The sequence below is a fragment of the Ceratotherium simum genome, chromosome 4 (assembly GCF_057802395.1).
Source record: "Ceratotherium simum simum isolate JZ-2026a chromosome 4, ASM5780239v1, whole genome shotgun sequence".
Lineage (NCBI taxonomy): Eukaryota > Metazoa > Chordata > Mammalia > Perissodactyla > Rhinocerotidae > Ceratotherium > Ceratotherium simum.
The window spans coordinates 29,041,246-29,185,424 of NC_141903.1; the positions used below are offsets into that span (position 1 = coordinate 29,041,246).

General features: G+C 36.2%; 2 protein-coding genes across 2 annotated transcripts; both read right to left on the bottom strand.

The window, feature by feature from the left end:
• Positions 1-7,674: 7,674 nt before the first annotated feature.
• On the bottom strand, positions 7,675-11,632 carry LOC147917232 (double-headed protease inhibitor, submandibular gland-like). Its single transcript, XM_087430279.1, is given in 7 exon segments — positions 7,675-7,780; positions 8,237-8,343; positions 9,580-9,622; positions 10,278-10,399; positions 10,940-10,953; positions 11,546-11,584; positions 11,587-11,632. Coding segments are annotated over 7 exon segments (456 nt in total). The 5' UTR covers positions 11,612-11,632.
• Positions 11,633-21,100: 9,468 nt separating this feature from the next.
• SPINK5 (serine peptidase inhibitor Kazal type 5) lies at positions 21,101-96,090 on the bottom strand. Its single transcript, XM_087430292.1, has 34 exons — positions 96,036-96,090; positions 94,779-94,804; positions 89,881-90,008; positions 88,212-88,284; positions 75,978-76,105; positions 74,074-74,137; positions 73,051-73,178; positions 71,516-71,582; positions 68,065-68,192; positions 66,621-66,708; positions 63,892-64,019; positions 62,597-62,678; positions 61,322-61,449; positions 59,689-59,770; positions 57,486-57,613; positions 54,784-54,832; positions 52,914-53,041; positions 51,260-51,347; positions 48,715-48,842; positions 48,001-48,067; positions 45,536-45,663; positions 43,917-44,010; positions 42,869-42,996; positions 39,799-39,871; positions 38,485-38,612; positions 38,243-38,321; positions 35,723-35,850; positions 34,374-34,446; positions 33,590-33,679; positions 33,353-33,480; positions 31,969-32,068; positions 26,780-26,910; positions 24,267-24,357; positions 21,101-21,163 (listed from the first exon to the last, which is right to left on the bottom strand). The coding sequence occupies exons 1-34, from the start codon at positions 96,088-96,090 to the stop codon at positions 21,155-21,157; spliced, it is 3,273 nt and encodes a 1,090-aa protein (XP_087286418.1). The 3' UTR covers positions 21,101-21,154.
• Positions 96,091-144,179: the final 48,089 nt, after the last annotated feature.

Sequence of the window (144,179 nt, forward strand, 5' to 3'; positions counted from 1 at the left end):
CTCACACAGTGTCTAATCTGACTCCTCTTCCCTCAGGTTTATGTCCCTTTCAAAAGATTGATTTGCTTCTCTCCATTTCACTTTGGGACAACAAGTCCTGCCCATAGTATCTTATAGGGTATCTGGGAGGAGAGGTGATGGCAATCTAAATCTTGATAAGAGCCCAGGTTAGTTGTGGGCCCTCTGGATCAACTCTCCTTTGCCGTGTTTTGATCAGTGTGAGTTGAAGATGTCCCTCTTGCTTTTCACAGTTGTACCTGTCACCCAAGTATGAGCACACACACACACTTGGCAAAATTAAGCATTATTTCTCAGGACAGGACAGCACAAGTTTTTCAAATTGCGTATTGTGACCCTTTAATGGGTTGTGAAGTTTATGTTGTTACAACCACTATTTTTTAAAAAAAATACAATAAAAGAATAAAGTAAAATAGAGTAGAATAAAATAAAAATTAAAAAGCAACTTGAATCATGTGTGTGTGTGTTTCTAGGTGATGAGGTAAAATACATTTTTTTTACTGTGAGTCACAGTCAAGAAAGTTGCAAAGCCCCTAGAATAAATCTATAAGTAAGGAAACAAAATTTTGCTATCTGCAAGCTGGGTATGTCTTACAAGGAGAAAATAAGTTATTTTCTTTCAAGGTTTCAGAAGGAGCTCTTTCAGGTCTGCCAGAATAACAAAGGAACCAAATATCCTTTGTCCAATAGCATGGACTATTGTATCAGTTTTATATTGAATATATTTGAAAAGACCATTTTAGTGAGGACTTAAATTCTCAGATAAGAATCCTTGATGTCCCAAGGCTCCATACTGAAGAATGAAAAGAGAGGTTCTATTCTTCTCTTACTTTCGTTCTATTTCCTTTTCCTGCTATTGACAATAATACTGCCATAAATTTAGTTCTGCATTTCCTCATCTAGCATTCTCCCTGTCTATTTGCTTGGATTTCTCTATGTGGCCCACCTCTAAGAAGACTAATAATATCCATGAAGGCAGAGATTGTCTTGGGCATCACTGAATCCCTAGAACCTGGCACAACGTCTGGCGATAGTGGGTGGTAAATTACAATCACTGAAACAGTTTCATCCTTTCTTTTCATTACTTTCTGGGGCATCAACATCTTACTGTATCTCACTAAGGCCAACTACCAGCCTAGACTCCCAACCCTTGTAAAATAGCAGCTGATGCATATATATCCACAAGAGGTACATAGATCAGTGAGGGGTATCGAAGATTGCAGCACCCTGAGAGAGTGCCCTTGACTATGGCCAGTGCTTGAATGAAGACGACGGCACTGCCTCTCCTATCCTTGGTTTTTCTGTTTCCACTTGGCCAACACGATCTTTCTTGACATATATTAAATTCTTCTGTCATATCTGATCTGATCTTGGAGCTATTCCTTTTGGTAAGAAAACCTCTCTATATTTTAATAAGCTACCATCACTGCCTGATTTTCCCTAAATGATAAAGAGATTTATTTTCGGGTGATAATAATATTTCATCAACTTCTAAGATCTTGGACCATGAGTTCTTAATTGTGAGGGTTGGATGATAAGCAGGTGAATGTTTATGATTCTTTTCTCTCTACTTTTGCATGTGTTTGAAATTTTTTATAGTACAACTGTTTGTAACGTACATAAGTGACACTATGAAGAACTAAGTAAACAAAGATATGAATCTCATTTATGAAAACAGCATTTCTCACCTATAAAAAATGAAAGCCTCTGAAACATATTGAGTCGTCATTAATCTTGGAAGCCATGCTGCTGTATTTCTGTATTCTGTGATCCCCATGTCCATGAAATCTTGACTCTCCCATGCAAAATCCATCCCACCTCATTTTACTAAACAGGTCTGAAGCTTAACCCAATAAAGCTATTGCATGTGATACTTACTATAAACAAGATAATTGAGTGTGGTAAAGCCTGGTGTACTGTTCCCCTTAAGTAACAAGTGCTCCACATTTGAGCCATCTTTGCTTCCTGAGGGCAGAGCAACAGAGACAGCAGAGGAACCTAAAGGGAAGCAAGATGAGGGGCAAAGAGATGCCCAGGCAAGTAAAGGAGTCTTCTAAAACCCCAATTCTGCAGGCTAGGCAGCCTTCAACGTGAGGATGGAATTGGCTGACAAACTCGGGGACGGTGGATAGTCACTCCAGTGACAAGGATGGGGTACGGCGAGGCGGGGTGACCATAGCCCTGCGGACGGCACTGTAGTCCCCCGGCAGCTTCCAGGTTGTAACAGGAGGCAATCCCACAGTTCGTGGCGGGGAGGACCCCAACTCGCTCCAGAGGCAGAGATTCTGACTGTTTATTTACATAGAATATATATTGGAGATGTACACTCACAATCAATTTGGTAATAAAAGTGCACGATCAAAAATTTTAGTCCCTTGCCCCTTTGCACAGAGTAGACTACTAGTGGTCATAAAGCTGTGTTGAAGATTAAACCAATACGAATTGACAAGTCAGAAGTGTTTAGCAAGTATGTTTCAACAACTTAGAGTATGTTTATCTAAGATATCTTAAAAGAAGAAGATATTTGGGAGGGGATATTTGGATACATTTTAGAAAAATGTATTTTCAATACACGAGAGACATGTTTTCTTAAAAAAGACTAAAACCAGGCCGGCCCGGTGGCGTAGCGGTTGGGTTCACGGGCTTGGCTGTGGTGGTCCGGGGTTCGCAGCTTTGGATCCCGGGTGCAGACATACACGCCGCTTGGCAAGCCATGCTCTGGCAGTGCCCCATATAAAGTAGAGGAAGATGGGCACAGATGTGAGCCCAGGGCAATCTTCCTCAGCAAACAGAGGAGGATTGGCATTGGATGTTAGCTCAGGACCAATCTTCCCCATACACACAAAAGAAGACTGAAAACCCAAAGTGTAGGCTCAAAAGTTTAGAGAAATATTGACTATCTTAATTTTTTTAAGTTTTGGTTTATGCTTTTATTAATAATAAATGGTGTTTGGTTTCAGATTTTAATAATATGGTCTAAAATTTATCTTTTCTTTCTCTTGAGTTTGGCATCTCAGCTGATGAATGTTTATAATTGTTCCAAGAAAACTTTAAAGGATGTGTTTTTGCAAAAGAATAAGCTCTGTGACGTATGATTAAAATGTTATAATTTATTTATATCTATATATTGTAGAGTAGATTTACTTATATAGCTTACTTTTTAAAATATATATAATTATGGAATTATTACATAACTGTGTTTTTTAACCTGTCAATTGAAAAAGTGAGTTTACTTACATGAATTCTGTTTTTGTCTGAACAAATTTGTTTCTGTATTTAAAAATTTTTTTTCCTAAAATTGTAGTAGCCATTCTATTCGTTTAATGACACCACATCTTTACTTTTGATTATTTTATGAACATATAATTACTGTCTTTATTTTGCTTACTATGTTTTACTTAGAAAGTATTTATTTGATATTAACCTTAAATCTTTACTTTCTTAAAGCCTATGAGGAGTATTATATGATTATGAATTATTTCATTTATACCATATGCATGTTATGAAATCAAACAACACGAATATCAAGACTCTTGATTAAGTGGAAAAAATATAATTATAAGTTATGTTTTATATTTTAGTCTAATATCAGCTTCAGGTTTCACTTTTCTTGTCAGTTTTGTTTTTGTTGCTGTTGTGGACTGAATTGTGTCCCCGCTCAAAATTCATATGTTGAGAATCCAACCCTCAGTGCCTCATACAGTGACTGTTTTTGGAGACAGAGTCTTTAAAGAGGTGATTAAGGTTAAATGTGGTCATTGGTTGGGCGCTAATCCTATATGACTGGTGTCCTATAAGAAGAGGAGATTAGGAAATAGACAAGCACAGAGGAAAAACCATGTGAAGGCGCAGGGAGATGGCCATCCAGAAGCCAACGAGAGAGGCCTCAGAAGAAATCAACCTTGCTGACACCTTCATCTTAGATTTCTAGCTTCCAGAACTGTGAGAAAATAAATTTCTGTTGTTTAAGCCACCCAATCTGTGGTGCTTTGTTGTGACAGACTCGCACCCTAATACCGTTACATATTTAGAATACTTAGGTTCACCCAGATGAATAGTTGAAGATGTTTTCAAACAGCTCTCTTTATTTTCCTGAAATACCTGTTAATTACACCAAACCATAAGCTTGATAGAGGGATAGAAGACTTGTTTTTAAATCTCAAAATTGAATCACTTATGTAATAAAGTGGGTAGAATAAAATATTAATGACAGGATCTTAGAGGTGGGTTTACTGGTTTTACTGTAAAATTCTTTCACTTTTTGTATTTGCTGATATTTCATAACAAAGTATTGGAAAAAGTTAAACCACTACAAATATCAAACCCTCACTTTCAATAATAGTTCAGTATAGATTTGGAGAAAGTTAATGGGTGCATACCTGACCAATTCGTGTCTCCATGACTTGGATAAAAATGTAGCACTTTTCAAATACATTTAGTAACTTATGAGAATTTTTAAAAATATTATTAAAAGCAGAAACTTTAGTTATCATTAGGAAATACACATTCAAGGAATTAAAGAAATCACACAGTTTCCCTTGCAGGCAGAATTCAAAATTCAAGCTTCAAGTTCGTTGCTAGCAATTTATTTCAAGTAGGTAACATTGTGACTAGCATCGAACTCATTTAGCTTAAAATTATCGAGACATGCAAGCTGGTAGAACTATCTTATCGTTGAGAATTTTTAACTAACGATACTCGAAGATACTATGTGAATTTCCCTACTTTACACTTTCATGAACATCCAACATTTTCAGCATAAAATAAATTTGTAGTCTTATTGAATGGCTCGTTGCCTTTTTGACCCCTAATATGACCAGTAATGTTGAAAATTTTTCTGTTCAAAAACTGTGGCTCTTCTGATTTTCCTGGTTTACCTCTCTTTAGCTATTCCCCACTTTTCAGCTATTCTCTATTCACAGAACCTGGGCTCCTCCTCACATTTTTTTTCACCTGCTCTTCAGTCCTCAGTTGCTCACATTTCACCAGCTTTTCCTAGATTTGTACATGCTCCTAATTCCCGAATTTCTCAGAGCTCATTGGCTATTCTAGTCTCCCGTATTCCTCCCACCATTCAAACCTCTCTCATTACTTCAGCTTCTCTTGTCCTTATATCATTGTTTGAAATGGTCCCTGCAATAAAAATTTTTAATCCTATTTTTTAACATTTGAGATTTTTTTTTGTCGCTCCACAGAAATTTTAGTGCCTATCTTCAGCTGTTTCTAACTTTTTAGAAATTTGTTTTTTTTTTTTTTTTTTTGGTGAGGAAGTTTGGCCATGAGCTAACATCTGTTGCCAATCTTCCCCTGAACTAACATTTGTGCCCATCTTCCTCTATTTCGTACAGGGGATGCCTCCACAGCGTGGAGGCTTGATGAGTGGTGTGTTGGTCCGTGCCCAGGATCCGAACCTGCGAACCCCCGGCCACCAGAGCAGAACACGCGAACTTAAACACTACGCCACACGGCTGGCCCCTTTTTAGAAATTTTGAAGGGAGCAGAGAAGAAACAAGGCAGGCTAGTAGAGCAACTGAAGAAATCAAACTTTTGACTAACTCTACCCTTCAGCCTTTCCCAGACTCTCACAAATTTTCCCACTTTTCCTGTCATCCCATTCAAATTCCTCACACACATTTCCCTACCGTCTGCATTCCTTAAGATTTGTTCTGCTTTTAGCTGATAATGAAATTACTCAACTGCTCAATTTTGCAGTTGCTCGCTTTCCCCATGTTGTACCCATATCTCGCATTCATCCTATATTCTCAAATGCTACCATCTCCTCAGCTGTTTTCTCTTTTTCTTAGAAATTGCTCCAATATCCTCATTTCTTTACAGCTCACCCTGTTTCATCAGTTGCTCCCTCTAGCTTTTGTCTTCTTACACACACAAAAAGAATAATTGGAATTGGATAGTTTCAGAAGCTCCCTTAATGATTAAAACAGCTCTCACTACCACTGCCCATGTGTTTTCCTTCCTCCTGAAGTTTCCTGGAATGCTGCTTCTGCTGAAATCCCTTTCTTCCACTTAGATTATTCTCCAGGGACTACAAATAAATTATTCCATTTTATCTCCCATCTTGGCTTATTTAGTGTTGCTTTAGGATTTCTAGTATACATTCTGAGCTTCTCACAGTGTACCTTTAAGTGGCATTACACTTTACTTAGCATAGAACCCTATGATAGAATACTGTCATTTCTCCCCTCCCAGTCTTTATATTGTCATCCATTTTATTTTAACATACGACAAAATAAAAATAAAGTTCTGGCAACCTGGCTGCAATGGACTGACCTGTATCTCCCTAAAATTCATATGTTAAAACCTGAATCCCTAATGTGACTGTATTTGGAGATAGGGCTTTAGGAGATAATTAAGGTTAAATGAGGTCATAAAGGTGAAACCCTAATCCAATAGGATTGGCCTTATAAGAAGAGGCCCATCTCTCTCTCTCTCTCTGCCATGTGAGGACACAGTGAGGAGGTGGCCGTCTGCAAGCCAGGAAGAGAGCTCTCACTAGGAGTGAAATTTGCTGGCTCCTTGATCTTGGACTTCCCAGCCTCCAGAACTGTGAGAAATAAATTTTTATTGTCTAAGCCACCCAATCTGTGGTATTTTGTTATGGAAGCCTGAGCAGACTAATACACTAGCTCATTATACGACTAACACCTCAAGTCTTCCTTTCAGTTCTTCTTGAAATGTTAATAATTCTGGATTATAGTCTTTTTACAATGTATAGTAATCAACTCTTTAAAAGTCTGTCTTTCTGACTAGTCGACAAATTCCTTAATGACACAGACTCTTCTTTTTGCCCATTTGTATTGCCTCTCCCCACACAACACATTGCTTGACCGCTAGTGACCTTTCTATCTGTGTTGTTAGAAAAAACACACAAATCTCTACAGCATAGCTGGCAAGCATTTAACCACCCTATGCTAAAATACCATCGCGCTTTCGACACATGAGCTTTTAGGGCATAACTTTATTACTATTTGCATCTATCTCCTCATATTACATTCATGATCTGAGTCCTCTCTCTGGAGCCTCAGACCTGAGAAAGTTCTGATCCCTCTATCTCATGACACTCCTGCATATACCCTCATCTTTCCCATACCTTGAATTTTCCTCTGGCCTTTTTAGTGACTTCAACATTTGATCAGATGATATTGTCTTTAATCTCTTCCCCAACATAATTAGCAAGATGCCTTCTTTTGCGGATGTCCATATGTAACTGAGTCCTCTTTAAATGGTGACACTTAAAGTATATATGTTATTCCTGGTCTGTTCTGATTAGTTTATAGTATTATGGATTCTCACTCTATCTTTCTCCAAGTCTGAATTTTCTGCTTTTCATTACTGTAGCTAAAGGTAATGTAAGACTAATGGTCAGATCCACCCTTTGACCCATGTTTACTTAAAAAATTTGAGTCTTTTTTAAATGGGATGCTATGAGCAGATTCTCCTCTTACCAGGGTGTGTATGATCTCTCTAGCTTCCCAACTTGAGGAGAAACAGAGGAAATCTTTCCATGTGACTTAGAGTTTAGGAAAACGACCATAGATATTCTCCTTAGGAGAAGAATCACATCCATAGAGACAAGGAATTGCTGCTGAGAATCTTTTATTGAAGAATCAAACCCATATTTTTGCCCCCACAGCCATCCTAGACAATCTGCTTCTCTATGAGGAATCCACCGAAGGGATTCTGGTACTCTTGAGCATCAGTGCATGATCCATAATTTGCCAAAAAAAGGGCACCACGGCTCATCCTACGAGAGAAATCATTTTTTTAAAAGGAAGGTCTTGAAGACTTCAAATTAAGTTTTGTATTCTTAGCTCAAGCCAGCCAAATGAGTACACAGCTCAATTACTGATCAATTACTGAGATCAGTTACTGAGCTTCAGCATGGTAGAAAAAGAAATTCAATGCGCTAGTAAAAGCCAGTGTTAGGAGCCAAAGAATCTGTAAATTTCTCTTGTATCTGCCCTTTAATAATATTATGAGGTTGATCAAGTCTCTTGTTTTCCTAGCTTCAGTTTCTTCCTACTATCCACTTATTTCTTTCTCTCTCCCTCTTTTTGCTTCTTTTTGTAAAATATTATGATTATCAGTAAACCATCTCTTATGCTTCATAGCAGCATCCAGCTTATTAGATAGCTAAAATGGTTTCTGGCTCTGTGGGAGAGGCTATTCCTCCAACTAACGTATCGAATTCAGCACTTACACAACAGCATTGCAAAACAAACATTTGTTGAGATATTTTCTTCCATCAGATCCACAGAGAGGCAGGTAATCCTTGGTGCATGCATCAGAATATTCAATACACGCAATCTGCCACATCCAAAAAACAAGAAAAACAATTTCAAATCATTAAATTACAGAAAACGAACTTTTTAAAGACCTGAGGGATCATTTAGTCCAAAATCCCACATGCAAAAAGACATATCCTCTGCAGTTTACATAATCTGACCCAACAATGATGGGAATCTCATCACAGCAAAGAATAGCTCAGCCCAAGTCGAAGGCTTCCCTCTCACTCATTCTCTACATTGAAGTGACAAGTAGAATACATCCTGTGGGTTCTATCTTGTACCTAATTTCTGAATTTGTCCTCTCCTCGCCATACTGTTATCCACTTTATTCAGGCCCTCAATATGTCTTGTGTGCGCAGTTGCAATTGCCTGCCAATTTATTGCCCCTCCTCCCTGCTTATCTGAGATTTCAATCACCCTCCACACTGATGCCAGGGTGATCTTTTAAATCAAATCAGATCTTGTTCTTCAAATACTTAACTGATTCCCTATCAACAGAACATCTCCTCATGACTGGGTCTTGTCTCTCCAGTCTCATCTGCCCTGCCTCTTACTCTAGCTAAACTTAAGGACTGAATTCCCAGAGTGTTTCCTGCTCCTGTATATCCCTGTGTCTTTGCTTAGGGTGTTTTTCCTGCCTTGCATGACCTTACCCACTTTATCCATCAGACTGACTCTATTCCTCCTTAAAAGTTGGTTTAACAAATTTTATAGCAGTTTCATGGTGACATTTTTCTCCCTCACCCATTAAATTGGGTTAGATGTCCCTCCTTAAAATGAACTGTCTTTACTACCACAACCTCATTTTATAATTCTCTTATATCACGTTTCAAACTCCATTAGAATTATTGACATTCCACTCACATAGCTCTTTACCCCTGAATTGTCTCTACATTTGTTCTTGAATTTTTTGTACTTTTTTAATAACTTCCTTTACTGTTATAAGAGCGTCCTTGAGTCCCTAATGTCCTCTTCCTAACCTGCTAATTAGTTGCAGTGTTAGAAAATAACCACATGAATACCAATGTGCCCCAATTAAAGGCTATGAGTAAAGTTTGTGTGTGGAGTTTTCCTCTGGGTAAATAAATTAGCTATACTTCAGGTCGTCTGTTTAAGCTGGCCAGATGTCTTATCTATGATTATAGTCATAGATAATTCCTAGAATATGTACTTTAAAGTAGTTTTCCTCTATGAAAGTGAGGAATTATTGTAACATTTTATATTAAGAATAAATAAGATTTCTGCATATACTTACACATATACCATCATGAAGTTTTCTGAGTAGAAATCCTTTATTTCTAGAAGAGAAGATTTTATTGAATGGGTAATGCGTTACTTGATATTTCATAATCTACAGAGTGAAAAACAGTCATGTATCTACTCTAGTTGGCTAATATTGATCATTAACATCTTTGAATGGAGGATAATTTGTACTTTCACTCTCTTTCCTAGACTTTCCAGACAATCATGAGAAGCAATATGGATTTCCTCTGGGGTGTGAATGATCCATCAAAGTCTTGTAACAGTGTCCATGGCTATCAGCCTAAATAGAGATAGCTGTCTTCTGAGTTGCCATTATGCAATAAGAAAGATGTAACACAGGAGATTCATGGAATTTTGACCAAGGTACATTTCCTGCCTGATCCAGTTTCCTTAAACGGTAATGTGGGAATAAAAATGTCTATATGTAACAGATGATGCCCCAGGATGGTGTATAATATGAATTGAGAATTTGACTGGATGGTAAAGAAAAAAATATATATATAACTTTAGAGATCTAATTACGTTTATTTTTTTCATTTTAACAAAGCAATGTCCAATGAGTATTGGAGGAGCATGACAAAAGGTAGGATTTGTCAAACTATGTTTTTAGAAACCAAGAAGATTTTGGCCAAGGTAGACTTTGTGATCTTTAACAAAGAAAAAGGGCTCCAGTCTGAGTACTCTACTTACTGGTTTAGCCTGCAAAACACGCATTCATTACTGTATGTCTTCTGATCTATGCCACATATTGGTTTCCACTCCCTTGTGCACATAATCCTGGAGCTTTTTCTGTTGTATTTGGAGCAGTCCACCTGTAATTGGAACAAAAAATAATGTCCTACCTTCTCTCCCTTTAATTCTGTGGTCATTCTCATATCAAGATGGTAAGAGAGAGAAGAAACTGGAAATAGTGCTAGCCTCTTCAACTTTACGGCAAACATGTCTAGAAGATCATCTATGGACCAGGTGCTGTGCTACAAAGATAAATCAGACCTAGAACATTCCTTGAATAAAATGAGAATTAGCTGTTTGAGAAGAAAATATTAATCTCTCTTTTTAGAGTTACAATGAGAGTCCAATAGAATAACAAATATGAAAATCACTTAGAAAAGTTTAAAATGCTACCCAAATGTAAAAGTTCACTTTATCTGCTGTTCTCGTTTTGCAAGGAGATTCTTTTCACAACTTTGAAAGAAAGAAACACCACCAGGAGAAGTAGAGTAGGGACTGTTTTACCTCCTGAGGAATTTTTTCAGTCCATTGTGATCCAGTTTAGCTATTTTCACAGCTCCGTTTACACCTTAGCTCTGATTTCATTTTTACAAAGACCACACAGAGAAGGTTGCACTCACCTTTGTCCCTATTTCTTGATCACCGGAAGAGAGGGGAATGAGATATAATTGCAGAGAAGGAATTGGAGAAAGAACAAATTCCACAGTTAGTAACGCAAAGCTGAATTTATTGCTCACAGAAACTAAAACCTATTTCCCAACATCCCTTGCCCAGGTCAGACCTTAAGAAAGGTCATTTCTTCCCTCAGGGCCACCTCAGTATGAAGACAGAGATGTATGTGATACTGATAAAAAAAAAAATACATGCGGGAAATCCCTGGCCATTGGAGAAAGGACTGTCACAGGTCTCTAGGATTTCCTGTGGGCATGCCCAGGGTAGGGTTGGATTACGGTCTCAAAGTTGCATAGGTGGTTTCTGAAAGGGCAAGTCAGAAACCTGAGGATCCTTATCAGGAACTGCACAATGAGCCCACAATCCTTTTCTTCTTCTTCTCAGTCTCTCTTCCTCTTCTTGAAGGTCTGACCCACCCCCACTTTATTAATCAGACCAATCCAAATAGATACCTTTTAAATTTTCTTCTGACTTTAACGTTCTATAATTACTTAAGGCTGAATATATTGCAGTTAACACAAAACTATGAGTATTGAAAAGGGATACTAACTCACCAGGCAGAGAGACAGCCCAAGTAGTGGCTGCCAGAGCAAGATGGCAAAAGCACTGATACTCTTCATAGTGATGATGAAGGAGGGTAGTAGAGATTTGCTGCTCTGAGGCAAGAAGTCCAGAGAGAGAGACAGAAATCGGTCTGCTGAATACACACACACGCACACACACACACACACACACACACACACACATATATACATCCATACACAGTACACAGGCAGGGTCCCACCCTCATTAAAAGTTGACCTGTTCAATCATGATTGGTTGTTAACCGAAGCTAGGATATTTATTTCATTTGTCATGGAAAGCTTCCTTCTTATCTTGATTTATAGACAGTTGGAACAGTTATACCCTGCAATTCATCTACCAAAAGACGTTTTGTGTAATAATTCTCTGATCTCTCAGCAAATACAATGGCATGGCTATATTTGAGAACAAATAAAATCATAGGTATAGTAAAGAAGCAATAAACATTTAAATGACATGTATAAAGGGTATTAAGGTTATGATAAATGCAGGAAAGTTTAAATAGAAAATAGAAGCAAGGAGGACATTTCTTTAAAGTGTACGGTAGTAGACAACATTAATAGTTAGCACTGTAATACCTTGCTTTTCTAGATTATGAAGATACTTTACAGTGTTCGATGAAGGCTTATTGAATGATCAAACTTGTGAAATATGCAGACCAGTATTATTGCTATTTTGCAGGTGGAACAACAAAGTCAGAAAGATTAAGTGCATTCTTTATAGTCACATAGTTAACATATAGTTGGGAGAGCCAGTTCTCCAGAATCCTAGGCCTATACTTCTCTCCTAGAATCTGGGTTTTTTTTCCCACTAAGATATACTACTTCAATAACTAAAATGGATATTTTTAATGAAAATCCAGATTTTAACATAGTGTCTCATGCTACTTAAGATTATAGCCATCATATTCTGTTTAACAAATTCTCCTGCACCCATGTCTATATATTTCTGTCTATCCACATCACCAATATTTTTTCAATAATAATATAGGCCCAGTGATTTCTAACTACTTAGCACTTTTGTCCCTATTATCTCATGTGGTCTTCACATCAACTCTCCAGAAGGCAGAGTTAATATAAAGTTAAGATAGAGAATTCACAAAGGACAAAGTCAAAGAATTAAGCAAATTCCCCAAAGCAGACAGCTTCAGAGTGATAGAATCTCGACCAAAACCAGATCTTCCAATTTCGGTTCTTATGATGTCCCAGTAACTGATTGAGTAACTGATTGCATTTGTTTCTCATTTTTAAAGTGCATCTCTCTCATTCATGCTTTCCATCTTCCAATATCACTTCTTTTTCTCAGAATTCTATAATTTTAATTTTTGCCATTGTAAAATTTGAATACTTATACCTCACCCATATTTCAATGCTTCATCATTTGAAATATGTATACTACACTTAAATGCTCTCCAGAAGGTATTCTGAATGGGATGAATGATCTTCTTCCCACTTGTCGAGAAGCATCTGATTAGACTGACCATGTTCTAAGTAGATAACAGAATTAAGAACAATGACTCAGAGGATGTTAGAAGAATATCCTGGCAAGGCCCCAAAAAGGCATCTGGGTCTGTGTTTTTCAAACTTTTCATTGTTGTTGTTGAATTAAAAAATGGAACTTCTTTTTTTCTCTCTCAAATGTAATTTTAGAGGCACATAATAAATGAAGCAGTTTTTTTTAAAGGCAGTAACTTAAACAGAAGAAAGACAGGGCTCAAGAATACTTGCATTACCACCTCACACCTCTAGGTTCCAAGGAAATCCATTTGAAAACTGATCTAGACTACAAAAAAAGGCAAGTGGGGCTCTGAGAGGAAGAGTATCTTGCCCAAGATCACTCGGTGAATCAGATCCCCCGATTCCAGTACAAGATTCTTTCTGCTATGCCTTACCCTTTCACGCCACCACACAGCCCTATGTCAACGTGGGATTTCTGCCCTTACTTACTTTCCCAAAGAAGGCGAGAGAGGATCTGCCACCTGGGTCCTAGACTCGGCTTTCTACTACTTACTGGACATCACTTTCCGGACATCTCATAGGATCTTCCAAATCAACATGTCCCCAAAACCTGTTGCTAAATCTCATTTTTAGTGGCTTCTCTCCAGTTTCACTCTGTTAATATCTGTCAGTAGTAACCCAATCCAGGAAAATTTAGGAGCCTTCATTTCCTCTCTGATTTCCACACTCTCATCTAATCTCTCACCAACCAGGTTTTAACTTGTGTGTGCCTTCCTCTCCAGGAAGAATATAAGTTTTTTGTTGTTGATGTTGTTTTATTTTTTGAATTCAGAGTTCAAGAAAAATGGCCTTATAGATCTACCTCCCATGTCCATCATTTTCTGGAAATTCTCATGGGAATGACAGAGAAATTAATCCTGTCAGCAAACTCTAACAAGACTGCATTCTTCTTTCTTCCTTTTGCCGTCTACTTGGTAAGTAAGGATTTAAAAACGGTATATGGAATTACGTCACATCATCACAATACGTAATTGTGATGTCAAAAGTCACTTCAAAGAATCCATACCCATTTCTATTACCAGTTCCTCAACAGGCTAAAGGTTTTTGTTTCAAAATGAATTGAGTGGCTGTGATTCTAGGGCAGCTGGCCCTTAATATGGATATGCACCACACATGAATTCCTAGCAATCCCCAGTATGGTCCCACACATAGTCGGTGTGAGTTTTGATCAATAAATATAGATGTACAAAATTATGAATTCCTTCTTTTTCTCTAAATAAAGTTACATATGATTCTGAGCCCTCCGTTCTTCCTGGATTTGGGGAGATTTGGTCTCATTCATTATTGGAGTTTATGAGGATCTGAGATGCTTACACAGTGCACAGAAAATGAGAGCAGGCTCTCTAATCCCTGGACCATCACAGATGCTGCCTGCATCCTCATGATCCAAGCCAGCCGTAACAGTTCCCTTCACTGAGGTTGCTCCCTGGTTCTGTGTCACACATGGGACTGACCCCTGAATCTGGGATTCAGCAGACAATTTTTATAGTCATACCCTCAGCAGTCTTCTGTCTTTTCAAGCAGCAGTCTTGGGTAGTGTTAGAACTAGGTCTGTTTCATTTCTCTTGAAAGTTTTTTTTTTTTTTTTCTTTTTTTTTTGTGAGGAAGATCAACCCTGAGCTAACATCCATGCCAATCTTCCCCTTTTTGCTGAGGAAGACTGGCCCTGAGCTAACATCTGTGCCCATCTTCCTCCACTTTATATGGGACGCTGCTACAGCATGACCTGTCAGGTGGTGCCCCATGGCGAGCCCGGGATCCAAACCCGGGCCGCCAGCAGTGGAGCGCGCACACTTAACCACTACGCCACAGGGCCAGCCCCTCTTGAAAGTTTTATTCCTTCTGTTTTGGTTGCTTTCTAAAGTACTCAGGTCATAAAAGTAATTTCTTGCCCATTACTTGTGCTTTTATCCAGTTTAACTCAAACATCCTCTAAAGCAAAAGTACACATATTTTTCTGCCAGCTTTGCGATTGGGGGAAAAGAAAACTAGTTAATAGCTTTTAACTATTGATTTCTATTGTTGATGCTGTGTTATTATGTTTTGTTTGATATGTTGACATTAAAATGAATATGAAATTTCATCCTTCTTTAGAACCTTATCTTATGCTTCCAGGAAAGTGCTAATCTGGAATTAAACAGCTCCACCAGAAATCCTTCAGTGGGCACTCGTAACTGGAGCTCATCCACCTGCCTGCACCTCTTCCCATGCATAGGAACAGCCTCTGCGTGGAGAAGGATGTGGCATCTCCTGCTTAATTCATCAGTGTCTGTCCTGTGACCAGAGGCCGAGACATAAGCAAATATCCTTTGTCAACACAACTTGTCAATAACTCACTTTTTTGAGACATTGGCAACAGGAGTTCTGGCAACTTTTTCACTTAAAATTCCAGAAGCAAAGAGATGAATATATAATAGCTGGCAACTTTTCATTTTATTACTGCTCCCAGAACTTCTTTCATGTCAGTCAAGCCACTGGAATTACTTTTTGTTGCTAATCCCATTACTAAAAAATCTGCCTGTGTACTTTCTCCTGCCACATGTTTCATAGATTTGGAGTTGAAATATTCCACAAATATTTTGTCGTTAATGAATAATTTTCTACAGTCACTGGATACAAAATTCATTCCTTTTGCCCAAAAACATAATCAAATAGATAATATTATTTGCATCAAGAGCATGGAACTGGATGGAGTTCCTGAGGCCAGAGGGAATAGTGTAAGAAACATGAGATTAAAAACCATTTACTTGAATTTGTAATTCTGATTTACGCCTATTTCGGTAAGCTGGAAAATTACTTTCCCCTTCTTGGCTTTGGGATTCCCATACATTAAACATGCTAGTTAAATCATCTCTAATTTTCTTCTGGCTCTGTCATTCTAGGATTTTATCAACCTGAGATAAACTAACCCTTCGCTGATTGAGATCTTCTTTATCACTGCATATTACATATTTAGCTGATAAAAAGCATTTAATTGGTTGAAAGTCAGTACAAAGTTAATTATAACTATACACTTCACAGCTTGTTTTTTCTGGGCTCATGCTGCTCTTTGCATTCCTCTTTAGCCGCAACTTTTGCTAATATTTCTGAGAAATACCTCATGACTCTAGCCTTCCTGGGGGGCGGGAGGGGAGATATATTTTATAAGTTCATATTTTCACGTAACTAGCTTGTTTCCCACCAGCAGTACCAGCAATTTTTAATTTGTACCAGAGAGAGTGTGCAGAATCTCTAAATTCTTTGAAAAATAATAATCCTTCCCTATCCCTGTAGACTCTATGTCATTGATCAGAACTGAGAGTGTCTGTCCTAAATTCCCTTTTAAAACGCTCATCTTAAAGGTCTAGGTTTACTCAACAACTTTTTTTTTGTTTGTTTGTGAGGAAGATCAGCCCTGTGCTAGCATCCATGCCAATCCTCCTCTTTTTTGGCTGAGGAAGATTGGCCCTGGGCTAACATCTGTGCCCATCTTCCTCCACTTTATATGGGATGCTGCCACAGCATGGCTTGCCAAGCGGTGCGTCAGTGCGCGCCCGGAATCCGAACAGGCAAACTCCGGGCCACCACAGCAGAGCGCCGCACTTAACCACTTGCTACCCGGCCGGCCCCCTACTCAACAACTTTTAATGAACAACTGCTCCGTGCTATGCATTGACCTAGGCACCAGGGATATAACAAGAATATTAAGCTGTCTCTTTTTGTAAAGAAGTTGCAGTCTAGTGAGAGGGCTGGACTTATACATAAGCAACTACAAAACAGAGACAGCCAATAATACAGGTGTAAGCACAGGATGTTATGAGAGCATAACAAAGGAATAACTAATTCACATTCTGAGGGGAAAGAGGTCATGAAGACTTCCAGAAAAAAGCTGCACCTTTAATGAGGTGAGAACAAATTAGTCCAGAGTTTAGAGGGATGGACCTTGTGAGATGGAAGGAAAAAATGGGAGAAGGACCAGGGGTGCATAAAGAGGATATGTTAGGAGGAGAGGACATGTAGGAACAAGTTTAAGAAATTTATTCAAGAGGAGAAGGGAGGGAGGGCAATGCAAGAGTTGAAGCTGGAGAGGTGAACAGAGGCCTGTGTGTCAGGAGGAGTTTGGAGTTCATCATGGGAGCTAGAGAAGCCACTTAAAGATTTTGAGCATAATACCATCGAATTTGGATTTCAGATCCTTACTCTGCCTACAGTGGAGAATGCAATGGAAGAGAGAAGACTGAAGCAGGGAGATTGTTTATAAGGCTGTCGTAGTCAATCATGAAAGGAAGATGATGACTTGAACCAAAGAGTTTATCAGATTTGGTTATTAACTCTATGGAGGACAAAAGAGAGGGAGGAAGACAAGGCCTAGATTTCAGGTTTGTCTCATTTTGCTTATTCTAGTGCATTGTGGCTGCTTAATAGGAGTTTTCAAAAAATTTAAACTGGGGGATGAAACAGATCTGTGTTTTGAAGAGGTCATTTGGAGATTAAAAAAAAAAAGATCTGTAAAGGATAGAGAAAAGAAAGTCTGTTAGGTCCTTGAAAAAGTCCACTTAAGAGAAAAAGAGGGTCTAAAATTCACAAAAGAAAAAAATAAGGTAAAATGCACAATGTCTATAGGCTTGAAAGATATTTACACGTACTGTAACAGATGAGAATGGAATGCATAGAGTGGCCTGGAGGAAGAGAGCACATCATCCCTCTAATCCAGAAGGAGCTCCATGGTCAAATGAAAATTCCATCAAGGATGACAAATATTTTATTTGATTTTTTTCCTGGGACTGATCTTCCATTGACTCTTTGTTTTCTCTTCATGCTTGAAGAATAATTTAGGGTCACATATGATTTAGACAGAACTTCAATTTGAGTGCTGGAAAGAAAAAGGAATCTGTGTGCCACAATAGTGTCAGAGAAAGGACAAGATGTCTTGTTATGCTTTTTCTATGAGGGAAACAGATATCATCCCTCATAGGTAAAGGCCACACGGAGAGTTCTTTGTGGACACATTCACTTTATTTGCCATAATCTAACTATGTAATACATGAGACTGGCCTTGGTCAAAGTCAACCAAGAAGGTCACAGAGAGTATTGGGTTGGGGTACAAATGGGAGTCTTGCCATGTGCTTTTCTCAGTTTCAGGCACAGATTAAATGTTTAGAAATGTCAACATTTACTATTTTCTATTATCGTTATCATTGAATGAGAAGTGTGGCTGGTATTTAAGAGTATAGATGGCAGCAAGGAGAAGACAACTAAGTTACCAAGAAGAAGGATAAGAGATAGACTCTTAACCATTACTGAGTTACAGCCCATAGGTCAAACCGGCCCACCACTTATTTTTGTAAATATGATTTTATTGGAACACACCCATGTATATTTACTTATATAATGTAAATTCATTTATTTACAGAACAGCAGCATTGCGCGCTTGTGACAGAGACTATATGTCCCGCAAAGCCTAAAACATTTACTATTTGGCTCTTTACAGAAAAAGTTTGCCAACATGTAGTCCAGACAAGTGCCCTTCTTGGGTGTTTTTGAAGCCTTGAGAGAGAGAGGAAGACTTCAGATGAGTTCCTTACGTGATAAAATAAGCAGTTTGACAGTGGTAGATCTATAAAAACTTATATTCTGAAAATGGAATCTGCAATATCAGTTATAGAGAAATGCCTAAGTCTGTGGTAGAGACCAGGAAGAAATGATAGAGGCAATTTTGCTTTCTTTACTTCCAGCTCAGGATCATTTGTCACTTCCTGGTTTAGAATTTCAGGGCTGGTTTGTGAAACTTCAGTGAGATGGGGCTGGTTTTCATTTGCCTCCCATCCATCACGATATAACTCAAGGAGCAACTTGAAATTAGTTTACTTGACATTTAATGCAGCTATTTTGTTGTGACCATTTTGACACAGGTGACATTTTATATTCACCTCTAGTTTGTGTCTCCAAAAAAAAGAATCAACTTTCATTTTTTTTTTTAATCCCAAGTGATGTATTCAACACATTCACACTCTTAACCCCAATCCCTGAGCCTCAGAACATTCTCTACTTTATTTTACTTGGTCCCCACCCCATTCCTCACCTCTGTACCCCCACTTCATCCTTCACTTTTACTGGGTCCCTGGCCTTTCTCCATCTCTGTGCCTTATCCCATTCCACATCTCTCTATCCTCCATCCCACCCTCTCCCTAAGCCATACTGTTTCCCTGATACTCAGAATGATTGGATTGATTAAGGATGGTTAAGTCTTAAGTGTGGGATAACAAAGTCTTTTGTGCATATTATCTGATAATCATAATAATAATTAAAATAATAACAATAATGAAAGAAGTGTAAACGGTTTATTGTTTGTATCTCAATAAAATGTTCAAAATGGCTTGACAAAGCAACTACTTCTCAAAAAATAACATGTCTCAGCCATGAAAACAGAGTTTCTAGATTTCCAAGAAATAACCAGGAAGGAGATAGAATCTCATATGTTATAGAATCTCTAAGTCATCTCCTTTATCCTGGAATTGCCAAAGAAAAAGGCAACATTGTTTTCTCACCTTTTTTTTTCTGAAATGATTCTGTATTTTATGCTTGAAAATGATTTATAAGGCTTCGTTCTTTCTTTTTTCTTAATGATAACATAGAGAAAAAAACAGGATAGGGATTGATTTATTTTCACTCAGTTACAAAAGACAAAGATCACAAAATCCTACTATAATTGGCCTTGCGGCAACTTATCTAAAAGAAAAAGGGCTGAGGAAAAAATACAAAATTAACTTCTTAAACCCAGGTAGGCCTGCCGTTCTGGGCACAGTCCTTCTGTAGCCGAAAACAACTTGAACCATGATGGATTCTCCATAAGCTTTCTCCCTCCAGAGTGTCTTCAGCATCAGCCCAGAAACTGCATGTGACCCATGTAACTAGGTAGTGTCACAGGACACCAGTAGCAAGATTCTGAGCATGACAGAGTTTCAGCGTTGACGCAGGAGCTTACAAGTTGTTTCATCCCACCTTGTCTAATGTGTGCGTTTCCTGGTAGATTTCTTGTGTGCATTAGCTCACTGACTTGTTTAGTAGCCTCTGGCCACGTGTAGCTATTGAGCACTTGAAATGTGGCTGGTCCAAACTGAGATGCACTACAGTATAAAATACATATCAATATCAAAAACTTAGTAAAAAAAGTTTATATAGATTATATTTTGAAATGATCATAGTTTTTATATATTGGGCTAAACAAAATATATTATTAAAATTAATTTTACCCATTTCTTTTGTAGCTACTAGAAAATTTGAAATTACATATGTGACTTGTATTATATTTCTATGGGACAGTGCTGCTCTAGAGACTTGCATACATTGGTAACTCTCATTTCCTTAGTCTTCTCCGAGTCTATGGGTCCAAGGCCCTGATATAGGAAATTGTCAAGAGGTCACATGATTGGATATGAGAAATTACTGGTTTGTGTCATTGGATAGGGCCTACGTAACCGAGAGATAATTATGCTATTCATGGAAATGCAGAAGCTAGATAGGGGAGCTGGTAAGGTGACAGATAGTGAAGGTGAGGTTGATTCATAGCTGGTTTGGCTTTATACAGCCATTGGCTACCTGGGAGCCCATATCTCCCTACCTGTCTTCTAGACACGCCTTCCCAACTATGACAGCAACCTGAATCTGAAAAAAGTGAACATTCTCTGTCCACCAATGGGCTTTGCAAGACACAACGGTAGAGTTTATTCAGCTTCGGTAAAAACCAAGTTCTTATTATCCAGGCAGTGGCAAAGAAATCCCAGAAATGGTGTTCGGCTGGGTTTACTTTTATTGAACAAGCAGTTGGACAGACAGCATTGTGATTAGGAGGTTTCGAGAGCACAGCCTCGGTGGAGGTGTCTCTGTGCGCTCAGATCACAGAATCTAGGAGGAAAGAGGTGGAAAAGACTGAAAGTCAGTGAGTCCATTCCCCCAACAGCTCTGTATGGTTTTCTACAGTAAATGAGACGAGCTCTGAAGAATTATTTGAATATACAGGTGGTGAAGGTAGGCAATTCAGAACTGGGGTATAATTTTCCCTCATGGCTTTCACCAATTCTCACATCATTTGCCCTAGAAGAGAAGATGGATAGGTTAGACACTTCAAATTCAGAGACATTGTAGAAATGTGGGCTATACATTTATAGCTGTACTACAGTCAAAGAAATCCATAAATGCCTGCATTCTGCCAAGAACTCACAATTTAAAATCACTTTCACATTTTATTCAATGGATGCAATGAGTATTTATTGAACACCTAGGATGTATTACCTGTTGAGATGGATACAAAAATGAACTCTGCTCCTGATTACATGTGATCCTCATCGTAATAAAAAGAGTCAGGTGTCCTTAACATCATTTCACAGAAGGGGAGATTGAGCTTCAGAGAAGTTGAATGACTTACCAAGGTCTCACATTCGGTCAGGACTTAAATCAAATTCCTCTAATGCTGATGCTTTACTATTATAGTTTGTTTTAGGCCATGAGAATTTACTTAGCTGTCTTCCTTGTCTGACTCATCCGTATATTCATATTTGAAGCAACACAATGTCCTGAAATCAACTTTTAAAACATTAAATCAATGTCTCCAATTTTTTAAAATGGTGGTGAGGGCCTCAGGAATTTTTCTTCCATATAACTGCACATCGTAAGCTAGTACCACCTGGAGCACTAGTAGCTCTAGCATTCCAACCTCAAACCTCCATTTTAGTTCTCACATCAACCCCATGAGGCTTCTTTTGGTTTGAAAGCGGCAAGCTACGGTCTGGTTGAATCCTTGAAAATCTTTGTCATGGAATTGAGAATAGTCATTTATTCATTTCACAAAATAGTATTGGTGTTTTCCTTAACATAGAAATTTCCTCCCGATGTAGCTAATCTTTACGTAATTGAGATAATGCCTTCTCTAGAGCCCCTGGTTTTCAGAATCTCCTGACAACTAAGGGATGGTGGCAGAGCATAAGAAATGAAGTCAGAAGATCTACACTGGACCCCAAATATGACACTGAATAACTGATAAATTGCAGGATTTCCCCCAGACTGATTTTGGATAAAATGTGAAGCTTAATGATCCCTCCCCTAATCACAAGACTAGTGTGATGATGCAAAAGGAAAAAGCACATAAAACTGTAAAGAGTTACATAAATCTTTGAAGTTATTGTATAATAAAAAATACCTTAGATAGTAAGCAAAAGTATGGGTTCCAGGAGCCTTCAGTCTGTTTTTCCAAGAAAGTTGTGACTGCCTGGACTTTTATTCCATTCTTTGGATTCCAGACTCTCTTAGAGAATCTTCTATCCATCCTCCAAGATATGAATCCATAGTAGGCATCAGAGTGATGCTGGGCTGTGACTCACCCATACCACCTTGATGTATCCAAGACTACATCACTGAATCATACAGAGGGAACTGAACCCATGCCCAGAACATTTTTTGTTCTAATGACTTGTTCCATCAGCTAACATCATAAATAATCACTATCATTAATAATCTTTGTTATATAACTCTAGTGGAAAGAAAACACTCAAAAATGAAAGAAAGGAACTCTCTTACAAAAACTTTTGTGCTTACTCCTGGCAAGATTCTTCGTTATTTGAATAAATACATCTTACCAGTATTATCCTATGGCAAGTTCCTCGTAAAGTTGTTTTTGTCAAGTTGTCTACATGAGATTGCAGCAAGGTGTGGTCTAAGGTGTGGTCTGTCGGACTTGCATAAAGATTACTCTTACCTCCCTGTTCTGAGATATATGTAACCAGCTGTGTCTGTGAGATGTTGGGGGACGGTATATTCTGTCGGTAAAATGAGGAGCAAACCACTAAGACTTTATGTGTAATAAGAGAGCAAACACAATATGGGGACTAGAGCAAAAGTTGAAACTCTCTCTTTATGGATGTGTAAAGAACCAGAGCAGTTAGATGACTTTGTCAAGTCCACATGAGAAAGAAATGAAATGAAGATCTCCTGATTTCATCCCAGTACTCTGCCTACTCTGTCCTGCCTGCCAGCTGCTAGTGTGAAACCAGAAACACCTAGCTTATAGTTCTTGTTTTTCCAGTTTCCCATATCAAGGCTCGCTGAGTAGTTCTTTTGAATATGGCCTCATCTAGTGTTACTTAAGATCCCCAAATCTGGCAGAATAGTTCCCAATTCCATTATTGCCAAAGTTTTCTGTGGCAGTGGAATGGAGTAAAAACAGTTGTGAATAATAATTTATTAAATATAACTTATTAAAATATTGTTTGCTTTTATTAAATATAAATATATTTTTAAAATATCAAATATAAATTTATTAAAATATAATTCATTAAAATTATTAAAAATAAATAAGTGCTGCACCAGAGTCTGTTTCTCTAAGTTCATACTTCGGACTCTTCTCTTCCTCTAAGTTCATACTTTGGTCTCCAAGGCATAAAAATAATAGTGATAATAATAATAAATGCCATGAATTTTTAGACACTGCCAAATGCTTAAAAGGCAGTATTTATTGAATATTTTCAATAACTTGGTGAGATCTTTGGTTTAGATGTTTATGTGATTTGCAAAAGGTCTCATATATGAAGAATATCAAAAACTGGAATTTGAACCCATATTTATCTGGTAACAAGAAATTTTCTCTTATTTGAAAATTCCTGGTTTTTCCCCAAGTTACATATTACCTAGCCTTAGAAAGAGATTCCTCAAGTGCAATCACCAAGGAGAATGTTAAACTCAATAATGTGTGTCAAAACATCCTTGCAGGGATTTAAACGAAAAGGTCAACTTTTCATGTTGGGAGACAGTTTAATGTAATGTAAAGTGCAAAGATATGCGGGCTACACAGAAATGGTTTAAATCCAGCTCTGTCACTATCTGACCTCTCCTGGTCTCTGTCTCATCTTTTTATTACAGATCACTAAAATAAAACCTACTCTGCAAAAGTGTTAGATTAGGGACATTGCTCATAAGCAATCTATTAATGATCCCAGTAAACATCTAAAAATGTTAACTACTGTATTATTATTCCCATATATTTCAGTAATTACTGAACTATCTTCACAATGCAGATGTGATCAATTCTGGGGTTACCTGACCCAGTTTCACTTCCCTGGCCAGAGAAATGTCCATCACAAAGTGCAAGAGAACAGAAGCAGAACCAACCGGTTCTAACATTAAGCACGAATGCCAATGTACTTACAGATGCTGGCGCGCTGAGAGATGTGGTTCCTGGAGTGCTGCTCTCCTCACACCTCCCTTCACTGCGTATGTGTGTGTTAGTTTGGCGCATTCTAAAACAGAACAGAGGAAGTTTGCAAGGGGGGAAAACTCACAGTTATAATGAGAAAAAGCAAGGATCAATGTGGGTGACATTTGGTTGTCAAACCAGAACTGAAAATAGGGGTAGGTCCTGGGATCTGCACTCAACTATTTTCCAATAGGCACCATCTAGGTTTAGCCTCTCTCTTCTGATTTAGCTCCTGATTTGTTCCCCAGCCTTGGATCTATTCCATCACATTTCATTCAGCTAGATAGTCACGGAATTGTTGAACATGGGAAATAAACTTAGGGATCATCCAATCCAAAAACCTTTATTTTATAGATGGGAAAATTAAATCCCAGAGAAAAGTTTGACTTTATTGAATACCTACAAGGTGACTTGGGGATTATAAAATATAACATTTTTTTATAAAATATATTTTATGTAAATATATATAGGATATAGATTCTATATATAATATATTTTATAAAATAAAACCATACAGAATCATACAGTCTAAATTTTATAGGTGGAAAAACTCTTAAAAGGTATGAATTTTAATGCCTCTCTCTTAAGAAATATTATATATCAAACACTTACTTGTTTGCCTCTGGTGATGGGAAACTCACTCTCTATTAAGGCAGTTCATTTTTGTCTTTGAACATTGGTCAAGTTGCAATTGCTTCCCTATAGCTTCCTCTAAGACCACAGAAATTAATACTATTTCCTCTTGCCTGGGATAGCCTTAATCTTCTCTTCATAATATATACTCCCAGTTCCTTTAGCTACACAATCCATCCTGAAGCATGCCTTAGTAATATTTTCATCATTGGAGTTTCTGACTCTGTAGTTCTCCTTGAGTAGAGGATCACTTGTTATGGGTTTATATAGTTAATAGAATGCTTGGCCCTGACATTCACAATAAAGAGAAGTTGAAGGATTTCTGTGCTGAGGATAAGGCATATATAGTAACAAATTCTTGAATGGTTGTACTTATTCCTCAAACAGGGATCTCTTAATTCTTAAAACTCTATAAGATCCGTGGATGGATTTCAAGAGATTTATGTGCCCACAGATATTATGCATACAAGTGGTTAATGTCGCATCATTTTCTTTTCTTATCTGGAAAGACATAACTTTCTCCATATTATCAAAGGAATCTTTGATTCCCAAATGTTTAAGGAACTACTGCCTTGGATAAAACAATAGTGTAGTGGGGAGAAAAGAAAACTGTATTTAGACCCAAGTCAACAAAGTTAAAATCCTGTCTGCTCTCCTTCTAAGTTTTGTGACTTTAAGCAAGTTCCCTGAATTCTCTGAGCCTCAGATTCACCCTCTGTACAGTGAACATAGTACCACTCTATAGCAGGTACTGAGGATTCAGTGAGAGGGTGAACGTGAAAGTGTCTTACTTACAGATGTGAGAAGATCTAAAGCACTCATATTCAGATTTTATTCTAAATATATGACTGTGAGGTGGCTTTTTCTTTTATGAGTTATTTGATTTAAAAGGAAATAAACGTAAGCTCAAATATTTTTCGTGGATTGAAAAGCAGGATATCAGGCCCATCCTCACATTCTGGGCCTTGCTCATAGCGTCCTTAGAAGGAGAGAATGTGCAGCGACTGCAACGTAAGTCTGGAGTGAGGTGGGGTGGAAAAGTCAAGATTTCCCACCATGATCTCATTTAAAGCCAGTCAAACGAGGCTGGGAAAAGGTAAGGAATGTGTATGAAGGTAAGGATAAGATAGCATTTGAACAGAAAAGCAACACAAAGCTACAACCAATAACAAAAGTATTAAACTCTCTTGTATTGAACTTAAAAAAAGAGTTCTTCTCAAAACCCTGTGAAGTCAGTTGGCTCAGAGAGCTGTCTCCACTTCTCCAATGAAGAAACTGAATCTCAGAAGGATGAGATAATATGCCCACAGATGCACAGATGGTAATAAATTGAGAACAGACATGAGGTCTGCCATTTGCTCCAGGGTGCTTTCTTTTGCATTATACCACTTCCTACTCCAAGAAGACTTAGAGAGGATGGGAAATCTGTGACTACCAGGTAGTCATAAGGCCCACTCGAGATTATAAACCAGGTTGACTCTGTATAGCAATCATTCTCAACTTTTTTTCTCTTTACACAAAGGATGGATTATGTTCACACTCCCATGAGTGTACATGAGCTTACAGAGATTTTCTCTAATTGTTGTAATCCCACCACTTTTTCCTTTTTCTTCCACTCAGTCAAGTACATTAGCAATTCTATTAAAGGGATAACTTTAAATCCTTTCTATTTTATATATGATGAAGATCATTCACAAAATTTGAGTTTTTAACGGCTGTGATTAGTAAATTAGTTGCAACATATCTCAAATTGATATCAGGACACTACTGTGGGTCAATGCTGTAGGCAAGAGCCTCTAGACTGGTTATGATGGTGTGACTTGTATACTTACAGATTTTCATGACAGAGCATGCAGGGATTGTTGTATGTCTGGCCGTCATCGCCACAGACAGGCTGTAAATTCTTTGGGCAAAGGTAACCCATCTTAGGCAACACTCGGTAGTGTTTGCACATCTCAGAATCCTGAACAAGCAAAGCACAAGTCAGATTTGCCCAATAACACTCAAGAGGGATGGGTTTGAGAAAACTTTTTCATTTCCTCAGTCACATTTGAATAAACGATTAGTAAGGAACTGTAACATAGGTCATACAAACTCACATATTTATTTCACATCATTATTAGGTAATTTAGTGTCCTGGACTTGGCTTCTTTTTACAAGGGAAGATAAGTAGCTAAACCAAGAAACAAAGAAAAATAAAGCAATAAGAAAGCAGAAGCCCTACACGATATTGGGCACAGACAAACTGAGGTATGCCCATAGGATGAAAACAAGGATGGTAATCATGCAAGAAATAATATTTTTTCTTTTTTTCTTAAATGAAGGCACTGGTTATATACAATCTAGAAAGGAAAGACTCAGAAGTAAATACTAGTTAATTGCTTAGACTTGAGTCCTAGCTCTGCCACTAACTAGAGGAGTGTTTTATCTAACTTCTCTGAGCCTTAGTTTCTCATCTGAAAAACATGAATAACAATAGTTCTGGGCTGGCCCGTGGCTTAGCGGTTAAGTGAGCGTGTCCGCTGCTGGCTGCCCGGGATCGGGTCCCGGGCGTGCACCGACGCACCGCTTCTCCGGCCACGCTGAGGCCACGTCCCACATACAGCAACTAGAAGGATGTGCAGCTATGACATACGACTATCTACTGGGACTTTGGGGGGAAAAATAAATAAATAAATAAATAAAATTACAATAATTCTTACCTCATATTGTCGTTTTAGGGGATCAAATCAGATAATGCATTTAAATGTGTGTATAACACAGTGTTTGGCACACATGAAGTGCTCAGTGGGTGCTAGTATACTCGTCAATATATTTCCCAAGGTAAAAAAAATATTTTCATATAGAAGAAGGAACATATTTGTTCTTTGTAACCTTTTGGAAATACGAATTCAATAATAATAAGAAGAATAACTTTATTAATTAAAAAAGTAGGACCAAAGAAAAAAAAAGATGGAGGAATTTTAAAAATAGGATTATAGATGACTTAAATTCAATTGTGTCAATAATTATATTATATATTAATGACTGAGCACTCCAGCTAAAGAACAAAAACCAAAAAGACTCAACTATACGATGTTTACAAGACATAAAGTCTAAATATATCTTTGTATTTCAACCAATAAGTTGAAAGCAAAAGGCTAGAAAATATATACATGCAAACACCCATCATACAAAGGTTAGTATATCTATATTAATATCACACAAAGTAGAATTTAAGACAAGAAGTATTAACAGAGATAAAGAAGAGGATTTCTAGTGATGAAATAACAGATTCATTCAATCCCAAACATGTATGTACCTAAAGTATAGTTTCAAAATACATGAGGCAAAAATTGACTGACTGAAAGGAGAAACAGGCAAATTAGCAAATATAGATGGAAATAGTAACATACTTCTTTCAGTAATTGATAGCACAAAAAAATCAAAATATAGAATATTTGAAAAACAAAATTAACCAGTTTGATCTAAATGGTATTTATAGACCTCTATATCCAACAACTGCAGACTACATGTTCTTTTCCAGTGTACATGAAATTATTGCCAAAATAGACCATATTCTGGGCTGTTAAGCAAGTATCAATGAGTTTCAAAGAATTGAAGTCATAAAATGTAAGTTCTATGACTACAGTGGAATAATACTAGTAATAAATATGATAACTATAAAGTTCCTAGGTGTTTAGAAATTAAGCAAGACACTTCTAAATAACCCATGTCTCAAAATAATCATATTGGAATACAGAAATGTTTTGAACTGAATGATAATGAAAATATAAATGATCAAATCACAGCAGCTAAAGCAGTGATTTGAGAGGAAGTTGTAACTAAAGACATAATTAGCAAAGAAGAAAGTTTTAAAATCAGTGATCTAAACTTCCATCTCAAGAAGCTAGCAAATAATAAGCAAATTATGCTCAAAAATATAAGAAAACGAATACTAAAGAAGAGAAATTTATGAAATAGAAAACAGAAGAAAGCCAAACATTGGTTGTTTGAAAAGGTTAATAAATTGAGAAACCATTGGCAAAATTGACAAAAAGGCAAGAAACACACTCTACCTACATTAAAGATAAAAATGTGTCACTATATAAATATAGATGTTAAAAGGATAATGTGTGAATGTTATGAATAACTATATGCCAATAAATTTGGCAACTTAGATGAAATTAACAAATTCCATGAAAACTACTTTCTGAAGTAGAGAAGAAATAGAGAATTAAATGGTATTCTATCTGTTGATATTCACTTCAGAGGCGTACAGAAGTATTTGCTTGCTAGTTTGTTTGTTTTGATAAATACTTCAAACATCTAAATGGACTGCTTTAGACTGTGGTGCATTCCAGATTGACAGAGACATTTGGGGAGAATTTGGACAAGCACCTCTTATGAATCACTGGCAAAGGTAGGACTGAACCAGGTATATCCTCGGTATTTTTCAGGTATCTGCTGCTACAAGCTTCAAAACTACCAGGATAAAGCATTACAAAGAAGCAACAAAGACAGAATGCCTCTTTTTTTCTTACATAGTACATCAACTCAACAAATTCTGTTTGACTCCACCTTCAAAACAGACTCAGGATCCAACCACCTCTCACGACCTCCACCACTACGACCATGGTATAAACTAGCATCGTCTCTTCTGTGGATTACTGCCATGGCTGACTAACTGGCTGTCCAACTTTTGCCCTTGCCTCCCTGTTGTGTATTTTCAATACAGCAAGCAGAGTTATCCTTATAAAACATAAGTCAGATCACGTAACTCTTCTTTTCCAAAGCTTCATTCAGAATAATGGCCAACATCTTTAAAATGGGCTACAAAATCCTACACAACATGGTCTCCCGTTACTTGAATGACTTCCTCCTCTGTAGCTCTCACTGAGGTCACTCTATCTCATCCACACTGGACTCTATACTGTCGTTCGACCACTCCCTCAGGGCTTTGCTGTTCCTCTTCTTAGAATGCTCTCCCCTCACTTACACATATGGAATCTATCCCTTTAGGCCTTGGTGCAAATATCACCTTCTCAGAGAACTCTTTTCTGTACCCGCTTTAAAATTGGATCCCGGCGTTTACTATATCATTTTACTACTTTATTTCTCCCTTGGCATTACATTTTATTTATTCACATTTTCTATTATCTATGTTCTTCTAATATAAACTCCATGGGTGTAGAAAGGTTCTGTCTGTTTTGTTTATGGCTGTTGTTCACACACATAAGCAATGGTTGGAAAATAGTAGGTGCTCAATAAATATTTGTAGAATGAATAAATGGATAGCTAATTGGATAATGAATATAGTTCTCTTCTCCACGAGACAGCTCAGCTCGAAACCAGATTGTCCATTAGCTGGAAGCATGATGGGGCTTCTGGTCTACTGGTGATATCTTATTTCTTGACGTAGGTGCTAATATCACAGGTGTGATCACTTTGTGATATTTCATTTAGCTGTACGCTTATGATATGTGCACTTTTTCTACTTGACTATTATACTTCAGTAAAATGTTTTTTTAAAAAAGAACAGATTTTATTATTCACAATAGCCAAGATAGGAAAACAATCTAAATGTCTATCAATGGATGAATAGATAAAGAAGATGTGCAACACGATGGAATATTATTCAGCCACAAGAAGGAAGGAAAAAGGAAATCTTGTCATTTGCAACAACTTGGATGAGACTTGAGGGCATTGTGCTAAGTGAAATAAGTCAGACAAAGAAAGACAAATACTGGATGATATCACTTATATGTGGAATCTGAAAAAGCCAAACTCACAGAAACAGAAAGTAGAATGGTGGTTACCAGGGGCTGAGACTGGGGGAATTAGGGAGATGTTGGTCAAAGGGTACAAACTTTCAGTTATAAGATGTATAAGTTCTGAGGATCTAATGTACAGCATGGTGATTATAGCTGATAATACTGTATTATAAAGTTGAAAGTTGCTAAGTGAGTAGATCTTAAATGTTCTCGCCACAAAAAAGAAATGGTAATTATGTGAGGTAATGAAGGTGTTAACTAACGCTATGGTGGTAATCATTTTGCAATATACAAATGTATGGAATCAACACATTGTACATCTTAAACATATACAATGTTATATATCAATTATATCTCAATGAAGGTGGGCAAAAAAGGAACAGATTTTGTGAATAGCTCTTCTGCATGCTTAGAGTTTTCTAGTGTAGTGCCTAATTTACTAGAAATATATAATTAGTTTATATTTTACCAGTGCAATTCATCCATTATCCTAGTTGAATTGGACAAATAATTAGATAAAATTCATGTTTGACATCTTTCTTTCTTCTTTTCTAAGTCATCGGACGAGGTGCTAAAGTCTCGCTTTTAGGCCCCCATGTGAGATTCCACTTCATAAATATGCTTCACGCTCTCACATCCCGTTTCTTCCTTTCTACTCCTGACCTTGGTAAACCTCCAAAAAAAGCAATCCAATTAGGCTAGTTTACACTAAGGTATACATTACTGATGGGCATCAGCCTATATCTTAAATAAAAAGTTTTAATCACTATGAATTGCTAATTGGCGGAATTTCACAAGTGTGAACACGCTCAGCAAAGTGGTCCAGGCTATTGGGAAAGGAATTTGGTTTGGGGAGGAAAAATGAGAGGAAGCTGGGTGAGGAGACTTTTTGGTGAAATTATAGAATTGTAATTACAGAATTACCGAACTGAGATTATAGAATTGAGCCTCCTTACTACTTATGTGACCGCATGTGCAATAAGTCATATTCATTACACACCCACTTTTTAAAATTTCAAAAATGTACTAAATTGGCTTGGAGCAGAGCTAAGAATCTCCAAGAGCACAGAATAATGCACTGGTGAGTAATCCCAGACTCTTACCAAGCGTGAACTACAACTAATCTTCAAAGGACTTGAGGCTGTACTGACTCAGGCTTTTCCAGACCTTTCTATGAAAATGAGGTTTATGGAGGGCAAGTGGCAACAGGCTCCCCAAAATAAGAGAATTAAGTTAATTGGTAGCTTTTCAGAAATAGTCATTCTTACCAGAGAGGAATGGAGGGAATCTGGGCTGTGTTCCTCTTTAGAAGATCTAACATGGGATGGCTTTTCTCGAATTCTTGCCCTTTCTAAAGCTTCTTTTTGACTAGAGAAAAAAACGAAAAGGAATTTAAAGTTATGTCCACAAAGACCAGCTCCTATAACTTCCACTGGGAAGTTAAGAAATTCTAATAAAATATGATAGAGCCATAAAAAATTCAACCAGAGTGACCAGGATGATATGTTAAGAAAAGTAAACAACTGGGAACTGATTTAGAGCTCTCATCACTTAATAGATGTTCAACCTTAGACAAGTTGCTTAAATTCCTCAAGCTTAGATTTAGTGGAAGATAAAAAGAGGGTAGTATTGGTAATTCTTACCTCAAGAAACATACAACTGTCCCCCCATATCCACAAGTGATATGTTCCAAGACCCCCAGTGGATGCCTGACACCGCGGATAGTACTGAACCCTATATATACTGTTTTTCCCTATACATGCATACCTGGGATAAAGTTTAATATATAAATTAGCCACAGTAAGAGATTGACAACAATAACAATTAATAAAATAAAACAATTATAACAATATACTATAATAAAAGTTATGTGACTGTGGTGTCTCTCTCTCTGAAAATATCTTATTGTACTGTACTGATCCTTCTTCTTCTTATGATGATGTGAGATGATGAAATGCCTACATGATGAGATGAAGAGTGAATGACATAGGCCTTGTGATGTAGCATTAGGCTACCATTGACCTTCTGACCATATGTCAGAAGGAAGATCATCTGCTTCTGGACCGAGTTTGACGGCGGGTAACTGAAACCGTGGAAAGTGAAACCACAGATAACGGAGGACTACGGTACTAGAAGAGCTAAAATAATTCTGATTATTATTATTGTGTTCACAGTGTTTTTCACAAGCATCATCATTATCATTATCTATCCTGGCCATTAGTCCCCAAATATGGTTGTTCATCAGAATAACCAAGAAATCTTTTCTACAAAAAATTCTCTAGCCTGAAGATTCTGGCTTAATATATTTTTGGGGTGTAAAATCTGTATTTTTTTTTAATTTCTCTGTTGAGTCTGATCTAGTCGTGGAACAAAGATCTGGAACAATTTCTTGTAACCATGACCCCGAAAGTTGGAAAAACTTTTTTTCAAGTGACACAGCTAGTAAATATCATGGTTAGAACTTATATCTGGATTTCCTGTCTCCAAGTCCAGTCTTTCTCCTATATCAAGTGTTCTCAGTTTAAGGGCCTTGAATCTAAAGACTTATTTTAAGGACCCCATGGATTCATGAACACGTGTTTATGTAATAAGCGCTTTCTAAAAACACAGTTGCCCCACTAGCTGAAGGCGTAACAGGATCCTCTTACTCACAAGACAGTTCTGCACATGTAGCACTTGTTTTTATATAACTTTCCATCAACGCCATGCACGGGGTCATTCTCTCGAGTGCACAAGAGCTCGTCATTCCTCGAGTAGTCCCGAAACTGACTACATTCGTCCTAGAAAATGAGAAAGCGGAAGTGAACATGGCTTTTTCCCTTCTTGGCTTGGTGGTTTTCTCAACCTTGGTTTTAGGAAGTCCTTTCTTGGCTCTGGGCTCAGACTCACTGCACTTATCTTGACAATGGAGGCCAAAGGAGGCTCAGACTGTCTAAATTTTCCATCCTCCGCTTCACTCCGAGCCTCTCTGCACTGGTCCTGGAGACGTAGGGAAACATAAAACAACACTTGATAGACCTCCTTGTCTCCCTCGCCCTTTCCTTCCATCTTTCCTTTCCCCACTTTTCCACATGAGGTGTACTCTTGACCAAAGAACAATCTCAGAAGAGTCTAGCTCTACAAATGTGACAATCACTGTTAAGGACTGAGGGAAGATGTCTTCTTTGCAGTCTTAAAAAGCAAATAGAAAAGATAGTATCATGCACGCACACTATTGATTTGTTGATGCTGAAAAAACCATCTGGAGAAAACAGAAAAAACACATCAAGGACAGAAGCTAAAGAGAAGACTTCAAGACTAGTTTATATGACCTGAATTGTTAAAATCAATGTCACAAGCTACCTAAAGCCCCATTTCACATTTAAAGTCAGAGATAAGCATGCAGTTGAGGTGGTAAAGAATTTTACCCTCTATTTTTTAATTCACATTTCTCCCAAAGAGGAGAGACTAAAGCCGTAATTAACACACACTGTAGGAAAATTCTCTACAAAATTGAGAAGAACATTAAACTTCAAAGCCAGAAAAAAAATCTTATTATAACCCAAAGTGACGACATTGACAAAATCAATTTTCTTTGACGCAAAGGATTAGCATCTTTATTGTTATGGAAGAGAATACAAGATTCTGAGGATGAAAAGTAAAATAGTTATCTTGATATCTTTTAAGAAATAACCTTTGCATCTTTTGAGGGCTTGGCATTTGATTTTTCTTCATCATTCTTTTTTCTTTCATTAGCTTCTCGCTCACTGCAGAATAAAAAAGAATAGAGTCATTTTTCCAGGGTTATTATTGAATTTTTTTTAACCAAGTATTTCTCTAAACATCAGCAAATCTAACACTATTTTCTCATATCTAAAAAAAATTTAAATTTCTTTTTTTACTAATGAGTTCTGATTGTCAGAATTTGCATAATATATCTGTGACGATAACTTTCATAAATTCAGTTACTATATTCTCATCCAGAATGATATGATCCTAAAAGGCAATTTCTTTTACTCCTTAATTGAACATATTTATGGCTCTCATATAAAGAGTTGTTTCATTTCTCCTTTTTTTTTTTTTGAGGAAGATTGGCCCTGAGCTAACATCTGTTACCAATCTTCCTCCTTTTTTCCTTTTTTCTCCCCAAAGCCCCAGTAGATAGGTGTATGCCATAGTTGTACATCCTTCTAGTTGCTCTATGTGGGACACCACCTCAGCATGGTTTGATGAGCGGTAAGTAGGTCTGCTCCCAGGATCTGAACCAGCAAACCCCGGGCCAGCGAAGCAGAGCGTGTGAACTTAACCGCTACACCACCAGGCCGGCCTGTCACATCTCCTTTTTATTTTTCTTATTACATTACAACTACACTCTCCAGTACTGATTGTTCTTTCCATAGTTAGAGTGCTTTAAAGTTTATAAACATTTTTTAAAGTATTATCTCCTTGAATCCCTACCCAAACTATATTATATTGTTATCTTTCCCTTTACATATAGGAGAAATTGAAGCTCTGCAAAGTGAACTGGCCTGCCCTATGTTAGTTAGCTGATAAGCTTCCTCTTTAAAAGTCCATGATTTGGGCCCTGTACGATCGCTATCTTCCCGTCTCAGATGCTCCAGGTATGATTATGTTTCTCATCATCAAAATAAAAATTTCTTGGGGCTGGCCTGGTAGCGTAGTGGTTGAGTTCACGTGCTCCACTGTGGCAGCCTGGGGTTCGCGGATTCGGATCCCAGGCGCAGACCTACACCACTCATCAAGCCCTGCTGTGGCAGCATCCCACATACAAAAAAATAGAGGCGGATTGGCATGGATGTTAGCTCAGGGCCAATTTTCCTTACCAAAAAAAAATAATAATAATAAAAGAAATAAAAATTTCTTGTGAAAGTGCTTTGGAAACTTACTATCTTCTTATAAAGTGAGGTGCTATTATTATATTTTTAATGTGTGATCCAATGCCTTAAGTTGTAAATTAAGAGGAACTATTTTCAGGCAAACACTCACAACATATCAAACTGATCAATAAACCTCTTCACGTACAAGATGCTCTCACACATGGCACACTTGTTGGGATGCATCTTGCCATCCGGACCTCGAACAGGGTTATTTTCTCTGGTGCAGATAAGCTTTCCGTCTCTCACCATGTTCCGGAATTCATAACACTGATCCTGCCAATAGGAGCAAAAAAAGATGTTACTATGATAGTCTGATCTATAAAACTGAAAACATGGTTGGTTGGTTAGACATAAACTCCTAACACTTGAGGGGGAAAATGAACACCTCGAGAAAAGGAAATTTTAGAGATGGAATGTGTTTTAAAGGCACTTTCTTCAATATCTGCTTAAGTAGTTTGAATCTTCTCCATAGCATCCTCTCAAATAATTGCCTTGCCCCAGTGGGATTTTACTACTACCTAAGGCAGGCTGCACCATTTTTATACAATTTTCACTAGGCTCAGCCCCAAATCTGTCTCCTTGTAACTCCACTCATTACTCCATATATAAAAAGCCCTGGAATGAACTGAAAGATGCTCTTTTGGCACAGACATATAAACATGTAAACTTTTAGTTTTGGCCCTCAAGAACAAAATTTAAAAAAAAAATTTTTATCAAATCAGTATTATAGACCAGGCATTCTGTTGTGTGCTCTAATCGATTTCCTTTGGTTGTCCTAAAAAAGCTGTAAGATAAACACCCATTATCCCCATTTACAGGTGAGAAAATTAAGGCCCAGAGAGATTAAATCATTAAAATCAATGTTGGAATTGTGATCAGAAACCTGCTAACAAGCAGACTATACTCCTTGCCTTCTTTGCTTTTACCTGGCAGAGAATAAAGCTCCCATACATTTGCAAGAAGATGGAGCTGCCTTTTTTGTTCATTGAAAAATAAGAACCTTAAAAAGAAGCCAATGAAACTGAGTCCACAGGATCTGGCCTCTATTAAAATTTTCGGACATCTACAGAAGTTTGTCTTAAACTTCCTTTAAGCCAAAAGAGCCAAAGTAGAGATATGGGAAGATTACCTTAAAAAATACCTGGTCACCTAGATTGTAGTTATCCTTCTTTATTTAAACTGTGATACCCATGAACAACTCAAGATCTACTTTTTCTTTTTTTTTTGTGGTAAGGAAGATCAGCCCTGAGCTAACATCCATTGCCAGTCTTCCTCTTTTTGCTGAGGAAGATTAGCCCTGAGCTAACATCTGTGCCCATCCCCCTTTATTTTATATATGGGAAGCCACCACAGCATGGCTTGATGAGCAGTGCAGAGGTCTGTGCCTGGGATCCAAACCTGCAAACCCCAGGCCACCAAAGCAGAGCCTGTGAACTTAATCACTATGCCAGCAGGTCGGGCCCCTCAAGAGCTATGTTTATCTGCAGCATTTAAAAAAGTCTCTGGAATTGAACACATGATCAATATATTAAATGTCTCACAGCCACCATTTTTAGAAGTTACTAGAATTATTTTTTTATCCAGGTGCCCCAAATACCACACACACATATGTGTATGATTGTAGCCATCTGCCTGTATTGCAACTTTTGATTTATGGATGCAACCCCTGGCCCTTCTATTTATTTGGTGTGTAGTTAACGTCTCTGAGTTTTTCTCAACTGTAAAATTGGAACAAAAATACCATCTTCTGCATAGATTTTGGGGAGGTTTAAATACGATGATGCATGTGCTTTGTAAAGCTTGTTTTACTGTGCATATGTAGATAAGATTGCAGCTCTCTTTTGCCACACATACACAAAATATCTGGATTTCTATAAATACATATAGAGAGAGTATTTTTTTGTTTGAAATTCCTAAAATAGATATTTAAAAAATGAAAAGAAATTGACCAAGACTATAAACAGAATAGACGGCCAATAGAGATCATTTGAAGTTGTGCAATACAGTCTTTTCTCAAAGCCATTCATCTACCAAAATGCATAACAGAGATTCCCAAAATATTTTTAAAACATGATAATTACTATTAATGTTTCATTTTATTTAGTCAGTATAGATCTAATGAAAAATTGCCTCATTAATGGGAAAATCTTCCTGGGGAAATGTCACTGTTGCACTTTTCTAATTAGAGTCTATAGACGTATTAGAAGACATTGTGCTGTGTCATATTCTAAGTGTTGGTGTCGTAAAGCATTGAACATTATTCTTAAAAGCCCAAAATTGAACACAAGATGGCACTGGAATGCCAACTCAAGAATCTGTCTTCTGGAGAGCTCCAAGTTTTTGATACTTGCTTTCTTGTTTGTAATTTTAGTAACTCTTTGCTTGTTTATTTTTTGTTTTAAAACTTCAGAAAAGAAATTCAACTGATAACAAGAATAATTTGACAACTGTCACTGGTCCTACAAATGTGAAGTAATTGCTTCAGAGTTGTTCTCAGGGCATTGAATAGCATGCTATTTCTTTGCAAGATCTGGCCATGTCTTGCTTGTTTACCGTTATATCCACAGATTGGGACAGAGTAGACATTCCATAAATACTTGTCAAATTAATTAGCCATACAACCAACCATCCAAATTTTAGCATCAGCGTGTCTAGCACATATTACCTGTTTTTCATTGCTCCTTTCTCCTGTATTTCTGCTGTTGTCCTTCTCTTTCTTTTTTCTCTCACTTGCTTCTCTTTCCCTGGAAGAAAAAATGGAAAGAAACATTTCAACCAAACTAAACAAACACCTCATTAATTACTAGATCTGCTTTTAAAAAAATCATCATTTTTCTCAAACTGTTGAGAAATGATTATTCCACTTTAAGACTCACAATTAAAAGCCCATTTTTGAAAAATACTCACAGTTTTTCCTTACACATAGTACACTTATTGCCATGTGTCTTGCCATGTGGACCCCGGACAGGATCACTCTCTCGGGTGCAGATAAGTTGTCCATTTTTCATTTGGCCTCTAAACTCATCACATTCATCCTGAAAAGAAAGGAAAGATTATATTGGGAATGCTGTTTTCACATAATATTTAATTGGGCTTGAAAATCTGAAGCTTTCAACTTAAGAATCAGGCAGCCACTTAACCTTGCTGTGGGAGGCAGTACAATGTTCCACGAAGAGGTCTACATCCTAATTCCTGGAACCTGTAAATATGTTGCCTTACATGGTGAGGAGGAATGAAGTTGAAGATGGATTAAAACTTTGAAATGGAGAGATTACCCTGGATTGTCTAGGTGGGCCCGACGTAATCACAGAGGTTCTTGTGAGTGAAAGAGAGAGGCTAGAGGGTCAGAATCAGTGTCAGAATGACACAGCATGAAAAAGATTCAAATGGCCATTTGGCCATTGATTATTTTAAAGATGGCCACAAGCCCAGGAATGCAGGCAGCCTCTAGAAGTTAGAAAAGGCGAAGAACCAGATCCTCCCCTGGAGGGAGGGAGATCACAAAGGAATGCATCGACATCTTGGTTTTAACACGGTGAGACCTTACCGACATCTTGGTTTTAACACAGTGAGACCCATTTAGGACTTCCAAACTCCAGAAATGTATGATAATAATTTGCTTTGTTTTAAGCCACTGTTGGTAACAAGTTGTTATAGCAGCTGAGCCTCATTTTGCCCATCCATAAAATAAGTTTAAAAAAACCAGGCTGTTGAGCAAGTTAAATAAACTACTATTTGTAAAAGTGCTTTGTAAAGTGTTTGACTGAAAGATTTCCATTTGGCATTAAATTTCTACACTGAACAAGTTACCACTGATATTCACATTCATGATGTCTTCTGACTTTCTAACGGCAGGATCTTGGTTGGCAACATTGATATCCTCTTTCCACTTTTTTTTTTTTTTTTTTTGGTGAGGAAGATTGGCCCAGAGCTAACATCTGTGGCCAATCTCCTTCTTTTTGCTTCAGGAAAATTGACCCTGAGCTAACAACTGTGCCACTCTTCCTCTATTTTGTATGTGGGATGCCTCCACAGCATGGCTTGATAACCAGTGTGTAGGTCTGCGCCTGGGACCCAAACCCATGAACCCTGGGCCACTGAAGCAGAGCACTCGAGCTCAACCACTATGGCAGTGGGCCAACCCCTTCTTTCCATATTTTTGATAGACATGTGTTGACTTACAGAAAGCCCATTCTTGCCAAAAACTGGTTAATGACTCACCTTTTGTGATGCTGAGTCAGTCTCATCTGATCTGTTACCAGAATCCTTATTTTTTTCATCTGTTTCTCTTTGCCTAGGAGAGAAAAGAGTCAATAGCCATCTTGTTAACACATACTCAGGTCTGGAAGAAGGCTTAGAGCTTATGTATCCTAAACAATTTCCTTCATAGAGAATCTCTCTGTATATCCCCAAAATGGACAGTCAGCTTGGTTATTAAGAAACTCCTTCCCCACAAGGTGGATATTCTAGGTAGATCAACTCAAGTAATTTCAGAGTCTCCTTTGTTTGAGTCCAAATTTATCTCCTTATAACTTCCATCCTTTAGGTTTATTTCACATTCTCAGGACAACACAGAACAAGCCTGCTGGATCCATACCTCCTCCCGATATTAATCCTTCAGATATTTAAAGGCAAGTTTCAGGTCTCCAAATCCAGCTTCCCCAGCTCTTTCACCTTTTCTTCATACGCTGTGGTTTTTAATTCCCCATCAACTCACTATTTTAGTTCTTTGATTTGTAGGTCAACCCATTATAATATTATTTCTTAAAGTATGGAGGTCAAGATAGAAAGAAGACAAGTAATCTAGAAAGTACCTTAAGATCATGTTATTTTTTTTTAATCTCCTACCTTTCTGATAAAATATTTATGCCAGAGGTCCCTAAGTTTTCATATGCCTTAAGAATCACCTGTGAAATTTTTAAAAATTCAGATTCACTAACCATCCCAACATTCTTATTGACAAGATCTGGATTGGGACTCAGTAACCTGATTTTTAACAAGCAAGCCAGGTTGGCCCAAGATCCAAAGACTGTAAAACTCTAATACATGTATTTCTCTTTCAAATTTTCACTTGGTTTTGCACACAAAACAAATGTGTATGTAGGTATGTAACACGACATATATATATATGTGTATGTGTGTGTATATACATGTATATATATTCTATTTAGGGAGCTCCCTTTGTGTATGTAAGAAATAGGGAAATGGTAATAAAATATATCCTAAAGATTCAAACAAATATAAAGTCATGAAATTTTAATCAAGTAGACTCTTGGAAAAAGACAGTACCTATAACGATTCACTTTGGTGGAATTCAAGTTATAGTCATGGCTCTGCTCAAAAACTTCCAGTGGCCTCTGATTACATATAGAATAAAATCCACTGTCCTTTTCTTGGCCTAAAAAGCCTTATATGATCTTTCCAAACTCATTTCCTGCAGTTTTCCATGCAATAATCCTGAGACATAGTGACCTCCTTTCGGTTTCTTGAGCTTGCTAATTTCACACATATCTTCAGACTTTTGCATTGGCTCTTGCTCTGCCTGAAACTTTCTTCCTCCAGACAGCCAAATGATTCACTTCACTCACGTTTTACAGGTCTTCCTCACACATCAGGCTTTCCCTGAACACCACAAATAAAGTAGTAACTCCAATCCCTTTCTGTTGCCTTACTCTGCTTTATTTTTCTTTTTACCGCCTGGCCTTGTGTTATGTAGTTCTTTGCTTATTTGTTAATGATCTATCTTCCCTATGTTACATTATAGTTCCATAAAGGCAGGAACTTTGTCTTGTTCACTTGAAGAGTACTTGTCCGTGAAGAGTGTGCATTACATAGTAGGTAGTCAAGTCAAAAACCATTTATTGTCAGATGAAGGGTTTCCAAAGACTATAAAAAATATTCCATTTATATGTGTTTTGTTAAATACTCCATGTGAATATCTTATAACGTGGATGACACTGATTATGACAGCAGAGTTTTATCTTAATAATTTTCTGCATCTGAGAATCATCATTTGTTCTTTCACAAAATTATCCACTATTAATATGTGATGCAGAAAAAAACAGAGTCATAAGTGAAGAGCTATCTCAATTATGTTTGTTGTATCTGTGAAGTATGTGTTGTGCAAAGGGGCACCCTGGTACAGTGTAAGAGATCGTAACATTAGTCACTATTTATCACCATTAATGACCATACCCATATATTTACTAAACACTAATAACGGTGCTGACCGTGACGATTCACATTTATTGTGTGCCTACTTTGTGCTAGGCGCTGTGCTAAGAGTTTTACATGGTTCCTTTCATTTAATTTTCAAAAGAAACACTACATAGCTACTGTGATTTTTGTTGCCATCACCCCCATTATAAATATGAGCAGACTGAAGCCTAGGGAAGGGAAATAACCTGTCCAAGAACATGGAGCTGTAATAGCATCTGATGCTGAAGCCCTAGCACTGCCACACTCTGCCACCCTACTTCTACCAAAGAATTTTAATAATGTGGAATAAATACTAGTCTGGTATTCAAAAGAACTGGATTCTCGTTTCAGCTCTGAAGCTCCCTCCCCCATAAGACCGTGAATAAACTAATTTCAGTTTTTGTAAATGCAGCATTTGGATTAGTAAGATTTTCTCACGTGGCCTGTATTACTACAAGATTGTAATTTTTTCCAAGAAGAAAAGTGAAGAAGCATTAAATACTTATTAAATACATATCAATTAAATGCCATAATTAAGAGCGTTGTGATATAGGCATCAAGTTTTAAAACTACGAGTAGCCATCAAGGTCACCTAGAAAACTACCTCAATATACAGAGGGACTGATGGTGGTTATGTTACTTTCCCCAATAACACAAATCAAGAGTGGCTGATCTAAATCACAAAACACTCCAACTCAGAACCATCCTTCAAGAAAAAATAGACAAAAGGAACACACTCTGGATTATGCGATGTGTGCTCCATATATATGATAAGAAATAGCCCTCTTAAGCTATATGCTTGGTCAACTATTCCAAATGACTATTGCGAAGTCTCCCTAGGATTAGGCATGATGTGTTCTAAAAAGCAAGTATCTACTATGATGGCATTTACAGGTCACAGAATTCTGACAGAAAATAGAGTAGAAATAAGCCACTTGCTGGGGTTCATTGTTCCTTAGGGAAGGCAAAGAGATAATATTTGGGAATTAACAAAAAGAATAATTTTTATGGAGGGAACAATTGAGCAATAGCCATTAATTCAGGAGGACTATGCAGGCATCTTTTAGATATGCCTGTTGAGAGAAGTACTTACAGTATCTCTTTACACATGGTACACTTATTGTTGTAAGATTTGCCATTAGCATCACGTACAGGATCGCTCTCCCGAGTACAGCTGAGTTTTCCATCTTTCATTATTTGCCGAAACTCAGCACACTGGTCCTGAAAAAAGAGAAGACAGCAGGCCTCTCAGATTACTTGGTCTGTTGTATTGTTATCAAGTTTGTTAAACAATTTGAGTAAGAAAATTGTTTAACAAATTGTTCTTGCCTGCCTCCTCTTATAAGGAATATAACATCTAGGATTGCTAACCACAGACAAAGGAGGGGCTAGAATCATCCATATTCTAAGACATCAGTTGTCACAGCTAATAATGTTCCTTTTAATGTTCCACACAGGAAATTATATAGCTGGTTCGGACTTAGTAGCATAGATGAAAGGTCAGCAAACTATAGCCTACAGGACTAATCTGTCCTGCTGTCTGTTCTTATATATAAAGTTTTCTATATAAACTTGAAAACTAGTGTCCTAGTATTGCTAAGTAAGGGAAATAGAGTTCAGTGAGGTGAAGTAACTTATTCAGTGCTTCACAAGTCCTGTATGTCAGGGGCAAGATCATACCCCAAACTATCTCACTCCAAAACCCATGCTCTTTCGCCATCTTATGCTGCCTTGGATCAACAGAAAATATAGCTCAAAAAAGTGGCTCCATTCAGGGAAAGAGAGAACAATAAAAGAAAATGAGAAGCCTGTGATGCTCAGCGGAAACATCCCCAAATTTGTACCACTTACTCTCCTGTGATCAATGATTGGCATGAGAGCTAGATTATATAAAGAGGAGGCAGGAGTCTAGAATAAGGTCATCAAGTTGACTATTTCCAGGTTTAAAAAAGTTAAAATGGGCCCTGGACAGACTAAAAATTGCTGAGATATTACCCTACAGTCTTAAGGGGAAAATCTGTCCTTCCAAAGAGGCTTTCACGCCCAGCACTACATACATTGCCTTTTCCCACAGGCTATGCTGTGGCCCCACTGTCAGAGTTGAGTCCACTCTGGTTACAGAAATTAGAGGTTGCTCTCACCCGAGATTTCCGTCCTCCACCACGGGAACCATTCCCTGCGGCATTTCTCTGATTTTCCTCTTCTTTTCTCTTTCTTTCTTCATCTTCTTTCTGGCTGGAAATTAGAAAGTGGGAGGTAGGGAATAATAGATTACAGAGAATGGAATGCATTTCTATAAGTTTCTCATCAAAAGACCAAATTCAATTTGTATAGAATTCACCAGCATTTATTGAACATCTACTATGTTGCAAGCCCTCTTCTCTGAAAATAAAAAGATGAATAAAAAGATAAATTTTGCCTGGCAGAGTTCTCATTGCACCAGAAGAAAATTAACATTTACATAAACACAAGCAAGTCTAGGTGAGCAATTAATTAGCATTTCATAAATGCTCACTGTGAATCTCCAACTGGATTTCTCTCAAATACTTCATATTCAAGAGGTCCAAAAATAATGATCTTCTCTACCAAAAATATTCTTCCTCCGAGATTCTCTTTCTCACCAAAAACAAAACATCAGAGCCATCTGTAACTGCTCCCTCTCCTTCAGCTCACATAGCTGTTGCCACACATCGATTTCACCTTCACGTCTCCCGTGTTGATCCACTCACCTTTTATCCTATTTCCCTTGCTCTGGTTACTCCCTGGGTTACTGCAATCCCCTACCACCACAAGCAGCATTCTGAATTTTAGTCTTTTCCTTCCTACGAATCTTCCTAAAGGAACTCTATTTATGCCACTTTCTCTCCTACTTGAAACATTTCAGCAGCTTCCAACTATACATAGAATTGACTTCAAAATCCTTGATCTGGCGTACAAAGATGGTAAAGTTAAGTTCTAACTAAATAAAATGACTTGCTCTTTAATGTACATACTACTGTTTTCTTAATTTTAGATCTTTACTCATGCTGTTCCTCTCTTTTCCTCTCATTTCTTCCTGTACTGTCCACATCGTATCCAAATTATAAGGTCCAGTTCTATCACCCTATAAAACTTTTTATTAACTCTTCCTTCACTGAAGTACCACAACACATTGTATACATCATTTTTCATTCAGCAATTCCTCCTTTGTATTATATTAACTTATGCCCATGTCTAATCCCTAGTAAACTATGTGATTTCTAGAAAGACTGCTTCATCTATGTATAATCATTATACATGTTATACATTGTAGATGTTCAGTAAATGGCTGTTAAATGACTTAAATATTTTAAGTGTACTTCCAAACTTTGTGTAAAGAGCTATTTTACATTTCCTGAAAATGTGATATTTTCAAAAATGTAGGTAGAGGAGTTAGATTGATAGTAAAATCTGTGTGTTTTTTCCCCAATGGGAATTACAAGATAATCCAGAGAAGGGATCCACCTGACAGCAAAGGACTTGGAATTTTATCAAGAAAGATGTTGTGATGTATTGGTAGGCTTTACCTGAGAACTAAAGGAGAATGTAATAACTTAGTCATATATTGTCGATTTCTAGAATTGTGAGTCAGCCTTTATAAAGGAAGATTCACTTAAAATGCTTTACAGATAATCATTTGTTGCTTTTACATGTAAGGAAAGGATAAACACAGTATATATTATCTTCCCAGCTCTTTGCCTCTCCAACTCTGCCAACCCACAACCTTCATTTGTGCACTCACAAGACTGCTTTACACATGGCACACTTGTTGCTATGGGTCTTGCCATCTGGGCCACGCACGGGATCATTTTCTCGTGTGCAGAAAAGACTTCCATTTTGAAAAAGGCTTCGAAATTCACTGCATGCATCCTAAAAGGAGGAGAAAAGTCAAGAGCTTGAGTATTTTTTTGGAAATTATCTTTGTTGGGTCCCTACTAAGTGCTTTCTGGACAAAAGAGAAAATGACCTAAGCATTTTTTTCCGGCAATTGTTTCATTCAATTACTACTAAGCACACAGGACTTAAAAAGACATTTCTGTTTCTTTTTGCTTGAGAGTTAGCCTCAAAATCCAGACTGAACCTGCAATCACATGCAAGAAAGAATCTCTTAACAAACTGGGTTCTCTGAGGACTGGTCACAGTCCTTACTCAGAGTTTTATTCTCCATCTCATATTATAATGAAATAAAAATACTGTACACGTCATAGAATAAAAAAATTTCAAGTTTGTATAGAATTTCAAAGTTTATCTGGTCCAACTATCCCTACTATATCTCAGTCCCCTTTATGTCATGCCTGTCAAGAAGTTGTCTAATTTGCATGGGAACACCTGCAGTGATAAGGAGTCCATTACCCTCCAGATAGTTCATTCTAAAGTTTCTATTAGATAGTTCCCACAAATTAGCCACAGTGCTACTTTTAGGGGATCTTGGAAAATAACTCTAATAAATCCTATAGGATTCCTACTCTTAGGGTTTTATTTTTCTAAAATGTCATCGCAAATCAGATGAGTATGTTCCTTCAGACCAGTAAGCAAAATCGAAGTATTTTACTTCCTTCAGAGAAATTGAGAATATTTTTCTTCTTCCACATGAGAGTCCTTCAGATATTTGGAGAAAGCTTTATTATCCTTCTCCCATATCACCCTATGTTCTCTTCCAACAGCTAAACATCCCCAGATACTTCAGTCATTCTGTTTCAATCATTTGCACCATTTCTCATTCTGAATTCTTCCCCTTTCCTAAAGAATTTAACATAATATTCCAGGTACGGCCAGACAAGAACTAGCATGTTGACAGCTATATTATATTGTTAATTAGAATTCCAATCTGCCACCAAGAGACCTTAGGTGAGGGGTGTGGCCTCTCTGTGCCTCAGTTACCTCATCTTTTAAATGGAAATATTAATAGTATCTATTCCACATGGTTAAAATAATAACGGCCAATATGCATTGAGTACTCAATATACATCCTGGATTGTTGTGAGAATAACATGAGATAATACACGTCTGTAAATCTATAATAACTAACATCTAGGAAGTACTCAGCAAATGTTTGTTCCAGAGTTGTGTGAGGAATTGAGAGAGAATAAGCAAATCACTCAAGATCAGAGAGTTAATTACTGGTGCCAATTAAGATTCAATTTGTGTTTTTTTCTGTATCTTTTAGTTCAAGTTGAAACTCAATGAGGACAAGAGTGAGTTTTTCTCCCAGCTCTGCTTCAAAGTTCACTGCCACATTCCTTAACTGGTCATACTTAGCAAAAGAAATATATTATGAGAGAATTGTTTATAGTAACTAACATGAAATCAGAAATTGTCTCATACTGAAGAATTTCCTCTCGTAAATGTTCAAAAGTGAATCATACTAGCTACTCATATTATTTTTAAATTCAGACTTACAATTGTGGGAAATACAATTGTAAACAATACCGAATTCCAAGTGTGATACTTTTCGTTAGAGGTTATTTTTAATATCGATAGTTTTCGATGGGGGCAAGAAAATGACCACAAACCTTGAAAAATCTGCCTGGAATCAGTCTTTTTGCAACCAAGAAAAAAATTACTTGGGAAACTTGCTTTTCTATTTTTCCCAAAAATGCTGGTACCAGAAATAATTAAAGGTAAAGCAAGAAACACACCTGGTTTGACCAAACATGGTCATTCAAAACTACATAACGTGTTAGGGATAATGCTAGAGTTGGTGTCAGGAAGTCTACATTTGAATTCTATTGTTTCCACTTTCAACTGTGAGAATTTTGAAATATGAAGATATGGATTCTGATACCAACACTCCCACTACCTTTATAAGCAAGTTCTTCTTTCTCTCCAGATTTTAAACCTTCATTTAAAAATATGGGAGTGGAGTAAATCGAAGATTTGCAAACTATGGCCTGTGAGCAAAATCTGGCCCACCATCTTTTTTTTGTAAATAAAGTTTTATTGGCACAGCCATGCCCATTTGCTTGCACATTGTATATGGCTGCTTTACAGCTGCATCAGTAGAGCTAAGTAGTTGTGACAGAGACTGAATGGCTACAATCTAAAATATCTACTATATGGCCCTTTAAGAAATATTTTGTCAACTCCTTGACTAAATAAACCTCGAGTTCTCTCATATAGGCCTTCAGTAATTCTGTGATTTATTTTTAAAGAGACACTGCAAAACCTTGTCCTTACATTGTGGTACGAACTTTCCAGGACAACTACCTTTTTAGCTTCTCTCTTAGCTTTTGCTCTAGATTCAGCTTCTTCTTTTTCTTTTGCTTCTTGCTGGCTGTAAGAAGAGGGAGGGAAAAGAATCATTTCTAGCACCCGATACATATTATCCTAAAGGGGAAATCTCTCTGGTAGATTACTTCTACGCCTCTACCAACCTAGCTTGGGAGTAGCACGGTAAATGCACACCCCTCCACACTGTTCTCCTTGTTATTAATGTTGCGTAAAGAATAAGACACACATGCCTCAGCAAACCAGTAAATAAATTTTCACTACTGTATTTCTTTTGGAAAATAAAGATATTGTCCTTTTCCCCTGAAAGCAACTAAGATACTTAAAAATATTGACTAGATGTTAGCAAACTTTCAACTTGTTAGCACCCAGTGGTTACATCTTTGGATTATTCATGCTAGTATATACGCAGAGAACAGAAATCCCAGTCCTTGTCTGCCATTAACTCTGGGGGAATTTGCCCTTAGCACGTGGTCCTCCCTGGATGGCAATTCAAGTACCTCTCAGAACACTGACAACACTAGAAAGAAATGCGCTAAGTATATGGCTTTCTAATAGTAAATCCCCAAACTCAATGCAAAGGTAGCCTTCATTATCTACCTCCTAGAGAAAACCTTTGATATCATCTCTCTTGCCCACCCCAGAGCTATCTTCTCCTACACTCAGCAGCAGAGTGGCTGCAGCTCCACTCACAAGAATGCCTGACACATGGAGCAGGTGTTGCCATGGATTTTTCCATCTAGGCCCTCAATGGGGTCATTCTCTCTGGTGCAGGGAAGTCGTCCATCTCTCACATAGTTACGGTATTCGCTGCACAGCTCCTGCCAAATGAGGGAGGATTTAAGAATCAGGTAACTAAATATTGGAAAGCTTCCTCCACATTACCCCTTTGAAAACTATGATATAATGCCCCAAGATGTAACAGATGTATCAAAAAGGTGATACAGTAGGTCGATATTAGCCAAGATGATTTTCAGAGGCCTAGGTCACACACTATTTGGAATACAAGATTGCTGCTACTTATCTCATTAGAAATCTTCAATTTAATTCAAATATTATTCTGAGCTAGGCACTGTGAGAGATACAAAGAATAATAATTTATTGTCCCTTTTGTAAAGGAATTTGTGGTTGGCAGAATAATAGCAAGCCACCACCCCCTAAATTCATCCAAGTCCTAATATCCAGGACTGGTGAATATATTAACATACAGGGCAAAAGGGACTTTGCAGATGTGATTAAGTTAAGGACCTTGAGATGGAGAGATTATCCTAATGTGCCCAATGTAATCACAAAGGTCAGTCCCTAACACTGGAAAAGTGAGACAGAAGAAAGAATAAGAGGGAGATGTGACTACAGAGGAACAGTCAGAAATGCAATGTTGTTGGCTATGAGGATGATGGAAGGGGTCCAAGAGCCAAGGAACATGGATGGTCTCTAGAAGCTAGAAAAAGCAAAGAGAGAGATTCTCCCCTAGAGATTCCAGAAAGAGACAAAGCCCTACCAACTTTTTGATTTAGCCTAGTGAGAATCTGTGTCACACTTCTAACCTTAAGAACCATGAGATAATAAGTTTGTGTTGTTTTAAGCCACCAAGTTTGTGATAATTTGTTAAAGCAACCATAAAAACCTGATACACAGTTTTTAGTTGGCTTGGAGAAAATACATAGAAACATCTGTAAGTTAGAATAAAACAAATGATATAATTGAGAAATAAAGGAAAACTGCTAGCATAATAGATGATAGAGCTGTTAAATATATTGTATAAATGGGAGAAATCTTTAGGGAGCAGAAAATACTTAATCTGAGCCATGAAAAGCGGCCAGAATTTTGACAGATAGAGGGAAGGGACAACTGAGTATGAGGAAAGCCATATAGAAGGTAAAGTTCAGTGTATCTATAATATTGAGGACTTAAGACATGCGAGGGACTGTGCTATTAATACATGGATAAATTCCTTGGGATTTCATACAAATAATATACATAATAATAATAATATCTTTATTTTATAAATGAGGAAACTAAGACACAAAGAGGTTAACTGTCTGATCTCACTGGTAAGGAGATGGAGCCAGTATTTGAACCCTGATTGTGTGAGTCCAGAGTCCAGAGTCCAGGTTTTTAACCACGATGTTACTGAATCCACAAGATGGGAAGCTTTGAATCAATGCTTGGCATGTCCAGGAAGCAGCAACCAGTATGGCTGGCATAAAGGTAGCAATAAGTAGAATAGCAGGAAATGAGGTCTGAGAGGTGGCAGAAGTCAAATCGTGTATGACATTGTAAGCCACTAGAAGGACCTTGGTTCTTCCTCTGAGTGAAATAAGAAGCAGTGGGTGGCATAATCTGCCTTATGTTTTTAAATAGTTACTTTGGTATCAGAGTTGAGAGTAGATTCTTGGGAGCAATGGTGAGAGGAGGGAGAGTAGTAAGAAATGAGATCTTCCTAATTAGAAAAAGATAAAGGAAAGAAGCGATGAAGACCTGAGGCACAGCCTGCAGGAATGTTACAAATGGCAGTAGGGTACAGAATCTAAAGTGCATCATGGGTTTTAAGGCCAGAACTTGTGGTCCAATTGCTAGCTCTCAAATTGCTAATACATTTCCTAACTTTTTATCTGAGCCTCCAAGTCCTCTTCTATAAAATGCAGATAATAATACATACCTTGAATGGTTACTACAAAGATCAGTGATAAAAGTTTTATACCCTGTGGCATACAGTAACAACTAAATAGTTAAAAGCCATCACCATCATCATTGTCATCATGAATACCATGTGAGATGTACAGAATGCAAACACAAGGCTCAAAGAGGCTCTTAAGTAATTTTCCCAAAATCTCACAGAGAATTAATTGTGATGAAACCTAGTTTTTTAATTTATTGTTATTATTAGCTAAACACCCTTATCCAAAAAGGTATGGAGAAAAATTTAAAATCTGCCTTTATTGGTTTGCATTTATAACAAGATAGGAACAAGATACACTTCTTTTTTTGGGATAATATAATTCACATGGTCAGTGGAGAAAAGGATGATTGCCTCCTCTCTAATGCACAAGCAACCAGATCAGATTTGGTGTGGATAAATTGAACAAAGAAGAAGGGATTTCTTTATACACAAGAATCTAGATACATTTTCTTGTTTGCAAAGTCACCAAGAACGCTGGGATTAGGAGGAGGGAGTGCTAGTCTTGCCTAGAGAAAATGGAATACTTATGTGGCTCTGGTGATTTGAAACAACTACCTGTACTGCTTCTCTCTTAGCTTTCTCAGCCTCAACTTTCTTCTTTCTTTCCTTGCCATTATTTTTCTTTTCTTCTTCTTCACGTTTGCTGCAATAAAAAAGAAAATACAAGCTAAATACAATTTCCCATTGTCTTTGGTAATGTATTTTAAAAAGAAATGAGAATCTTCCAGACCAAAGGTTAGATTCAGTCTTTAGCACAAATTCATCCAGTCTAAAATGTTCTATTGCTTTGCCCAAATACAGATAAATGCAGTAGTTCACAATCCTGCTTTAAAAAATAAAACTAGCATGCTTTTTTATCAGTATGTGACCACAGGGTGATCTTTTTCCTTTAGGTCAGTGACTTCAATCAATGATCTGAACAAAGCCACAATTGCCTTAATTAATTCTTCCTACCTAAGTAAATAGCATATCAACGATGGAAGCAAGGGGTGATACCAAATCAGACAATGGGCCCATAATCAAAACAAACTATGTTTTACTATAAAATAAAAATGTTAAATATTATTTTAATGGCATTAATATTCAAGTTAAAATCCGAGTTTTAAGTGCAATAATGATTCAAGTCCAAGAAGATGCAACAACCGATTTTTTGAGGTCGATCAGGAGCCTAAAATTCTGGCATTTCTGCCGTTTTCTACTGACATGTAGCATATCAAAGCTGGAAAATCCTTAGCATTTATCACATCTAAACTAGTCATTACCGTAGCTCTAGCAAATTGAGCCAGTGAGAGAAGAACTCTGATTTCTTGAATCTCAGGCCACTGTGCAATCTATTGGCCTACTCTGTCACTCTCTCCTTTAAGGAACAATGTGTATATGCTTAAGATTGGACAAAACATGTGAAAGTTAAGGGACAATAACTTTGCACCTCTTTCAACAGATATTATTTAAATATTTGTCTCAACACTTATTTTAGCGTGAAGCTCGTAGGGGAGTAGGAATCTAAGAAGGAGGAGAATCAGAGGTGGTAATAATAAACTTCTCCTATATTGTCTTACACAGTGGAGCTCTGGCCCCACTCAGCAAAACAATGGCCTAGAAGGCTCTGGACCTGGCTTAACAAGAAGACATTTTACTAAGCAGCTATTACATGGATCTGCCTCTTAGGGGTTTCACTCTCTACACTAAGCCACTTACCAAAGAATTTATTTCACCTGCATATGGTCATGTCCCTGAAAGGATAAATACAATCCTCTCTATTCCATTTATTGTTAGGGTTATTTTAACAGTCCTTACATACTGTCCCCCCAGACTTCTGCCCAGCTGGCTTTCCCTTAACCAATATCTGAATATACTCACAGAATCAGAATATGTCACAGGTAGGAGAGAGATCAAAGAGATCATCCCATCCAGATCATAAAACTTCTACTCTCTTTGTTATGAATGAAGATTATCAAGTGTTAAAAATATATTAGCACTAAATTGAGACTTCTCCCATGACTTAACTAGAAGACAGAAGGATAATTGAATAAAGAACAACATTTTGTCACTATGTGATTCATTATTACTTAATGTCTTGTCCATATGCTTTTAAAATTATCTAGCACACAACCCATGGTATATATTCTACACATTTCTGAAGAAACCACGACTCAGAGATGATCAATAATGAAGAGATTCAGTGGAAGAGATGAGGGTAGATACTCACAACACACTTGCACACATGGCGCACTTGTTTCCATGAATTTTGCCATCTGGGCCACGGATAGGATCATTCTCCCTCGTGCATATGAGCATTCCATTCCTCACTTGGTTCCGAAATTCACTGCAGAGTTCCTGGAAAATGAAGAAAATACTTTCTCATAACGGTTTTCTACCCTTCCTGTACCTTTGTCTATTATGAGGAATAAGTGAGGAATGAGTAACGCAGAGTTAGAAGAAAAAATAAAAGTGATTACATGTAGCAGTAAATCAATAAGTACTTACGAAACTTCCACCACGGACTCAAAATTGTCCCAGCACTACAGTAGATCTATAAATATTTATCATCATCATTCTCCTAAGGGTACTCATAATTTAGGTGCAGAAGAAGGCTGGCAAAATTGGTAGAGACCAATACAAGTACATATATTGTGTTGTGTTGTGCATCACAGTCTATACAAGCTGTGAAAAGTCAAAGATGGGGAGATTCAATAGGCCTAGAAGGGCCTTCCTTCTGGGAGAAATGGAATATTGCTGAGTCTTCACGAGAAAGAAGGAAATCTTGCCATTTGTGACAACTTGGATGTACCTTGAGGGCATTATGCTAAATGAAATAAGTCAGAGAGAGAAAGTTAAATATTGTATGGTATCCTTTATACGTGAAATCTAAAAAATCCAAACCTCATAGAAACAGAAAGTAGAGTGGTGGTTACAAAAGGCTGGAGGTGGGGGAAATGAGGGGATGTTGGTCAAAGGGTACAAACTTCCAATTATAAGATAAATAAGTTCTAGGGGTCTAATGTAAAGCATGGCGACTATAATTAAAAATATTGTACTATCTACTTGACAGTTGGTAAGTGAGTAGATCTTCCACGTTCTCACCACAAAAACGAAATGGTAATTATGTGAAGTGATGGAGGTGTTACAGGTGTTAGCTAACGCTATGGTGGTAATCATTTTGCAATATATAAGTGTACCAAATCAACATATTGTACATTTTAAGCTTATAAATGTTATATATCAATTATATCTCAATAAAGCTGGAAAAAATAACACTAAAATAACGTGCAATATATATATAGCTGAGCTTTCATTTGTCTTTAGAAAGCTGAGAAAGAAAAGAAAAAACATGCTCAAACTAAGAAATAAAAATATATCTGAAATAAAGATATGGAGAAGAGAACAAGTATGAGGCCTGGAGAAACTGATACCTTTTGGAGAGTTAATTGATAAAGTCTAGGGACGGCAGAATCAGATTGAAACAGGAGAGTAACAAGAGGCGCGGAGAGAAGGGGGAATGTGTTAGGACCATTTGGAAAATCTAAGAGGACTTGGAAACTGATCAAATATTATGGATAAAACAAGTTTTCAATTCTAAATTACCAATAAAGAGATGGTTCCAGCTGACAGAAAGACAGTTATTGAGAAACTGACTCAGTTTAAAGGTAAACTTTTAAACTGTGTCAACTTTCCCCAAATAATTATTAGGCTTATACTTTTGCAGCTATTGTTAGGAAATAATAAATAAAGATAAATCTTGTATATGGCTATTTTACGAGAGTAATTCAATGTCTACATACAGATGTATGTGCCTGACAACAGAAATCTAAGAAAAGCCAAATACAGGGACTATCCCTTAAAAGTAAGTTAACGCTACACTTTTTATGAAATAAATCTCAAAATTTGAATTATCATGAAATACAATTAGTACTCAGGAAACTTCTAACCAAGACCCTTTTTTTCAGGTTAAAGATTTTCTTTGTTCATTTCAAGAATGAAAATTGAACAGGAAAACATTTATGCTTATGAAATATCTAAAATGCTATTGTAGAGAAAAACATGTCAGGACATAACATCAGCATTCCTGACAAAATTACCTCTGCAGCTTCTCTTTTAGTCTTTGCTCTCGCTCTTTCTTCTTGTTGACTATGAGGAACAGGGGAAAAAAGAGAAGAAATGGATCTCAATACAATAGAGTAGATCCTTAACATTCACAAGTTGATCATTCCTTGCTTTGACTGTTCTCAAGCAACCCCAAAGAGCCACTCATTGTCATTTATAATTTTATTGGATAATAAATTAGAATGATTCACCTCACCTCAAGAAATGATATGCAAGAGGCAGTCCCTTAATTAATGAGTAAATCTATTCAGCTTTCCAGCAAATATACTGAATTAAGACTTTCTTATTTCCTGACTCTTTTTCATCTGCAACAACTCTGTATATAGAGGTAATATTCGGCTTCTGGGAGGCAATATAGCATGGTGGTTAGGACGAAAGACTCGAGCCAGGTTGCACACGGAACATAAGTTTCTTAACCTCTCTCTGCCTTCTTTCTTTTTGAATGGGGAAAGGAAGGGAAGGGATAGGAGAGGAAATAAAAATATCTTTCTCATAGGATTGTTGCAAGAATTAAACAGGTTGACACATGTAAAGCAATTAAAATAAGTATCTGACACATAATAAAGTGATTGATAAAAGTAATATAAGGGATCGATATCACCAGCATTGTAATTATTATTGAAAGTGAGCCCTCCAAAAATAGGTGTATGATGGCAATGAAGTGAGAGTGAGAGCTCTTAACCATTTTGGATAACTAACGCTATTGCAAATCGAGTTTAGTAGACTCAATCTATGGCATAATTGGATCTATAATGCAAATTCAATCATGCTCTAGAGACAGAAAAAAATTAAATTCGTGAAAATGTTTTAACATGTTCCAATGACCATAAAACTTGCTTGTTGATCAAATTAAAACTTCTTTAAAAGTTGAAAAGACTTTTCATATGTTATAAAAGTGTGCAAGAAATTACTACGGAGGGAAGAATGATTCTTAAAAAAGTCAATAGCCTTTGCTAACATATCCATAAAATATGAGGTAATAAAATTTTACTCCTTTTTGATAAGAAATTTTCATATTGATGGGAGAAACTAAAATAGCTCCCAAATTGTGGGACTTCTCATACTTCTTTATATGGAAACTGATCTAAACTTTACTATGACGGGCCAGCCGGTGGCATAGCGGTTAAGTGTGCATGCTCCGCTTTGGCGGCCCACAATTCGCAGGTTCAGATGTTGGGCGGGCACCAATGCACCACTTGCCAAGCCATGCTGCGGCAGCATCCCATATAAAGTAGAGGAAGATGGGCATGGATCTTAGCCCAGGGCCAATCTTCCTCAGCAAAAAGAGGATTGGCATCAGATGTTAGCTCAAGGCTAATCTTTCTCACACACACAAAAATAATAATAACAATAAATAACAATAATAATAAAATTTTTAAAAAATGAAAAAATAAACTTTACTATGAGTCTAAGTTGACTAAAAAATTTCAGAAGCATGTTCTTTCCACAATGGGATATTACCAGAGGAAGCAGCAGAGCTGACCACTGGGTGGCAGAATTACTTCCTTGTCACTGAAAGATTAACGTAGAGGTAAAGAAAAACAAACTGGTACAAGCCTAAATACAGGCAAATGTCACTACCAGAAGTTGATAATGGCTTTGCTAAATGATCCTATCCTTTCTACACCCTACAATGACAAAGATTATCATTGTTTTCATTTTTCCTATGCTCATATTTCCATCATTCCCATCTTCTCTTAGCCTTTTTTTCATCTATAACTTGTGATAATAGAGAACCTATTTCATATGGTTGTTGTTAAGATTTAATAAGACTACCTAGTCTTAGCTCTTAGCAAGCATATGTTAATTATATGTGTTCAATAAATGTGCATTATGATGATTATATGGTCGTTGTCTTGACTTCCATCTAATAGACTTTTAGTGCTTTCACAGCCCAAACACTATGGGACAAATCTGCTAAGTTATATTGATCTCTACCAGGGAGGACTGAAAGACTGAATCCTTTCAGAGACTCTGGGCATATAGAAAATAAATTGGAGTATCCCTTGGTACAAAGATCAAAAGTCATAAAGAACATCATAGACTCTTATTTGAGGGGATGTATCATGTCGTCTATTCTAAAGTCATACTTTAATCCCCTATACATCAATATCCAACTCCTACACAACAAAATCTCCATTCCTGAAGCAGCCTTTCCCTACCCTAACTTTTGCAAAGTTCATCTTCATGTTGCACCCAAATCTGTCTCCCTGTAGTTCTCATCCATTTTAATACTATTCCACGAGGTCGCACAGAATGAGTAGGAAGAAAGGTAGTGAATTAAAACCAAAAAAACTCCCCAAATTTGCCATACACCATAATGATATATTACATGTAATCTCAACCATTTCCTATTTCAGCTGATAATCCTTCAGAAAACTAAAAGCAATTAGTATGATTATCATAGAGTATTCTCTTTGAATAAAAGATTCTGAGTTCCTTCAGAAATGTCCTGAAAGATATTATTCTGCATCTCTTTACATTACAATAGTTATCATCTGAAAGCTCTTCACTTGTTTTGGGTTTTGTGATTTTTTTGTTTTTTTAGTTCATTTAAATGTGACCCCCAAAACTTAATGCTATGCTGAAGAGGAAAATGCATTATTCACAAATATTTGAAAACTCCCCTTAGCAGTTCCCCGTCCCCACTCCCTTAGAAGCCCTGAGCTCTACTCACAGGAAGACCTCACACATGGAACAGATATTGCCATGCATTTTCCCATCTGGGCCTTTGATGGGGTCGTTCTCTCTAGTGCACAGAAGTTGTCCATCCTTCCTGGATTTGCGGTATTCGCTACACAACTCCTGCAAAATCAAAGAGAGAAGTTCGAGGTATTGAACACAGGTTGGATCAGATTGCAAAAACAGGTGAGGTGTAGACTTTGTTTCTTTTTTTTTTTTTTTTAATTTTTTGTTTATTGCAGTAACATTGGTTTATAACATTGTAAAAATTTCAGGTGTACATCATTGTACTTCTATTTCTGCATGGACCACATCATGTTCACCACCAAAATACTAATTACAACCCATCACCACACACATGCACCGAATTATCCCTTTCACCCTCCTCCCTCCCCCCTCCCCTCTGGCAACCACCAATCCAATCTCTGTCCCTATGTATCCGTCCATTGTTGTCACTATCTACTACTTAATGAAGGAAATCATACGGTATTTGACCTTCTCCCTCTGACTTATTTCACTTTGCATTATACCCTCAATGTCCATCCATGTTGTCACAAATGGCTGGATTTCGTCGTTTCTTATGGCTGAGTAGTATTCCATTGTATATATATACCACAGCTTCTTTATCCATTCGTCCCTTGATGGGCACTTAGGTTGCTTCCAAGTCTTGGCTATCGTGAATAAGGCTGCAATGAACACAGGGGTGCATGTACCTTTGCAAATTGGTGTTTTCAAGTTCTTTGGATAAATACCCAACAGTGGAATAGCTGGATCATATGGTAGTTCTATCGTTGATTTTTTGAGGAATCTCCATACTGTTTTCCATAGTGGCTGCACCAGTTTGCACTCCCACCAGCAGTGTATGAGAGTTCCCTTCTCTCCACATCCTCTCCAACACATGTTGTTTCCTGTCTTGTTAATTATAGCCATTCTGACGGGCGTGAGGTGATATCTCATTGTAGTTTTGATTTGCATTTCCCTGATAATTAGTGATTTTGAACATCTTTTCATGTGTCTGTTGGCCATCTGTATATCTTCTTTGGAGAAATGTCTGTTCAGGTCTTTTGCCCATTTTTTAATTGGGTTGGTAGTTTTTTTGTTGTTGAGATGCATGAGTTCTTTATATATTTTGGAGATTAAGCCCTTATCAGATGTATGGTTTGCAAATATCTTCTCCCAATTGTTAGGTTGTCTTTTCGTTTTGTTGATGGTTTCCTTTGCTGTGCAGAAGCTTTTTAGTTTGATGTAGTCCCATTTGTTTATTTTTTCTATTGTTTCTCTTGCCCGGTCAGATGTGCTGTTTGAAAAGATGTTGCTAAGACCGATGTCGAAGAGCGTACTGCCTATGTTTTCTTCTAGAACTTTCACAGTTTCAGGGAAAGAAATTGAAGAAGACACAAAGAAATGGAAAGATATTCCGTGCTCTTGGACTGGAAGAATTAACATAGTTAAGATGTCCGTACTTCCTAAAGCCATCTATAGATTCAATGCAATCCCTATCAAAGTTCCAACAACATTTTTCACAGAAATAGAACAAAGAATTCTGAAATTTATATGGAACAACAAAAGACCCAGAATAGCTAAAGGAATCCTGAGAAAAAAGAACAAAGCTGGAGGTATCACACTCCCTGACTTCAAAATATACTACAAAGCTATAGTAACCAAAACAGCATGGTACTGGCACAAAAACAGACACACAAAAACAGATCAGTGGAATAGAATCGAAAGCCCAGAAATAAACCCACACATCTATGGACAGCTAATCTTTGACAAAGGAGCCAAGAACATACAATGGGGAAAAGAAAGTCTCTTCAACAAATGGTGTTGGGAAAACTGGATAGCCACATGCAAAAAAATGAAAGTAGATCCTTACCTTACACCATACACAAAAACTAACTCCAAATGGATTAAAGACTTGAATGTTAGACTTTGTTTCTTAAATGTGGGTCAGCAATTGGCTTATTTTAGAATACTTCTGAACTTTCAAGATTTGAATATTTTTAAATGATAAAAGTTATAGACTCTCAACCTAGAAACAGTCACATATGCACATGTGTACATGCACACATATAAACACACACACAATCACAAACTGTACAAATGTTTCATACAGTTTCAGGGGATTTATGGGTTCCCTGAATGCTGTCTATAGATCTCAGGTCCATATGCCTCTGACTTTCCGGAGAAGGTCTCCTCACCTCAAAGGGAGTTGTATTCTCAGATTGTCTTTTATTTCTTGATTCACCTTCCTTCTTTTTCTTTTCTTTTTCTTCTGCTTGGCTAAAAGAGAGTGATTAAAAAAGAGATGATTAAGAATCATACAATCTCCAGATTGAAATTGATCTCAAATATCATTTAATTATTATAGTTAATATATATTAAATTCTTACTATGTGTCTAACCTTGTGCTTTTACTATGAAATCCTTGCAACTGCATGAGGCAAAACTACTACAAAACCCCATTTTAGGGCCGGCCCATGGCTTCGCGGTTAAGTGCACGCGCTCCGCTACTGGCGGCCCAGGTTCGGATCCCGGGTGCGCACTGACACATTGCTTCTCCGGCCATGCTGAGGCCACGTCCCACATACAACAACTAAGAAGGATGTGCACCTATGACGTACAACTATCTACTGGGGCTTTGGGAAAAAAAAAAAGCAGGAGGATTGGCAATAGATGTTAGCTCAGAGCTGGTCTGCCTCAGCAAAAAGAGGAGGATTAGCACGGATGTTAGCTCAGGGCTGATCTTCCTCACAAAAAAAAAAAAAAAACCATTTTACAGACAGAAAACTGACTGCATAACTTGCCCAAGAACACAGAGCTAATGAGTGCAGATGAAGGATTTAACCCTTGTCCAGAGGCAGTTTTCTAAACTCCCAATACTCAAAACTGTATCTCTGATTACTATCTAGCTTTGCTTTAATCTGCCAGGAAATTCTCTACCCGCATCATCCTTGAAACCCCGTGGTAAGTCCTTCCATCCTTGAAGTCCTCAAACTGTTAGAACTTCTGTCTGGGATTGACCCAGAACCTGTCTTCACAGCTTTCACTCACTTGGATATTTCAAGACTGACTTTCCCCTTGCTAAGTGTGCTGAGCCTTAATAATCCTCAAAGGACAGGGTTTTTATACATTTATCCAATCAGGGATTTCCTTTATATTTTTATTTTCCTGTTGAAGTGGCCCTCTCGTACTTGAACACAGAAATTAAGCAGAAACTTATCTGAATTCAGTACTCACATTTTCTAGAATCCATTCCATAATAATGACAATTGTCCAGTGGAAGAGAGAAATATTAAACAAATGGTCACACATATAAATTTCCAACTACTGACTGTGATTAGTAGTATGGAGGAAAAGCCCTGGTTACTATGAGGGAACAGTTCAGGGGTTAGGGGCATAGAGAAGGCTTCAACAAAACTGTTCAAACTGACAAGACAACTAAGAGGAGTTAACTCCACCAGATCGTAGTCATTTCTTATTCCAAATCATCCCCCTAGGTCCTGTGTATAAACTGATGTACTGTTTTGCATATTGATATATTTGCTTTGTGATTTGTTATGTGATTTTAGACGATTTCATATCCCACTCTGCAAGGGTAAGATCCTTGTTTTACATCTTTTACATTTGCACAGAAACTCAACCAGATTGATATGTAAGAATTATTCTTTGATAATTATGACATTGTGCAAAAGTGTGTCACAAAAATATCATTGACAAGAAACAAATGCAATTTAAGAAGTAAAATATAATCAAGCTCAAAAAAAAAAAAAAAAAGAATACAACAGAAAGAACAAAACCCTCCCTCGTTTCCCCAACTGCAGTGCTACTCACAAGAAGGCCTCACACATGGAGCAGGTGTTGCCATGCATTTTCCCATCTGGGCCTCGGATGGGGTCATTCTCTCTGGTGCAAGGGAGTTTTCCATTCCTCAAAAACTTACGGTATTCACTGCACAGCTCCTGCCAAGACAGAGAAAGTAAGTTGGACATACATTTTACTCCTATCCAAAGCAGAAGATTGAAACATCTATATAGGCAGAAACTAATGTTATGTTTCTTTGAGCCCAGGATTTTAGTTGTGTTTCTCTCAAATGTAGAATTCAGTTTAACATGCAAAATCCATGATTTGCTAACAGATGGGAAGAAATAAGACATAATATGATGTCACAACATAATAAAAGACATAGACCAGTAAACTCCACTATAATCTAAAAAGAATAAAATAAGTGCAACATGTAGGTACTAGAAAATCTGAGAACTCGGAGGTTGGGACCATGAAATCTGATCGTGGAAACCAGGGAAGATGTTAGGGAACAAGAATAGTTTGAGTGAGAGTGTGCAGAGTAAATAGGATTTTCCTGTGTAAGAAATGGATTGGGCATATGCACACTAGATTGTTGAAATAAACTGAGAAACACAGGTAGGAAACTAGATGGCATATAGCAGAACATGAGTTTCTGAATGAAGATAAGGAGTCAAATAAGAAGATAGACAAGGAGATTAAAATTCTGTAGTTGATGAGGAGCTGTTTTGTGGGTTTTAAGCAGAGCAGTATTGTGATCTGGTTAACATTTTGAAACTCTACTTTAGCTGTGTTAGGGAGGATGGTTGGATAAGGAAAAAAGTAGAACCTACAGGGCAGATTAGGAGACTTTCATCATCTAAACTATAGGCTATGATAACTTATATAAGCCTATAGAAATGAATATTGTAACATTTCAGAGGTAAAAATCATGGGCTTTTGTGTGGAATCAAGGTATTATTATTATAACTCAGATGTGAAATTTCAAAAACTCATATGTAGAAAATATATACGTAGAGCCTCTGGAAAGTGGTTAGCAAAAGTTAGCACAGTCTGTAAATGATTAAACTACAACTAGAACTTAGTTTTTCAGACTGCAAAGAAGTTCTTTTTATTGTACAGGGTTAGTCTCCGAAGCAGCAAGAATTGATCAATCTCCCAGAGCATTCATCTCAATGTTATCTCTAGACTGAAAGGCTAAGATTTTTCTGGGGATTTTTGCAGGGTAATATTCCAACCTTTAGACCTTTGAAGTGTGTTCAAATGATAGTGCCAAGTAGGACTTATTGAATGGACTCCACTCACTGCATATGAGGGTGCTTTTCCAGATTCTCTTTTACTTCTTGCTTTTGCTTCTGCCTTTTTCTTTTCTTCAGCTTCTGCTTGGCTGAATGAGAGAGAAAGCGAGAAGGATCTATAGGACCAAACACAGGCAAAGATCTCTCCACATTCCCACATTGCTAATCTATCCTCCCTCCTTAGGAAGGAACAACTTTGTCCTTTTATCACTACATACCAGGAAAGCAATAAAACAGCCTCCAGGATGGTAAGATACCATAACTTCTTTATAGTTTCTGCTTAACATTAAAAGAAAAACGGTAATTGTGGATCTGGAAAACTTTCTTTCTATAAATTACCTTTCTTGCCTGTGGTCAGAAAAGAAACATCAACAATGCCCACCAAGGTGATATCAAAACTAGTACCATGGTGACATTACACCTGGAGGCTGAAAGTGGTGTCAACAAAGCACATTGACTGGTCCCCTTGTTTCACAGAGAGGAGGTAAGGCAGTGAGGGCTTTGGCTATACTCTCAGGAAATGACTACAACAAACCAAGGTCTCTCCCCTCAAGTCTATGGTCTATCTACCAGATCATGCATTTCCTAGCCTTATTAATTCAATTTAAATATATTGCTTACTCATGGCTGTGTTATCTAAAAGACAAAATGTAGGGCAGGTGCAAAAAGGCCAATAATTTCCATACACTGATAAACCAAATGAGCCTAAATTTGCTTTGTACAATGGAATTGCATGGTACGTACACTAACTGAAGATATTTCAACCATACATGGTTGTCAATCAAGATAAAAGGCTATAGATTCTAAATGAAGCCAACTACTTAATCTGAGCTCTACCAAATAAACAGAGCAGTCCCAAATTTTGAAACCAACCTCAGTTTTAACTTATTGAGAAATGTCATGTTATATAAAGTAACATTTACTTTAATTTTGTAAGGCTTCCTCGTTGTTTCATGGGCAACCTTAACTCTAACAATCAATTTCTTCATTAAGTACTAACTTTGGGCCCTAACCCCTCTGGAAGATGAGACGCCTGTGAACTTGTACAACAGGTTCAACATATGAAGCTTCAGCAGGAGGGTAAATTCGATATTTGTACAAGTTCATGTTTGTCAGGATGTTCCAGTGCTAAGAGAATGAGTGTCAAGGAAAAACAGACATCTTGGAATGAATAGCTCTAGGTACTAACTCCCAGCTCTGCTACTTATTCAACCTATTCAACTCACTTCCCTATTTCAAGCCACAGTTTCCCCTAGGAACTAAGCTGTAAGCTCCCTTCTCTCCTTGACATTCTATACTTACTAGAAGGCTTGACACATGGAACACAAGTTGCCATGCATTTTCCCATCTGGACCACGAATAGGGTCATTTTCTCTGGTACAGAAGAGTATTCCATTCTTTGCCTGATTCTGATATTCACTGCAGATTTTCTGAATAATGGAAATCAGATAGTTTAGATATGGTTCTCTGTTTCTTGTTTATAAATTTTAGATGCTCTTTGTCAAAGATATTGGAAAAGAGGAACTAAAGATGAAAAATAAAACACTTAGGATTTAGGATCATCCAAAAGTTTTGTGATATTTCTCTCCTTGTAATACTCATCCATTTAAGTATTCAACAAGTATATTAAGTTAGGGTGATGTAAACATGAATGTGATTTAGCTCTTTTATCAATCAAGTGGAAAAGATAAGGAATTGCAATTAAAAAATCTAAGGGATATAACGTAGGTCTGAATTAAGTGTGTACAACCATAAAGGAAAGAATGATTCATGGAAGTTCAGAGAAGAGTTTATATCTGAGTTGTATGTTTAAGATGTGTCCAGGAAAACAACGTGGCAAAAAGGTCCTCCAAGAGGAATTATGATAAGCCAAGACATAGAGGCATAAGAGAGCATATCATTTAGAAATAATCTACTATAGTCATGAGTATAGTGGCTAAAGAATTAGTTGGTCAATGAGAGGAAGGGGTTTGGAAACTGGTCGAAAAGGAGATCTCGAAGATAAGTCAAAAACAGACCACTAAACTTTTAAAGGAATTTGGACTTTATTCTTAGGAAACGGGAAAATAGCAAATATTTATAGCAGAGAAGAACATAATCCAATCTTTGCTTTAGAAAAACTATGTAGCCAGAGGTGTGGGGGATTTGAGTGACTAGAGACTGAAGCTAGGGCAACTACAGAAATAAAGAAAGAAAAGAAGGAAGGGAGGGAAAGAGAGGGCGAGGAAGGGAGAGAAGGAAGAAGGAAGGAAGTAAAGAAGGGAGGGAGGGAGGAAGAAAGGGAAGAAGGAACAGAGAGAGATGAAGAAAGAAATTGGAAATGAAAGATAAAACGATAGTTCAGGGACATTTGAAAACCAAAATTAAAAGGCCTTCACTACCATATGATCCAGCTATTCCACTGCTGGGTAAAGAATTTGAAAACACCAATGCGTAAAGATACATGCGCCCCTCTGTTCATTGCAGCATTATTCACAATAGCCAAGACTTGGAAGCAACCTAAGTGCCCATCAAGGGACGAATGGATAAAGAAGATGTGGTATATATACACAATGGAATACTACTCAGCCATAAGAAACGATGAAATCCAGCCATTTGTGACAACGTGGATGGACATTGAGGGTATTATGCAAAGTGAAATAAGTCAGAGGGAGAAGGTCAAATACCGTATGATTTCCTTCATTAAGTAGTAGATAATAACAACAATAAACAAACACATAGAGACAGAGATTGGATTGGTGGTTACCAGAGGGGAAGGGGGGAGGGAGGAGGGCAAAAGGGATAATTTGGCACATGTGTGGTGATGGGTTGTAATTAGTATTTGGGTGGTGAATATGATGTAATCTATGCAGAAATAGAAGTATAATGATGTACACCTGAAATTTATACAATGTTATAAACCAATGTTACTGCAATAAACAAAAAATAAACAAACAAACAAAAAAGAAAAGGGAAAAAAAAAAAAAAGGACTTCATAACCTAGGATTGAGGATAAGAAAGCAGTTGAAAATGAGTCCTAGGGCCGGCCCCGTGGCTTAGCGGTTAAGTGCACGCGGTCTGCTACTGGGGGCCCAGGTTCGGATCCAGGGCGTACACCGACGCACCACTTCTCCGGCCATGCTGAGGCCGCGTCCCACATACAGCAACTAGAAGGATGTGCAGCTATGACATACAACTATCTACTGGGGCTTTGGGGGGGAGAAATAAATAAATAAATAAAATTATAAAAAAAAAAAGAAAATGAGTCCTAGGCAACAAGATGGGGTTACATGGAGGCAGAAGGTGGACTAATGGAGTGGGCTATTTTATGAAACTGAATTACACATCATAGAAGGTGGGATAACTCTCTGTAAGAAATAAGTTAAATAGGGTTTCTTCGTGGAGTGAAATGGCCCAAATATCCCCTATGATAACTTCAAATGTTGGATTTTCATAATGCCTTTGGTTCATGGAAATGTTTCCATACATTGTCAAAACAACATGGAATATGAATTGTATCTTGCAGATTGAGGAAGATGTTGGCTAGAAGTATAGATACCAGGCAGGATGCTAATGCATCAATGCAAAGGAAAGCTATTAGGTGTCTGAGCTAAGATGGTAGCAGTAGAAAAAAGGCAGATGACCAGCTAAGAGATGTTTAGAAAGTAGAATGTAGTATGATTTTAAAGGGAGTATATTAAAATTTTACATTGATATTGCTTTCAAAACAAAAACCTACAAAACAACTACCATACATTTGAAGAATACACAGCAAACTTTGAATTCACATAATGCTTTGATATATCACCTTCATTTAGGAATGTGGAACTATTTTACTAATATGATTTGATTAATTTCATCCAAGTAGAGCTAAAAATTGTAATGCCATAATTATTCCTCTAGATCTTCTAAAATAATAACTATAAATTAGTTTCAGGAAAGCACATTAGTAGTGGAAGAAAAATGAATCAATATTGAAAATGCATTCTAGAGTAAAATTCACACATGCACACCACAAAAGTCGTAACTAGATTGATCAAACTAATCCTCACCCCAATTTCTCTCTTAACTTTAACTTTTTCTTCAACCTTTCTCACGTTTTTATCTCCTTTATTTTTTTCTTCTGAAAAACGCCGTTTGCTGGAGAAACAAACAAAAATAAATAAATAAATATAGATGTTTTGAATCATCATGCTACAAAATAGTCATTTAGGTTCAGGTGGATAAACAGCTAAGTGTTCCTGAGTTCTAGTACAAACACTTTCAAATCACCTTAAAGTCCCTTATTAAATTGAAGTCTTCACTATTTCCCCAAAGAACCCCTTTCATTTTGCCTTCATGTGTGCCATTTCTTGCCACTATCATGATCTTTTTTGTCATCTTCCCTTCTTTTAAATCTCCCCAGCTTAAATTTTATCCTCTTTAAGAAGACGTCCAAGACCTTAAAGTGGAAATGAGTTCTACATCTGTCACTGTATTTTTACACCTGAACTTCTTCTCTTATAGGATAATTTTCATCCTGTCTTGCAATATATGTGTGCATACGCAAGTCCATGGCTTATTTCTGCTATTAGCCTTAAGCTTTTTGAGAGCAGGGATTTTCATTCATACATTCAAGGTAGTAACTATTTTTGGCAAGCATTGGCCAGGGCCCTGGGCATATAGCACAGTAGTACACAATAGAAACGCATACCCTGTCTTCCTGGAACTTATAGCCCAGTAGAGAAGACCAGCAGTCAACAAATAGTCAGAAAATAATTATACAAATATCAACTGTGATGATTTAATTAATGAAACAAAATTATTAGATGTTATAAGGATTTCAATAAGGGATTTTAGGAGGTCTTATCCAAGGAAGGATAATCTTGAAATGCAATCCACAGAAGAGGAGACATTAGTTGGCCAAGACTGATTTGAACTGACAGTAGGACAGCACATAGGAAAGAGCTTACAGAGTTCAAGGATATGAAAGGAAGTGTGATGAGATCTTGTCTGAGATACCTTCATAAATGTTATAATTTATGCATTGTGAAATTTGTTCTGCCCCCAAGGTCAGATATCCAAGATGAAAAGATAAAGTTAATTCAATTCACATATGAACATGAATTTTTTTGTAGGCATTGCACCTATTTTGTCACAATGGGACAATTACTGAAGGAAAACAATCAAAGACTTGGTACGTGCTTTTACCCTCATTCCATATAATGACTAGCTCATGCTATAACATAAAAAAGCTTACAAAGGCCATAGGAGGAAATGTTAAGAAGTATTTTGTAATCCAGTCTTCCAACTGGAAAATAGAATCCATTTGTACTCAAAAATGGATATATATCATCAGGCCCTACTTAGTAGGTGTAATATGATTTGTGGAGGACGTAAGAGTGCTCAAAAATTCTTAACAACAAATCTTCCCCTCATAATAGGTCTTACTCATCATTTGCATCAATCTCCACATCACCTTTTGAGTCACTGCAAAGAAACCACAGCTATACTCACAAAACTTCAGCACACAGGGCACATTTGTTGCCATGTATTCTGCCATCAGGGCCACGGACTGGGTCACTCTCCCGTGTACAAAAAAGTCTTCCATTCCTCACTTGGTTTTCATATTCTTTGCAAAAATCCTTTAAAAAGACAAATAATTACATTTAGCACTTTTCTACTCTTTAATCTAGAAAATGTACATCATAGATTTATAGTCAAAGAATGTCATATCTAGAAGGTGTTGGTAAACACATACAATTAAATATTGAGAATTAGTAAGAAGTAGAAATTACATTGTCAAATTACTTGGTACTTCTATCTGCTGTGTGGTATATTTATTAAAAGTTAAAAGAGCCTAGGAAAGAATAAGGCTGAGCAAATATTTCCTAAAACCACATAGTTCTTGTTAACTCTCAAATCTGTGAAAAAAGATAACAAAAAATAAAAGATCTCTTGTGGGGTACCAACAAAGACACACCAAAATGGAGCAAACCAAGACAAATAAAATGGCTTCAATGAGCAGAATATAGAATCTGTAAGATGAAACATTTAAAAGCTACTTAATATGGACAAAGTCAAGAATGATCCAACCTAGTTTGCAAGGAAAAAGGAATAAAATAGTATCCAACAGCATTATGCTTACTTTAGTTTGTTTTCTCTGTGGATCTGTGGATCATATTTATAAACTCTGCCTCCTTCATTGATGCTCATTTCTAATATTGTAGGTGGAAACCTCAGAGACAGTGAATCTAATTTTCCTTCACTCCTCACTTACAAACGTAGACCATCAAGACTGATCTTTATTTAGAAAATCTAAAAAGGTTGTGACGTCCCACCCAAAAATCCAAGAGAGGTTTGTACCCAGATTTCCTGATTGCTTTGGTTGAGTACTTTCAGGTTTCTCTATGTGTTTTGAAAATTCTACTATTTGATGAGGCCCTACAAGTCCATATATATTTATATATTTACTCTAGTCTTGGGAATCTCTATGTCAATAAACATAGACATATTACATATCACAAATAAACATTTGTGACAGGATATATTACTATAATATAACCTACAAAAAATGCTTCTCTGTAGCCTTCTTTTCAGCTGTATGGTCCTCATCTTCCCAGTTCAGCCGAGTAAACATGAGTATAAAGAGTGTGGTTTGCAGTCAGAATGGCAGCTAGACTGTGGCTCTAACTCACTGGGAGACCAAAGCAAAGTCTCGTCACATTTGAGACCTCAATCTCACCACCTACACAAAAGAGGTTTTTTGGAATTGATGCTCTTTAGGACCTTTTCTAGGTCTAGTATTCTCTAATTTTTTTTTAATAATTGATATTTCACTGGGACACTTTAAAAGAGAATCCTAATTGCCTCCGAATAAGAAGATATTTGTTTTTGGAGGAGCAATGGGTGTGCTCCAAACTTCCTGGTTGTAACAATCTAGGAATACAGATGCAGAAGACAACACCTGATAGTCATAGCATGGTCATAAAATTAATTCTCAATGATTCCCATAAGAGAAACAACGATGATTTCAGTTATAAGTTGTGATTCATCCAAGGAGATTCTGAAGAAATACTTTCATGAGCAACCTACTGACAGGCTAACTATGAGGCAGATACTGAGCCATCACTATAAAGTAGTCCTATTCAACATCATCATGTCCAATGACCTTGCCAAAACAATGAACCCAGCCACAGAGAGGAAGAGGGAAAAAGAGCCGAGATGTGATGAAAGACAAGGGAAAAGAAGTGTCTGTGTTCGTGGAGTAATAAAATGCTAAATATCACAAGATGACGCAAGGTTTTAGACTGAAATGGAACAACCACCACAAAAGAATGACTATTCAAATCTCAGTGAGTGTTGAACAAATTATTGGCAATTTTGAATGCTCCATGTTTCTTAATTTAAACTCTGAACACCCTGTTTAGGGTGGGAAATTTGCTCCATTGAATAGCACTATGAATTGGAAGGTCAGCTCTTAACTACCAAAAACTGGACCTGTGTCTCCCCTTAGGAAAACCTATGCCATACAATCCACAGAAATAGTATACTTGTATTAGCACAACAGGGTACAGGACATAGAATCAGAATCCAACAGGAAGGTAAAATTGAGACCATTTATCCAACCTCCTTATTTTGCTAACAAGAAAATTGAGACCCAGAGAGAAGAGACAACTTGCTCAGTTTCACACACCCGGAGCATGATAGAACTAAGGCTCGAACTCTGGTGTTCTGACTTCTCAACAAAAGGCTAGTCATTTACCAAAGTAACTGCTATCACTTTTATTGAAAGTAGGTTTAATAACCTTGGTGATTTAAGAAATCTAGGCTGCACTGATGGTCTAATGGTTAAGATTTGGCCTTCTCACTGCTGTGTCCTGGGCTTGTTTCCCGGTCAGGGAAGCACACCATCCCTCTGTCGGTTGTCATACTGTGGCAGCTGCATGTTGCTGTGATGCTGAAAGCTATGCCACCAGTATTTCAAATACCAGCAGGGTCACCATGGTGGACAGGTTTCAGCAGAGCTTCCAGACTAAGATAGACTAGGAAGAAAGACCTGGCCACCCACTTCTGAAAAAATTGGAACAGCAGCAGAGCATTGTCTAATATAGCTCTGGAAAGTGAGAGAATGGCACAAAAAGACCAGGCAGGGTTCTGCTCTGCTGTACACAGGGTCTCTAAGACTCAGAATCGACTTGATGGCAAGGCTTCATTACCTATACTGCCTATTCAATTAACAAAAGGAATAATTTTTGTATTAAATTGAAAAATTAAATCATATAATAATTTGAAAACCCTTAATTTTAAGAGTATTTTTTAAACCACAATCTCAATATTTGTTTGAGATTTTTGTTTAAATAGAAGCAAGACCATTATAAATGCAGGTCTCACTGAATGTAATAACCATAAAGGAAAACTGAATAACTCCAATTTTGTATAAATGGGATTATACATAAAATACACCAGTGGATATACTGTTTAAAAGACTCTGGAATTACTTATAATAAAGTATTATATTATATTATTATTTATAATATAAATATATTAAATATTTATAATATTTTAAAATATTTTAAATTATTTTAAATTTATTTATTTAAACAATTTATATGTTGCTTTTTTTATAATTTATTCAAAGCAAAATTAATTTATACTAAGTCAGAGAGAAGTCTGGTGAAAATTAAGCATTTAATTTGCATAAACTTTCTGTATTACATTCTCCCTTTTTTTTAAGCAAGGAGGGAAATTACATATTTTGAACATTAAGTAGGAAATGCTGTTTTAACTTTGAATCTAATGATTAATATACTAAGAGTAGTCAACTTGGGGAATTTTGAAATTAAAGCAAAAACATTCAGTTTAATGGTGAAGAACAATGACACTATTGAATTACCTCAAAGTTTCAAGCATACATTTGTTAATATTTGTGGCCACAAAAAACAAATTTTGTTGGTGAGTAATTTACCTTTTCAGCATTTCGTCGAATTCTGGTCTCACCTTCTTGCTTGGCATTTTCTTTAGCTTCCTTTAAGCTGTTAACAAAAGAAAATAGTTGGTCAGTTTATGCCTCTGTCGTACTTTTAGCGTCCAGTTCTGTGCTAAGTACTTTCATATTCTTTGCTATAACTATTTAAACCCATGCACTTACATGAGACAAGCTTTTCCCTGTCTCGAATGTCTGAGCCAGAAAATTGTCAAAGATAAGGAAGGGTGTGAAACTGACTCACTGACAGTCAAATAGAAGCTTTGTTCTGTAAACCTGGATGGGTGTGACTCCTTGATTGACAAACAGAAGATCGTCAGGAAAATTCCCTAAGCAGGCAGAACCAAGAGCTTTAAAATGACGTTGTGACAAGGGTGAAACCAAATTAAGCATTTGACGTATTGTCATCCACACCCTTATGTATGGCTTTTTATACCTTGTAAAGTATTTGCCTTCATGTGAAAGCATCCTTGTTCATACAAGCGACACTGAACTGAGCTTCTAAGTCCTTTCATATCTATTCTCTAATTTCAGTCTCAACTTGGAGATAGGCATTACTATCTTAGTTCTACAGAGGAAGAAATCAACCAGGAGTTAGGGAAGTCAAATTCTCTTTTTCAGCTAGTGCATGAAAAGAAACAGAAAGTCACAGAATTAGGGCAGATTTGAACACTAATAGCACATGCCTCCAAGATAAGAAAGTGGAAATTAGACTGATATTCTGTCTGCAAACAGTTATAATCACTGTTTTGTAAACCTGGTAGGACATGACCTTGAAGTCTACAGCAGCATACCGTAATTTTCAAAAGCAGGTATGAAGTTTATTAATCTGTTAAATCTTTCTCTGTCCTGATTTTAAAGATCCAGTGACGTAAATAGAGCACTTTAAGGCTTGCTGACACATGAATTAGAGAGTCTATACCTTGTTTAACAGCCAGAATATTCGAGACTCATTGGATCTTATTCATATCTAGGTCTCAGTGCTCAGAGCAGTGTCAGGCACTCAGGGAAAGATTAACCCAACAGCTCTTCCCCTTCATAAAGTTCCACCTTTTATACTAATAATGAATTCAGCCAATGTCATTATTATTATTATTATTTTAAATTAGACTGTCATTTTTAGTAAGAATCTCTATACATGCCCAAATGAAGCAATGTATGTCAAATGACTGTCCTAGATTCTTCCATATAAAAGCGCTTTTTAAATTTTAAAATATTGCGCCTTATAAAACAGTGTGCATTTTTAAGTCACTGCAATTAAACAAATTAAGAACCTTGAATTTAACAACTAATATATGCACCTTATCCACTCCTTTTAAGAAACTTTAGTAGGTGATACAAATTAAAAAGAGAAGAAGCCACTCTGGGAGCAAGGACTATTCCACAATATAAAGACAAAGGATTGCACGCTTCACAAAAAGTTCTTTATCTCTCTGTGGAGTGGGTCTCAGGACAGCAACCAGGTACACCCTCATCAGGTCCACGTGCTTGGTCTGCTTGGGGATGACGATACTTACAACAGCTCAGCACACATCGCACACTTATTGCCATGCGTCTTCCCATCAGGACCAAGAACTGGATCATTTTCCCTTGTGCATGCAAGTCTTCCATCCTTCACATAAGGCCGAAAAGCGCTACACATGTCCTGAAGGACAGAGAAAGGCATTTGAATTCACCGTCCTGACTGTAATGCTTACAACACTGTTTTCACAAATTTTACAGAACTCAGTGCCTCTCTGCCCAATGCACACTAGCCACCAGATGTGTAGAACTAGCTCAGTGAGTATTGTATAATTCATATGGTTAAGTATGGAACTCATTTACTTATTTATTCATTTATTAGTAAACACAGATAACCTACTATGCACTAGAACTAAGGTAGAACACAATCCTTGCCCTCAACTTGTTCATAGTCTCCTGGGCAACACAGAAAAAGAGACATTTAAAATACAGTATGCTAAATGTCTTCGTGGAGGTAACCTCAGGTGCCCTAGCTGCATATAGAAAGGCACCAAACCTTGACTTAGGAAAATCATTCAGCTAGAAAAAGTCAAATGTGACACATATGAGATGCTCACTTTCTTTCCCTACCATGACGGGCTCATAGAATTTTAGCATAGAAAGAAGCTATTAAATCCAAATCTCATTTTTAGATATGGAAACACTGGTACAGTGTGGTTAAGTAATTTGCCCAAGGTCTCCTGACAGCAAGTGACAGTACTCGGGTGTCAACAGAGGTTAAGTGACTAAAGTCTAGTGCCCTCCTTTCTACTACACATGTAGTTCCCTTTCGATTTCTTTCTTTTTTTATCCCCCCATAGGAAGCAGAAATAGACCTGAAAGGTCTAACCACTGAAGTAACCTGCTCCAGTTTCAGGAACTGTCAATTGCTTTTGATCTAAACAAGCAGTAACTCATTTCAAGTAGAGCAAGAATTATTGCCTTCCAAACACCCCACCAAAGAAGGAAGAGGAGAGCATCTTCTTTCTCTTCGAAGTCAGTCCCCCAATGTTTCTCACCACTCTGACATTTGTCCTCACCTTCTCTGGATTATTTTTCTCACATTCTCCTTCACTTTTTATGCCAACTTGGGACCTGGTTTTCCTGGAATTGAAAGTTAGTAGACACAGCAGTTTAATGTCACAGAACCTCTCACCATTCAAAAGTAACTTATCTTCATTGTATTGTGATTTTCCTTTGCTCCTGAAAACAAGTGTCACATTGTATTCTTTTCTTTATTTACTCTTTCTAATGAGAGCCTACGTTTATAACTTGGAGTCAAAGGAATGGAATCACGTTGGAGGGCTGATAAGATTCAGACCTAGAAATATTATTTCCAGAATTTTTTTCCCCATGTCCAGAGAGGATCCATATCAGAAGCGTGGAAAAAAATAAAGCTTACAAGTAGATATTAGATGCTCCACAAGGAACTATATTGTTGTTGATGATGTTGTTGCTTTAAGTAAATGAATTCAAGTTTGTAGTATCTAGCATCTTATTATACTCTTCTTCATTTGAGTTATGCTAATATTTTATTTTTCATGGAAAGTACATTAAGTTTTAAGAATTAATTTTGTTCCATCTAGTAGAGCTTTAAAGCTTCTGAAAACATAGAACCATTAATGTAAGATACACTTTCTACTTTCCAAAAAGATAAGGTGGGTTTCAACTATAGCATCTGTATAACAATAAAAATACCATAAAAATAATATAAAAGAACTAAGTAGTTAAAAGTGATAAGAAAAAAGTTACATCAAAAGATGTCAGCTGAGGGAAACCATAAAAATTGAATGCTGATGTTACTGCAGAATCTCCTTGCAGACAGAGCTAAGAAAGAAACACAATGAGCGGTAAGACCCTCACTGTGCAATAAAAAAATATGCCAGAATTAGGGGAGAGAAAGTCTCACCCGCACCAGAGATTTAAAGAATCTATCACAGGATCCCCCACATAAGACATAGTAGGAACTAAATGTACAATGTGCTCATAGTAGTGTTACAAAACACGTATCTAATAAAAACCTGTATGTTCTTCTGATGTCTATTTTGTTTTCTTTATGCTTGCCCCCGGACAGAGTTGAAGGCATAATTTTAGAGTACATTTCTGAAAATGCAGTCATGTGAGGGATCAGAGTGATTTAATTCAGTTGTGTGTTGCCAAAGATACTTATTACAAAGAGGGATAAATCTTGTGGAACCTTAAAGACTGAATATTTATCATACCCCTTACTAGCCTTCTCAAACATTGGTTGCTATATTTGCAAAAACTGAATAGCAGATAATTCAAGATTGAGGTCACAAGCCAGAACCTGCAAAGCAGGTATGTCATCTTGTTGGTTCAAGACATTCAATAATCAAACCTGGCATTGAGGGTAGAGAAAGAACTAAATGGGCACAAAATATAGGACAGTGAGATGCTTTAGCTAAGTGGCAAAGGTTGAATAGATGGTAAAAAGTTCGGTATTAATTAAAAGTCTCTATTATCTACTCTAATATTATAAATTACTGAGCACTTAATAAATAAATATTGCTTGATGATTAAACATTTTCTATGAAAAGGATATACTCCTAAATAAGATAGACAGAAAATGGATAGGTAGATAGAAAGCTAGATAGATGTGTGTATGTTCGTGTATGTGTGGATATATGTGTGTGTATATGTGTATGCTTGTATCTATATAGATATAGATATCAGATGTCTGTCTACTTTATAGAAACAGTAATAATCATCTGATAAATTGTACCAAATGTGCTTTGTAAAATATAAAGTGTTATACTATGTACATATTTTTTTCCTTAAGAGTAGTAAAAGAAGTGGTTCTAATAATTTATGGATGGATAACTCCCACAAAATGAATTATCTTAAAGACTGTAAGAAAAAATGTGTCATGTAACTATACAGAGAGCATGCTTTAGGGAGAAAGCCTGCTTCAGAGAATACTCACGCATTCTCAGCACACAATGCACATCTGTTGCTGTATGTTTTCCCATCTGTGCCACAAACAGCTGCATTATCAAGGGTACAGATAAAATTCCCATCTCTTTCTCCTGTCCTGAAATCATCGCAATTCAACTGCAAGAGACATGATCAAGGAACATCAAAATATAAGAGATAAAATATTTCTTAGATACATAAATAGGTTAATATTTTAAGCCCATAACAATATAACTCACTAGAGAAGAAAAACATCTAAAGAAGACCATAGTGAGCTAATAAAATCATAGATAATAAAATATGGTCCAAGAACAGAGACATAATTAGATTTCAGAAGAAAGGATTTCAGTATGATTTCAGCCACTTGCTGTCAGGGCGAGGTAGGCCAAGTCACCTCTCTGAAACTTAGTATACTGTTTATTTAACAAATCCTGCCTCCCTTCTCTACACAGGGATATGAAAGCTCTCCATAAACTATAAGCTGCAATAAAGTTTCTATTATTATAGAATAGGATAGTGATCAAGAGCCAAATTGCTGGGTTCATAATTCTAACTCTGCCATTTACTAGCTTTGTGTTTTGAGAAAGTTACTTAACCCCTCTGTGCTTTAGTGTCCTCATCTGCAAAATGCATATAATATTACCAGCCTCTCTGGATTATAAAGAAATGTAAATATATTAATACATGTACAGCACTTAGAACAGTGCCTAGCACATCATAGCCATTTATTACTGTTGTCCTTATTTTACAGGTTTTCTCTACTGACAATCCAGCCAATAAAACTAAATACCTCTTAGGAATGATAGGAGACATCCTCAAGTTTCTGCTCTGATAATATGACATATACTTAGTGACAAACCTGTTTGGTGAGAAAAACTACACCAGGTAACAACTGAAGACTAGCGTTCAAATCTCCGATCTGCCACCTACTCACTTCACCTCTTTGAACCTCACTTTCCTTATCTGAAAAATGGGAAATCACACCCTATCCACATTACAGATTTGAGTGAGGATCAAATGAGTACTTATGAAACACTATTTGGTAACTCATTATTGTGACATAGCTAGCTAAAGAAGATACAGAGCTAACTTGGACTTCATTGCTATCTAAAACCAAAGAATAAAACTGGAGACTTTTTCTTTATGATATCACATTGCAAAATAAAATTTTTGATGTCATTACTGTCATAATAAAAATGATTTAATTATCGATACTTAGAATATAGACCTGTGACCTAGTATGTCACACAATATAAAGAATAAAAGCAGAATGAAATACAAATATATAATGAATTTGTGAACTGTGAGATTAAATTGAGGAATTCTCCTGGAAGATAATTAAAAAGGAAAAAGAATTTAAAATAGAAAAAAAAAGCTATCGAACACACCCTACTATTCATGTCATATGTTTAGGAAGAAGTTAAAAATAGAGTGAAAGCAGGACAAGTAATGGTGCTAGTGTTATCTCACTCATTCATTTGCTCACTCATTCCTCAAAATCCACGCACATTTACCAGGCTCTGGGCATTGTACTAGACTGCAACACAGCAAAAAAGACAAATGGAATACATACTCTAAGGAAATTACATTCTGATGGGAAGAGATAGACAATAAATACGATAACTTAAATTGTAATTAGTTCGATGAAAAGTAAACTGAACAATATGACAGGACCTAGATGGTGTCTATTTTAAATACAGTGTCAAGAAAGATCTCTCTGCAAAGGTAGCATTTGAGGTGAGATGAGATTAATGAGGAGGAGCCAGACATTAAAGATCTGAGGGAAGAACATTTCAGGCAGAGAGAACTGCAATTGTGACTTGTGATAGAAACTAGATTGTCCTGTTTAAGGGGCAGAAAGAAAATAAGTGTGGCTGGAGCATAAGGAAAAAGCAAGAGAGCTGCTGGTTTTCTCTCATATATCATTTCTAGAGAAATTACAGAATCATGAAGATAGAGATTGAAGTAATTAACTTTGGACAATCATTGCTTATCCCCCTTCACCAGCAAAATCAACAGCAGCACACTAGGTCACAGGTGTTGGCAGGATGATGACAGGGCAGATTAAAAGCCCAGCTAAGACATGATAACAGGTGCAAGCATTTACCACTCCACTTCCTCCTCCTCCAAACCCCAAGGGCTAGTGGATCAAGGCCTATGGAGAACGCCTCTTCCTAATGTGGACAATTTCTGAGAGCTTACAGGTGGATTCCTGACCTGGTGAAGTGGCAACAAACTAGAGCGAGTAACACTGGTTTGAGAAGCATCAGCTCTGTGCCTTCTCTCTTCTCCTATCCTTACACTCACCAGGAGAGGCAGAAACTAAAACTCTGCTTGAAATTCATCTAACTCACCGTGGCAGAAAAAGTAGCTAAAACCATTATGGAATCTTACAGTAAAATATCTGTATATCCAAGGAGTAAAACAACATAAAATAAATATAGTAATATGAACAATATGCAATATCAACTGAAGCAGAATTATTGGAATGCATAGAAAATAGTTTATCAAGTGTAACTATGGTTTAGAGAAATAAGAGCAGATACCTGCAATATAAAGCAAGAAAAAGAAATTATAAAGAAAGAAAAAAGTGGAAGTTTTAGGTATGGAAAATATTTAAGTGGTAATAAATAAAACAATATAAAGAGTAAAAGTAGAATAGTTGCAAATACGTAATGAATTTGGGAACCAGAAGACCAGATCAAGAAACTCTGATAGAAGGCAATGATAAAGGAAAACTAATTTAAAAGAGAAAAAAAAAAAAATCTAAAGAACATAAAGAATAGAATTATAAAGTCCCAAAAAAGGAGATAAACAAACGTAGAAAGAAACATTTGAAGAATGGGGAACGTTTCTAGAATTAATGAAAAATGAAGGAATAGGAGAAATAAAGAAATAGAGCAACTCAAAGCTAAAATCTAGTCAATAATAAAATTGTGGAGGTTTAGGAGATTTTAGCAAAATGAATTAATAGCAGGCTAATATACACTAGGGGAGAAGATAGAGGTATTAACAATAAACACAGACATTATCAATAGTATATATAATTACAAATATGGATATTTGGTTAAGAGTAGTCATATTAACAAAAACAGATATGCTACATTTAAATCATCATCAAAGAAAAGCTGGAAGGAAAAAACTACTTTAAAAATAATTTTTAAAAAATCTGATAATTGAAAATATGAAAAAATAGGAGAACCAAGTCCTAGTATAACAGAACTAACAAAAAGTGTAAATGGGCTAAACCCACAAATTAAAAGACAATTTGTCATCTGATTTAAAAAAAATAGGATCAAACCAGGTATTGACCAAAAGAGAAAAATTAAAATTAAAAAGTACACAAATACTAAAACAATAAGATAAGATACAAGGCAAAAATGAGTAAGAAGAGAGCAGATGCAGCAATATTAATATTGAAAATATAGAATTCAGGCCAAAATGCATAATAAGTAATAAAGAAGAACATTATATAAAGTAAAAGGAAAACGAGAACAAGAAGGTATAATAACCATGATACTAATCATGAGCATACATTCACCTAATAATGCAGAATCTAAATACATCAAACAATAACCAACAAAATGTGATAGAATTAGATAAAACAATAACTGGAGTTAGAGATGTTAGCACACACTTCTCAGAAACTGATATTTCAAGTGAAAAAAATTAAGATGCTTAAGCCATTAGATTTTATAGAAAATACATCCAAGAAACAGAAAATAAACATTTTTTCAGAACATTTGAAACATTTATAAAAGTAGAATATTTATGAGGTCACAATAAAAGTCTTAGGAAATCCCAAAGGATCAATATCATATGATCTATGTTCTCTGACCAAAATTCAATATAATTAAAAGTTAATTTAAAATAGAAAAAAGTACCACACATTTGAAAATCAAATAATATATTACTAAATAACTTTGGGAGGGAGGAAAATTAAGAAATGTTTGGCAAAGAATGACAGATGGAAACACTTCAAGTACAAATCTTGAGATAGATGATCACTAATATCTTTAAATACCCTTGTCATGAAATTTTAAAAGTTAAAATTTAAAAAACTAGGTATTGCTCAACCCATTGTAAAATGAGCAACAAAGTAAACAAAAAGAAACAGGAATGATTCATATAGATAATAAAAACAATATAGAAGATTAACAAAAAAGCTGATATGATACATTCTAATATGACTGATAAAAGAGAAAGAGAGGATGAAAATAAAAAATACATGCAATGATAACTGGAAATAACTGTATACACATTGAGCTATAAATACAATTAAATCATATTATTAGTATCCATATGCTAATACATTTGAAAACCAAAATGGAGATATGGCTACAAAAAAAATGGATAAAATACACATATTGGTTCAATAAAGAAGAGAAAAGTTGAACAGACCAACAAGCATTAATCTAATTGATGTATTCGTCTGAGATATTCCCTCCCCCAATACCCCAGTCCTAGTAGCTTCAAAATTCATTTTGTTCCAGTTTTAAGAAAAAAGGAAAACTTGTATTGAATAATAATAATTTACAAGTTCTAAAAATTGAAGAGTGTAAACTGAAAAAAATTGTAAACAGCTTTATTGAGGTTTTATTTGCATAACAAAATTCACCAATTTTAAGTGTACAATTCAGTGATTTTCAGTAAATTTATGAAGTTGTTGAACCATCACCACAACCCGGTTTTAGAATATTTCCATCATTCCAAGAGTTTCCCCTGTGCCCATTTACAGTTAATCCCAGCTCCTAGCTCCAGCCTTAGGTAACCACTGAACTTTCTGACTCTATAAATTTACCTTTTCTGGATATTTCATATAAATGTAATCATAAATATGTAATTGTTTGATTCTGGCTTCTTTCACATTGCATAACATTTTTGAGGTTCATCCATGTTGTAACAGTATCGGTAGTATATTTGTTTTTATTGCTGAATAATATTTCATTGTATAAATATATTTCATTTTGTTTATCCTTTCACCAGTGGACATTTGGACTTTGAATTGGTTCCAATTTAGGATTATTAAAAACAATGCTGCTATGAATATTCACATGCTTGACTTTGTATGGACATATGTTTTCACTTCACTGGGGTGGATTCCAAGGACTGAATTTACTAGGTGATATGGTAAATTTACGTTTAACTAAATGCCAAACTATTTTCCAATGTAGCTGTGCCCTTGTATACTACCCCCAGCAATGTATAAGTCTTCCAGTTTCTCCACAACCTTAACGACATTTTGTATTTTCTGTCTTTATGATTATAGCCATTATAGTGGGTAACAGTATCTCATTGTGGTTTTAATGTGCATTTCTCTAAGTAATAATGATGTGCAACATCTTTTTATGTGCTTACTAGCCATTAATATATCTTTAGTGTAGCATATATTTTTAATGGAGTACTTTGTCTTCTTATAATTGAGTTGTAAAACGTCCTTACACATTGTAAATAGAAGTCTTTTACCCAATATCTAATTCATGAATATTCTCTCCCAGCCCATGACTTTCTTTTTCATTGTCTCAGTGATGTCTTCTGAAGCACAAAAGTTTGTAATTTTGATAAAGTTTCTTTCGATATTTGATGAAAATCACCAATGAAATTAACTGAACCTGAGCTTTTCTTTGATTTAATCATGGATTCAATTTCTTTACTTGTTATAGGAGTATTTTGATTTTCTATTTCTTCTTGGGTCAGTTTTTAGTAATTCATTTCTAGGAATTTGCCCATTTCTTCTCAGTTGTCTACTTTTTCGGCATAAATTTGTTCATAATATTCTGTTAAAATCCTTGTAATTTCTCTGGAGCATACATTGAAATCTCATATCTCATGCCTGATTTTGGTAATTTTTGTCTTCTCTCTTTTTTTCTTAGGTCAATTTATCTAAAGGTTTGTCAGCTTTGTTGATCTTTTCAAAGAAGCAATTTCTGGTTTTATCAATTTTTTCTATTGTTTTTATGTTTTCTATTTTATTGATGTCTGCTCTAATCTTTATTATGTCCCGTCTTCTGCTTGTTTGGATTTTAATTCGCTCTTCTTTTTCTAAGTTTCTGAATGTGGAAGTTTAGATTATTAATTTGTGACCTTTTTCCTTTTCTGATTTAGGCATTTAAAGCTCTATACGCTGCTTTAGCTGAAATCCCTAAATCTTGAATTTTTGTGTTTTTGTTTTTATTCAGTTCAAATTATGCTCTAATTTCTCTCCTGACTGTTTCTTTGATCTATCAGTCATTTAAAAGTATTTTGCTTAATCTCCAAATATTTGGGAATTTCCATAATTTCTTTTTTTTTGGCTGGTTTTGTATTCAATTCTGTTGTGGTCAGAAAACATACTTTGCATGATTTTAATTCTTTTAAATTTATTGAGATATAGTTCATATCCTAGTATATAATATATCTTGAAGAATGTTCCACCTTTGCTTGTTGCTTGTAAAGAATGCACCTTCTGCAAACAGTAGGGGAGCACTCTCCATTTTTCAGTTAAGGTTGACTCTGCATTTCAGTTTAGGTTGGGTTAATTGATAGTGTTGTTCAAGTATTCTATATCATTGATAATATTTTGTCTAGTTGTTATATTGATTTTTGAGAGTAGAGTATTAAAATTTCTAACTATTATTGTTGAATTATTTCTTCTTTTAATTATAGCATATTTTGTTTCACACATTTTGAGCTTTGTCGGTCGGTGCAGACACATTTATAATTGTTATATCCCCTGATGTATTGATACTTTTAAAATTATGAATTGTCTTCTTTTTTCTCTAATAATATTATTTGTCTTAACGTCTATTTTGTCAGGCAGTAATATAGCAAATCCTGCTCTCCTGTGGTGATATTTGGCATTGTATCACTCTTTCATTATTTCAGACTATTTGCATCTTTGAATCTAAGGAATATCTATTGGAGACAGTTTATAACTGCTTTTTTTATTATATAACAATCTCTGTCTTTTGATTGGGATGTGTATATCATTTACATTTAATATAATTATTGATATGGCTGTCTTTATATTTGCTATGTTACCGTTTGTTTTCAATATGCTCTTGTCCTTTTTACTTCTCTACCACTACTGCCTTTGATTAGGTTAAATATTTCTTATGTGTCTTTTTAACTCTTATGTTGATTTTATTTATTTATTATATATGTCATTTTCTTAGCAGTTACTCTAGTGATTACAGTACATAACCTCATTTATCACAATCTACTACAGGTTAATACTTAATTATAGTAAAATATAGAAACTTTGACCCAATATATCTCTATTTCCTCCATCCCCCTTTGTTATCATATATATTATATCTATACTCCCAATAAAATAGCATTATAATTATTGCTTTATACAATATTATATCTTTAAAATAAGCTAGGTAAAAATAAGAAAAATATATTTATAGAGTACTTCATATTAACCCATATATTTACCATTTCTGGTGCTTTTTATTTCTTTCTTTTATTTCTTTACAAGTTACCATTTGGTAGTCATTTTTCCTTTCAGATAAAGGACTACCTTTATGATTACTTGTAAGACAGGTCTGTTAGCAACAGATTCTTTCATATTTCATTGATATGGGAAAATCTTTATTTTGCCTTAATTTTTATAGGATAATTTCAGTGGATATAGAATATTGGTTAATATTTTTCTCTTTCAGCACTTTGAGCATGTCATTCCATTGCCTCTGGCCTTCATTATTTTAGATGAGAAGCCAGTCATTAGTTGTAACCTGTATATAGAATGTGTCACATTTCTCTTGCCACTTTTAAAATTTTCTCTTGGTTTCAAAATTTTGATCATGAGGGCCTGGGTGTGGATTTCTTTGTATTTATCCTATTTGGAACTTGATTAAATTCTTGAAAGTAAAGATTAATTATTTTCCTCAAATTTAATACACTGTAAGCCATTATTCCTTCAAATAATTTTTCTATCTATTTTCTGTCTCCTCTATTTCTGATATTTCTATTGCACATGTATTGGCATGCTTGTTGTTATCTCAAGGACTCTGTGATTCTATTCATTCACTTTGCATATTTCATAATTTTTGTTGAAAACTGGACATTTTGGGTAATATATTGTAGGGACTCAGAATTATGATTTTAACATAAAGATTTTTTTGGTGTTTTATAGCGTTTGTTTGTATCTTTGGCTGGGCTAAATCTCTGATTTCTCACTCTCCTATAGTGTGCAGCTGTTGACATGGCTACTAAGAAAATGTTCACAGTTTTTATTTTTTTTAAGCCTGGCTCTCTAGGTTTTTTAACCCCTGTATCTGTATAACTTAGCAGTTGGCCAATGATTAGACACAGCTTGTGCTCAAGCCAGTAAGGCTTCCATCCTCTACAGATAAGCCTTTGTATAGGGGAAAGGGCATTCAAAGTCCGGGCCATTTTTACATCTACCCCAGCATTTGCTTTCCAACAGGATTTTTTCTGTGTCTTCTAAGTGCTTGTGCACAGCCTTGTGGTCAGCAAGGACTTTGTGAATTGCTTTGTCCCTATTTGATCTCTGCTGCCCAAGTACGAATATTCAGCCAAAAATATGCTTGCTGTAACCATGCTACTACCTCAGGTCATCCTCCTTACTCTTTGCAAAGACCATGACTTCCACCAAAAACATCTCTAGGTATGATTGCTGCCCACTACTCCAAATTAGGTAAGCCCCTTTCAACAATGGCAGTGTAGTTGCTGACCCTCATAGCCTGCCCTACTTTGGTAGACCCTCCATACCAACCAAGCGACAGGGCTGAGATGTAAGTATTCCTAAGCAAGAATATCACAGACTCCCGTTGTTCCAATCCAAAGTGAGCAGTTTTTCAAGCATAAATGCCTGTCAGATTAACATAGGCTGCTAGGCAATTTCCAGAATGCTATAATACTTGTTTTGGCCAATTTTATCTAGATTTCTAGTTGCTTTTGGGGGAAAGGATTTGCTGAGCTCCTTATTCAGCCATAGCCTGAAGTGCCACCCTTCAGGGTAGTTTTATATTGATTCCCAAGCCAGATAAAGATAATTAAAAAGGGGAAAGTATAGACTCATTTTTACTTATAAAAGTAGTTTCAAATTTTCTAAATAGAATAATAACTATCCAAATTCAACAGTGTATGAAAAAATATATTATGGTTAAGTGTCTTTTACCCTAAGAAAACAATAATGGTTTAACATTAGCAGATTATCAAGAAATTTATTACATTAATAGACTGAAAGAGACAAATCAGAAAATTATTTCATTAGTTGCAGAGAAGGCAGTTGATAATAATCAAGACACATTCAAAAGATTAAGCACAGAAAGGAACTTCCTAAACTTGCTAAAGTTTAAAGAAAAAAACACCTGCAGTAAACATTATACTTAAAGGAGAACTTTAGATGTATTTCCTTTAATATGGGAGGAGAGAGGGCAGTTTGATGTTCATTATCATCACTACTGTTTAGCTGTTAAAATCTAGATCCTGACCAATGATATAAGGAAATAAACAGAAATAAAGGAATGACAAGATTGCAAAGGAAGTTATAAAACCCCTATTATTTCTTATTATACTCAGATAATGTAATCAACTACCCAGAAAAAGAAATAGAATTAATAGATAAACTAGCAGAATTAACACAAGATATGATAAAGTTGTTGAATGTAAGATCAACTTGTAAATTTGTCTATACCAACAATAACCAGATAGAAACCCTGTAAACAACAAAATATCCATCAAAATAGCAATAAAATTACACATTTTCAAGGTAATAGCAAAAATTATAAAAATCTCTGTGGAGAATACTTTATAGATTTCATAAAGTACACAAAGATTATACGAATTAATGATAAGGTAGTCTGCGCTCTTGTTGGGCAGGATAATATTATAAAAAGTCAATTTTACTCAAATTAATTTATGAATTCTTTGTATCCTTAATCACATCGGGTTCCCAAATTCAAGTTGGATTTTTCATAAACTCAGTAAACTTTTTATTATTAATAAATATGTGGAAAAATAGGTATCTATGCATAGGTAAGTCAACTCTGAAAAAGATGAACTAAGAAAGAGAACTTGTCTTATTAGTATTAAAGCAATGAACTAAACTGAACAGAATATGGAACTCAGAAACATACATGTATACATATATGAACTTAATATCCTACAAAGTTGGCAACCTAAATCAATGAGAAACATTGAATGAATCAACCAATTAAAAAATACAAGTCTCTATATGAACCAAATATGTTAGAGATAAGAAATTATGAAGAACTGGACTGGGGTGGTAGAAATAGAAATGATAAAAGAGGAGATGAATTTGGAATATACTTTGGAGGCAATACCAACAAGACTTGTTGGATTGGATATTAGAGTTGGGAGGTGAAAGAATGACATACTAGTGAGGAAGAAATTGATGATGCAAGAGAGAGGATGCCTGTAGGAGGAAAACTCTTGAACAGGTAGAACACCTTATTCTGAGAGTGAGTTTCAGGCTTGATTTTTGATGGGAGGAATCTAAGCATAGAAAGTGGGTATATTTTTCTTTTTTAAGGTGGAGAAAAAAATAACAACAAAAACAAATTGTAATTGCATGAATTCATTCAAGCACAGACAAGTAAAAATCTAGACAGAAAGTACCTGAAAGGCACATAGCCAAGTATTAACTGCCTTAATTCATAAGTAAGTAGTTTCCTAAGTAGCAAAACACATAACCATAAGAACTTTACCTAGAAGTGAAAATTATAACTCAGGCATAAAATGTTAAGAGAGAAGTATAATGTCTTAAAATTCTATAATTTTTTTTCTTAAAAATCTTATTTGATTAAAATTCAGTAAATGTAAGTTTACATATGAAAACATCTGACTAGTAATATTTTAAAAATAGCAGATTTGTCAGGATTGGGGTGTGTGTTTGTGTGTGTGTTTATTTCATTTATTTGTTTGTTATTTGCTTGTATTTTATATTTTTAAACATCACTTATCTATCAATTTTCCATGAAGAAAAAAGAGGAGGAGGAAGGGGAGAATGGGTCTTACAGAATGAGCCTCTCTCTAAATGTGACAAATAAAGGCAGATTTCAAAGTTAGTAGTAAACTTTTCTGACCTCCACAGATTTTGTAGAGCACAGAAGCAGCTCCCTTTTGTGCAGATAAAGCATTTGCAGTGATTGACCAATTGAGTGGTGACTGTGTTATTGTTTTAAAAGTGAGACTGGTTGAGCCCAGGCAAAGAATGTGGTTGACTAGATTTACTACAGAGGCTGAGGTTCTCAGACATTCTTGAGTAACACTGAGGAGGAAGATGATAGCTTGGTTAGACCAGGGATATTTAAGTAATTTAGGAGTGCCTGCCCTGACTGATCATTTTAATTATGTGTCAGGGCTAGGAAAGGGAGAAGAGAAAGAAGATATTGGAGAATAAGCTACATAGGAGACCTGGAATGATGTGAGTAGTTGTCAGGACACCTAGTGATAGCCTCAGCTTTGGCAATAACTTATTGTGAGACATTGTAGACCAGAAATTTCCCCCACTGGACCTAGAATTTTAATTTTTTTGTATAAATAAAAAAAAATTTTGAATAAATATAAAAAATATTTATAAAGTGAAATCGTTGTATGATACAGCTTCTCTGTAGCTTCTTTCATTTTTTAATTTTTTAGGACAGAATACTTTTCTCAAACAAATATTAGCCTGAATCCCAATCTGCCAAATAGATATAAACAAGCAACTTGAATTGAATTAGGGCAACTCTTCAGGTGTTTTAGAAAAGATGTACAGAAGGACGTAAAAGAAGACAAGAAAATGGAAATAAAATGAGTCAAATGCTTGCTAGCACATGTTAAATACTTTAGCTGGCTTTTTAAACTTAATTTCTCATTTGATCCACATTCCATTTCACAGATGAAAAAATTGAGACCTAGAGATACACGATTGTCCAAGTGACATAGAACTTAGTTTTCTACAGTCCTGTGAAGGCTCTTGTTGGAGCTAATACAAGACAGGAGGAATGAGAAGCGGCTATGGAAGGCAGACGTCACCCTGGCTTACTCCACCTCTTAGCGTCTGTCAGTGCCCAAAATGTTTTCAGAGAGTTGGGTCATGGGTCGGGCCTATGGACAAGCTGTGCCAGATATTTAGCCCACCCCTGGACTAAGCCATGTTCCCTCCTTTCTAAGTAGTTGGCTTCAGACCAGGTACAACCTAGTAATTAGGAAATAAACAGATAGTTCTAAAGAGAGTCAAAGATAATCTCAAAAGCAAGTATGACAACCTGACTCCAAATAGTCTCACCTTTGCTGAGGCAGTGGCCCTGGTGTCTCTGACTAAATGCTGGGCCCTTTTCTGAGATTTTGCTTCTTTTTCCCTGGAAGAGAGCAAGGAATAGCAGAGATTAGGCATGCTTGCCCAACTTTTAGGGATACCAGCATACATAGTAAACTTAATTCTGACTGTTCTCCTCAGCCCAATCTGCTGTGTTAGAAGTGGAGTGTCAAGAAATAAGCACAAGTACCACAAATCTCTAATCAGTACGGAAAAGTATCTCAAACATGGTTCTACTGAAAGCAAGAATCTCTACTTTTAACTGCATAACAGGCTACCCCCTCTTAAATACTTCTAACATCCAGATGCTCACCCACTCTAAAAGCCATCTGTACCATTGTTGGAATGTTCTCTTTGAAAGACCATATTCATATTGAGCCAAAATCTACCTGCCTGTTTTAGTCCTGGTTCCAACCTGTAAGGACCCACAGAGCAAATTTACCAATTTGAGGATAGCTTTTATGCCTCATACAGTCTCTTTCTTTCCAAGTTAAGAAACAAAGTTTTTCCCAACGTAATTTACACAGGTAAGAAAAATAATAATTGAGTGAGTGACTTCAAAGGGATAAACTGCCTTGCGTGTCTTAAGGCATTTTATTTTTGTTCTAAATTAATTTTCAATAAATTTATTATATTCATAGTTTCAGTCCCCTATCAAAACATCCTATGTAACAAGAAGGAAACTTTATAGTGAATACACCTGCTGGTTTACATTCAGAGTTCAAGAAAGTAAGAAAGCATTATTCAACCTGCCCTGGGCCGCCTCCCACCCTAAATCTTGCCCTGCCTGCCTTCATCTTCCCACAGTCTCTTCACCAGAAGTAGCACATGTGATCAGAGCTTTATTATCCCAGTTTTATTGATTGTCAAATTAAATCCCCTGACACATAAAAACCTGGCATTTTAAAAACTAATTATAACATAATTGTCTTAAATAAGTAAGCTTAGTAACGGCTTGTTACCAGTGTCGAAGTTTTGATGGTAGTCAGAAATTGAGAATGATCTCCTAATTTGTTCAAAAACAAATTAGGACGCCATGAGTTGAGAATTGCAATTGATAACTCAAGCCTTCTCCCACCTCTAGGATGTCATTGGAGAGAAGGAAATTAAGTTAAGAAGCATTGCATAGATGTTGGTAAACTTCCAAGATACTAATTCTTTCCTGGTTGCTACAATCAACTCTGGTTCATCTCATCCTAGCATAATCCCAGATGTCTGAAGACATGGCAGCTCACAGAGCCAGGGCGTATCCTGCTTAACTCCTTCTGCTCGTTGGCTGCCACAAGGAGAGTCTGGCATCATTTGCAAGGAGCTTTTCTCAGTCCCGGAGGTACAACAGAGTCAGGTCTTTACAGGCCCAAAAAATCTGACTTTCTTTCTTAAAGTCTTTTTTCCCAGAGCTAGGAAACTCTAATTGAAGCTACATCCTCAAAAAGCTATTAAGTGCTACATAAGGTATTAATACTGAGCCCTCTGGGATGTTGTGGAATACCGTTTGAGTGATTATTAAATCTTTCCAGGTAGGTGGCACTTGTCTAACTTTCCCTAATTAGAGGTGTCAGAGTGATCTGCTAAGTATCTTTACTTAAGCATTTATATTTGGAAAAATATATTTAACAGAAAACAAGTGCTTACTCACAATATCATTTTGCATGTGGTACATTTGTTGATGAACATTATTCCATCAGGCCTTTCAAAAAATTTTTTATCTCGAGGACAGAACAATTTTCCATTTTTCATCATGGCCCGATATTCATTGCATGTTTCCTAAGGAAAAGATGAAAAAGAGTTGTGTTTACCAAAACCTCATCAAAGCAAGACTTTATCTTCTAGAAGAACTTCCTTGAGCAATATTATTTAATGACCACTACCTACTTTGTATGGAAGACATTTGCTCAGTTGATACAAATAATACAAATAAAAATAATGACTCTGGATTGTCTGTTGGAGATTGCAAATTCACTTAATAAGCATTCATTTAAAACTATTAGTGATGAGGCCAGCCCGGTGGCGCAAGCTGTTAAGTGCGCGGCGCTCCGCTGCAGCTGCCCGGGGTTCGCCGGTTCGGATCCCGGCCAGGCACCGACACACCGCTTGTTAAGCCATGCTGTGGCGGCATCCCATATAAAGTAGAGGAAGATGGGCACGGATGTTAGCCCAGCGCCAGTCTTTCTTAGCAAAAAAGAGGAGGCTTGGCATCGGATGTTAGCTCAGGACTAGTCTTCCTCACAAAAAAATAAAAAAACGATTAGTGAAATGGAAAAAACAAGAGACTCGGTGTCAAAAGACCTGAGCTTATATTCCAGGTGTCTCATTTACAAACCCAATAGCCTTAGCAAATTAACTTCTCAAAGTCTCACTTACCACATCTGTAAAAATAGTAGATATAAGTACGTTTCATAGATTTTGTGAGGGTTAAATATTATACGTACGTTAAGCCCTCCATCATCATACTGTGGCAGCTGCGTGCTGCTGTGATGCTGCAAGCTATGCCACTGGAATTTCAAATACCAGCAGGGTCACCATAGGGGATAAGTTTCAGTGGAGCTTCCGGACTAGGAAGAAGGAAGTGGCCACCCACTTCCAAAATAAATGGCTATGAAAACCCTATGCATAGCAGCAGATTATTGTCTGATGTAGCACCGAAGGTGAGAGTGTGGGGCAAAAAGACCGGGCAGGGTTCCACTCTGCTGCACACAGGGTCCCTAGGAATCAACTCTACCACTAACAACAACTAACAGCCCTCAAAGACTGCCTGATACATAGCAGATAATCAATAAGTAGATTCTCCTCCTCATCTCTTTCTCTTCCTTTATTATTATTGTCACTGTTGTTGCTGTAGTCATTATTATTACTGGACTATGCTAAGATGACACATATAAAATACCTAGCACACAGTAGATCAATAACAATTGCTGTAAAAAGGAAAATGAAAAGGTTGTTGGAAGGTTCAATATGTATTATTGAAGATTTGGTATATGTGACTCACTCTCTTCTAGAAGCTTAAAATCAATGTTGTGTTTGCACTACCTGGTAAAGTACTGATTTAAAATGTTATATTCTCTATTAGTCTAGAAAATTGACTGGACCTTTAAAACAAGCCTTTGGAATCTAAAGTTTTTTTTGTTTTTTGTTTTGTTTTGATTTTGCCGAAAAGAAATACTGCTACAAGATTCTCATAGCAGAAAAAAAATTAAGCCTTTGCGCCAACTCTGACTTATACAGCCTCTTCCAAAGGATTGATTATAGAGTTCTATTCAGCTTTCTATATCTTTATAATAATCATTCAATCAGTCAACAAACACTTATTATGAGATTACTATATTTTACTAGGTGCCGTGGGTATAGCAGTAAATAAGGCAGAAGGACCCTAGCCTAAATGGTGCTCATCCTCTAATGGATAATGATGTACCTAGCCTCTTAACCATTGGAGGCAGTTGGTAGCACTTGCAGAATGATTAATGGTGAAGAAGAGTGACTAAATAATATCAGAGACCAGCCCTGGAAAATTTTGCTAAGGGTGACCTAGCAAAATACAAAATACAAAAGATTATTATTACCACCCAGTGATCTTATCTGAGTAGCACAGTAATAATTTCCACAACAGACTGACAACTGGGCATCTTGAGATCCGTGTCTGGTCTCTGACTCTATAGTATCTTATGCCAACGTTGCAAGTTACTGCTTAGCTTGCCAAATATAACTGATTCTATAAAGTCTAGACAAAAACTTTGTTATAGAATCAGAGAAGAGTCTGGTGTCTTTGTAATACAAATATAACCCTTGTGAGGTGAGTCTTAAAGAAAGTATTGAAAACAAAGATTCATGACAACACTAGAAAGAAGCTTTAAATAGTTTTTAGTGGTCAAGTGAAAAAGAATATTATCAATCAGGATAGTTCCTGAATTGGATTTCTCCGATGTCACAATTAGATGAGCACCTAATTCCTAGAAAGACCCACTTTTCTTACAAACAGACAAACAAGGCCCAGAAAGAAGGTTAAGAAATTTGTTCACAGTGTCTAATTACTTAAGATAGACCTCAAAGCTATTTTTCTGAGTTATGAAATTATTCAATGTATCCTCTTGGGAAACAGGAAAAGCCCATAAAAACCGAAAGCAGCTGTTGGGTTTTTCTCTGGGAAAAATATAATATCATCCCAATTACCATAATAGAGAGGTTGAAACAGGGGCAGATCTAGACCAAAAAGGCGTCCTGAGGTAGGGAGATAACTTTTCAGCAACTGTTTACTTGCAGTCTAACTTCCAACCTTTGGCTCATTTTTGTTTTGTTATTGTTGCTGTTGGTGTTTTCTCCACATGTCTCAGAAAAACTGGAGCCCTCTGGGCCAAGCTCTTTCTGTTTCCTTCACTGGTGTGATATAGCCTGCTGTCTTCCGTTGTTCCTCCCCAGACATCATAATAAAACGCCAAGGAGCTGGCATCCCCCTTTCTCTGTGTTACAGCGCTAACCGGGTTGCTTCTGTGATGACAAATTTCAGCGTATGGTCAAGATCCTTCCAGATTACCACAGGGCTTTTTTGTGCTGTTTTGGCTCATGTTTATACATTCAATACACTTTTATAGTACTAGAAAGAGCTTAAGCTACAGAACTTGGAAAAGAAAAATTCCAGCACCATGAGAAAGACTAAATCAATAGTTTTCATTTCTGAAAAAATATCCAGACTAAGAAATATTTCCAGAGAAATAATTACTTCTTTGTGATCCTCTTGCTTATGTGAACAAAGGAAGTGGCTAAATTTATGTTTTCAAAAACATTTCTAAGTAAAATAGAGATTAATGGTATAAAAAGTATCAGTGCAGGGGCCGGTTGGGTGGTGCAAGTGGTTAAGTCTGCACGCTCTGCTGCAGCAGCCCGGGGTTCGCCGGTTCGGATCCCGGGCGCACACCGATGCGCTGCTTGGCAGGCCATGCTGTGGCGAAGTCCCATATAAAGTGGAGGAAGATGGGCACAGATATTAGCCCAGGGCCAGTCTTCCTCAGCAAAAAAGAAAAAGAAAGAAAAAAGAAAAGAGGAGGATTGGCAGATGTTAGCACAGGGCTGATCTCCTGACACACACACAAGAAAAATCAATGCAAAATTCGAAATATCCACTGGAAATCATCGCCCATTATCATAGACTCTGGAAAGGAAAATATGGCTTCATGCACAGTGAGCTTTACACAAAACTCTGCTTTTTGCAAATATAAAACATCCAAGCGAACATGCTCTTTGATTGCCAAATTTCCAGCCTTTTTTTCTATTCTACCATACCACTTTACTTATACCATAGAAGTTTCTGAATCTCTCCTTAATCTTAGATGAAATAATATAATGAAACTTAGATGAAATAAGAGAAACTTAGATGAAATAATAGAAACTATAATGAAATTCTCTACAACATTCCTATAAGAAGTTTCCTTTTTAAAAAATTTTTGTAATAAAATACTGCAAGAGAGTATTTTAACCATAGTTCTAAGAGTTTTGGTGTGGAAAAGGGTTGTTTTACTGGTGTATTATTTTAATGTTCATGGCTCCTGAGAGACATAGCAAATATTTGCTATGTCCCTAGCACTGTTTTAAGTGCCGAGTTAAGGGCATAGTTGTATGTGTGTAGTGTATGCGTGTGTGTGTGTGTCTGTGTAATTGGCCTTTTCAACTTTTTTTTCAAATAGATAAAAAAATTTAACTTTTATAGAAATGATTCTTTTATTTCTCAAACAAAAGACCTCTAAGAGTTGGTGGAGCACCCTCCAGAGTCAGGGGCTTCTGCCCAGTTTGCTATAAGTTGCAAATATCTTCACCACTCACTCCCCCATCACCCTCAGATCCTTGTTCTAATGCTGTCTTTTCAGGGAGAACTTACCTGACTATCCCAAGAAGGATTGATACCACCTGCATCCCCAGAAATTCCTATCTTCCATCTTGCTTTATTTTTCTTATAGCATCAATCATTATTTAATGTAATATATATTTTACTAATTTACTTATTAGCATGTCTGTTTTCCTCAGATATAAGCTCCATGAAGGCAGGGTTCTTTTCTGTTTTCTTTACTTTAGAATATCCCCAGCATCTCAGACAGGATCTGACACATAATCGATGCTCAGTAAATATTTATTGAATGAAATATACACACTGACTATATACAAGATACAGACAACTCTTTTTTGCATAAGGATCATAGGAAAACTTACTTCAGCTTCCTATATGTGTCATGACTTTTTCAGCTGTTAAACTGAACAGTAGGAATGCGCTAGTTTCTTTATGAAATTTAAAGCACTCCTTTAGCATGGTAGATTGCCTCTTGCAGAAATCCAGTATCATTAATACGTTAATTTGTGTGTGTGTGTGTGTGTGTGTGTGTGTGTGTGATTCATGCCTTGATTCATAAAGATCTGTTTCTGTGTTTTTAACAAAAGCAATTAGTGCCCATCAGTATAATATGTCTGTGTTATTAACGTGAAGGTGTTGGCCACAAACCATTTCTCTTTAGGGACCTTGGAATGGATTCAATGAACAGAAAAAGCAGGACTAACCTGATTTTCATCCTCACTGGCAGCATCTGGGACAAAAATACAGAAACCAAAGTTAAGAGAATGTAAAATATTTAATGAGTAAAACAAACAATTCACTCAGTGCAGGGTTTTGCTTATTTTAGTAGCCATATGTTGCAAAACCACAAATTGTTTTTGAACATACTAAAATTTACCATGGAAAGTAAAATGAGGGCACTGCACCAGGGCATCAGCATATGCACTCATAAAGGTCTAATCACTCAGAAAGTTCCAATTACTTTGGAAAATAATACTAATTTAATTTCATGGTAATGTTAATAATTTTTAAGTTTAACAACATTTTGAATTTGATAAAATTATTACATATCAAACATATCATATCAATTGTAATTTAAAAGTATAATTAGCCTAAAGTTTATATCATATATACATGTAAAATTAAATGTTCTGAATTCTGGTAACTCTGCCTCCTCATTACAGCTGCAAAAATTAGAGATCTGATAAAAATTAAGATGAATTTAAATCACAGACTATTATACTCTCTCATTAACAGGCTCCTTTTTGTACCTGCACACTTATACACAAAGGAAAGTGAACATCATTTGTGTATAATGATGTCCTGACTATCCATCTCTGAGGATTGCTTTTAATAAATATAAAGCCTTCAGAGAAAGGTAAGTCTAGGCGATCTAGGCATGTTCCCTTCAAATTCAAGTAGCGAATGCAAAACCCTAATTCCCGGCTCCCACAAAAGTCCCTTACTCTTTAGGAGAAATACTTCCAATCCACTTAGGATTTGAAAACACAAAAATAAAACATGCTAGAAGACACTACTGCTTTAAAATAAGAATTGATAACTGAATTGGAATTTTTAATGTTTTATTTATTTATAGTATTAAAATAAATATATATTAGATACATCTAAGTTTTAAATATCTATTATATACATAATTCCTATCAGTATGAATTGATATGCTTGGTGAGGAGAAGATAAAAAAGCATATTAGGTTTTCAGAACTAATGTAGAATTAATGGAAGGATTTCTCATGGATAAAAATTCGGATGATCTCAAACTACTTGCCATTTCTAAAGATAACAACATAGTTATAAAGCCACATATATAATTCTTCAAAACTCTGTACCTGGCAAGATATTTCAAGATTACATATATATGTATATATATATACATATATGTTTAGGAAGGGAGTAGGGAGACAAGTGCCTGTCCGGGGCTTTTTATGTGTGGCAAGAGGCTTAGATTACATGCAAATTGCTCACCTTGTATGAGGCAAAGAGCCAGGGTCAGAAGCAGTGGCACTGTGGCTATCTTCATGTTGAAGATGATGTAAGTTGGTTACAAATCTGCTCCATGCATTGCTCGCCAGCTGGTGCTTTAAGACTGAACCCGTGGAGATGCAGCTCACTATTATATATACCGTCAAACACCGGCGACACCCACAACAAGAAGCAACATTACAAAACCAGTTGTTCAAGGTCGTGCTAGACTTAATATACCACGTCAATTTAGCTTCCATCCTTTCGGATCCTGTCAAGGTGGCAGATTTTAACATATAGTGTCCATTTCTGAAGTAGTTCTAATGTGTTTTCATGATATCTCCCCTGAAAGGCAACAGATTGAGTCCAAGGACCCTACTCAAAGTTTGATACTCCTTATATCCTATACAAGAACTGAATTCCTCAGCAACACCAGACAAGACATCTTACCTTGTAGACAAACATGTTTCTAACTGGGCTCCTTTTATAAGTGGGATGGGAGGGAAAAAGAAGATAGATTGGTTGTCCTACCAGTCAGACAAAGATTTAAAGATTTCCATTTCTGGAGAAAGCTGATTATTGTAAAGGAAGCTAGGATTCCTGTTGCTTCATCTGAGGATGTTCTGAAGTGTCTCAATTCAGTGTCACATACCCATGTATAAGTTAGAGTTGAACGACCCTAAGAGATAACCTACCAAAATTCTAACATTGAATACATAGGGAAACAGAAACTCAGGGAAGGAGCAATGACTTTCCCAAGAACATGCAGTTTAGACAGAAGAGGCAGAGGAGGCACTTGAAGAAGACCACAAGTTCAACATTTTTTCAACTCCACACTGCTTCACTAATCACGTTAGCAAAGGCAGAAACTATATGAAATCAAAGCTTGCACATAACTACTTTTAAAAATTCTCAGTCTGAAGGATATTTTATATTCTAAAGCCTTATCCTATAGTCTAAGCAAACATCATAATCATAAACATTGGAAACTCAAGGTTTAACTTTCCACAGCCCATCACTCCTCAAATTACTGTTTGAAAAATTTGGCTCATTCCCCAAAATTAAGTTTACTCCTGTATTGCCTCATTATTTAGTCTCCCAAGAAAAAAAGAAGAAATAAAATACAGTAGTCACCCCTTATCCATGAGGGATGTGTTCCAAGACCCCCAGCAGATGCCTGAAACCGTGGATAGTTCTGAACCCTATATATACTATGTTTCTTCCTGCATATACGTATTTGAGGTGCAACAGCAAAACTAGCACGAATTTCCTTTTCCTTCTTCACAATTTCATGGAAGCAAGATTTGTTCTTATGGTAGATTTTAGCGACCTCAGCACACAATTTTTTTTTTCTTTCCTTATTAAGCTGAGAACTTTCACTTTTTCACTTGAAGGAAGCACTTTATGGCTTCTCTTTGACTTATCCGAATTGACAGCATCACTACTCTTGCACTTTGGGGCCATTATTAAGTAAAACACAAGCACTGCGATACTGCGACAGTCGATGTGATAACTGAGGTGGCTACTAAGTGATTAACGGGCAGGTAGCAGATACACCATGGATACAAGGCACAGAGGGAGGATTCACGTCCAGCGTGGGATGGAGCAGGATGGCACAACATTTCATTATGCTACTCAGAAGATGACGTGCAATTTAAAACTTATGAATTGTTTATTTCTAGAATTTTCTCTTCAGTATTTTTGGACCATAGTTGACTGCAGGTAACTGAAACCATGGAAAACAAAACCGCGGATAGCGGGGACCATTGTATCAAAAATTATAAATATAAAATGTAACATCTTTCTAGAGAAAGTATTTTTTTCTTCTTCCTTCTTCCATTCTACAAGGAACATCTTTTGTCTACCAGCTTATTTTACTCTACCAGCTCAAGAAAGCACCCCGAAGAAGTATGAAAGGACAATTGAAGCTAGAGCCAAATAGTTTGATTCCAGTACTCCACAGGGTCTCCACCTCCATAGAAGGAAAGTTTTGGGCTTTATGGGATCAAAGACCTTTTAAAATTTTTCCAGAAAATTAATCTAAGGCTAGCCGACGTTGGGATCATGCCAATATTCTGAATACCGTCAAAGTCAGAGTATTTCCTTTTTTTTCCATAAAGTAGTTTATTTCCTATAAAAATATAATCATTAGTTTTAAAGTGTGCGCTATTAGCTTTGTTTCTTTTCAAAGGTTTAGTAAAATTAGTGCCATGGAAAGCAAGTTCAACTTGCACTACTGTTACAGGTTAGAAAATTGATATCCATCATAACTTAATAGAAAAAGAATGGGACAGGGAGTCAGGAAATTCGTTTCTGTTCCTGTCTTCGCACTACACAGTGTAATGAAAACAAACCTGGCTTTGGAGCGTGGTAGATCTGGGCCCAAATCTTGACTTACCAATCACCGGCTATGTTGCCTTAGGCAAGTCACCTGTTTCCTCTCAGCCTCAGTTTCCTACAACAAAAAACAGGGATAATAAAACTACATTGTACAATTGATGTAAGGGTTAGGGGTAATTCATGTGTATATGTGTGTGTGTGTGTGTGTGTGTAATGTTTAGAATGATTTCAATTTTTACGTCATTATAATGATGTGGTTATACTAGGTAATTTCTAAGATTCCAAGAAAAGTCAACATCTCTTGAACTTGGACCTCAACGACAGATTTAAGTTTACTCAGCATAGAATACACTCCCAACACATTCTGAAGTGAAATTGAAAAGTCAAGATGTAAGTTCTCTTTTTCATTTTGTCATTGTATTCTAAACCACAATACCCTAAACAAATCAAAGCATTAGCTGTTTACAACTTGCCAAAGTCATTGCTAAGTTTCAATCAGGATTGATTCCTTATCTCTCTCTGTAAAAGCCTCTTCTAAATATTGACATATCAATGCTAATTTTTTATTTTTCATCTGCTCTGTTAGACCATAGGAAATGTGTCCCAAGCATACACTCTGTTATTGGTGGTTGAAAAGTTTAATGCCTTACAATAGAACTGGTGACTGTGTAATATGCTGTGATGAACCCCCAATCTAGCACGAATGGATAGTATTCCCAGTAGTGGAAGTGGTGCTAGGGTGGAACAAAAGAACCAAAAGATGATTCCAAGCCTAAAGAATCTCTGCTATGAGGAAAGGTTTAAGGAGTTGGTTTCCTTCTTACTGGGGAAGAGTTCCTCACTGACACCCAGAACCTTCTGAAATGATGAATAAGAGGTTTGGAACTGATAACCTCTTCTAAGAGGAGAAGGTAGCCACAAGAAGATTCAGTGAGCACCCCTAATATTGGAAGTATAAGTCAGCTGGCATCAGGCATCAGAGATTTTTCTCCATTTCATTTCAGGAATGTTGTAAATCCAGAGATGATTCATCACATAACTCTGTTAATCATGCCTCGTTTCTGAAAATCACAGAATTTAAATTCAAATGAATGGGACTGAGGTTTTAGAGAATTGGAGTTTGGGTTATCAGAATGCTTTTATAGCAGGTTAGTAGAGTACTTTTCTTAAATTCTATAGAATTCTTTTGTTTTTCAACTCTTTCAATTATTCATCAAACATGTAGAACCCCTTTTCCTCTCATTAAATAGGAATAGAGCTAGGTTATAAAAAGTATAATCTTTACAATTCAATACAAGCATCAAATAGCCCAGAATTTGAATTCACATCAAGGATGTTGACACAGAGGAAAGACATGAGAAAACTATGAAGTTAACAAGATTTTGTAGACCAGTAATGTCACTGAAGCCAAAAGTCACTTTCAAAATCCAAAGTTATCAGATCATTGTTCAAATCTTCTCTTTTTCTATGAAGAGATATCCTTGGTGATCACAAGGGTTTAATAAATAAAGTCCCTCACAATTAAATCACCTTCCACATCTTTCAAAACAATCTGCCATTCATTAGCTCTTTTGATTTGTTTACGCAATGCTGTGAGGTAGCAAAGTAGGTGTTATTATCCCTTCCTTACCTGCCAAAAATGGCACCATTAATCAATCCCAGAGGAGGAACTAGCTTGGTAATTCCACCCTTGTCACTTTCTCACCTTTTACACCCTATAAGCCTATCTCATAGCTTTCCAGGTGGTTCAAAGAGAATCCAGATATTATAGTGCTTTAAACTAGATATAGTATTCTGCTAATGTGGCTCTTTCCTGTAATTTCCTACTCTCTCTCTCTTTCACACACACACACTCATACACACACACATACACAACTATACTGTCATAATGACTTGTGCAAAGAAGTGTGTGGTGACCATGACTGAAGAGTATATGTCCTGACAGATTTTAGAAGACAAAGTAATTTCTCATCTATTTTCTTAATTTTTAATTTCCCTTTCTATAATTCTCAGATTTTACCCCATTAATTTAACATGTCTGTATTCACTTTTTTGAAAGATACTAACTGGAAAACAACGTTTACCCACCTTCCTTTCTTGAAATGTTCCATTAACAGCTAACTTCACTTCCTCTGTGAGAATTCCTTTCTGTTTGTCTAGAAAGGCCAAGAAACTGTAGAGATAAGCATGTCATTTTATCTAAGAACAGGATGGGATGGACACTGTTTGATCACTAAGCATACAGACTCTGCTATTTATAGATATAATTTTTGCTTTTATTAGATAGGGATTAAGAAAACAGGAAAGTTTCAGTATCTAATTTTTAACTCTATTAAGTTTTACATATTGAGTTGTATTTGGTTCTTAAATACAATGTCCAGCTTCCCCCTACAGTTGATGCTACCGGAACACCTGTTCCACGACCCCACACTGTCTATCACCTGAAAATTCAGTGCATTCTAAAGTCTTCTAGGATTCATTCTGACTATAGAAAACAGAGGTCTGTGGAGCTACAGTCCTTTGAAAAAAATCACAATGAACTAATTCTGAAGTAGCTAGTATACTGAATTTTGGCAAAAGAGTATTGCATATTTTATATGGGAAATATTTATATGTGCGTATACGATAAGCAAGAACAAAATTGTTAGATTTATTAGCAAAATTAGGAAAATATTATCTATATATCTTTATAAAATTATTTGCAAAGAAATATAAAATTTTCTAGCATGTACTGTGCACTTACTAGTGACAGGTACAACAATAAACCTAAAGGGTAACTATCATTTTGTTCATTTTTTTACAGGTAAAGAAATTGAGGTTTGCTGAGATACTGTAAATTTCCCAAGGTCGTACAGCCTGTAAGCAGTGGTCTTTGTAAATGATAACAGTCAATGCAAATAAAGTCAGTCAAACCCCAGGACCCAAGCTCTTAATTACCACGCACTGTAGTGACCACATTACCTACACCTGTAACTAACTTGCCTCAGACGCTCACTGTTATGGATTGAATGGTGTCCCTCCAAAACTCATTTATTGAAGCTTTAACCCGCAGTACTTCAGAAAGTGACTTTGGAGATAGGGCCTTTAAAAAGTTGATTAAATTAAAATGAAGCCACATTAGTGTTGGGCCCTAACCTAAACTGACTGGTGTCCTTATAAGAAGAGGAAATGTGGACACACAGAGAGACACCAGGGATACATTTGCACAGTGACGTACTCCAGGCCGCTTGGCTTGTAAGTGATCAGGCTGAGACTCATATCTAGGTCTTAAGACTTAAAATTTTTATTTAATCAAGTAACAAGTTAAATAGCACTAACCATTGTGTCATACCACAATCTTGACCCATTAGACAGAAAAAAAGAATAAAGAAAAGAACAATAAGTATGAAATCAGAGAATTCACAGGTATGGGAATGAATTGCTAAAATGTAATTGGAAAAGTTAAAAATGTAAGTCTCATGTTAGGTGTTATGGTATTCCAGTAGATTCCATAATACTCCCCACATGAAAACAACAAATATTTACTAAATGCCTCCATTCACCTGGCACTACGTAAGAGCCCAGAGTTAAACTTGTCAATAAAACAGATATGGTCTCTGACCTCTAAGAAGTCATCATCTAGTGGAAGAGGTGGAAAATAACCATACAAAACGTTGTTCAATTGAATCTGTGAAAGTGGTTTTAAAAAGATGTCCATAGAGTAAAGCTAGCATATAATACAGATATTCAGCCTCTAAAGGTGGATTTCTTGATGAAATTAGGCTTAATTCTAAAAAATGAGCTGGGATTAAAGAGATATATAGCCTCATCTATCTGAAAAATTCAGCTAATCAGAATCAATCATTCCTTAATTATGAGAACCAAAATTTTGCTCTGGTAATTTATTTTACCTGACATTTTTGTTTCTGCTGTATCACTATTTAGTTATCTAACACTATGGGGGGCAGGCACTGAAATTAAAACTGAATATGGAAATTATTTTTGCATTTGGTGGGTTTTTGGGTTTATTTTGAGTGATGCCTCCCATGTTAATGATATTAATGCATTCCATCACCAAATCCTTGCTATTAACTGCTCTATTTAAGAAAATATTTTTTCACATCAACAAAACGAAAAGACGACCTAACAATTGGGAGAAGATATTTGCAAACCATACATCTGATAAGGGCTTAATCTCCAAAATATATAAAGAACTCATGCATCTCAACAACAAAAAAACTACCAACCCAATTAAAAAATGGGCAAAAGATCTGACAGACATTTCTCCAAAGAAGATATACAGATGGCCAACAGACACATGAAAAGATGTTCAAAATCACTAACTATCAGGGAAATGCAAATCAAAACTACAATGAGATATCACCTCACACCCGTCAGAATGGCTATAATTAACAAGACAGGAAACAACGTGTGTTGGAGAGGATGCGGAGAGAAGGGAACTCTCATACACTGCTGGTGGGAGTGCAAACTGGTGCAGCCACTATGGAAAACAGTATGGAGATTCCTCAAAAAATCAAGGATAGAACTACCATATGATCCAGCTATTAGACTGTTGGGTATTTATCCAAAGAACTTGAAAACACCAATTTGTAAAGGTACATGCACCCCTGTGTTCATTGCAGCGTTATTCACAATAGCCAAGACTTGGAAGCAACCTAAGGGCCCATCAAGGGATGAATGGATAAAGAAGATGTGGTATATATACACAATGGAATACTACTCAGCCATAAGAAACGATGAAATCCAGCCATTTGTGACAACATGGTCTTTGATGGTATTTGGATGGATGGACTTTGAGGGTATTATGCAAAGTAAAATAAGTCAGAGGGAGAAGGTCAAACACCGTATGATTTCCTTCATTAAGTAGTAGATAATAACAACAATAAACAAACACATAGAGACAGAGATTGGATTGGTGGTTACCAGAGGGGAAGGGGGGAGGGAGGAGGGTGAAAGGGATAATTCGGTACATGTGTGTGGTGATAGGTTGTAATTAGTATTTTGGTGGTGAACATGATGTAATCTATGCAGAAATAGAAGTATAATGATGTACACCTGAAATTTTTACAATGTTATAAACCAATGTTACTGCAATAAACAAAAAATTAAAAAAAAAAAGAAAATATTTTTTCAGAAAGTAATTTTAATAAAATTATCTAATATTTACAATTTATTTAATATTATTTAATATGTATTTAATCTAAATGTAATATTTAATATTATTTAATACTTAATATATTTAATAAAATTTAATAATTTTAATATTTCTGAGCAAGGAGCTGTAGGTAGTGGACATTTATTTGTCAACAACATAAACCTCAGAAAACACAATAATTAGATCTAGTCTACAGTATAAAATAGGCATTAATTTTTCTCTCACTACTAGATAGAAAATACTACTTACACTTCTGGGAGAAATATTTTAAAAATATATAGGAAATTATTTAAGAACTCTATGCAGTTACTAGCATTAATAAAGGCATTCATTTTATTATTGTACTTACAGAATAATTATATGTAAAATTTATTTTATTATAGAATAATAATATTTATAAAATAACATAGTACAGCACCAATTTGTACACAATATGTACATATAGAAATATTTATATACTGTTTATATTTTACATATTTGAACCTCACATTAACTCTTTAAGGTAAGCAGATAATATGTTATTTCCATTTCATGGTCAGTAAAACTGAAAATCAGCATGGTTGAATGATTTTCCTCAAATCTATTAGCCATAAGGAAAAGAGCTGTGATAAGAATTCAAGCCTCCTGACTCTTTTTTTTAATTTTTTTTCCACTCTTTCATATTTAAAAGAGATCTAAACACTAATTCAGTGAGAATAGAATAGGAAAGAAGGAGAAAACATGGAGAGACTACAAAAAAGATGCACGTATTCAGAAAGAAATAAAGAGAACAGAAGGGCACCAAATGCACTAAAAAAGAGAAATAATCAAATTTAAACCAATCTTGGTGATGAAGGTCAATACTAACATGTGTAAAATGCTTTACAAATTAGAAGGTTTTTTTTTTTAATACACATTCTCTTTAGGGCCTCATGCCCAAACCTGTGGAATAGGTTGGACATGTATTATTGGTAGCATCCCCATTTTACTGAAATTTAGAGAGATACAGGAACTTTCGCAAAGATACAAATAGTAGGTGGTAAAAGTTGTAATCAGACAGAAGTCTATTGAATCAAGATTCTGTTGTCTTTTCCCTATGCCCTGGGCTTTCCTAGCAATATGAGAGATGCTTGAAGATATAGATTTCATAATTTCATTAGGAAGCAAATGATGAGAAGGCTTTGAGAAGGTGGATCAGAAAACTAAAATACCTTCTTTATATCCTGAAAAGAGAAACAGAAATTAGTATGTATGCTAAAAGATACACCAGTTTGTTTTTAAATGGTAAGATTTCTGCTTCTGGCCAAGATAGAGTAACAAGGAAAGAATTTTTCCTCCCATCTGAAACAATGGAAAAAAATATAGAAAAACTACATGAAAAATAGTTTTCTGACATTAGACATCAGATAATGTAGGTCAGTCATTCCTAGGATAGGGAACAAAAACCAAGTTAGTCTTACAATGTCACAGCTTACTGTCTATATAGAGTTTCCAGGTTGTTGTACAGAAAGAGAAAACACAGATAGAGCCTAGCAGTCTCCCTGAGATGAAGATACAAAGCTGAGAGCTGGGGAGACCAAGGGAGATAAAATTCACATGGCATGGTACCAAGAGAACAGGCCTCCAGAGATCTGCAGCAAATTGTCAACCTAGAGTCTTCAACTGAGTACCAACAAGTAAATGTATGTGAGAAAATTACTCAAGGCTGGGGGAAAAAAATCACCCTAAGGATTACAAGGAACAATATCCAGTGCTTAAAGAGAGGAGGAGACCACTTGTGTTCCTATAAGTCAAAGGGGAAAACTTTGTCATTCAATTAGAGATCTGAAAAGAGTATTGCCCTAGAAGTGGAGCAAAATTAACCCCAAAGACTGCTTTGGATCCACCTAACAAAGCTTAAAATCAAGACTTGAAAGGGCAAACTATTTACAAGTAACTTAATCGTGTCCCAGAACAATGCTCAAGGACATTTGGAGGAATACAAAGACATTCATCACACAACAAAGTAAATACACAATGACTAGCATACAATCAAAAATTACCAGACAAACAAAGAACCAAGAAATAGAACCCTTAATGAGAAGAAAAGTCAATCAAAAGAAATTGACTGGACTCATGATTCCAGGCAAAATGAAGTAACTGGAACTAGAGTTATACTTCTGCCTGCAACAAATGAACAAACAACAAGCAGACAAAATATATGAAACAATGATTTTCAAGATACTGGACGTCAGTCTCTTGAAATGAAGACTGGTGATCCATGAGAGACAGTAAACAAACAAGTTGAGCCCTAAAATTGCCCCAGCTTACAGTCTTGAGAAAATTTCCAAGCCATAGAGCATGAAGGAGAGACTCAGGCACAGCCATGTAGACTCTCTGTGTTAAGGAGACAGCTGAGATTGAAAGGATACCAAGACAGTGGAAGTTCACAGGACACTAGAGATGAGAGAGCTGAATGGAGTGGCAACCTGAGAGATACGAACATCCTTTAAGTATTCAGCAGAGTACTGATCATCAAATGCATATGAGGAAACTATTCAAGACCAAGGAAAGGTCTACCTGAAATGATTAGAGAGAAGAGTACTCAATGTTCACACAGGGCCAGGAATAATGCCTGTTCCTACCACCCCCACTAGAAAACCTTAAAATTCATAAGGCATTGGGTAGAGTATTCAAAAGGGCCATATCGCAATAGTAGAGCATAATTAGCTCTAGACTAAATGTTCCTCTGGTCCTACCTAACAAATTTTAATAGCAAGACCCAAAAGAATTCACATGGTTTCCAACTAACTTAACTGTGTCCCAGGACAAAATTTAAAATTATTTTTAGAAATACAAAAATATTCACTATTCAATAATGTTAAACTAATAATGTCTGGTATTAAATACAAATTTACTAGGCATGCTAAAGAAGCAAGAAAATAGTGGAGAGAAAAAACAATCAATCAAAAAATAACTAAAAACTGTCACAGATGTTAGATTTATCAGACAAGGACATTAAACAGTTATAGCTGTGTTGCATATGCTAAAAAATGTAAAAGGACATCAAAGGGAAAGAAGGCAATTCACAGATAGGTGAAAAGGAGCAAATATTTAGAAAACAAGTGCTTTTTTGGCCACATAGAAACAGAAGAACATAGAAGGGAACCCAACAAATAGGCTTTTCTAGGTTACAGCTTGTGTAATTACCATCACAATCAGGATATAAAATTTTCCATCACCACAAAGATCTCTCTCATGCTACCCCTGTATAGTCACATCTACTCCCCATCCGACAGCCACCCTTACCCCCTGGCAACCACTAATTTGTCTTTCATGTCTATGATTTTGTGATTTTGAAAATGTTATATAAGTTGAATTATAGTATATGAATTTTGGAGATGGGTTTTTTTCACTCAGCACTCTTGGCTAGCTGTCATTTATTAGGTACAAAACATTTAGACTGGCAAAAATGTCCTCTTGGTGAGTTGATCTCTTTGTCATCATGAAATGATTCTCTTTATCCCTGGTAATATTCATTACTCTGAAACTTACTTTGATATTAATATAGCCACTTAAGCTTTCTTTTGATTAATGTTAGCATTGTATATCTTTTCCTATCCTTTTATTTTTAACCTATTTATATCTTTCTATTTAAAGTGCGTTTCTTGAAGGCAGCAAATAGTTGAGTCTTCCTTTTTTATCTAATTTGACAATCTCTATCTTTTAATTTACGTATTTTCATGTAATACACATATATTTATAATACATTTACATAGAACATATTAACATTTAATATATATATATTTTTACATAAAATATATAGATTTACATACAATATAGATCATCGATATGGTCAGATTTGAGTCTACCATCTTATTTGTCCCCCCGTGATTTTTTTTGTTCCCTTTTCCATTTTTTCTGCTTTTAGATGAATCAAGCATTTTATAATTTCATAGCATCTCATTTGTTAGCCTACTATCAATTAATCACTGGTTATTATCATTGTTGAAGGAGTTTTTTTAAAAGAGATTTAAATAATAAGAAAAATTCTCATATATTTACCCACGTAGTTCCCTTCTCTAGTGATTTTCTTTCCTTTGTGCAGATCCATATTTTCACATGGTATGTTTTTTTCTCCTACCTGAAAATGTTCCTTTAACATTTCTTCTAGTGCAGGTACGCAGTAAGGGGTGAATTCTTTTAACTTTTATATGTGAAAAAGTCTTTATTTCACCTTCCTTTTTAAAAGATGTTTTTACTGGGCATAGAGTTCTAGGTTGACGATATTTTCTTTTGATATTTTAAAGATGTTGCTCCACTGTGTTTTTACTTACATTGTTTCTGATGAGAAATCTTCCATTTCCCTAATCCTTATTATTCTGTATATAATGGAGCCCTTCTCCCCGCTGACTGCTCTTAAGATTTTCTCTTTCTATGCATGTTATAAAATAGTATTGAACTACATACATGCATTTAATCCAAGTCAAATTCCTAGTTTTGATTTTGTACTATAATTATGTAAGATTTAACTATTGAGGGAAATTGGGGGAAGAGTACACAGTACCTCTTTGTACCATCTTTGCAAATTCCTGTGAATCTATAATTATTTAAAAAAAACTTTTAAAAATGTAGATTACAAAATCTTACATTCTTTCTGTAAAGATAAGCATACACTTACTACATGACCCAGCACTCTCCCTCATAGGTATTTACTCAAGAGAAATTAAAACATATGTCCATACAAAATCTATAAAAGAATATTTATAGCAACTTTATTTATAATCACCAAAAAACAGGAACAATCCAAATGTGCCTCAAAATTGGTGAATGTATAAACAAACTGTTGTACATCCATATAATGGATTTCTACTCAAGAATAAAAAGAAATGAACTATTACACCTGCTACAACATGGATGAACATTAAGAGCATTATTCTAAGTGAAAGAAGCCAGACACAAATGTTACATACTATATGATTTCATTTATATGACATTTTTAAAGTGACAAAATTATAGGGGTAGAAATCAGATCAGACATTACCAGGGGCTGGGATCCAAGGGAGAGGATTGACCACAAAGGCACACACAGAAATATTTGGGGTGATGGAACTACTCTATATCTCAATTGGACCAGCAGTTACTTAAGTGATTGTTTGTCAAAACTCATGTAACTGCACACCCACAATTTTGAATTTTGCCTTTATAAGTTTTACTTCAGTAAAGCTGACTTTAGAAAACATTCACATTCGATATCATACTATTTTTAAAAACATTTACGTATTTACGTATTAAGAGAGATAGAAGCGGATTTACCAAAAAATCCTAACATTCGTTTTCGCTGACTGATAGAATTACTTATGATTTTTTATGTTTCTCTCTCTATTTTTCTTTTCTGATAAGTTTTTTGCACTAAGTAGGTATTATTTTTAACAACAAAAATGTTATTTTAAAAAATTAGTTAGATATTTTTAGGGCTAGATAGGACAAGGAAACTCATCCAGATCCCCGCTTTAGTTCACAGATGAAGACGTGAGGGCTAAGAAAAATAGAGTGATTTTTCTTAATGATTTAAATTTAAAAACTCACATCTTCAATATCCCCACCCCCTAAGCTATATGATCTAACTGCAAATGTCATGATTTATTTTGATGGGATGGGGATGATTTCATCCTTTCAAAACTTCCACTTCATAATGTCAAGGTAAAGTGTTTTGGGGTTCTCCTGGACCATCTCCTGTAGGTGGATCCAGACAGTGTCTGGACAGAGAAGATCAGTTCTCCAATCTGCACCATAGAAGACCAATAATTTTTTTGGAAATGTGTGACTTGCTAGCATTTTGACCTCAGACGAATCATGATAAGAGTATCCTCCACTTGAGAGGATTGTTGAGCAGATCAAGATCATTGTGTGAAAAAGCTAATGCAACTATTACTATTGGTAACAGTTCAAGTCATATATAGTGAAGGCTACTTGGGAACCAGAGGGAGATATAACTTAGAAGTTAAGTGGGTTTCTGGAGCAATGCTACCTGGGTTCAAAAACTGGCTTTTTTGCTGTGTGACCGGGGACAATTTACCTAAACTCTCTGTCTCAATTTCTTTACCACTAAACTGAGAATTGTAATAGTGATCGCCATGAGGATTACATGATATAATTCATATAAGCCTTTAGATGGTACCTGGCAAATGGAGAGCGCAGTGTTAGCTGTTATTAGAAATGTCTTCTTGTTATCCTGTTGAATACACTGAATTAGAGATCACCATGGGGATATCCACTTCTGGGTCTTTTAAAGTATTGAATAATTTTGTGGGAAGTGTCAAAAACTAGTGCCTAATTTTAGAGGCATAAACTAATAGCCTCCAGGGTAGAGGAGTCATTTCCCTATTAGTGACCCTTCCTTTGGACCGATTATTACACTCCAGGTGGTGAGGCTTTTGCAAGGAATTGCGTCACCCTCAATGAACAATAGCCACACATGGCTGGATGGACTGACAGGTCATTTGAGCCATGAAAAAGTGACACCTTTTCAAATAGGTCAGGAAATTAAATGGCTCATTCTAATCTCTTAAATTTTCAAATATTTTCCCTCTTTAAAAGAGAGGAAATGTTTTATAATCCAGCTAGGGATGGGGATGGGGGAAGTGCCTCTTCTTACTGTTATCAGTCCCACTTATGCCTCAAACTCGTTAGCAAGTTCATGCATGTAGGCAAAATGGTATTTGATGTGGAATTAGGAGGTCTGTGTTTTAATGCCAGTTCTCACTTTTAGCTGAAGTGAGATTGTGAACACAGATTAAATTCCTAAATTACTCATGAGGTGAGGCACATTGGGAAATGGACAAAAGGCACAAAAAAAAGGTAGACCAAGTAAACTGTACTAATCAAGGATATCAACGAACATAATAAGAATATCGCCTTCGCACAGAGGATTTTTAAGTTAGTGAAACTACTCTGCATGATCCTATAATGGCGGATACATGTCATTACACATTTGTCCAAACCCATTGAATGTATAGCATCCAGAGTAAACTCCAATGTAAACTATGGATTCTGGGTGATAATGATGTGTGTCAGTGTAAGTTCGTCAATTATCATGGATGTACCACTTTGGTGGGGGATGTGGATAATGGTGGAGGCCATGCTTGAATGGGGTTGAGGAGCACATGGGAAATCTTTGTACTTCTGCCCAGTTTTGCTGTGAATCTAAAACTGCTCTAACAAAATAAAGTCTGTTAAATAAAAGTTTTTTAAAAATATATTGCCTTCAAAGGCAGCAATACTGGGAACATGGCAGCACTCAATATACAGGGAATTAATTTGATGACTCTTTTGACCAGAAAATTCTACCGTTAAGTTACTTAGGGAACAGCTGTGAAAAAAAGTAAAAAAATGAGATTTAGAGTCAAAAACTGGGTCTTGAAACTTATCTGTGTGATGTTAGACATGTTTATTTACATCTTTGAGTCCATTTTCTCATTTATAAAATACAAATAATATTGCCAACTACATATCAGTTTTGTCATGAAGATATAACTAAACTATATAAGTGGAAGGACTCCATGAGCTTTAAGGTGCTAAGCGAAAGCTAGCTGCTGTTCCTAAGTCCAGACTGGTATTGTGTGGCTTCATCAGATATGTTCACTTACAGGGCTAGCTCATTACATCTTGAAATCTCAAAAAGAGTGGGGGGTATGGGGGAGGTGGGAGGGAGGAGCTGATACTTTTTTTTTTTTTTTGCCCCTGGATTAATTAATATACGCAATTTTTAATTAAAGCTAGTCCTTAAAAAATACAATCTGTTGTCGTCTGGGTGTGGTTGCATTGTAAGATGCCACTGCTCTGAGGGTGGCTGGCAGCGGCACCAAGCCAAATCCATCATGGGTGTGGAGACATCCAGAATAATATAGTATCACTCCACCCTGTAGTCTTGTCGTCTAATTAACTGGTGTGCTCTGAAAACAACTCTTGGGAGTCAGAGTAATCTCTCAGAGTTGTGATGCAATGGAAAAATGACAGCTTACTAATGGTGGAAATGCAGACTATCCTCTGACGTGCGTTTTCTGGGAAGAGAGGCAAGTGGAGAGAATTGGACTCTACAATTCCCACGGAAGTTCACTCTTGATTCCTCGCCCACTTCTTTGAACCCGAACCCTAACCCTAACCCTAACCCGAACCCTAATCTCTACATTTCTGAGCTCAGCAAGAAGTACTTACATAACCAATACTGCTTAGCTCCAGTCCTCCTCTCCAAAGGGAAAAAAAACGAACATCATCTTAGGGCAAAATAGACAAAATAGATGTTTTTGCCAAAGCACACTTTTTCCTTCCATTTCTCATGGAATTGAGCAGTGAGGGTAGGGATGAGCCGTGCTAGAAAAGGAAAAAAGAATGAGGGAAAACCTGTCACATTAGGCCCTGACAAGAAAGCACACTCAGCCCTCTTGAGTGTTCAGTACCCAAAGAACCAGGAGTATATTTATTAACAGTCACAAATGTATCAAATCTGTGAACTGGAACGGGCCTTGATATATTCTAGTATATTCAAATATCTTCATTTTATCAGTAAGGCCCGACGAGAGGAAGCCATATATTCAAGAACAAACGGCTAGCCAGTGGCAGAGCAGGAACTCATTCCACTTCTCCTGACTCCCAGCCCCATGTGCTTTTCCCAAACCACCACTTATTCAAACACCAACTCACGCCTGAATTTGGGGACCGGCTCTTCTTTCGCCACCCAGTATTCCAGGGAACAAGCAGACTCATCTCACATACAGCATTTTATGTAATGGGTTTGTCCTCTACTTTACATTTTTATTAGCTTTATTCTATCTTAACTGGAGGCAATTTTGCTTCTCAGGAGACATTTAGCGACGCCTGGAGGCATTTTTGGTTGTCAGTTAGGGATTTTCTATGGCATCTAGTGGATAGTGGCCAGGGATGCTGTTAAACATCTTGTAATGGACAGGACAGCACCCCTCCTCCCCAACAAAGAATTATCCAGTCCAAAATACCAACAAAGATGTTCAGAAACCCTGCTCTATGCTTATTAGCCAGAATTAGCTTTAAAGCTTCATAAATTATCTTGGTGATTAGACAATTATCTTGGTGATTAGATTCTGGAACAAGGGACTCTGCTATAACCCAACAGGAGATAAGGGTAGTACTGATAGAAAAGCCAAGTCATACTTATTTTTGAATGATTTACTAGACTGGCCAGTTTCTCATTTCTGATTTTAAAAATCAAATCCTTACCTGGGTACAGAATGCATGAATAAACCTTGAATCCATCAACAACCCATTTTGGCCAGAGATAGGACCACTTTCAAGAAAAGATGTAGAGTACTGGGCGTTTTACTTTGGCCTTCTTTCTATCTCTTTCCTCCATGTTTTCCAATCATTATTTTGCCATTAGCATCTCCAAGGCTGAACTTCTCTGAGATCTAACTTCCAGACTCTTTCTTTCCAAGGACCTTCTTTGAATGGCTTCTCATCTGCTGAAACTTCACCACACTACCTAGGAATTCACAGTTCGTGCATTCTAAAGGTATATTTCTATTTCTGATGCTCTTCACTGTTAGAACAATGATCCACCTCAAATTTGCATTCCAAAGACTGCTTTCCTAATTTTCTCTCTTCTTGCTTCTTTAGAACTTTTCTAGGTGTCTCCTGTTCTTTCTCTGGGGCTTGCAATATTTCTGTCTTTGCTATATCTAATTCAATGCTTAAACAATAAAATTTGTTCAAATAAGATCTTGACTATAACCATAACATATATAAAAAATAAAGGTGGGCCGGCCCTGTGGCTTGGCGGTTAAGTGTGTGCTCTCTGATGCTGGCGGCCCGGGTTCGTATCCCGGGCGCGCACCGACGCACCGCTTCTCCGGCCACGCTGGGGCTGTGTCCCACATGCGGCAACTGGAGGGCTGTGCAGCTATGGCATACAACTATCTACTGGGGCTTTGGGGGGAAAATAAATAAATAAATCTTTAAAAAAATAAAAAATAAAAAATAAAAATAAAGGTGTTTGGTTTTCAAGTAGAGGTGGGAGGACCAGTGTGCCTCATGCAGACTCCCCCCCTTCATGACAAGCACAGAGATCATAACTTTTTAAATCACCAGTGTATATCTAGCTTCTAGCACAGGGGGTACATGCAAAAAAGTATATAAAAAAGATAAATGCACTATATATACATATTTATTGATCAAAATGAAAGAAGGAAAAGGCATAAACAGTTTGAAAATCACAATGATGCCAAGTGTGGACTTTTGTCCCCACTCCATTTTCCCCTATATCGCAAATGCTCTGAGGTGTGTTGAATCTAGTATCAGTTGAATAGTCCTCACGTTATGAAGAATTGTATCTTTCCCAATTGACCAGATTATTCAGATTTGCTGTCCCTTTCTTCTTATTCAAGTCCATTTCTCATTTTCCATTATTTCTATCAGAACTATTAATTCATTGTGCTTGCTTCAGCAGCATGTATACTAAAGCTATTCATTCATCCATTCACCGAGTCATCGTTGAGCATCAATTTCAAAATCTGTGAAACCTACTGAAGATGAATCAGATATATGCCTTGCTCTCAAGGATCTTATAATCTAATAGGATAGATAAGGCATATCCCCAATATAGGTCTACTTTGAAAGAAAAAGTGATGACTGCCACAGGAGTTTGGACTGCGAAAACTTACTATCTGTGGAAATATTAAGAAAAGATTTATAGGAGACATGAAATTTTACAAAAGCCTTGAGAGATGAATGATCTGAACACACATATATGAGGGTGAGGCTCAGAAGAAATATATTTGGAGGAAAAGTGATATTGTAGAGTTTAATTTGACTGCAACAAAAGGTGAATGAAAATAATGATAGATACAATTAGAGAAGGACATTGGGACAAAAATGTACAGGACACAATACCCAGATCTTGGATCTCATTCTGCTTTATTTCTTATGGCTTTTTCTACCTGATGGTTTTTAATACTAAATCTTTTATTTATAGGAAGTCTGTATACTGGGTTAATGTTCTATTAAAATAAACATCTTGGTTAACTATTCTGCTTTAAATTTTTACAATATACAGACAAATTTTGGCGCGTCAGATTGAAGAGAAATCTGATATACTTTCATGAGTTAGAGAATATAATCAGTGGAAATGGTTATCACTTACATATAATCAGTAAGAAGATATTGTTAAAACTTGGTCAAAGTTAACACAAATGACATTTAAAAATGGAATTGAGGGGGCCGACCCGGTTACACAGTGGTCAAGTTCGCGTGCTGTTTTGGCGGCCCAGGGTTCGCAGGTTTGGATCCCGGGCGTGGACCTACGTACCGCTTATCAAGCCATGCTGTGGCAGGCATCCCACCTATAAAGCAGAGGAAGAGGGGCACGGATGTTAGCCAAGGGCCAATCTTCCTCAGCAAAAAAAAGGAGGAGGACTGGCAACAGATGTTAGCTCAGGACTAATCTTCCTCACACGCACAGAAAAAAAAATAGAATTGAATAAGCAGTTTTACTGGAAATGAGTCAAGCTTTATGAATAATATTTTGAAAAAAGTAAAATGAAAAATTATGAAAATTGTTTAAAAAACTACAGCAAGCTTATGATTTTTAAATATACCTGTATATCTATATATCTGTATATATTTATACCTACCTTTCTCCATCTATGTATCCAAACATTCAGCAGTGATGACAGTTACTATGACAAGTGCAATAACGTATTGCTACTGCTAAGAAAATATATTGCCACATGCTACTTTTTCTTAACAATGCTGACTGCCTTGCTGATAACATCTGGTATAGGAGAAACAATGAAAGTGGAAATCCAGAGACACAGACTATACGTTTGACTCCTAATTACCAGTCATCAGGCCTTGGACAAGCTGCATTGTCCTCTAAGAACAGAGATTACTCATTTATGCCATATAGAGAATAGACCAAATGACTTCTAATTTCAAGTAATGACAACAATATTAATTTTGTCTTTTATGATGCCTGACACATCTATGAGAAATTGACCCACCCAATTTCTTTGAGAAAAGAGAAGCTCTAGGCTGTTCTTTGGGCATGGGGAGGCATGGCCACTAATTGGATGAGGGTGGGCATATAGTCCAACGGCAGTCAATCCATAGGCTAAGATTACTTTGCACAAAGACTTTTGCATAATAGAGGCAATGGATATTATTTTAGCTAAACAATCCCCCTTGCTGGCAGTTGAGTAATGTAATATGGAAAGAATCAACATGCTGACAAATGGAAAAAGAAATAAGATACAAAAAAGTAGCTGAGGCCAGGAGAGCAGTGGAGTCAGAAGAACTAGTGAAAGGGATGGCAAGAAAGTTCATTGTTCCCCGAGATGAAGGCAGGGGTGATAAGTATTGCGATTATATTGATACACCTCTCTGAAATATGGAATTCAAAATTGTAAAATTACTAAACACCAAAACAGGAATACAGCAGTCCAGCACACCTGAGTTTTCCCTTTATGGCTATGCACTGATTGTAATGAAATATCAAAACCTTGAAAAATAAAATTATGGTACCTTGGCTTTGTAGGTCCCCAAGCACATTCTCAGTCTCTGTATTGGATCACTTATTTGAATTGCTTTTGGTGTTGAACTGCTTTTGGTCTTGAACCAAAGCCTTTCCAGTTTTCCCCAAGGATCCCTCCTCCTTCTTCTCTCTTTTTTTAATTGTTGTAGAAATTACATAACATGACATTTACCATTTCAAAAATTTTTAAGCATACAGTACAGTATTGTTAAGTATAAGCACACTGTTGTACAGCAGATCTCTAGGACTTTTTCATCTTGCATCACTGAAACTGTATACCCATTGAACAATAACTCCCCATTTCCGCCTTCCCCCAGCCCCTGCCACCTATCATTCTACTTTCTGTTTCTATGAGTTTGACTACTTTAAATGCCTCATATAAATGGAATCATGCAGTGTTTGTCCTTCTGTGACTGTCTTATTTCACTTAGCATAATGTCCTCAAGTTTCATCTGTGTTGTAGCATGTAACAGGATCTCCTCCATTGTATGTATATACCACACTTTCCCTCTAGGATCCTTCTTTTTTATTGCCACATGTCATCCTCACAGTACCTTCCCATTACTAGAGGTAGCTTGGGTAAAACCTCTTCTCCTCGGAACCTAGAGAACTAAGAGAATGTTTTTCACCTGTCATCTGATTTAATGTTCCCCATAAACCTATGAGGTATTATCATCTCCATTTTAAAATTAGAACCTGAGGCTCAGAATCTTACCCCAAATCACAAAACTAGAGAGTGGCATAGATTGGCTTCAAACCTGGAAATGTGCGACCACAGAGGCCATGCTTTTGAGCTGCCTTCCAAATGTAAAGTTCCAACAGGCTGTGATCCCACACCTCTAACTGAAGACAATAGTGTAATATTTTCCAAAATACTTTCATATTCTCAGTCCATTGGATCATAAAACTATTTTACTTGTTCCTATGTGGGATATAAATGAGAAAGGTAATATCATTCCCATTTTGCAAAGAGGAAACTTAAGATTCCACCAATCTGGAGACTATAAAGCAAACAACTACAGAGGAAAGGACAAATGCTGTAGAGCCTGCCTCCTCCACTTACCAGGTATATGAACTTCCTCACATCACTAATAGGGAAGGAGAAATAATGACATTGATCTCGTAGAATCGTGTGAGCATTAACTTTAAATGAAATCTAGCCCAATGATTGGCAAATAAAATGTGTTCAATAAATGATTGTTCTCTTCCTCTTCCACCCCAGATCCCATCCACCCTCTTTTTAAGAATTAAATCGCACTGTCCTTAATATCCATCAAACTCTCCAAGGTCAAATTATAATGTGAAATGCATGAAGTATGATTCATCATAAAAGATTTGTTAAGATTTAAAGGATGCCATTTTATCCAGGACTACTTGTGTCTATTTATGCTCATTTGTTAATTTACTTCCACCCCTCCTTGTTCTAAAAAGCATTTGAAGCAGACAACTCAACTCTTAAATCAAATTGCCTGGATATAAACAGTGACATAAAGATGAGAGAGCTTACTCTTTCGGCGGTCTCCCAAGGAAACAATTGCCTATAGAAATGAAAAGAAGTGCTAAGGTACAATGATCTGAAAGCCAGACACATTTAGAATTGAGTGCTGATTTCATCATCCAAAAAGCTAGATTCTAGGAAAGTTGTCCTATCTGAGCCTCAGTTTCCACATCTGTGAAATGAAGAAGTAGGGTAAGTTGATCTTTCATTTTCTTCTCTATTTTAAGATGCAGTGTTATGATGAGACCAGAGCACCAATCAGAGAATCTGCCCACTACCTTAAAATCAAAGTGGAGGAGAGTTCCAGCTGCTACAAGGATCCTTCCCTGTCCACCTGACTTCAGGAACTTTCCCTCCTCTGACCTTCTCTAGCATACACATATTGACTTGATCACCCATTTGACACAATACTTTAAAGATTAAATTATGAGTTCCTTTTTTTTTTCATAGCTGTGTATCAAACAGGGAAGAGTCAATGCCTTATACACTTCCATAATCACAGAGTATCTAAAGCAGTGAATACTTGCTGATAAGGGAAACTTTTCATTTTTGTTCTTCCAAGATTTAAAAATTTAAATACCTTGAATGTGTTTACAATGATGAATGTCCCCTGGTCCACACAGAACAGTTTCTGTTATTAATGTTGGTGCCAGATATTATAAAACACTTTCACCTCAATTATTACATTTGATGCCTCCAACAGTCTCAAATCTTGCACATCATTATCCAATCTACATTTCTATAACATTATACAAGCAGGGAAGCATGTCAAGCGAAGAACATGGGCTTCAAAATTAGACATATCAGGTTCTGGGTCCTGAATCCACCATTACCAGCCATGAAAGCATCAGAAAATTGCTTAAAATTTCTGAGCTTTGGCTGAGATTAAACTATTTCATAGAATTCTCTTGAGGATTAATTAGATAATATTTGAAAATACTTAGGATTTAGTAGCTACTCAATAAATGGTAACTATTATTAGTTCCATAAAAAATTAAGGTATATAGATTAGGAAGGAAAACAAAAAACTGTCTTTGTTCACAGATGACATGATCATCTACGTAGAAAATCCAAAAGAATCAACAAAAAAATTCCTGGAACTAATAAGTGATTATGGCAGGGTTATAGGATACAAGTCAACACAAAAAAGTCAATCACTTTTCTATATTCCATCAATGAACAGTAGAATTTAAAATTAAAAACACAATACCATTTACACTAGTACCCACAAAAATGAAATTTATAGGTATACCTATACCTATTATACAGGTATAGGTATACCTATATAATATACCTAGCTATAATATACCTAAATAGGTACCTATTTATAGGTATAAATATAAGAAAATATGTACAAGACCTATCTGAGGAAAACTACAAAACTATGATGAATGAAATCAAAGAAGAACTAAATAAATGAAGAGATATCCCATGTTCATGGATAGAAAGACTCGATATTATCAAGATGTCAGTTCTTCTCAATTTGATCTATAGATTCAATGTGATCCCAATCAAGATTCCAGAAAGTTATTTTGTGGATATTGACAAACAGATTCTAAAGTTTATATGAAGAGGCAAAGGACCCACAGTAGCAAATACAATGTTGAAGGAGTAAAACAAAGTTGGAGGAGTGATGCTACCTGACATCAAGACTTACTATAAAGCTACAGTAATCCAGACAATGTGGTATTGGTGGAAGAACAGACAAATAGATCAATGGACAGAATAAAGGGCCCAGAGACAGACCCACATAAACATAGTCAACTGATCTTTGACAAAGGAACAAAGGCAATACAAAGGAGCAAAGATAGTCTTTTAAATAAATGGTGCTGGAACGACTGAACATCCACAAGCAAAAAAATAAATAAATCTAGGCAGAGGCTTTACACTCTTCAGAAAGATTAACTCAAAATGGATCACAGACTTAAATGTAAAATGCAAAACTATAAAACTCCTAGAAGATAACATAGGAGAAACCTAGATGACTGGGTACAGTGATGATTTTTTAGATTCAACATAAAAGACACAATCCATGAAAGAAATAATTGATAAGTTGGAGTTCATTAAATTTAAAAACATCTGCTCTGCAAAAGACAATGTCAAGAGAGTGAGAAGACAAACCAAAGACTGGGAGAAATATTTGTAAAAGGTATCTGATAAAGGACTGTTATCCAAAATATACAAAGAACTCTTAAAACTCAGTAATATGAAAACAATCTCATTTAAGAATGTGTCAAAGACCTTAACAGACACCTCAACAAAGAATATATACAGGTGGAAAGTGAGCATATGAAAAGATACTCCACATGATATGTCATCAGGGAAATGAAAATTAAAACAACAGTGACATACCATTAAATACCTATTAGAATGGCCAAAATCCAGAACACTGACACCAAATGATGATGAGGATGTGGAGCAACAGGAACTGTCATTTATTGCTGATAGGTACGAGAAATGGTACAGCTACTTAGGAAGACAGTTTGGCAATTTCTTACAAAACTAAACATACTCTTACCATACAATCCAGCCATACTGCTTCTTGGTATTTACCCAAATGAGTTGGAAACTTATGTCCACACAGAAACTTACACAGAGATTTTTATAGCAGCTTTATTCATAATTGCCAAAACTTGGAAGCAACTAAGATATCCTTCAGTAGGTGAATGAATAAACATACTGTGGTACATCCAGAAAATGGAATATTATTTGGCCTAAAAATAAATAAGCTATCAAGCTATGAATAGATATAGAGGAAACTTAAATGCAGGTTACTAAATGAAACAAGCCAATCTGAAAATGCTAGGTGTAGGATTCCAACTAGATAACATTCTGGAAAAGGCAAAATTATGGCGACAGTCAAAAGATCAGTGGTTGCCAGGGGTTGGAGGGTGGGGTTAGCTATGAATACTAGAGCAGAGGATTTTTAGGGCAGTGAAAATACTCTGTATGATACAATAATGATGGATACATGTCATTACGTGTTGGTCCAAACTCATAGGATGTACAACACGAATAGGGAACTATGATGTAAACTATGAACTTTGGGTGATTATGATGTGTCAATGTAGGTTCATCAACTGTAAAAAATGTACCACTCTGGTGGGGGATATTGATAATGGAGGAGGCTATGCATGTGGAGGTTGGCAAGGGGTATATTGGAAATCTCTGTACCTTCCCCTCAATTTTGTTGTGAACGTAAAACTGCTCTAAAAAAATAAAGTCTTAATTTAAAAAAAATTAAAAATTAATCTTACCTTATGACTTACATCCACAAAAATTTTCCAATGACTCCTCCCAGCTTCAGAATCAAGACCTTCCTAGTCATCTCTGCTTTTCAAAGTCCACATAATTCGGCTATGGCGTGTCTACTGGAATCTATGTAAATCTATGTGAGTCCTTTGACCTTAACAACATCCTACCTTATGACTGTGTCTTCTGATTCCTCCATTTGTCACTGCAGAAAGAGTAAGGATTTTAAAACTAGACACAGACAAAATGAGTTTGAATCCAGGCTCTGCCACTTCATACCCGTGGAATCTTATGGATTTCACTTAACCTAGCTCCATCTGTGAAAAGGTGATGGTAATATAAGAATTGCTGATAATAACTTATAGTGCTTATAACTCAGGGCCTGGCACATAGTAGGTACTCAACAGTTGATAGTGATGGTGATAATGAAAATGATGGTTTTCTGATCACTGAGCAGAGATGCAGAGAGTACAGAGAGTTTCTCTTTCAGTACTTCAACCAAGTCCAAACTAAACCAATATTGACTTATTCAGCTCACATGTATTTTTTCCTGAACTAGAGTACCTGATATCTGAACCACAAATTCTATCTCATGCTGCTGTCTTTATATAAATAAGACATTCACCAATCAGATGTCTTGTAAAATGTCAATAGAATTTAATGATTAGAAGTATGGATTCTGGAAGTAAATTGCCTAGCTTTGCATATGGCACTAACAAACTGTAAACTTCGGCAAGTTACTGTATCTCTCTTTGCCTCAGTTTATTCATGTATAAATTCTGAATAATAATAGTAGCTATCTCATAATTAAATGATTAAAATTAAATAAGTTAACACATATATAAAGTACTTAGAATCATTCCTGGCACTTAGAAGCTCACAATAAGTATTTGCTATTACTATTACTTCGTTCTTTGTTCTCTCCCCAACTCCCTCCCAAAACATGTAGCATTAGCTGGCCAAAGAGAGGGTCCTCAGTACTTAATGACTTGAAATATGATTCAATTTGGATTCACAAGGCTTAAAAAGAAAGACATTGACAATGCCAGAAGAGTTTGTGGAAACCAGCACAGTTTATACACTGTAGTGGGAGTGTGAATTGGTACAACCTTTTAGAAGACCAATACAGAGAGTCCCTGAATATTTTAAACACGTACATCTTTAATTTGTGTTAACTCCTTATGCCAATAGAATAATAGATCAAATGCACTAACCTGAATGTATGTTTGATAGTTGCATGGCTGTATATAAAAGAAAAAAGTAACTTAAACATATACCAAAAGGAAAAAAATGGTGAAATGAACCATAGAATATTCATGATGCAGCTATTTAGACTTGAGCCTATCAACTTTTGAATCCTAATTCTCCATTACTATAGCCAATCTCAGGAAATGTCTCCAGCTTCAATTCAATTTCTCAAGCCAAAAACCTATGATTCTAATCTGACTCCTTTCCATCTAATCTTTCAGTGAGGCCTACCAATTTTTCCTTTACAACATGCCCTGAATTTCTCCACTGTTACCAACTGAACCAAGCCACTGCCATCTCTCGTATGGACTGCTGCTCCAGCCTTTTCATCAGTTTCCTTGCTTCCATTCTGACCCCCATGCCAATCAATTTTTCACACAGTAGCCTGAGATACTTTTGATTTACAAATATAAATCAGATCAATTAAACCACCTTCTTAGAACTTCTGATTGTTTTCCGTCAAATCTCACATGTGGAATTAGATCCAAACTTCCAGCTGTGGCCAGGAGATGCTGATGATTCTTTTCAATGTCAGCTTATACTATTGTTTCTTCTCCTCACTTATTATATTCCAGCACCATCAGCCCTCTTCCTGTTTCTCCAACGTGCCAAGCTCATTCCTACCTTAGGATCTTGAACCAGCTTAGCCTTCTGCCTGGAAAGCCTCTCTTCTAGATATGTGAGTGGTTGACTCCTGTACAGGGCTCAACTTAATTTTTTTTTTCAGACAGATCTTTCTTTACAACCAAATCTAAAGCACATCCTCCATCTACTGCATCTCTAATCCCAGTCATTTTCATGACACAGTTTATTTTCTTTGTAGAATAATCACTATCTGGAATCTTCTTATTATTAATCTGTTTATTTATTTACTATTTGTCTTTCCCACTAGAATATAGGCTCCATAAAGCAAGGACCTCACCTAAGAAAGAACTCTGGGTTCTTTTTCAGATTTTACTCCATGAAAATGTATTTCGTGATTATTGCTATTGTTATTGTCACTATCATTATTATTATTATTTATTATCTGACTTGAGATTTTCCTCTTGGTTTTCCCTATTTCAGAGCGAAATAAGAGCATTCCTTTACATAGATCTCATAAATCATAAATATAACTTTTTGCACTCTTTTTTTCTTATTCCCCCATTTAAAAAATAGTAAACCTATTAATTTTGTGCTGATGATTTTTATTTTTCCTCGTATCTTCTCATCATATCACATTCCCAGCCCTCTTTTTATAAACTGTAATGTTTTTATAGCAATAGGACTTAAAGTATCATTAAAATCTGTGTCAGTCATTTATTCTGAGTCATTTATCTCATTTAAATACCCTCAACAACCTGAAGAGGTAGGTATCATGCTTATTTTGTGAATAATTGTTAACATTTGTCGACTGATTATTCTGTACCAGGCACTGTTAAAAGTGTTCTTCTTATGTTAACCAATCTTCATAACAAATAACTAACTAACCCATTTTACAGATCAGGAAGCCAAGGAACAGAGAAATTAATTAACTTGTCTGATATTTTACAGATATTGTTAATAGCAACATCAGGGCACAAACCCAATTTATCTGACTCTAGCCTCATATTCTTAATTTCTATATTATATATTGCTTTCACATATGAATAAATTTCTTTTGGGAGAGTTTGAAGAGTTTGAGAGTAAGTTGCAGAATGAGATTTGAATAAAGAACGCATACTGTGAACCATTAAGCTGTTTTGTTTATTCCAAAGAGTTAAGCGCCAGAGTCAAGATCATGAAATGTTGCATGACTAGAGAAATTGTTAGAACCTGTTTCCCATCCCCCAGACCACTGGTTGTTTTTTGTTTTTTCTGTTTTGTTTGGTGAGGAAGATTGGCCCTGAGCTAACATATGTTGCCAATCTTCCTCTTTTTGCTTGAGGAAGATTGTCCCTGAGCTAACATCTGTGCCAATCTTCCTATACTTTTTGTATGTGGGACACTGCCACAGCGTGGCTTGATGAGCGGTGTGTAGGTCTGCACCTGGGATCCGAACCCATGAACCCTGGGCCGCCAAAGCAGAGCACGCAAACTTAACCACTATGCCACTGGGCCAGCCCCCTGATTGTTCTTTTTATTTAACTGTCCCACTCTGTTCTCTACTAAAAGTTTCTCTCTTCATAGGCTTGATTAGAAATCCTGTGGCTGTTCACTACTCACTGCTTACACCCACCTTTGTCCCAGCAAATGTGAACAAAAACAACCGGCATAGAAAGGGAACTTCAGTGAGAAAATGTAGTCACAGGAACACAGGGTGACAAACTTTGCTGAGAAGAAGCAACAGCACTAATACTTATCCTTGATGGAGCGCTACCCATATTCCAGGCACTTTGCATGCATTATCTCATTTAGATCTTCGCAAGAACCCTGTGAGGTAGCTAGCATTATCTCCATTTCCAGATAAGGAAACACAGACTCACAGAATTTAAGACTTGCCCAAGGTCACACGGTAGAAGTGAAGCACCAGAATTTTGAATATGAGTTTCCCTAACCATGAACCACTTTTAAACACTACACACATGGATTCCTAAACAAAATTAGGATGGAACTTTTCACTGGAGTCCTATTTTCAGCCTGTTTGTCAATGGATTTTTAAATTGTAATATGGGCAATTCAGCTTAGTAAATCACACAGGAAGAATGCTGGATATGGGAGGATTCAGAAGTCAATGAGGGCATCCTGAGAGAGATGGTTTCTATTCTTACATAACCCAGGTGCATAAAATGTTCCCAGCCCAGACACACCACGTCAATGCTCTCACTGGATTACGCATTCAAACCTGTCATTCTCAATATTGTTATGGTATCATGGCAACTGATTCAAATCAGAATTCCTACATTTTTATTCTTGCCAAACAGTGGAATGAGTGTCTCACCATTGTCAGAACTCATAAAGTCCTTAGAGTTCATCTAGCCCAATCTCTTTCATTGGATAGATTAAGAAACTGAAGCCCTACTGACATTAACACATGAGGTAGGAATGTGGATGAATCTCAAAGACAGTATGTGGAGTGAAAGAAGCCAGACACAAGAGACTACATGGGCCACTACGTGATATTTTTATACAAGAAAAATAAAGTGAATTAAGTCTGTTAAAAAAAAAAAAAAGACTACATAGTATATCATTCCTTTTACATAAAATTCCAGACAGATAAAACAAAACAAATCTGTGGTGATAGAAGTTCACATAATGGCAACCTCTGTGGCTGGGGTAAGAGGCATTGCCTATAAAGAGGCACAAAGAAACCCTTAAGGCAGTAGAAAAGTTCTATACGTTGATCTGAATGGTGATTACACAGATATATTCATACATAAAAATGCATCAAACTGTGCACTTAAGATTTGTAAATTTTAGTGTATGTAAATTTTATATAAAAAGATAATGAAAAGAGAAAATAACTGCCTGTGTACTAAGACGCCTGTCTGAATCTTATCTTTCATTGAATAATAACCAGAGATTACTTTGTGGTACATTTGGAATTACATTTAGGATTGCAGACATAGCAAATTGCTATGTAGAACAGGGAAGAAATTTACTCAAGATCATGTAAAGGAAAGAGCTAGGCTTGGATTTTACATTCCAAGCCATAATGGTGTAGAAATACCTAGAATTATAAAGAAGTTGTGGTGGAGGCTCCTGCAATACTCTGGAAAAAGCACAGTAGAAAGAGTATTGAGTTTGAAGCCAGATAATTTGCATTGCAAGATCAACTTTACCACTATTTGTATAAATTACAATGTTTGTCACATGGTAGGCATTCAATTTATTTTTAAGGGGGTGAGTGAAAGGATGATTGAATGAAATATGATATATCATTTAACCTCTCTGAATTTAGGAACAATAAAGATGAAAATATTTTATATATTCTAAAACAGTAACCTTTAAAATATGTTCTCTAGTAAACTAAGTATTTACAATTGTATCATGAGAAAAAAAGATTTTTAGAGTCAGATGTGGTTTGCCAATCTTGGTTGAAACAAATTAAATAACCTTGCTTGACTGCAGGACTTCTTTCAAATGCTAATATGTACATGAAATTCCTAGAGCTAATATGTACATGAAATTCCTAGAGAAAAATAAAGTATACATCATTTTCTAAAATCATTTAACCACTGAATTCTCATTAGTTTGGAATATTATTAAAATGTCACAATACAAAAATGTATTATAGAAGTGAAGAGTCATATCTTTTTAAAGGATGAGTGGAAATGTCAAACTTTGTCAATGATACTCAAAATAAAAGTAAGTGAAATAAGATGAAATTTCACTTTTACTGACTCCCAAACACAAATTTAAACATTTTTTTTTATTATTAACTTTAAAGTATGTGATGTCCTAAAGCAGAAATAGTTAAATATATTTGGGCGTTTATTACATATGAAGAAATGAAACATATGACCACAATGGTACAAATAATTGGAGGGAGGAAATGAAAATATACTATTGTAAGGTTATTGCATAATAAATGATTGGAATAATATTTAATCATAGACTGTGAAAAGTTAAAATGTATATTGAAAACACTAGAGTAAAACTGAAAAATTTTTAAAGAGGTATAACTAATAAGCAGTAGTAGATATAAAATGGAATTATAGAAAAATACTCACTTAATCTGAAGATAGCAGGGAAAGGAGAAAAAGAGAACAAAAAACAGAGGAGAGAAAAACATTTTAAAATATGTAGGATCAGTAGAAGAAGGGAAATAATAAAAATCAGAGCAGAAATAAATGAAATGGAGACCAAAAACAATAGAAAAATTAATAAAACCAAGAGCTGGTTCTTTGAAAAGATCAACAAAATAGACAAACCTTTAGCTAGACTCACCAAGAAAAAAAAGAGAGAAGGCACAAAAAAGTAAAATCAGAAATGAAAGAGGAGAGGTTACAACAAACACCTCAGAAATACAAAAGATTATAAGAGAATACTATGAAAACTATATGCCAACTAATTCTGACAATCTGGAAGAAATGGATAAATTCTTAGAATCATACAACCTTCCAAAACTGGATCAAGAAGAAGTAGAGAATTTGAATAGACCAATCACCAGTAAGGAGATCGAAACAGTAATCAAAAAACCTCCCCAAAAATAAAAGTCCAGGACCAGACGGCTTCCTGGTGAATTCTACCAAACATTCAAAGAAGACTTAATACCTATCCTTTCTCAAACTCTTCCAAAAATTGGAGGAGGGGGAAGCTCCTCAACTCATTCTATGAAGCTGACATTACCCTGATACCAAAACCAGACAAGGACAACACAAAAAAAGAAAATTACAGGCCAATATCACTGATGAACTTCGATGCAAAATCCTCAACAAAATACTAGCAAATCGCATACAACAATACGTTAAAAAGATTATACACCATGATCAAGTGGGATTTATTCCAGGTATGCAGGGATGGTTTAACATTCGCAAATCAATCAACGTAATACACCACATTAATAAAATGAAGAACAAAATCAGATGATCATCTCAATAGATGCAGAGAAAGCATTTGACAAGATCCAGCATCCATTTATGATAAAACTCTGAATAAAATGGGTATAGAAGGCACGTACCTCAACATAATAAAGACCATATATGAGAACCCCACAGCTAATATTATCCTCAATGGTGAAAAACTGAAAGCTATCCCTCTAAGAACAGGAACCAGACAAGGATGCTCACTGTCACCACTCCTATTTAACATAGTATTAAAGTCCTAGCCAGAGCAATCAGGCAAGAGAAAGAAATAAAAGGGATCCAAATTGGAAAGGAAGAAGTGAAACTGTCACTATTTGCAGATGACATGATTTTATATATAGAAAACCCTAAAGAATCCACCAGAAAACTTTTTAGAAGTAATAAACGAATATGGTAAAGTTGCAGGATACAAAATCAACATACAAAATCAGTTGCATTTCTGTACACTAACAACGAAGTAGCAGAAAGAGAAATTAAGAATACCGGCCCCATTTACAATTGCAACAAAAAGAATAAAATACCTAGGAATAAACTTAACCAAAGAGGAAAGATCTGTACAATCGAAAACTATAAAACATTTCTGGAAAGAAATTGAAGAAGACACAAAGAAATGGAAAGATATTCCGTGCTCTTGGATTGAAGAATTAACATAGTTAAGATGTCCATACTTCCTAAAGCCATCTATAGATTCAATGCAATCCCTATCAAAGTTCCAACAACATTTTTCACAGAAATAGAACAAAGAATTCTAAAATTTATATGAAACAACAAAAGACCCTGAATAGCTAAAGGAATCCTTAGAAAAAGAACAAAGCTGGAGGTATCACACTCCCTGACTTCAAAATATACTACAAAGCTATAGTAACCAAAACAGCATGGTACTGGCACAAAAACAGACACACAGATCAGTGGAATAGAATCGAAAGCCCAGAAATAAACCCACACATCTATGGACAGCTAATCTTTGACAAAGGAGCCAAGAACATACAATGGGGGAAAAGAAAGTCTCTTCAACAAATGGTGTTGGGAAAACTGGATAGCCATATGCAAAAATGAAAGTAGATCCTTACTCTACACCATACACAAAAATTAACTCCAAATGGATTAAAGACTTGAATGTAAGACCTGAAACTGTGAAAGTTCTAGAAGAAAACATAGGCACACGCTTCTTTCGACATCGGGTCTTAGCAACATCTTTTTCAAACACCACGCCTGACCGGGCAAGAGAAACAATAGAAAAATAAACAAATGGGACTACATCAAACTAAAAAGCTTCTGCACAGCAAAGGAAACCATCAACAAAACGAAAAGACAACCTAACAATTGGGAGAAGATATTTGCAAACCATACATCTGATAAGGGCTTAATCTCCAAAATATATAAAGCACTCATGCATCTGAACAACAAAACTACCAACCCAATTAAAAATGGGCAAAAGACCTGAACAGACATTTCTCCAAAGAAGATATACAGATGGCCAACAGACACATGAAAAGATGTTCAAAATCACTAATTATCAGGGAAATGCAAATCAAAACTACAATGAGATATCACCTCACGCCCGTCAGAATGGCTATAATTAACAAGACAGGAAACAACATGTGATGGAGAGGATGGAGAGAAGGGAACTCTCATACACTGCTGGTGGGAGTGCAAACTGGTGCAGCCACTATGGAAAACAGTATGGAGATTCCTCAAAAAATCAACGATAGAACTACCATATGATCCAGCTATTCCACTGTTGGGTATTTATCCAAAGAACTTGAAAACACCAATTTGCAAAGGTACATGCACCCTGTGTTCATTGCAGCGTTATTCACAATAGCCAAGACTTGAAGCAACCTAAGTGCCCATCAAGGGACGAATGGATAAAGAAGCTGTGGTATATATACACAATGGAATACTACTCAGCCATAAGAAACGACGAAATCCAGCCATTTGTGACAACATGGATGGAGATTGAGCGTATAATGCAAAGTGAAATAAGTCAGAGGGAGAAGGGCAAATACCGGATGATTTCCTTCATTAAGTAGTAGATAGTGACAACAATGGACGGATACATAGAGACAGAGGTTGTATTGGGGGTTGCGAGAGGGGAGGGGGGAGGGAGGAGGGTGAAAGGGATAATTCGGTGCATGTGTGTGGTGATGGGTTGTAATTAGTATTTTGGTGGTGAACATGATGTGGTCCATGCAGAAATAGAAGTACAATGATGTACACCTGAAATTTTTACAATGTTATAAACCAATGTTACTGCAATAAACAAAAAATTAAAAAAAAAATAAAATAAAATAAAATATGTAGGAACATGGTAGATCCAAATCCAATATTATCAATATTTACATTAAACATAACTGGTCTAAATACCCCAATTAAAAGGCAGAGATATTCAGATTGAATAAAAAGCGAACACTCAACTAGACAGTATCTAAAGCTAATCCACTTTAAATACAAAAACATATGTGGAAAAATATATATAATATAAATATCAATCAAAAGAAAGCTGCAGTATCTATATTAATATCAGACAGATTACAGAACAAGAGATATTACCAGGAATAGAGGGATATTACATTAAGAAAAAAGGATTAAATTACCAAGAAGACATAATGTTAAATTTGTATGTACCTAACAACAGAGTGTCAAATACATGAAGCAAAAACTGATAGAACCTAAAGGAGAAATAGACAAATCCCAAATCGAGTTGAAGATTTTAAAAGTCTTTTCTTAGTGCTGGAACAAGCAAATGAAAATCAGGATAGAGATAGAAGACATTAACATTATCACCAACTTGGCCTAATTGAAAGAGAACATTCTGCTTAACAAGAGAAGAATTCACATTTTCTTTCAAATGCATGTGGAACGTTCACCAAGATAGAACATATTATGAGCTATGAACAAATCTCAACAAATTCAAAAGGATTTGAATCATGCAAGAGATTTCTCTCTGTATTAAAAACTATAAGACATTGCTGAGAGAAACTAAAGACCCAAGCAAATGGAGAGGTATTCTGTGTTCATGGATCAAAATACTCAATATTCAAGATGTTAATTCTCCCAAAACTGGTCTATAAATACAATGCAATCTCAATAAAAAGGCAATTTATTTTAGTGTGAAAATTGACATGCTGATTTCAAAGTTTCTATAAATTCAAAGGATATTGAATAGCCAGGACAATATTTAAAAAGGAGAATAAATTTGGAGGATTTAAACTGCAAGATTCCAAGACCTTCTAGAAAGCTACAGTAATTAAGACAATATGAATTTGGTGCAAGGGTTAAAAAAATAGACCAATGGAAAAGCATAGTGAAACCAGAAAATCTCTTATGACCTAATAAGAAAAAGAAAAAGAACCCAATTAATAAATGGGAAAAGACTTGAACACTTCAAAAAAGATAATATCCAAGAGGCCAATAGGGATATCAAAAAGTACAAAGCATTATAAGTAATCAGATAAAAGCAAATTAAAATCACAATGAAATGTCACTATACACGCACCAGAAGAGCTAAAATTAAGAGGACTGACAATGTCAAATATTGGGGAGTATATTGAGCAACTTGAACTCTCATACATTCTTGATGGAAGTAGAAATTGGTTCAACATCTTTGGAAAACTATTTAGCAATATCTCCTAGAGCCAAACATTTGCCTACCCTATGACACATCCACCAAACATATAGGTATAAACTCAAGAGAAATGAACATGTATGTCCACTAAAAGATGTGTACAAGTATCTACATTAGCAGCTTTGTTCATAGCATCCCCAAATCAGAAAATTTCAAATGTCCATCAACAATAGAGTATATAACTAAATCGCAGTATAGTCATACAATGTAATACTACTTAGCAATTAATAGTAACATACATACATATATAAATAAACATAAAATAAATAAATAAACATCAAAACATTACATTGAGTGAAAGAAATCAGACACCAAAAAATGAATATACTATATGATTCCATTTATATTACGCTCAAGAATAGGTAAAACTAATATATTCACCAAGCTGTTAATTTATATGTACACCTTATTGCATATAAGTTATACCTTAAAAATATTCATGTACAACCAAGAAAATAAAGATAAACAAAATTCAACTTACCTAGAATCAAAATAAAAACTTCTAAACAATATATTGATCAAATAAGAAATTCACACAGAAAGAGGAAAACATTTGAACTGAGTGAGAAGCAAAAGATGCCTGCTTAGGAATGCAGGTGATAAGAAAAAGAAAAAAGGAAATTTACAGGCTTAAACATATGATTATGTTTTAAAAAGAAGGCAAGAACTGAATGATCTAGGCTTCAATCCCAAGAAACCTGGAAATGAATAGAAAATAAATCCTAAGAGTACTGAAAATAAAGAAGTAATAAGGAACAGAAATCGGTGAAATAGAAAACAAAGACACAGTGGGGAAAAGCAGCCGAGCCAAAGATTGGTTCTTTGAAAAGTTGAACAAAATGGATAAGCCCTAGCCAAACTGATCAAGAAAAAAAAAGAATAAAATCCCACAAATATCAGTATTAGAAATTAAAAAGACTTTACAAAATATTCTATGGACAGTAAAAAATATGTAATGAGCAATTATATACAACCAAATTTAATGAATTTGATGAAATGGAGAAGTTTCTATGAAAACTCAATCTATGAAATCTGATAGAAGAATAAGAAAAAAAATCTAAATTGTCTGATACATATTAAGAAAATAGAATCTGTTATTTATAAAGTTCCACAAGGAAAGAGAGAACAATCCCTAACTCTGCTTATGAAGCCAGCACAGCATTAATTCCAAAACTGACAAAGACATTATAAGAAAGGAAAATTAGACGCCAATCTCTTACAGGAACATAGATACAAAAACCCTTAACATAAGAGTGTGTGTGTGTGTGTGTGTGTGTGTGTGTGTGTGTGTGTGTGTGTTTAGAGGGATAGAGAGGGAGGGAGAGGATATATCAAAACTAAGTGAATTTTCTCCAAGCATGCAGCGGTAGTCTAATATCCAAAAATAAATCAATGTTATTGTCATATTAGCAAAGAAAAGAAAGAAAGCCATGTAATCAGATAACAGCAGAAATAGCCTTTGACAAAATTCAATACCTGTAAAAACACGTAGCAAACTAGAATCTCATAAAGAATATGGGGACAAAATTAAAACAATTATTATTCTCAATAGTGAAATATTAAAACTTTTACTAAGAATAGAGACTGAAGCAAAGATTTCTTCTAATAGCACTTGTATCCATCACTGTACGGGTGGTCCTAGTCAATGTAACAACGTAAGAAAAGGAAATAAGAGGCATAAGAATTAGAAAGGAAGAAATAAAACCGTCATTATTCACAGACAACCCAATTGTGTGCACAGAAAATCCAAAAGGATTGATAAGGGATTAGAATAAATATGTGGAGTTAGCAAGATTGCTGTATACAAGATAATTTAAAACATCAGTTGTAGCTCTATAAACCAGTACTAAACAAACAAAATGAGATTTAAATATGATGCCATTTACAATAGCATCAGAAACATCCAAATTTTAGGAATAAATATAATGAAAGATGTTCAAAACCTCTACACTGAAAACTATGAAAGAATATTTGAAAGAAATTAAAGCATACAGAAATAAATGGAATAATACAACATGTTTATGGGAAAAAAAAACCTCAATGTTGTAAAAATTTCAAATCTCCTTAAATTTAATATATAAATTCAACTCAATAGCATTCAAAATTCTAGCAAGACACTTTGTAGAAACTGAGTACCTGAATTTATATTACATATGGAAGTGCAAAGGGCCCAGAAGAGCCGGGGAGATCCTGAGTAGGAACAAAGCTAGAGGACTTCTACGACCAGATATGAAGACCTATTTTAAACTAAAATAATTAAGATAGCACAGTGTTGGTGCAAGAATAGACAAAATGACCAACGGAACAAAATGAAACCCAGACATAGATCCACACAAACAAATAACCTGATTTATGAAAAAGGCAACATTGAACTGTATTGCTATATTGGAGACGACAAGGTTTTTTCAATAAAGGGTGCTGAATCGATTAGATATGCAAGTAGGAATGAATACACACACACACACCATACATATACATGTACATATACAGTATATATACATACATATATATAATATACATACAAAGCAATTCCAGATTGATGATCAAAATGTGAAAGGCAAAACAATAAAGCTTTTAATGAAAACATAGATTTCCCTCTTGACATTAAAGTTTAATTTTAAAAAATATCTAACCATAATTTTTTTTAAAGATAAATGGGACTATATTAAAATTGAAAACTTCTGATCACTAAAACACCTTTACGAGTTACGAAGGTAACTGACAGGGTGGCAAGATATCTGCAATACATTCATTCATCAAAGGACACATAATCAAACTCATAAATCAACAAGAAAAAAAACAGGAAACTCAATTTTTAAAAAATTCGTGAACACACTTGTCACAAAAGAAGATACCCAGATGATCAACAAACATGAGAAAGCATTAATATAATTAGTCATAAGGGAAATGCAAAGTAAAATTACAATGAGATACAATTTCACACCTACCAAATTGTCTAAAATAAACAAGGCAAAAAAATACAAAATGTTGATGAGCACGTAGAGCAACCAGAACTCTTAAACACTGAGAATGTAAATTGCTATAAATACTTTGGCAAATTGTTTGGTAGTATCTGAATATATGCATGCCTTTTGACCCAATAATTCCACTCTTTATTATATTCCCAAGAGAAATGCGTACATATGGTCACTAAAATACATGTACTAGAATGTCTACCGCAACATTATTCACAATATCCGAAATCTAGAAACTTCCAAAATGTCCATTAGCTATAGAATGGATCTGGTATAGTCACATAATGGAATGCAATACGGCCTTGGGATTGAACAATATACAAATATAAGCACCAATTTGGATGTCATAAACATGATATTGAATAAAAGAAGCAAAACAATAGTTAAATACAGTATAATTCCATTTATACGCAATTCATCAAAAGGTGAAACTATTTTATAATATTATAAATCAAGATGGTGGTCACCCTTGATAAAGGCAGTGACTGGAAGGGAGTGTGAAGAAATAGTGGTTAAACAGCTATCTTTAGTTTTGGGAACCTAATTAAAAATCTGTTATATGCACATTTTATGTATATAATAAAACAATAAAAACTTATAAAAATCAACATTAGTGATGATAAACAGATTCTAACTTTGGAGAGGGAGTCACTTTGGAGTGACTTGACATAGGGATACTGGGATAACTGTTACGGAGGATGACTGAATGAAAAGTTTAATTTTTCTCTCAGAGCATATTAATTTTCTTTTTAATTTAAAATATAAAGAAAAAATGGATAAATATAAAAGATTGTTAACAAGTTAGACTACAATCAAGTTAACAAACTAAAATTGAATAGGTAATAAGGTGGACCACCTATAATTTCTGTAGTCTATGTGAATGAGATATGATGTTCCAACTCTTAAATTCAAAGAGCCTATAAATGTCACCGCTCCTAGTTCAGAAGTTTCTACTACAAAGTCCTTTATGGGCTCTATCAGATCCACAGCTTTAGAGATACAAATACCGTAGGATTACCACAAGAAACTCAATCACCCAAATTTCTAATTGACTCTAAGCTCAGTATGAATCATCAGTGTCTACCCCAAAAAGTCAATGTGAACTTGGGGCTATTCACAGCACACATCATTGGAACAAAGGAGGCGATAGCTGCATTGTGCTCTAATCCATTGAACAGAACACATCTGAAGTGTATACTGTGCTCAACTGTAGATTCTATGCTATAGAGACAATGAAATAAGACAGATCTAGAGGAGTTTTTATTTCCACAAAAGAGTCTGGAAAATATGTCCTGTAAAATAATAGAAAAGCAATAGTGACATTGCACCCAGACAAGAGTACCTGAAAATACTAAAAGATTGTCTAGGGAAAGTGAGTGCTGATTCCTTTAGGCTATGTGGCTGCAGAAGGTGAAATGGGACCCATGGGTAGAAATTATGAAGAGAGAATTTCAGCTCATTACAAGGAAAAGCAAATAATCCAAGATAGACTAACTTCCCTCAAGAGGTAATGAACTGCCTACCTCAGCAAGAATAGTGAAGATGGGATATTAGTAATAAATGGAAAATTGCTATTGATGATGTCTATAGTCTTATCCTTCCAGCTCTAATATTTCATACTTCATTAAGAGGGTGAAGCTCTTGGGGGTGAGATTTGACTTCAGAAGACCTAGGTTCTTATATGGGTCGCCTTTACTCACTAGGAGAAACAATCTTGGACAAGTCATTTGACCTCTCTCATCAATCAGTGAATTGAAAATAATTCCTGCTTTCTCACATTATTGGAGTGAGGACAAAAATGTGCATATGGAAGCGTTTTGAAAACTGCATCATACGTATACATATTTGTTATTGCTCTTATTACTTGAGGGATTTTACTTGTATCAGGAAGAAGACGGAAAACTAGATAACTAGATATATCAAAAATATCTGAGTGGGAAGGAAGCATCTGGGACTCTCAGGTGGAATGTGTGTGGGAATTTCCTGAGCTGTCATCTGAAGGAGTGAAGAGCTTATCAAACATGACAGAAAGGAAGCTCAATTGAGATACCACCAAAGAATAGAGGAGGTTCTTGGGAAACTGAGGACTCCTGCACCTACTGACACTATAGCTGACAGACACACAGCCAAATTTGACCGTGTGTACCAGAAGAATCAGTTAAATGATTGGGGACAGCACATTTAGTGAGCATAAATGTAGTGGGAATAATTTTAAATAAAGTGGTATCAGTAATCCAATATCATAGGGAATAAATTATTGAATATGGTCAAGATTTCTGAATAATTGAGGGTTTACCCTTTACATGCCATATGGCTTATCCACGTCTAGGGGGAAAATATTCTAAAAATCCATACACACACATTTTGTCTCCTTAAATAAAAAATAATCCACGTAATTTAACCTATCCTTGACAACTGTATAAAATGCAGTTACACGCTCTGGATTTTATTAAAGGACTTGTGGTTGTTGGCCCTGCATTGTTTTATCCCCAAACTTATGTCTTCTTTGAGTTCTCCTACAAGCTTTCTTTGTGGAATTTTCTATCTTAGCAACCTATATAATATAGCCATGCCCTAGCCCTCACCATTACACAGAAATCCTCCACCCCTAAGATGCAAAACTTAAAGTGCCCTTTCTGATCAGATCACATTCTTTCTATCTTTCCCAATCCCTAACCATCACTCAACTTGCTCCTCACATTAATCACACCCAGAACCCCTTCTCCCTTTCCTATTATCTCTAGCTGAATATCCCTTTTTAGCTTTTCTCTCTCTTTATTCCAATCTAAATTCAACGCTCAACATATCAGGTACTATCTCACCTTCAATACCACATGATCTTGAACTTCCACCACTTCCCTTTTGCAAAATTCCATAACTAATCAAAAAGGGTCAGCTATTTTCATGTGGGGGCATAGCTTATATTTAAGAAACTAGGCTCTGGATTCAGGCACATCTAACTCTGAATTCCAATTCTTCCACTATGTCTACGACCTGGGGCCATTTATTTAACTTCTCTGTGCCTTACTTCTGTACCTGTGGTATGTTCACTGCTGTGTCCCCAGCATAGTGCCTGACAAAAATCAGATGCAAAATGAGCATTTGTTGAATGAAAATGAACTTTACCCTCTTTAATATCATGGAAAAGGCCATTAATTTCACTTACTGTTCCTTCTTTTCACTTCAAAATATATCTACAATTTCAGTCAACCTTTCCTTTTTCCATTTTGCCTCAAGAGAAGAATGACTACAATTCTCCAAGGCTAATCTCCCATCTCTCCTCTGTTTTCCAAGTACTCCCACATCTTCAATGCCTTGCCTTATCAAATTTCCTTAAAATATTCTCACCACAACAGGATGTTTTTCCTTTAACCCACAAACATGCTTTATCTTTCTGTTGTAACTTACTCACCCAGTTCTCCCCTGCCTCTCATCTTGCCAAGGTTCACCAAATCTAATTTAGCTTCTTTCCCACAATTTTACTGAAAATCATTGAGCTATTCAAAGATAATTTCTTTGTTCATTTTATTTAATTTCTCACCAAAATTTGACATGATGACTGCACTTTCCCTGGAACTCTCTTTGCCTTTCATTTCAGTGGCACTACTCTCCTCAACCGCGCATCTACCATACAGAACATTCTGTCTCAGTCTCATTCACTTGTTTTTCTTTCCTTCACTGTCTACCTCTTAAATCTGGTGTATCTCACAATTTAATTCCTGACCCACTAAGTTTCAGCTATATGAGGTTAATCCCAAATCTTTATTTGCTATCTCAATTTCCCTCTGGATCCAAACTCCTAACTCTCTAGCAGTCATCATTACTCACATTTCCAAAAACAAACTCACTATTTCTTCCTCACACCCAAGTCCCCTCCTCTTTTGTTCTCTATATTTAGAGCTTCCCTACCCCAACTAGAAACCTAGAAGTCATTTTTAACACCTTTTTTTATTCAGCCACATCTAACTGGTCACAGCATCTTGTCAATTCTATCCGTAAAATACCAGATCTATGCTTGGTTATCTTCATGACCAATGCTTGCATGGTTGCGTACTTATTTTTATTCATTCAAGATAGAACTTGTGACTTTCCCTACTCAAACCTCACTCACTGTCTGTTCTATTACAGCAAATCACACCGCCATTCTCCCAGTCAATGATGGCAAAAATGTAGGAATTGTTCTTGTTTTTTCCACTTCTCTCAACCATCACATGCAATCCATGATCTATTCTTGAAGATCCACCTTATAATGATCACAAACCAATATGATATTCTTTCCACCTCTACTGTCATCCTTAGGTCAGGCCACCAAGGTCTCTCACCTAACTTTTGAAATCTTAAATAGTTGTCTTAATTTCACTCTTAACCCATAACCCCTTTCAATTTATTCTGTATACACAGCCAGATTGCCTTTAAAAAAGAATTAATAATCATAATACAGACACATCAAATACATGCCAGGCACTGTTTAAGTGCTTTACACATATTAACTAATTTCATCTTCACAACACCCCTAAAGATCCAAGGCTCGGGGAGGTAAAGTAGGTTGCTTAAGGCCAAAGACCTAAATGAAATCAGGTCATGTGTATTCTTTCTTACCAACCATCAAACAGATTTCTTTTACTTTTTTTTTTTTGGTGAGGAAGATCAGCCCTGAGCTAACATCCAATGCCAATCCTCCTCTTTTTCGCTGAGGAAGACCTGCCCTGGGTTAACATCCGTGCCCATCTTTTTCCACTCAATATGGGACGCTGCCAGAGCATGGCCCAACAAGCAGTGCGCCTGTGCGCGCTTGGGATCTGAAGCCGTGGACCCTGGGCCACCGAAGCGGAGCGCCCGCACTTAACTGCTGCACCACCGGGCTGGCCCAAGATTTCTGTTACATTTATAACTAAACACAGATTGTTTGTTGTGACCAACAATGCCTGCATAATCTCATCCTTGCCTAGCTCTTCATCTCCGTCATGAGTTACTCTCAATGTGTTCAAAGGTAGTTCTGATTGCACTACCTTTCTCTCGGTTTCTAAGATATCACAAACTCTCTCCTAACTCAGGGATTTTGCCCCTGTTAGTTCCTTTACGTGGAAACCTCTTTTTCTACCTGATTATTCCCATAACTTACTTCTTATCTCAACCTTCATGACTCAAATTCAATGTCACCGTTTTCCATGAAAATCTTATCTAAAGTTTAAAGGCCCTCATTATTTTCTATCAAGGCACCACTTGAATTTCCTTAATGGCATTTATCATATCTGTAACTATTTTGTTAACTTATTGTTTACATGTTTATTGCTTCTCTCCAATACATTATAAATTCTACACGGTCAGGGACCATGCCCTTCTGCTCAACATTGCTGCTGCAGCACTTGATACTGTCCTGAGAACAAGAGATATGCTGAATAATCGTTGTTGAATCATTTATTTGATAATTCACATTTTAAAAATCTACACTAGTTCCTACTATGTTCTAAATGCTTGAAATACAAAAATGATCAATGTGGTTTGCAAGAACATTTGTCTCATACAGAAGTAGACAAACAAATAGTTACAAAACTATGCGGGAGATGCCATAAAAAGGCATTGCTAGGAAAAGAACAATTCAGTCTTTCTGAAGGAGACATGGAAGGATTCATGGTGAAGTTGACCCTGGAATTAGATCACAGGTTCTCAAACAGTGGCAATTTTGCCCCGCAGGAGGCATTTGGCAACATCTGGAGACATTTTTGATTGTCACAAGTGGATGAGAAGAGGATTGCTATTGGCATCCAATGGGTAGAGGCCAGCGACCATCCTGAAATGCTCAGGACAGCACTTCCAAAACAAAGGATTATCCAGCTCAAAATTTCAGTTGTGCCGAGGTTGAGAAACCCTGAATTAGATCTTAAAAGATTAATGAAGATTTCCCACCGGCTAGTGACCACAATAGCTTCCTGTCTTCCTGAAAACACCCATTCTACACCCAGTTGTCATTAGCCTTCTAAAATATAAATCTGTTTATATCATACCCAGGTCACAATTTTGCCTGACACTAACATCTAAAAACCTATTAAGTAATAATTACATGCCAGGATCTTCACAATAATCTTGTGAGGAAGATATTATTGTCTCCATTCCACTGAAAAGGAAATTAAAATTCAGAGAAGGTAATACACAGGGTCTCACAATTGATGACTTCTCTTTGTTTCTAGAATAAAATCCAAACACTTTGGCATGTCAACTTACTGCACAGTCTAATTCCAACCTTCTTTTCCAGCTTTATTTCCCAATAGCCTTCCTAAACACAAAAGTTTAATCATGACAAATTACCAATTACAAATCACTTATTTCCAAAAACACTTTGGAAAACAACTTGACACTATCGAGTGAAGTTGAAGATAAATATACCATATGAGCAAGCAATGCAAATCCTAGATGTACATCTCAAAAATACTTTTGTACCTCTGTACTAGGAGATGTGTACAAGAATATGCAAATTTTTGGGCCTGCCCGGTGGCACAAGGGCTTAAGTGCACACGCTCCACTTTGGAGGCCCAGGGTTCGCAGGCTCGGATCCCGGGCGCACACTGATGCACTGCTTGTCGAGCCATGCTGTGGCGGCATCCCATATAAAGTAGAGGAAGATGGGGACGGATGTTAGCCCACAGCCAATCTTCCTCAGCAAAAAAAGAGGAGGATTGGCAACAGATGTTAGCTCAGGGCTGATCTGCCTCACAAAAAAAAAATTCAAATTTTTTTTGCAACAGAAAAAATGAAAAGAAAAAGTAAATCAATACAAATAGTCATCAGAAAGAGATTTAGATAAGTGAGTTGTGGTTTATTGATACAGTGGAATAGAGCAAAACAATTAAAATGTGATATATGTAGAAATACGCAAATCAACGTGGACAAAATCTCACAAATATAACGTTAAGAAAAAACGCAAGTGGGGGCCAGCCCAGTGGCACAGCAGTTAAGTGCACTCGCTCCGCTTTGGTGTCCTGGGGTTCTCAGTTTCGGATTCCAGGTGCACACCGACGCACTGCTTGTCAAGCCATGCTGTGGTGGCGTCCCAGATAAAGTGGAGGAAGCTGGGCATGGATGTTAGCTCAAGGCCGATCTTCCTCACAAAAAAAAAAAAAGAAAAAAACGCGAGTAGCAAGAGTACATAAGCAAGAGGCTTATGTACATAAATAATGTACAATAACATTTACACACAGTTTAAAACATAGAAAACTAAACAAATTAATTAGATGTCCATATGTAAGGAACAAACATATATTAAAAAAAAAACACAAAGGAATCACAAACACCACATTCAGGACAGTGATTACCTTTAGAGGGAAGAGAAGGCCATGAGATCTGGGAGCTTCAATATATTTGGTAATATGCTACTTCTTATGATGAATGGTGAGTACATTATATTATTCTTTTTACTCTATACAAACTTGAGCTATGTATATATTTTTAGTATTACTATTAAAATTATTTATATGTAGTACATGTTTAAATTTATACCGTATAATTATTTTTTAGTTTATATTTTAGTTTTTGCTGTTCCTTTTGCCTGAAATGACCTCACTCCTTTTCCACTTAGTGGAATCTGACTCTTTAAAAAATACTGTGAAAGTTCAGAGGGGAAAACTCAATTCAGGCCAGGTAATCAAGGAAGGCCACAGAGTGGAAGTGACATTTGAACTAGGCTTTATGTCTTAAGAAATATAAACAGAGTCTAAGAAAGGTCATTCACAGCAGAGGAAACAGTTTGAACTAAAACATGTTGGACAATCACAAGTCAAGGATTCTAATGTGGTTGAAGAGAGGAGTAATAGCAGAAGAGAATGGGTTGGAAATTTAGAGAGATAATGAGACATTTCAAACGCCATGCCAATATCCTGTTGAGAGACCTTTATCCTAACAAGAGAGCCACTGAAGATTTGCACCATTTTCAAAAAAAAAAAAAAAGATGTTTTGGAAAAGAAATTATGAAAGCAGAACAAAGGATAGTTGGAATGGAGAGCAGAGAAAACCATTTGGAGGCTATGGTAAAAGACATAAGGGTCTGGACTAAGAAAGTAGCTTGATCAGACTAATTAGGCTCCTCTTTATCTCTCCCTAGTCTTTGGTATTATTAAATTATTAAATATGGGTTAGTTACCAAATCCCAGAGCTTTAGATTAACTTGGGACAGAACATGCTCCTTTACTAATAGCATGAGAAAAGTATAGGGGTGTTTAAAGGAATTACCGCTAAATTTCTAAAAATTAACTATCATAAGAAATTAACCACAGTATTCTCCCTCTAACTAAAGACACTTTATGAAATGAAATTAGTTACAATAACAAATTGCATTAACTCAGGCCAGCAGATGTCAACTTGGCGATTAAATTATATTACTGGAAACCTTTATTTGCTGGAAAGAATAAGTGCAGCTTCTCTATGCTTAAACAACTTTCTAAGAGCTATTACTTGTTTCCATAACAGCCCTCAGAGTTGGAAGGGTCAAACACATTCAAACCTGGACATGGTGTTAGAGATTATCTAGTTCAACCCCTTCTTTTACTGATAAGGAGATTGAAGCCTAGAGAGGGGTAGTGGTACTTACCCAAGTTCACAGGACAAGTTATTTCATCCATTCATTAAGGTAAATATTTATTGAACTCCTACCTTGTTCTAAGCACTGTGTTGGTATCTGAGTCAGGAATAAATTCTAGGTCTCCAGATTCCCAGCTTTGGACTCTTGTGTTACAACATGTGCAGCCAAGCATTTAATACTAATTTAATTCACCAGGGAAAATTTCAGTCCATATTTCTGTAATTGAGGTCCATGGTCCACCAATATTGGAATCCTGGGCCCTAACGTAGACCTACTAAATCAGAATCTCTTGGGAAAGGGTTATGAAAACTATATTTTCACAACTTCCCCAGGTAATTTTCATTAATATGAAATTTGAGAAGCACAGTCCTAAGGGAATAGACAGGAGAAAGCAAGGATTTAGATTTCTAATTGAATTTAGGAAGGCAAACAGCTAATACCAGTCAACATATTCCCAGAAGTAAGAAAGAAACTGATCCTCTAGAAAGATTTATGATACCTCAAAATGTTACCAACTGATTAACTATTCACCTACAAAGTACACTTCACTATTTATAAAGACTTTCACATATAATATCTCATTTGATCAAAACGGAAACACTGAAATATATTGGCACAATTATCTTCTCCTTTTTCCTATCAAGAGAATGTAGCTCATGAAGGTTAAATGGCTTGCAGGAGGTCACACAGTTAAGAAGCAAGGCCAAAATTCCTGTTCACCACACCACAATTTTCTCATGTGCCAAATAAAGGAACTGTACTTGATGAAATTTAAAATTCTCTTTATGATCTATGAAAAATGGGACATATGCTTGTCAGTGCCTATCAATGTGCTTTAATTCATTGCAGAGTCAAAGTGGACATTTCCTTTAAGGAAGCAGAGGAAAAACAAAGGCCGAACATCTCTCGCCAGACTGAGACACTGAAACTGCCTTAGAGAAGAGGATCATATGATAATCCGATCTTGGTGCTTCAGGAATTTACTCCCACGACTGCCTATGTGAATCTTTTTCACCATAGATGTTTCCTTGCAGGTGTCGGCATGAGGTCACAGGTCTACTTCAAACATTGTCAACTGCCCTCTTTCTCCTGGGAAGAAACTGTGCCCACATTCCTTCTGCTAACACTAATACTATCTTACATAAGACTAGCACTTTGTAATTTTTAAAAGGTCTTCAGAGACTTTTCATTAGACCTCAGCTAGTTCTTGGTTGCTATGTTCTTCTACAAGCTGTTGAGACTTCTGGGCTCCTGATTTAGATCCCTCCAACCTAGTGCTCCATGACTCCCCATGAGGTGCTATGCTTACTAGTCTCTCCCCCTTAGGGCCAATCCAGGTAGCTTGACTTCTGCTTGGCCTCTGGTCTTATCGACCTGAATAAACTCCTGGCCCCTTTAAGCTTGGGGATTTGCATTGCTTTCCCCCCACCTCCCCACAGCCCCAGAACATTAGGTGGAGCCCAGCTACTTCCT

Bases quoted from the DNA above. Each gene is read 5' to 3' on its own strand.
- SPINK5 (XM_087430292.1), bottom strand. From the start codon at position 96,090: ATGAAGATAGCCACAGTGCCACTGCTTCTGACCCTGGCTCTTTGCCTC. The intron at 74,138-75,977 runs GTGAGTATTCTC...TTTCAATTCCAG, and splicing joins GCATTGTGTGCTGAGAATGC to GAAAACCAGGTCCCAAGTTG. The intron at 51,348-52,913 runs GTGAGTATCTAC...TTTTTATTGCAG, and splicing joins GCCATGTGTGCAAGTGTGTT to CAAACGTGAAGAAGAAGAAA.